Raw genomic sequence first — 139,745 nt, forward strand, 5'->3', positions numbered from 1 at the left:
AGCTGCTTTGGCTTTTTTTTGGGGGGGAGGGGGCAACGATTGCGCCATGCCCAGCAGTATTTGGGGTCATTCCTCTGGTGGTGCCAGAGGTCCGCGGCATTTCACAGGGTCTGCAGCATTTAAGCCAAGCGCCATATTCCTGGGCTATCTCTGTCCCAGCTGTTCGTACTTTAACATTTTTTTTTTCTTTACTTATTTTTGTTCTTCCTGGTGCTGAGATGAAATCCAAGCTTGTGCTCCATTACTGAGCTATACTCCCAGTCCTGATAGATGCTTTTAAAAAGTTTTTTTTTTTTTAAACCCGGGGACACTGATGCTGGGAAATGCACACTGGTGGAGGGACGGGTGTTGGAATAGTGAATGACTGAAATCCAACCATGAACAGCTCTGAAAGGGTCTATTTCACCGTGATTCAATAAAAAAGTAAAAAAAAAAAAGCAAAAGTTCTAGGTTCTTAAGTCTTTTTTGACAACACCCGTCGGTGCCCTGGAGAGCCGGGGGTGGGGCGGGGAACCCTCTGGGGGGTCCTGGAGATGGAACCCCGGTCGGCTGCATGCCAGGCAAGCGCCCTGCCCACAAGTACACACGCCTGTCCAAACAAACAGGCAGAGAGCATGAACACAGCACGTCGCCCCCAGGGCGCCCCGCCTCCCCGACCCGCCTGCAGAGCGCCCTGACGCCCGCTAGCCCTAATCCCAGCCAGCTCCGGGAGCGCGTCACCGGCGCATGCGCCCTGCGCGGCGCCAGGCGGGGGGCGGGGCCCCATCGGTCTGGGAAGCTCGGACCGGAAGCGAGAGGGGCGCATGCGCCCTGCGCGGGGCCGGGCGGGGGGCGGAGCCTAGCGGGCTCCCCCGAGGCTCGGACCGGAAGCAGGCGGGGCGCGTGCGCACGGGCGGCCCCGTAAACGCCGGATGCGCCTGGCACGCTGTTTCCGGGAGCGGCCGCCGCGGCGATATGGTGGAGGCGCTGGGCTTCGTCCCGACCCTCGGCGAGGATGACGAGATGCCGCTGGAGTCCGAGTCTGACTCGGGAGGCGAGGACGAGGAGGTAGGAGCCGGGCCCGGGCGAGGCTCCCCCGCGGCTCCTGAGGCGGCTCCTGAAGTGACTCGTGAGGTGGCTCCTGAGGTGGCTCCTGAAGTGACTCTTGAGGCGGCTCCTGAGGCGACGGAGGCGGCGTGTCCGCCCGGTGCTCCCGGCTGCCTCGGCCAGTCCGTCTCAGGCCCCGCGTGGGCGCCGAGGGAGCGTCCCCAGGGCGGGCTGCGTGCGACTTCGGATTCTGAAGAATCTACCTCAAAACATTTCCTTTGGGCGCGTTGTCTCTGGGGTCCCGCGTGGCCGTGCCCGGGAGTCGGGGGCGGGAGCCCCCCGAGTCTCCGCCAGCCGCGGGCCCGGCGGACCCCGCCGTCCAGACCAGCGTGAGGGAATCCTGCGTGTTGGCCGCCCGCCGGCCTCGCCCCGCCCGCGAGCGCTCACCTGTCACCTCTCTGACGTAAACATCACCATGACGTCATCCTGAGGCTCCGGACACTTTTTTATTTTTTTATTTTTTTGCCGTGCTGAGGCTTCAACCCAGGGCAACCCTTGGAGCTTTCGCTGTTTTCTCAGGGGTTCCTCCTCAGCTCTGCACTCAGGCGTGACTCCCGACGGTGCTCGGGGCACCGTGTGGGATGCTGCAACCTGGTGTCGCCGCTGCAAGGCCAGGGCCCTCCCCGCTGCCCTGTCGCTCCCGCCCCCGAGCTGGTGCTTTTCCAGGGAGCCTCGGGATCCCCTAGCCCTGGCCTGTGCCTGGGACTTTTTTGCTCCCCACCCAGATAATTGTGCAGCCCCCGTTGGCCCGCGGCGGCACCGCCTACCTCAGTCTCATGTTTGGGGGCCGGACTGGGCAGTGCTCAGCGGCTGTACCCGGCTCCGTGCTTAGGGCTGAGTCCTGGTGGGACTCGGGCACCGTCTGGTGCCGGCGATCGCGCCAGGGCGGGCTGTGTGGCAGCGCAGGTGCCTTACCTCTGGCCTGGCTCTCCGGCCCCTGTGGCGTGGTGGGTGCTGGGTATCCAGCCCACTTCCCTGGACCCTTCGAGGGTTTTTTTTTTTCCCCTTCTTCAGATTTATCCTCCCGACGCCACAGGTTTGCCGGTTCCTTTCTAATTTTCACATGGTTTTATTGTTCGTTTTTGGCCCATGCCCAGTGATGCGCAGGGGTTATTTCTGGCTCTGCACTCAGGAGTCACTCTTGGCAGTGCTCAGGGAACCATATGGGGTGACGGGGATCAAACCCTTACCCGCTGTGCGCTCTCTCCACCCCCAGACAGTTCTTTTTCCTTTTTGGGTCACACCCGGCAATGCACAGGGGTCACTCCTGGCTCTGCACTCAGAAATTACCCCTGGCGGTGCTCAGGGGACCATATGGGATGCTGGGAATTGAACCCAGGTGGGCCGCGTGCAAGGCAAACGCCCTACCCGCTATGCTATCGCTCCAGACATACTTTTTTTTTTTTTTTTTTGCTTTTTGGGTCACACCTGGCGATGCACAGGGGTTACTCCTGGCTCTGCACTCAGGAATTACTCCTGGTGGTGCTCAGGGGACCATATGGGATGCTGGGAATCGAATTCGGGTCGGCTGCGTTCGAGGCAAACACCCTCCCCGCTGTGCTGTCGCTCCTGCCCCGAGACATACTTATTTTTTAATGCATAATTGCCATGCAAGCAACTCGTGGCGTTTTCGATATGCCAAAAACAGTAACAACAAGTCTCACAATGGAGACGGTACTGGTGCCTGCTCGAGCAAATCGATGAACAACACAATGCGTTTAATGCATAATCTGTGTGTCACTGATGGGTGTGTTAAATCTTTCTCAATTGGGGGTCGGGAGGGTGGGGGAACTGGGGTGAAGGTGCTTGCCTTGCATTTTGTAGAGCCCAGCTTGATTTTCGGTCCTGCGTGGTCCCTTGAGCATCACTAGGATTGACCCCTGAGTATAGAACTGCGAATAGCCTTCCTGCACTGCCAGGCGTGGTCCAAACCTCAGAACCCCTCTTTGTCTCTTTCATACTATTGTAACTTCCTAAACTGTAATACTAAGAAAATCAGTTATAGATTGGCCAATTTCTTCTTATTAGTTGATCTTTATCTTAAACATCTCTTATTTGGTTCCTCCTCATTTTTCAGCGTTCTTTTTTTTTTTTTTTTTTTTTTTTGCTTTTTGGGTCACACCCAGCAATGCTCAGGGGTTACTCCTGGCTTTGCACTCATGAATTACTCCTGGCGGTGCTTGGGGGACCATATGGGATGCCGGGGATCGAACCCTGATCGGCCGCATGCAAGGCAAACGCCCTACCCGCTGTGCTATCGCTCCAGCCCTTTCAGCGTTCTTTTATCTCACTCTTAAAGACATCCTGCTTCTCCCTCTTCCAGGGGCCCATTGTGCTGGGCAGAAAACAGAAAGCCTTCCAGAAGAACCGCAGTGCCGATTTCAACCCTGACTTCGTTTTCACTGAGAAGGAGGGAATGTATGATGGCAGCTGGGCAATGGCTGATGTCTTGAGCCAGCTCAAGAAGAAGGTGAGATTGTTTACAGTAGCCAGAATCTGGAAAAAACCCGAGTGCCCGAGAACAGATGACCGGTTAAAGAAACTTTGGTATGAAACCATGAAATTTTCATATAAGTGGATCGACATGGAGAGTTATCATGCTAAGCGAAGTGAGTCAGAAAGAGCAGGACAGACAGACTGCACCCATTTGTGGAATATAAAGCAACACAATAGGAGAATAACACCTAAGGATAGTAGAGATAAGGGCCAGGAGGATCGCTTCATGGCTTGGAAGCCAATCTTATTTGCTGGGGTGGGGGTGGGGAAGGCAGGTGGGATCGAGAAGAGACCACTAAGTAAATGATGCTCGGAGGGCTCGCTTGGGATGGGAGATGCCTGCTGAAAGTAGACTATGGGCCAAACATGATGACTGCTTAGTGCCTATATTGCAAATCATAGCACCCAAAGGGAGAGAGGGTAAGAGGGAATGTGTCTGCCACAGAGGCAGTGTGTGGGAAGGGGTGCGGATGGCGGGAGGGACACTGGGAACATTGGTGGTGGAGAATGGGCACCGCTGGAGGGATGGTTACTCGAACATTGTTTGAAATGTAATCATGAAAATTTGTAAGTCTGTACCTGTATCTCATGATGATTCTTTAAAAAACAAAACCAAAAAAAAGAAGGTGGTGAGATGCAGTGGTACACAGCCCTAGGCCTTGGGCTGTCACTGTTAGGCAGTAGGTTAAGGATCTAGTACTGACCTCATTGCCCTTTTTGCTTTTTGGGTCACACCTGGCAATGCACAGGGGTTACTCCTGGCTCTGCACTCAGGAATTACCCCTGGCCGTGCTCAGGGGACCATATGGGATGCTGGGATTTGAACCCGGGTCGGCCGCGTGCAAGGCAAACGCCCTACCCGCTGTGCTATCTCTCCAGCCCCTCATTGCCCTTTTTTGTTTATTTTTGGGTCATACCTGGCTGTATTCAGGGGCTACACTTGGTTCTGCACCTAGGGATCATTTCTGGCAGACTTGGGAGACCAAATGGAGTGTTGGAGGTTATAGCAATATAAATTTGATTGATGCCTTCAAGTACGGACAAGCTTTTTCTGTCTCAGTATATGAGGTTCACTCTCAGAGAAATCTTCCTTATGTCTTTTTGCCATGTGATTTTCTTTTTTTTTCTCTTTAATGTCTGCAGAGAGCAGCCACTACTTTGGATGAGAAGATTGAGAAAGTTCGAAAGAAGAGAAAAACAGAGGTGAGAACTTCAGCGCTCCCCTGTGATTTCTCTCTCTTTTTTTTTTTTTCCTTTTTGGGTCACACCTGGTGATGCTCAGGGGTCACTCCTGGCTCTGCACTCAGGAATCACCCCTGGCAGTGCTCAGGGGACCATATGGGATGCTGGGAATCAAACCCGAGTCAGCCGCGTGCAAGGCAAATGCCCTACCTGCTGTGCTATCGCTCCAGCCCCTGTGATTTCTCTCTTCAGTCTGAGTTGGGCTTTGCTTGCTGTGGGCAGGCTTCGTGTGTTGCTCGTGACTATTCATGAGTGTTCAACATAGAATTCTGTCTAGACTCTTGACTTCTAACATTTATGGTTGCCTGCTTTATTGTCTCTCTTTTTTTTTTAAACCAGGAGAAAGAAGCTAAGTCAGGGAAATCAGGGGAGAAAGAAGCTAAGGAGGGCTCTGAGCCAGAGGAGCAGGAAGACCTTGAAGGGAAAGCTGAGGAAGCATCAGAAAATGAAGACTCTGAGACTGACTACTCATCGGCTGATGAGAACATCCTCACCAAAGCAGGTAGGTGGCACCATGGTGCTGTCAGCGGGGACAGGAAACTGGAAAACTTCCTTGTCTGTGAAGGAAAGACTCTGTTGCACTTACCTATCTAGAGTGTGGAATTCTGTAAGTTTTCCTCTTTCCCGTAGGGTTTTCACTGGGGGGGTTTGTTCTTTCCCCCAATCTCCAGAGCCACATAGCAGCAGGCACCTCTGTGAGTCACATGTTTGGGTGATAGATCTCTCACATCCCACCTCACCAGCGTCCAGCCACGTGGCGGCTGGCACTCCAAAAATATTTCTTGCAGAAATGAGTGTGAAAGCTTCATACTATAGTGTGGGGGTGAAGTCTGGTCTTTTAAATTATTTTTTGTGTGTGGGGGGGGAGTTGAGATTGGGCCATACTTGGTAGTGCTCAGGGCTTACGGCTGGGTCTGTGTGGATGGGGGGACATACAGTGTGTCGGCGGGCGGTTGAAACTGGGTTTGGCGTGTGCAAGGCAAGGACCCTACCTGCTGTATTGCTCCAGCCCCTCGAGTCTGATCTTTGGGACTCGCTGAGTTTGTTTCCTGTCTGGCCTTTCGCAGATGTGGAACTGCCTTGCTGCACAGTGTCCTCATTTATGAAATGAGGCTAATGACGACAGATCCCTCACATTGGTGTGTGGCGTCAGTGAGGGAGTCACCTAAAGTGTTCAGGACAAGGTCCAGTGGGGTAATGCTCCGTAAGGATGGACCCTGATCCTTGGCTCCTGTTTCTCTGTAGATACCCTCAAAGTAAAGGAGCGGAAGAAGAAGAAAGGACAGGTGAGCATGGGCTTGGGAAATAAGGTGCAGCTTGATTTTTCACCACCTGCAAGGATTTTAAGACCATTTTGATTCTTGGGCCTTGGCGCTGAGTTCTTGTTCTGTCTGGGTTTTTCTCGCACAGGAAGCAGGAGGATTCTTTGAAGATGCATCTCAGTATGATGAGAGTCTCTCATTCTCGGACATGAACCTTTCCCGCCCACTTCTGAAGGTAGTGGCTTCATTTTGCAGTCGTCAGGTTATTGCTGCAGTCACCTCTTATAAGTAGGTTTCCATCCGGCTTTTTACCTTCCCCAACTGTTATGCACACAGCTCCCAGGGAGCCCTTTCAGTAAAATGCTCCGTTGTGTCCTTCAACAGGTGTCCCCAGTTTCTCTTGGAGTAAAAGCCCAAATCCTCATTTTAGCATCCCAGGCCCCATCTGCTGCTGTCTGGAGCACTTTCTGCTTTGGCCACATCAGCCACTTTGCCGGCTCTCATTCAGGTCACGCAGCTTCCCTAGGGCCTTTGCACCTGCTTTTTCTTCTGTGGGAGATTCTTCCAGCTGTCGCTGCTTGGCCTCACTTCTTGGGGTTCAAGTCAGTATCCTCTGCTCAGTGAGACCTTCCCTGATAACACACTGAATGGCGTCCTGCTCCCCTGAAGCCTGTATTCTGCCTCACACTGTTTATGTCCATGTGGTACGTGTTTGGGTCTGTTACCTACTACAGACTCGAGGCTTTTAGTTTATTTCCTGCTGTATTTTCCTTACCTGAAACATGCCTGTCACTGATACACAGTCAGTGTTTGAGGCATAAGTGGTTGGGAGGGCTAGAATTGGTGAGCACTGGTTTGGAAACCTGCCTGACTGATTTTATGCGACCTTCTGGACCTTTGTCCTCTGCAGGCCATTACTGCCATGGGCTTCAAGCAGCCCACCCCCATCCAGAAAGCATGCATCCCTGTGGGTCTGCTGGGGAAGGACATCTGTGCCTGCGCAGCCACCGGGACAGGTATGAAGGAACTAGGGGGGAGTGGGGAGGAAGCTGCAGGCGTGTTCATTAGGGTCCTACTTGTTCTGGGTTTTGTTTTGGAGCCACTCCCACGGTGATGTTTAGGACTTACTCCTTGCTCTTTGATCAAGGATCACTGTTGCCCAGGCTGAGCGGACCCCAGGGGATGCTGGGGATCAAACGCTGGTCCAGACAACCAGCCTGTAATATCGCTTCCCCCTCTACCACTTCTCTGACCTGCTGTGTATGTGTGTGTGTGTGTAGAGCAAAGGAGGGCAAGGGGACTACACGGAGGGGTCAAGGATATGGCTTAGTGACAGAGCACTTGTCCTGTGTGAGTTTCTGGGTTCTGTCCCTGGCACCACAGACTGAGAAGAGACGTTTGTTTGTTTCCTTGTGAGGGATGCAGTTTCTGTGATCAGGGCCTTCCCTGATCCTTGAAGGGACCGAAGCTCTTCTCCTTCCCTGCAGGTAAAACTGCAGCCTTTGCCCTGCCCGTCTTGGAGCGTCTGATCTACAAACCCCGCCAGGCCCCCGTCACGCGCGTGCTGGTGCTGGTTCCCACTCGGGAACTCGGCATCCAGGTACACTCTGTCACCAAGCAACTCGCCCAGTTCTGCAACATCACCACCTGCCTGGCTGTGGGTGAGTGTCCGGCCAGTGCTGGTGGCCCCTGTGGGACAGACTTTGCAGAGGATAGATGGGCCCGCATCAGAGAATGAGATTAAATCCATCTGAAAACTGGAAGAAGTGTTTTCAGAGTAGACAGTGGGGTGCTCTCTTAAGTGAAGAACCTGTCTTGCACCTTATCAAATCCACCAGAGCTGGGCCTTTGCTAGTCTTCATCTCTGCATGTCCTCTCCATCCGGCATAGGACCCGACACTTGGCTGGACTGGGTCTTGCGGTGCTTGACCACAGCACAGGGCTCTGCTCTCTGCAGGTGGTCTGGACGTGAAGTCTCAGGAAGCAGCTCTCCGGGCCGCGCCCGACATCCTCATCGCCACCCCCGGCCGGCTGATTGATCACCTTCACAACTGTCCGTCCTTCCACCTGAGCAGCATCGAGGTTCTCATCCTGGACGAGGCTGACAGGTAGGCTGGAGTGGTGCGGCTCTGCACTCCCCACAGCCCTTTCCCAGAGGGCAGCCTGCTGCCCTGAGGCTCCCTGACTCCTGCTGTTGTCCCCGTCCCTGTGGTGCAAGCTCAGCACCTCCATTCGGCTCTTTCTTCATCATCTTTTTATTTCATTCGTTGACTGTTTTTTGGGACTGTATCTGCTTGAACTCAGGGCTTATTCCTGGCTCAGTGATCACTCCTGGTGGGGCTTGGGGAACCCTGTGGGGCCCTGGGGATTGAGTCCTGGTTGGCTGTGTTAGGTATGCACTTTCCCCCGTACTTTTACTCCTGTTCTCTCTCTCCGTCCACCCACCCCTTTCTCAGATTTGTGTCTTTTTAGTCACACCAAGTGACCAGATTGAGCCCCAGTCAGCTGTGTTAGACAAGCTTCTCCCCTGTACTTCCATTCATATACTCCCCCCCCCCTCTCTCTGTCTCTCTGTCTCTCTCTGTCTCTCCCTCTCTTCTCTGTCTTTTTTGGGTCACTCCTGGCTCTGCAGTCAGGAATCACTCCTGGTGGTGCTCAGGGGACCATGCGGGGTGCTACAGATTGAACCCAGGCTAGCCACATCCAAGACAAGCGCCTTACTCTGTACTTTCTCCAGCCCTAGTCCTGCTCTCTTTATAATATGGTAGTTAAGAGGGAAGGTCGGTCAACTTCTCATTGCTATTTTCTGAGATTTGGAAACCTTTAGATTCTGAAAGCAAACCTTTTTTTTTAGTTTGTAGTTTGTAATGGGTATTAAGAATAGTCCCTAGGAGCTAAGAATCACAAACAAAACCAACTTTATCTCAAAAAACTAAGAAAGGCTGTGGAAGGGCTGGAGCGATATCACAGCGGGGAGGGCGTTTGCCTTGCACGCGGCCAACCCAGGTTCGATTCCTAGCATCCAATATGGTCCCCTGAGCACTGCCAGGGGTAATTCCTGAGTGCAGAGCCAGGAGAGTAACCCCTGTGCATGGCCGGGTGTGACCCAAAAAGCAAAAAAGAAAAAAAGAAAGGCTGTGGAAATTTAAAATTGAGGCCAAGGAAACAGAACCACTAAACGTTGAACTTGATCAACTGGAGGGAGAGGCATTGTTCTTTGGGGATGTGTGCTCAGGTAGGGAGAAGGTATCATGGCAACTCCAGATTTACTTGAAAATAGTTTAGAAATAAAAGGAGAAAGCAAATGTGGTAAAGTGGTCATTTTCTTTACTCTTGGTGAAATGGTAAAATAATAGTAATAAATGTGATAAGACAGTTCAAAACTTAATAATAGCCATTTTATTTTGGGGGGAGTTGACTGAGCAATGCTCAGGGACCCTCATGGCCATTCCTAGTGATACTCAACCTGTTTCTTCTTTTTCTCCTTTCTTTTTTGGTTTTGGGGCCACATCCAGCTGTGCTCAGGACTTACTCCTGGCTCTGCATTCAGAAATTACTCCTGGTTGTTCTGGGGGACCAGATGCGGTATTGGGGATCAAACCCCGGTCACCCGTGTGCAAGGCAAGCGCTTTAACCCACTGTACTATCTCTCTGGCCCCAAGCCTGTTTCTTCCTGCATCCACTTAGGATGGGACTGTAGAGGTGTAACATGCCAGGAATCATACGTGGAGCATGCCAGACATGTATTCCGGTCCTTTCAGCCATCTCTGGCCCACAGAGCAACTTGTTAACAAATGCCTGGTCTCTTTTTTCTGATTGTTTTTGTCTGGGGCCAGGGATTGAACTAGGATCAGCAGTATGCAAGACAAGTGCCTTAACCCTTGTACTATCTTCAGCCCCAACAAATGGTGTTTCAGTGGTAGAGTTAACCTTCGCACATGTAAGGTCCTGATTTATTCTCCAACAAAACACACATGTACATGCACATGCGAGCACTCATAGACACTCAGGTTAGAAACGAACTCATCATTTCTCTCTCCTCTCTCACTCTTTTTCCCTTTCACCCTCTCTCCCTCTCCCCCATCTCTTACGACAGAAATGTGCTCAGATCACACACACAGACACTCGTCCCATATGGGAGTGAGCTCTGGTCATTGTTTCTCCTGCTTCCGCCCCTCCCCTCCCCTGCCTGCCAGGATGCTGGACGAGTACTTTGAGGAGCAGATGAAGGAGATCATCCGAATGTGTTCCCACCACCGCCAGACCATGCTCTTCTCAGCTACCATGACAGATGAGGTGTGCCATGGGGATTCTTGGGGGGGGAGAGGCACGGTGACCCTGGGCAGGGCTGGACTACACCACACCTGCAGCTGAGTGTGACGGTCTCTGTGCTCTGCAGGTGAAAGACCTGGCGTCGGTCTCCTTGAAGAATCCCGTCAAGATATTCGTGAATAGCAACACGGATGTGGCCCCTTTCCTGCGGCAGGAGTTCATCCGCATCCGACCCAATCGGGAAGGGGACCGGGAAGCCATCGTGGCAGGTGACAAGCAGGGCAGGACGGGACAGCGAATCCCTGAGTTCCCTTAGCACTAGAGTGCTTCATCTTGCCCTCGGCACCTCCCGTCTCCCCTAACCCAGTGTGTGGGGCTGCGTTTGTCCTTTTGGTGCGAGTGCCTGACTTTGTCCATCCTTCCCTAGTGTCCTGCAGTCCCTCTATCCAGTCCTCATTTTGTCCTGCTGAACTTTTTCTAGCTGCACCTCTGGTGTGTGGTGTGGGTTGTTGCCTGGATAGTTGCAGTAGCCTCTTCGTGACCACCTGCATCCGCCCTTGTTCCTTGGCAGTCAGTCCTTGCTGCAGCGCATGGGAAAGGATTGCTTGCAAATGGGCATGCACCCCTTTTCCTGGCCTGTTGAGGTCCATCCAGTGGGTCCGATACTCGCAGACTACACACCTTCCCCTAGTGGGTGCCTCAGACGTCTGGGCCCAGGAATCTTGGTGCCTTTGATTATGGTGCTCTGTACCAGCTGCTTTTCTCTGCCTCTTCAGGAGGCCTTCCTGACCCTGCCCTCCCCTCCCCTCCCTCTTACAGCGTTGACATGGGGGTAGGGGATGGGCTTCGCTGTCTGCCTCTGGGACGGGAGCTCTGCAGGGCCGGGCCCACATCTCCCCTTCCCCGGTGCAGTCCCTTCACAGGCAGAGGAGCAGGTTGGAGATGCTCATGCTCACGCTCTTCTCCCCGCTAGCTCTGCTAACAAGAACCTTCACAGACCACGTGATGCTCTTCACCCAGACCAAGAAGCAGGCCCACCGCATGCACATCGTCCTCGGCCTCATGGGGCTGCAGGTGGGCGAGCTCCATGGCAACCTGTCTCAGACTCAGCGGCTAGAGGCCCTCAGGTGAAATTGGGGGGGAAGGAAGGGCATTCCAGCTCCCATTCATCCCTCTCAGCACATCAGAGCACTGTGCTCGGTCAGCAGAGGGAAGAGAATCTCTCAGGTTCTGCCTGAGTAACGGTATGATGACCCACTATTTCCGGGCCAGAGAGATAGGACAAGGGTTAAGGCACTTGTATGTGGCTAACCCTAGTTTCATCCACGGCACCCCATATGGTCTCCAGAGCACTTCCAGCAGTGATCCCTGAATGCAGAGCCAGGAGTAGCGGCAGCATAGATGGGTATGGCCTAATCCTTCCCAAGCCTCCTTCACCCCACAATTTTTTAGTCTGGCAATGCTCAGGGGTAACTCCCAGCTCTGTGCTCAGGAATTATTCCTGGCAGTGTTCAGGGGACTGTATGGGATGCTGGGGATTAAACTCTTTGCATGGAAGGCAAGTACACACTATACTGTGTCTCTATCCCCCTCTTTTTTCAGCCCTGCCACTCTAAGGTAACGTTAGATCCACCGAGAACTTGGTTGTTTTGGAGCTCGAATTGTTCTGTGCACATGCCTGGGTGGTGCTCAGGGCTGCACAGGCTTGGTGCTTGGGAGTTGCTCCTGGTGGTGCCCAGGGCATCGTGTGTTGCCGGGGACTCCAGTGTGCAAAGGCTGTGCCCCAGCCCTTTGAGCTGTCTCTTTGGCCCCCAGAAATTGTTGATTATATCCCTGGATGAGTGTGGGTACTGCTAAGTGGACCCACAGGAGAAAATTCTGACACTCAGGACTGTCCAGCTTGTTTTTTGTTTTCTGTAGTTTTTCCAAAGCGGTGGATAGATGTGGGCCTGATAGAATAAGGGCTTTTGATTGGTTATTTTTGTTTAGGGGCCACATCCAGCAGTGCTCAGGAGTTACTCCTGGCTCTACACTTAGGAATTAACTCCTGGTCGGGCTTTGGGGACCATATAGATGCTGGGGATTGAGCCCACATGGGCTGCGTGCAAGGCAAGTGCCCTGCCTACTCTATTATCTCTCTGGCCCTGATCAAATAAGTTTGGGCATCACAGATATCTGCTGTTTCCCCTCGTTTTTTGGTACCAGGGATCAAACCTTGGCCATCACACATGCACTGTGGAGTCTATGTTATTTAGCCACATCCCTAGCCCAAATCTTATTTTTGTGCCACATCCCAGGAACCAAACAGTGAGTGGGTGCTGAGGGATGGCTCTAGCCCTTTGAGTCATTTCCTGGCCCAAGTTTGAGTTGTATTTTGGTTTTCGGGTCATGCACGTGGTCCTACTGGCCAAGGATCACACAGTAGCAGTGCTGCTGGGGTCATCCTCGCCGTGTGGGGCAATGCCGGGAATCACACTGGAGGCCTTCTGGCTGCAAGGCAGATGCTCTGCTCCTGGGCGCTGTTGCAGGGACCGGCTGTCTATTCTGGTTCATCACGGGAGCAGCAGCCTGCATGTGTGTGGGCAGTGGAATCTCTGCCCTTGGTGCTCCCTACTGATGTTTCTTGGGAGGCTCCATTTCTCTTACATGGTAAACCCCAGGGCTTGACTTCTGCTTGAGTTTACTGCAGCTTCTGGGGAGTGTTGGCACCAGCATCAAGGCAAACATCTCTATCACCTTTTCTAGGCGTTTTAAGGATGAGCAGATCGACATCCTAGTGGCCACCGATGTAGCAGCCCGTGGTCTTGACATCGAGGGAGTCAAAACGGTGAGCAGGCCCTGGGTTCCCAGAACTTGACCTTGGCTCCCCTTGTCGGGACTCCTGGGTCTGACCTCTGCTCGACCGCCCAGGTCATCAACTTCACAATGCCCAACACCATCAAGCATTACGTTCACCGAGTGGGTCGAACAGCGCGTGCTGGCAGGGCCGGGCGCTCGGTCTCTCTGGTAGGAGAAGAGGAGCGGAAGATGTTGAAGGAGATCGTGAAGGCCGCCAAGGCCCCCGTGAAGGCCCGGATACTCCCCCAAGGTGAGCAGGCGCTGCTGGGGCAGCTCAGCAGGTTGGGTGGATGAGGCCGGCTGTGAGCCCGGGTGCGGGGCTCAGCCGTCGCAGGCAGATGTCGAGTGGCCGGGGCAGCTCTCACTGACTGTCTCTACAAGGGGATGACCCTGGACTTGGGCCTCAACTTTCCTTAGTTGTTTCCCAACCTTAGGGATGAGACAGCCACTTCTGGGAGCACACTCCCCATTGAGCCCCACCCCCCCTTTTTGGTGGGGTGGGTTTTGGCCACAATTGGTGGTTCTTGGGGCTACTCCCAACTCCGTGCTTGGAGAATTGAATCCAAGGCTCTGCATACAGAGCATGCACTCAGCCTTTAATTTTGCTGGTTTTGGGGTGACACTGCAGTGCTCAGGGCTTACTCCTGGTGCTGCTCTCAGGATTCCCTACTGGCAGGGTTTGGAATATATATGGTAGTGGGGATGAACCCAGGTCGGCTGTGCGCAAGGCAGGTGCCTAACCTACTGTGTGGGCCATTCTTTCTTATATTTGTCTGTGGGTGTCTCATAAAGTACTTTCCCTTTTAGATCTATTGTTATATTTTAACACTGTGATAGCTGTCTCTGATTTAGATTCATTTGGGGTATCCCAGGCAATATTCAGCAGGGCTGGGGCCATCCCTGATACTAGTCAGGCTGGATGGGCTAATGCTTGGCTATGAATGCAGGACTGTATGAGCTGTGTGGTGCCGTGTGGTGCACCGCACAGGGACTGCTAGGGAACCTTGTGGTCCCCAGACTCAAAACTGTATGCAAAGTATGCACAGCTCCCCAGTCACTTTTTCTTTAATTAAAAAAACTGATGGGGGTGCCCAGGAGACCATAGCTGGGATTTAATAGGAGTTGGCTGTGTGAAGGCAAGTGCCTTAACCCTTGTACTATCTTCGCAGCCCTAGGGAGTTTGGAATTTATTCTAAGAGGAAGTCTTTATTATCTGGGAATGGAAGTATTAAGCAAAGAAGTCACACATTGGAAAAACAACCCAGTTTTGTTTCACTCAATGCACACCTACACCTAGGGTTGGAGAGATTTAGTTCATAGCTTAACATAGCTTAAGGCATTTACTTAATGTGTGGCTGCAACCTTGGTTTAGATCCTTTTTTTTGTTTGTTTGTTTCGCATTTTGGGTCACACCTGGTGATGCACAGGGGTTACTCCTGGCTCACGCACTCAGGAATTACTCCTGGTGATGCTCGGGAGATCATATGGGATGCTGGGAATCGAACATGGGTCAGCTGCATGCAAGGCAAATGCCCTCCCCGCTGTGCTATTGCTTCAGCCCCCTTGGTTTAGATCCTGGTGCTGCATATAGTCCCCCAGGCACTGCCAGTGTAGCCCCAGTCCCACTGGGTGTGAGCCTCCCAGTAACCACATTTTTTTCTTGTACATGAAAGGGTTTTGGAATCACAGCTAGTGATTCTCAGGGCTTGCTCTTGGCATTGCTCAGGGGACGACACAGTGCAGGGATCCGTGAGAGTGTGTGTGTGCTCCAGCCCTGGGTGCCATCTTTCTGGTCCCTATTTAGACAGGAGCTACACCTGGTGCTGTCCGGGGAATCTGGGCCGCAGGTGGTTCTTGGTTGGTCTGGCTGTACTCAGACTCCCCTGTGTCCACACCTGTGCATCCTTTGAGAACTGGGTGCCTGGGATCCACCCAGGCCCTTGCCTAGCCTGGGCAATTGGTCTACACTTGGGCTGTGTCCCTGCCCTTAAAATCTCTCTCTCCTTTTCTTGAGATGTTATCCTCAAGTTTCGGAACAAGATTGAGAACATGGAGAAAGATGTGTATTCTGTCCTGCAGCTTGAGGCCGAGGAGAAGGAGATGCAGCAGTCAGAGGCTCAGGTGAGGCGCTTCTGCCCTTTTGGCAATGGAGTCGGGATTTCTTCTGGTGTTTGGGTGCTCAGGAGATACTCTCAGCTCTGTGGGCCACTCCTGTAATGCTTGGGGGACAGGATTGAACCCCAGCCTCTTGTAGGCAAAGTATGTGCTGAGCCCATAGACTGATTCTGAAAACTCAGACAAACACGCGCAGAGCCCTGAGTGTTTGCAGGCGGTGCTGTCCACAGCTGCCCACTCTGTGATCAGGGACCACAGCAGGCCTCCCCTTTATACCCACAGATCAACACGGCCAAGCGGCTCCTGGAGAAGGGGAAGGAGACAGCAAACCAAGAACCTGAGAGGAGTTGGTTTCAGACTAAAGAAGAGAGAAAGAAGGAAAAAAGTATGTTGGGAACATCGTTATTTATTTATTCATTCATTCATTCATTCATTCTTGTTTTTTGGGTCACACCTGGCGATGCACAGTGGTTACTCCTGACTCTGCACTCAGGAATTACTCCTGGCGGTGCTCAGAGGACCATATGGGATGCTGGGAATCGAACCCAGGTTGGCCGCGTGCAAGGCAAATGCCCTACCCGCTGTGCTATCGCTCCGCCCGGGAACATCTCTAAAAGGCTAAACACAGAATTATTCTGGGACTCCAGTTCCATTCCTAGGCCTGTACCCGATAGGCTGAAACAGGGACACTCACAAAGTCTTGTGTGCCAGTCCTCTTGGAAGCATTTCACAGCAGTCAGAGTGGAAGTGAATTCCTGCAGTGTGAGAAGATGAGCTTTTCCTCAGCGATGCTAAGTTTTGATACAGGCATGCAAGGATGAGCCTTAAAAACCTACATGAAGGGGCTGGAGCGATAGTACAGCGGGTGGGCGTTTGCCTTGTATATGGTCAACCTGGGTACCTGAGCATCACCAGCTGTGACCCAAAAAGTTACAAAATAAAAAAAACCCTAAGTGAAATAATTCAGATACAAAAGGGCAAAAGATTATAAAACCACATAGGTAAGATTCCTCATAGGCAAATTCGTAGACTATAAAGCAGAATAAAGAAGACCAGGGCTTGCGAGAAGGGAGTTATTAAATGGCTTCAGAGCGTCTGTGTGGATGATGGAAATACTTGACCACAGGTCATGGTGAGGGTTGTACAGTGAATGCCAGTGAACTACGCTATCACTCAGGGTTTGTAATTGGAGCTGGAGAGCCCAGGCCCGGGTGAGGCCCTGGGCTTGATCCCAGCACTGTAAAGAAAAGTTGGACAAAATGGCAGTTTTTATGTTACATATATTTTATCGTGAATTAGAAAAAGCCAGGAAATACATATTATTTCTTCCTCTCCCCTTTGAAAACACAAAACACCCGTTTTCACTTTGTGGCATGTGCTTTCTGGTGACTGAGCCCACCTGGCTAGTGGCTAGAGCAGGGGCCTGATGGTGCTGCTCTGCTCAGAGCAAGTGGGACGTCCATGCTCCGCCACCATGGCCAGGAACTGAGCTGGGGTGAGATGCACTCGAGGAGCCGAGGTGCCTGCCTTGTATGCAGGCTCTCTCTGGCCCCTTCAGTTTTATTATTTGTTTCAAGGCCAAACCCGTGGTGCCTGAGGGCTGCTCCCGTGGTGCCTATGGGACAGTGCAGGCTGGGGATTGAATTGGGCTCCAGCCTGTTGAATAGTCATTTTAGCCTTTGATGGTACAACCGAATTAAATCCTTCTTTTTCAAAACAGAAGAATAATGTCTAAAATGGAGAAACTCAGAAATAGTGGAGAGGAATGTTCTTTAGTGAAACTGTGGTAACCGAAGAGTTTGCAGCTGCTTCTCATTTTTTTTGTTTGTTTGTTTTTGGGTCACACCCGGCAATGCACAGGGGTTACTCCTGGCTCTTCACTCAGGAATTACCCCTGGCGGTGCTCAGGGGGCCATATGGGATGCTGGGATTAGAACCCGGGTCAGCCGCGTGCAAGGCAAACGCCCTACCCGCTGTGCTATCGCTCCAGCCCCCAACAGCTGCTTTTCATTTTAAGTCCTCATAGTGTCTTTTTAAATATGTGCATTTCTTATTTTGTTTTACATATAAAAATAGTGCCTGAAATCTGATGTTATCTTGCAGTTGCCAAAGCTCTGCAGGAGTTTGACTTGGCCTTAAGAGGAAAGAAGAAGAGGAAGAAGTTTATGAAGGATGCCAAGAAAAAGGGCGAGATGACTGTGGGTAGCTCTCCCTTTGGAGTTGGTTATCTTTCCCACCCACACATGGGTCTGCTCCATGCTCACATGCCATCCCTCTTCCTAGGCAGAGGAAAGGTCCCAGTTTGAAATTCTTAAGGCACAGATGTTTGCTGAGCGGTTGGCCAAGAGGAATCGCAGAGCCAAGCGGGCACGTGCAATGCCTGAGGAGGAGCCGACGAGAGGTCCTGGTAGGCATGATACATAGGGCGCCCGCAGAGCTGGTAGGAAATTCTCTGGGGTGATTTAGAACCCACAATTTCCCCACCTTGTTTTTTGGGCCACATCTGGCTTTGCTTAGAACTTACTTTTGATTCTGTACTAAGGGATCATCACTCTTGGTAGTGCTCGGGGGCCATGTGGGGTGCCTGGAATTGAACCCGGGTTGGTTGCGTGCAAGGCAGTACCTTAACTGCTGTACTGTCTCTCCAGTCCCAGAACCCTCATTTTTATTTGATGTTGGTGGATTGGGGCCACATCCAGGTGCTCAGCTTTTCCTGTGTCTATACTCGGGAACCGTCCCTGGTGGTGTTCAGAGGACTGTATGTGGTGCTGGGGGTTGAATGAGGGTTGGCCACAAGTAAAACCTTCACCACCTCGGTTTTCTTTATTCCCATCACACCTAGGGGTGCTCCGGGCTCTGCACTTGGGGTCACTTCTGGTGGTGCTCTAGGGATCATATGGGATGCTGGGGATCAAATCTGGATCTGCTGCCTGCAAGACAATTGTTCTACCCACTGTTCTATTGCCCTGGCCCTAAATGTTCTATCTGGCCCATTAGCTCACATTTTTTGAGTAAGAGTATTTGAATAAGGCTCCATTCTTCTGTGGACCCCCGAGTATTCTTATGGAAATCTCAGCACAGAGCCCAGAAAGCCCCATCTGACTGCGAAGCCCAGTTTCTTAACAGCTGGTTTGGGGAGGCCTAAGTCAGAGTGGAATGAACTAATGCTAAAATGGGCTTTTAGCCCTTTCCTGTGTGTGGGCCTGTTTCACATTTGGATTCTGCAATCATCCATTTTCTGTCAGAATCTGATGTCTCACTTACCCTGTCAAGAAATCACCAGGCCATGAACATCCACTAAATCTGAGTTTCAGGGGATTTGGAAGTTTGAGCCAGAAAGAACTGTGTCTAACTCATTATTTTCTGTGAACAGCCAAGAAGCAAAAGCCGGGGAAGAAATCCGTGTTTGATGAGGAACTCACCAACACGAGCAAGAAGGCTCTTAAACAGTATCGGGCTGGGTAGGTTTCTTCTTTTCCTCACGAGCTTCCTCTCGGTCAAGTGCTCGGCCTGGCTGTCTGGCCTGGCTATTCATTTGGGGCCAGGGATTGAAGTCGGCACCTCCCACCTGCAAGCCTGTATGCTCTGCTCCTCGACTGTCTCCCAGGACCCTTAAGTTATTTGGAATCTCTTGATATGTTAATGAAAACTGTGAATCATTTCCCACCTCCCACCTTCATGTTACCTAATTTTAGGATCTCCTCTTCCCCATCTAGAATCCCCCCACCCCACGCAGGGCACCTAGATCCTAGGGTGAGACAGGTAGGAAGCCATCCTTCCTTAACAGCAGCAGTTCGGAGTTTAGATGCCACATTCCGGGTTCATCAATATCTCGAGAGTGCGAGTGTGTCCCCAATTCGGGTCAGCCACATGCAAGGCAAATAGCCTCCTTGCTGTAGACTCTCTAGCCCCCCCTCCCCCGATGTCTTGTTTGCTCTTGGGAACGTGTGGCTGTCTCTCATTTATCCTCAAGGAAGGATAAGCTTCCCAGGCAGTCAAGAGCTGCCAGAAGGAAGAACCTCTTCCATTCTTTCATTTGTTGTTGGGCCACACCTGGTGGTACCCGGGGATCATTCCTGCTGGGTTTGGGGGACTATATGGGATATCCAGGATCAAACCTGGATTAGCCACATGCAAGGTAAGTGCCCCACCTACTGTATTATTGCACGTCTTCCATTCTTGTTTTAACTCCCCCAAATTTTTTTTTTCTTGTTTGAAATGTTATTTAAACACCATGGTTTACAAAGCTGTCCACACTAGTCATTTCAGGTATTAAACACCATGATTTACAAAGTTGTTTATAATACAGTCATATTAAACACCATTGACTCATAAAGTTGTTCTTTATACAGTCATTTTAAGTATTCAATATTCCAACACCAGTCCCACCCCCCGTGTGACCATTCCTCTACCAATGTCCCACCCCCAGCCTGTCCTGTCAGCAGGCACAAAATAATTATATTGCTTGTTACAATACATACCTCATAATGGTATTACTGAAGTTATTGTCTGAGGATTTGCTGAGCTGTTAGTGCTATTTTAGCCTTCTGCGCTATTATTTTTACTGATTGAGCTTAGTGGGCTTCTATACAAATGTTTCATCTGATTTTCTGTGTTCCTGCTGGGCTGTTCAGTACTGTGAATTTGGAGATGTCATGGCTGTTCCAGCACCTATTTCATTAGGATGATTCAGCACCAGGGTGTCTTGGGCCTGCCAGATTCAGCTTGGCTCCAACTTTTATTCATGGTTGTGGGGCCAGGCCAGGCCATTTAAATGCAAGCAGATGTGGGTGAGTTGTTGAGTGCTGGGCCCCCCATAGGGCAGGGACTTCGCTTGCCTCATTGTGAGAAGGTTCCAATGATCTTTAGGTGGCACACACTGGATTATTATAGGACCTCAGCCATTGAAAATGAGGCATCCGTGATCCTTGTATAGTGGGGAGCCATTGCTTGTCTGTCTTCTCTCACCTACAGTCCGTCCTTTGAAGAGAGGAAGAAGCAGGGCTTGCCTCACCAGAGACGAGGAGGAAACTTCAAGTCTAAATCCAGGTAATGTTGGCAGAGTTGGAGGGCCAGAGGGCCTTCAAACAAGGATTAAAGAAATCTTTGATGAAAAAGGTCATTTTCTCTTCCTGTCTTGAAGTTCATTCCTTCTGCTGTTGCTTTTCATAGGTACAAGAGGAGGAAGTAGCTGTGATTCACCTGAACTTCATTGGCAGTTCATAGATTCCTTCCCTCTGGGGAGCCATCCTGTTGCAGTCTTTTCTCCTTTCGTAAAAAGTATTCTTTAAAATGTTGTCATTAAAAGATTTCGTTTTTTTTTTAAGATTATGTGAATCATTTACCTTTTTTTTTTACCCTTTGGCGGGTTTGGGACCCATGTAGTGATGATCAGGAGCAACTCCCAAAAGTACCTTGGAGACCCTCTATCATGCCAGAGATTGAACTGTGGTCAGTGGCCTGCGAAAGCAAGTACTTTAACACTACACTATTTCTCTGTCCCCAAATCTTTTGCCTTTTGCTAAAGATTCCCTTCTGAAGGACAGTTCTGAGTTTTGTTTTGTTTTGTTTTTTGCTTTTTGGGTCATATGGCCCAGCATAGGGGTCATTCCTGGCTCTGTTCCCTGGCAGCGCTCAAAGGGACTATATAGGATGTTGGGAATCGAACCCGGGTCGGCTGCGTGCAAGGCAAACGCCCTACCTGCAGTGCTGTCGCTCCAGCCCCACAGTTCTGAGTTTTAAGCAAATTTCTGAGGCTATGTTTCAGCAGGGGTGGAAATTTTGGGACCAGTAGGGGTATATAGCTATTTCCTAAGTACCCGTGCCAGGCAAGTCTCCCTTCTTGAAGACTGGGTCCAAGGACTGGAGTGCATGCTTTGCATGTGGTAGCCCCAAATTTGGTCCCTTGCACTGCCTTTTTATCTGAGCACTGGCAGGTGAAATACCAAAACAAAGTCAAGATCCAAGAAATAGTCTGACCCTGCGACATCTCTTTGATTGCATGACTGTGGCTGCAGAAGAGTGGAGTGTGCGAGAACGGGCTATCATCTGTGTTCTTGGTGCCCACTGTCTTACTCAGTTACCCCAATTTAGGCAGGTTCTATTTTATAAGCACAGTTGGGTTATAAACCAGATGCAGGTGTTTTGGGCCATTTCAGGAAGTGCTCAGGATTGTTCTTGATTGTGCTTGAGGGACCATGTGGTCCTGGGACTTGAACCCGGGCTTCCTGCATGCAAAACTTGTACTTGGTCCATTGAGCTATCTCTCCAGCCCAGAATTAATGTTTATTTCTACCTGACCCTGTTTGTGTGTGTCTGTGTGTGTGTGTGTGTGTGTGTGTGTGTGTGGTGCCTGGCAGTTCACGAGGTTGAGGTTTGCTCCTGGAGGTGCATATACTGCCAGGGATGAAACCTGGGGCTCCTTTATGCGAAGCAAGTGCCCCAGCACACTGAACAATCTCCCTGGCCCCTGAACCTTCATTATCCTGACTCCTATCTGCTTTGCTAGTACCCTGAAAAGCTAGAGAGGGACCCTGATACCATAAACTAACTCCTCGTTGCAAAATCCATTAAAAAAAATATTGGGGGTCACACCCCATGATGTTCAGGGGTTACTCCTGGCTCTGCACTCAGGAATTACTCCTGATGGTGTTCAGGAGACCATATGGGGCAGTGGGGATTGAACCTGGGCTGGCTGCATGCAAGGTAAACAACCTACTTGCTGTAGCTCCCACCCCAAAAAATCCACTTTTCTGAATTCCCCTTGAGGATTAGATAAAAGCCGTAGGAGGCAACCCTTTCAAGAAATGTGGAGGGGCTGGAATGATAGCACAGCGGGTAGGGCGTTTGCCTTGCACGCGGCCAACCCAGGTTCGAATCCCAGCATCCCATATGGTCCCCTGAGCACTGCCAGGGGTAATTCCTGAGTGCAGAGCCAGGAGTAACCCCTGTGCATCGCCAGGTGTGACCCAAAAAGCAAAAAAAAAAAAAAAAAAAAAAGAAATGTGGAAGTTGTAATTTCAGAAAGCAAACACACTGCTTCCCTTGCCTGCACTAGTTGGGATCTGTGGTCTGTGGGAGACCCAGGTTTCATTCCAGCACTCCAGCATTCCTGTGTAGGCCAGAGAAAACCTTGCACCTACTACCGTATCAACAAAAACAAAACCAGAGGGGCCGGAGCGATAGCACAGCGGGTAGGGCGTTTGCCTTGCACGCGGCCGACCTGGGTTCGATCCCCGGCATCCCATATGGTCCCCCAAGCACCGCCAGGAATAATTCCTGAGTGCAGAGCCAGGAGTAACCCCTGAGCATCGCTGGGTGTGACCCAAAAAGCAAAAAAAAAAAAAAAACAAAAAACCAGGGACTGGAGTGGTAAGCACAGAGGGTAAGGTGCTTGCCTTGCGTGAGGCTGACCAGGTTCGATCCTTGGCATCCCTGAGCATCACTAGGGGTCACTCTAGGATACAAGGAGTAAGCCTTGACTGCCGCTGAGTTGGCCCAAAAAACCAAGGGTGAGGGACTTAATTGAGCAGCATATACCCTGAACATTCAAGAATGTGTCTGAAGCTACTGTACTTAGTAATTTCCAAGAGTCTCAAATTCAGTAAATGACGGATGGCATAACTGCTAGAGTACAGGTGAGTCACTATTTGTACTTAGAAGATCTCCAAGGTAGGTCTTTACCGCCCTCCCCCCAAAAAAGAAAAAAAACTGCATAGCTAGATACTCTGACAGCTGTGGACATTACTCTGGCAAGGCCCGGACGCTGTTGAACACTGCCTCTGTCACTACTCATCAGGGAGATGCAAATCAAAAGGGGATACCATCTCACACCACAAAGACTAGCACACATCCAAATGAACAAGAACAAGCAGTGCTGGCGTGGATGTGGGGACAAAGGGGCTCATTCATTGCTGGTGGGAATGCTGACTAGTCCAGCCTCTTTGGAAAATAATATGGACATTACTCAAAAAACTAGAAATTGAGCTCCATTGGACCCAGCAATAACACTTCTGGGAATGTACCCCAGGGGTCCAAAAACACAGAGAAGAAACACCATCTGCACTTCTATGTTCATTGCAGCACTATTCACAATAGCCAGAATCTGGAAAACACCCGAGTGTCCAAGAACAGACGAATGGATAAAGAAACTAGAACATCTACACAGTGGAATACTATGCAGCTGTTAGGAAAAATAAAGCCATGAACTTTGCCAATAAATGGATGTACATGGACAGCATCATGCTGAGTGAAATGAGTCAGAAGGAGAGGGACAGATACAGAATGCATTCATTTGTGGGATATTGAAAAAAAAATAGTATGAGATTATTATCCAAGGCCGGGGAAAACAGGCCCGGAGGATGGTCAGTGGTTGGAAATTACCACAGGTTTGTGAGGGGTGGAGGGTAGTAAAGATAGAGGAGGGTTTAGTATATCAGTAGTTGGAAATAGCCACGCTGGAGAACGGAGTAAACCATAATGTCCAGTATGAGAGAGCAGAGGAGGGAGGGGGAGAGAGAGACCTGCCATGGGGGCAGGCTGGGAGGGAAACGGGACACTGCTGCTGGGAAATTACACTGGTGGAGGAATGGGTGTTGGAACATTCTATGACTGAAACCCAGTCATAAACAGCTCTGCAATGCTTTTGACAGTGATTCAATAAAAAACGTTAAATGAAAACAAAACAAAGAAAAAAACCCTTTTGCCTCTGGTGAGACTTCAACTAGAGGTTTAAAAAGATAATTTAAAATATAGGGGCCAGAGTGATAGTACAGTGGGTAAGGTGCTTGCCTTGCACATAGCCAGCCTGGGTTTGATCCCTGGCAGCCTTCTGTTCCCCTGAGCTTGCCAGGAGCGATAACAGATCAAAACCAGACAGAAGCCCTGGGCACAGTCAGGTGTGGGCTACATCCACCCCCCGCCCTGCCAATTATTTTTCTTTGTGAACTATAGAGTACGGAGGTTCATGTCCAGGCCTTGCATCTGGTCAACCCCGGTTCAACCCTCAGCAATGCCAGGAGTGATCCGGCACCACCCTCCTCAGTTCTTGGTCATGAGTAACAGTGGTTGGCTAGGGGGCCCAGAGGGCAGTTCGGTGGCTTGGAACAATTGCTTCATAGCCCTAAGATCGTGGTTTCCATGCCCAGGGCCACCACAGACACTGGGCATGGTCCTGGTCGTGCTGCTGTCATGCCCGTCCCTGACACCAAGAGCTGCTTCTGGCTACTCCAATGCGAGGTGTGAGCACAGCTGAAGGATGGCGCGAACAGCAGAGCTGGAAGGAGGACCCCCGGAGAGCACCACAGCTAGAGTCCAGCCCCTTAATGAACACTGGCCACGTGTTGTGAGCACTAGAACTTGATGTGCCTTTTGTCACCAAAACACCAGCAATAATGACGCCGGGGGGAGGCGGTCCAAAGACCCAGAGCACAAAGGGCCTCTCGTGGGCAGTGTCTCCTCTTGTGTCTTCAGACTCGAAGCTGCTTAGCTGCTGCGGACAGTTGAGCACAATCATCGACCACCACGTTTTCTCAATCATTGTTTTTATTAATTGGCTTCAGAGGCTAAAGTGCATAGTAAAGACAAAAAAGGAAATGCATACATAGGAAAGGGGCGTTTTTCTTGCCAACATTAGAAAGACCTGAGATGCCTAAGTGTCTGTCCTAGGGAACACTGGACCGAGAATGTGTAGGCAGACAGCAGGCCTGCGGGGCTGGCTGCTGGCGTGGGGCGGGGCCTGCAGAAGCTGCTCTCATGCTAACCCTGCAGCGGCGGGTGTCGAGACTTGGAGAGGTGCTACTGGTGACAGATGTCAGTTCCGTTCCACTGGGGTCCCCTGGGAACCAGCACTGCTACTGCAGGCACAGAGATCACCACCCCAAAGTGGTCACGGGAAGGGCACAGGGCCCGCTCCTGCTTCCCCGGGCCGACTGCACAGGGCCCCGGCTGCAGACTTGTGTTCAGCCCTCCAGCCCCCGGTGAAGATGTGACTGGGCCAGTGTCAGTCAAGGGTCTGCTGCGTCACTGCCGCCGAGGAGGAAGGCAGGCAGGATTCTTGTGCTCCATGGAAGGATAAACAGTTCGTAATTCTGGGTCTCTGTCATTAGAAGTTAGTCTGCAAGTTATGGACGGCCTGGGAGTTAGCATGAGCCTAATAACCGAACTCATACTCTGGCCCTTCGTGCTGCAGGAAGAGATCGAGTCAGACCCAGAAATACCACTGGAGAGCCCTAGGCGGAGCTCAGATATGCTCCAGGGAGTCTGTCCACTAACTTGCAAGAGAGAGAAAGAGGAGAAATGTTAATTCTGCTCTCAGTTCTGGAGGTAAAGTGCTTATTCTAGCGCAGGGGTAAACCTAGAAACGTGGGCAAGCCCTAGAAGTGGATCCTTAAATAGGTGCTACGATTAAAAGACAATAGAAAAAAGCCATCTTCCGTTTCTCCAGGCAGCCGCCTGCGCCGACCGGGGTGGCCGGGGTGGCCGGGGTGGCCGGGGCGGAGGGCCGCGGGCGCCGCCTCCTAGAGCATCCTCTGGAGCTCTTCGAAGTTCATCAGGTTGTTGGCCGTGTCGGACCATGCGGGGTGCCGGGCTCCGTCCATCTCCGAAGCGAGCTGGTTGCTGCTCTCGAGTGTGTGATTCACGCCGCCAATCACCTCGTTACACTCGGGGCACTTGCCCCTCTGCGTGGCGCCCCCACACTCGCTAATCACGTAGATGTGGCCGTTGGGGCACTTGAACCAGTGGCCCTGCGGGAAGCCCATGGCTTTGACGATCTGCACCCGCTCTTCGTCGGAGATGCCCAGGCCAGAGCAGGGCAGGGAGGCTTTCAGCGCGTCCATCTTCTTCTGCACGAGCTGCTCGTCCTCCTGGGTGAACTTACAGGTTTTCTCCAGGATGCGCCGCACGCTGAGCACCTCCTCGAACGTGCTGCCTCTCATCTTGCCCTCGGCCATCTTGCAGCGCGTCAGGAGGTTCACCAGGTACGTGAGTCTCTGCAGCTCGCACTGCAGGTCGTCCAGCTCCTGGCTGCTGAAGCTCAGCCGCTTCCTGGCAATCCACTCGTGAACCTGATCCAGGCGCATCTCCACTCCCCACTTTTCCACCACATGGAACTTTTTCAGAGAGTCCCTCAAGCTAGCCAGGTGGTCGTAGAAGCGGATGTAGTTCTCCACGAGGCCCAGGTCCCTCACGGACAGGTTCTTCTGAGCCAGCTTCTCCTCCAACATCTCGAAGTCGTCCTGGCGCAGCTGGTAGAGGAGGCTCTTCTTCTCCAGCATGCCCTTCAGCTGCTCCTGGCGGTCGCCGATGTCTCCGGCTGAGCCCTGGATCTTCTTCTTGACAATCTCAATCTCTTCCAGGCGCTTCTTGATGCTGGTCCCGTACCTCAGGTTTTTGCGGATGGGCACCTGGCAGACAGGACAGACCTTTAACTTGATGGCCACTTCATCGTCCTCCTGCTCGATCATGTAGCGGTCCAGCGACTGCACCTCAAAGATGTGGTTACAGTCCTCCAGCTGCACAAAGCGGGCGTCCGGCTCGTCCTCAGAGCCAAAGAAGATCTGGGTGACCTCCTCCCGGTGGCACACCCGGCACTTGCTGGGGCACGGCTCTCCGCACAGCCCGATGCAGGGGTGGCCACAGGCCAGCATCTGGGTACAAGGCACGTAGCACGGGGGCCGGTTGCAGGGCTCCGAGCAGAGCTTGGTGCACTCGTAGTGCTGGCAGCGCCAGACGCAGGGCTCCACGCAGGGGCTGCACAGCTCCCCGCACTTCTTCTTGCACTGGCTGTGGATGCAGCGGTTCTGACAGGTGCGCTGGCAGGGCGGGCACTCCCCGATGCAGGGCTCCTGGCACTTGTGGGAGCAGATGAGCAGGCGCTTGCAGGGTTGCTGGCAGCGCTGATGGAAGCGCCCTTCGAAGCAACTGTGGCAGGTGCCGGGACAAGGGTGCCCGCAGGCCAAGACCGTGTCACACTTGGTGGTGCACTCCACAGGCAGGTCGTACATGAGGTCCTCCACGTTGCCACACTTCACCTGCTGGCTGTGCCCGCACTTGAGCTTCACGGAGACCTTGACCGAGCACAGACGCACGCACTCCTCGCCACAAAGGTGACTGCAGTCGTGCCCGCATTTGAGGACTTTGGGGCAAGGCTCCTGGCAGCAGAACTTCGACTCGGGCATGGAACACGGCACCATCTGTTCATGGCCGCACCGAGAAATGACTTTGGGTACTTTGACCTGGCAAGGCTGACACTCCTGGAAGCAAACACGGGGACACCGGTGCCCATCTGGGCAAATGATTTTCTGGCATGGCTTCATGCACTGGAACTCCTTGTGTAAGGAGTCGTAGGGGTGGCAGGCCCGCGTGCAGACATGCCCACAGCTCAGTCGGAACTCACAGGGCAGGCTACAGCCGCCTTCGGGCACTTTCTGGAAGTCGGACGCCTTGGACACAGAGGTGTGGGTCTCGGGGTGGTTCTGGCAGCACAGCCTGAGGCTGGGGCCGATCTGGGCGCTCTCGCGGAGGGTGTGGATGATCCTGCTCCACAAGGGCACCCTGGCCAGCATCTGCATGTTCCCGATGCAGTACATGCCCTTCTTGGCCCGGGACAAGGCCACGCAGATGCGGTTGGGGATCTGAAGAAAACCCACCTTGCCCTCCTGGTTACTCCGCACCAGCGACAGGAGAATGATGTCATTCTCTTCCCCCTGGTATTTGTCCACTACGTGTACCTTGACGCCGGCAAAGGTCTTCGCGGGCATGAGCTTGCGCAGGCAGAAGAGCTGCCCGGTGTAGGTGGTGAGGATGGTGATCTGGGAGGGGAGGTATTCCTGGCACAGGAAGTACTTGCACAGCTCCACGACAAAGCGAGCCTCGTGCTGGTTCTGGTGGCTTTTGCCTTCCTGGATTTCCTGTTCGGGAAAGTTATGCTCCACAAAGAAAAGATTGGAAGAGACGCCCTGGGAAGGAAAAGAAGTCACATGGTAAACGAGCACGCTCTCTCGAGCACCCCCCAACACACTCTCTCTCTCTCTCTCTCACATACACACACACACACACACATATAGGCATACAGGTTTGTTTTAATTTAGGGTCGCACCTGGCATTGCTTGGCTTCCCTGTAGTAGTGCTGGGGAGAGGATACAAAACTTTGTGTGATGCATGAGTCTGTGGGGTGTGGGAGGGCGGGCTCAAGTATGTTGTGTGTGTGTGTGTGTGTTTTGTCAGGAGTTGAACCCAGGGCTTAGGCATGCTAGGCAAATGCCCTCCGAGACGGTTTCTCCTTTCTGTCTTCACATGCACTATTCGCGTGAACCTTTTCCAGAGACCAGGGCAACTTCATACACTTTGTACCCAATCTTTCATTTCTGAAATTGGTTACTATGTGCTCTGTTCTGAAGCCACAGCAAATAATGGAATAGACAGTTTCATGTATTTTAGCTTTCATAATATTTGATATTAATATAATAGTCACGCACTCATATTCCAAGTATGTTCTAGTTCAGAGAACTAAGGTCAGCTCTGATGACATTAGCTTCACAGCAGCTCCACTGGGCCACTTTACACGCCTGGCTGTCAAGCCAATCACATCAGTAAGGCAGCGACTCCCATTCACACTAGACAGAAGGCCCCGACGCTCAGCGCTGGGCAGGAACTTACTACACGTCACAGAGCTATGACCAGATGACTCGGGATTCGAAACCCCAGGCCTGTATTCTCAATTACACTACTAGTCCTCCTCTCGGTAAACATTTTTTTAAAAGGTTGATTCAGGGGTGGGGAAGAAGAGGCGGGAATAAAGACTAGATTAGAGGTGACACAGGGACAGTGTTGGAAGATCATAGACACTTACATGGGTGGTAGGGAAAACTGCATCAGTATCATAAATAATAAAGAAATACAGAAATCTAATACTTTTATCACCCTGTTACCAAACCACAGGGGGAAAAAAGCTCCTTCTAGGGGGCTAGGGGCTGGTGCCTTGCTTCGTGGGCAATCCGGGCTTGGTCCCAAGGGCCACAAGGAATGACTCCCAGGCAGAGCCAGGCTAGCCCCCAAACGCTGCTGGTGTGACCTTAACACCCGTGCTGTTTCCCACCTACCCGCCCCCCGGCCCCCTCCCTCCCCCAAAAGCCTTGAGGAAAAGGTCTCCCAGGTCACTGCCAGCCTGAGGAAGACTGGGTCGGGCAGACTGACCTTAATCTTCTCGTACTTCAGGACTGAGGGGTGATTCTCCAGGTCCTGGTAAATGTGGGGGGTCAAGAGCCGAGCAATCTCGGGGCACATGCGGTGCTGAAACAAAACACAGTCACTGGATACACGGACAGAAAAGGGCCTTCAATCAACACCAACCCAGCACAGGCCACGGTGTAAGGGAGTCCGACAACAATTTCCTCAGGAAACCAGGTTTGTGTTAGGAGACCCCACTTCCCGGCAACCCCCTCTCCCACACATCTGACAAGGAGAGAGGCCGTGCTCCTCACCTGGTAATTCAGACGGACAAAGGGAATGTTGGCTTTCACCAGCCGTTCGAAGAGGGACACCTCGAGGTTGAAGTTCTTAGCCAGGTCATACACGTTGGCACTCGGGCGCAGCTGAGAAGGCACATGGCTGAGCACTGCTGGCTGGGGCGCGCTAAGGCACCCCCCTCCCCCAGCCTCCCACCCAGGGCGGCACAAGGTCTGCGTGCCAGCTCGTCACGTCTGACGTGGTAAGAGTGACAGGACAGGAAAGCCACAAGTAGGTTGTGCTGACAAGAGGAGGCTCCGAGCTAAGTCCTTCTAAAGGGGTGTGCGCCCAGGAGTGGGGGTTCCGAGCTAAGTCCTCCTAAACTGCAAGGGATGAGCTGATAAAACTGAGGATCCTTCAAAAGGCCAGTGACGGGTCAGGAAGGTGGCTCCCGGTTCTGGAGAGCCTTGCAAGCAGGGGCCCCGGCTGTGACCCCCAGCACTGCATGTTCCCAGAGCACTGTCTGCAGAGGCGCTGGTAGCCCCCGGGATCGCTAGGTCTCAGCCTCAAGCACAGAGACTCAAACACGTAGATTAATCATTCCAGGATGATTCCCACACCCCCAAGTGCTACTGGGAAGACCCCGATTTAAAAGTGTTGGGGCAGGGGCCCCAAAAAAAGAGAAAAAAAAAAAAGTTTTGATTTTGATATTAAGTGTAATGGGAAGGGGCTGGAGCGATGGACAGCAGGCAGGGCGTTTGCCTTGCACGCAGCTGACCCGGGTTCGATTCCCAGCATCCCATATGGTCCTCTGAGCACCGCCAGGAGTAATTTCTGAGTGCAGAGCCAGGAGTGACCCCTGTGCATCGCTGGGTGTGACCCAAAAAGAAAAAAAAAAGTAATGGGAAACCAGAGATCACTGTGGCTGGCACTCAGGGGCCACCTGAGTGGCGGGATGAAGCCAGGTGCAAGGTCAGCACCCCAACTGCTGGGTTTTCTGGCCCCTCCAGCACCTAATTAAAAACAACAAAAATCACGTTAGCTTTTTTATGAAAACTGGTTAAAAGAGTGACAAAAAAGGCTGCTGCATGCAAGGGCCAGGGAGGTAACTCAGAGGCCAGGAGACAGCGGAGCAGGGGCTAGGACGTGAATTCAAAATTGGTCCCACCTGGGGAATGCCGACTGGTTCAGCCCTTCTGGAAAACAATTTGGACGATTCTCAAAAAATTAGATATTGAATTCCCATTTGACCCAGCAATACCACTGCTGGGAATATATCCCAGAGAGGCAAAAAAGTACAATCGAAACAACATCTGCACATGTATTTTCATCGCAGCACTGTTTACAATAGCCAGAATCTGGAAAAAACCCGAATGCCCCAAAACGGATGACTGATTGAGGAAACTTTGGTACATCTATACAATGGAATACTATGCAGCTGTTAGAAAAAAGGAAGTCAAGAATTTTGTAGTTAAGTGGATGGGCATGAAAAGTTTCATGCTGAGTGAAATGAGTCAGAAAGAGAGAGACAGACATAGAAAGACTGCACTCATCTATGGTATATAGAATATCAGAGTGGGAGACTAATACCCAAGAACTGTAGAAATAAGTACCAGGAGGTTGACCCCATGGCTTCGAGGCTGGCCTCACGTTCCGGGGAAAGGGCAACTCAGAGAAGCGATCACCAACTACATTGTAGTCGAAGGCCATGTGGGGGAAGGGAGTGGTGGGCTGAATGAGGGCGAGAGACTGAGCACAGCGGCCACTCAACACCTTTATTGCAAACCACAACAGCTAATTAGAGAGAGAGAACAGAAGGGAATGCCCTGCCACAGTGGCAGGGTGGGTTGGGGGGGAGATGGGATTGGGGAGGGTGGGAGGGACGCTGGGTTTACGGGTGGTGGAGAATGGGCACTGGTGAAGGGATGGGTTCCCGAACTTTGTATGAGGGAAGTATAAGCACAAAAGTGTATAAATCTGTAACTGTACCCTCACGGTGATTCTCTAATTAAAAATAAATAATTTTTTTTTTTTTTTTTTGCTTTTTGGGTCACACCCAGCTATGCTCAGGGGTTACTCCTGGCTTTGCACTCAGGAATTACTCCTGGCGGTGCTTGGAGGACCATATGGGATGCTGGGGATCGAACCCAGGTCGGCCGCGTGAAAGGCAAACGCCCTACCCGCTGTGCTATCGCTCCGGCCCCTTAAAAATAAATAAATTATTTAAAAAAAAAAAATTGGTCCCACCTGGCCCCGAGGACCACCGGCTGAGGTCCCGGAGGCACACGGCACCGGCACCGTGGCCTCGAGTGTGTGCGCATCCTCGGGCTGGCCTGGCTGTCTGAGGGCCTGGGGGAGTGTCCCCACGGCCCTGAGCACTGTGCGGAACACTCCCCTGCGCTCCGTCCCCACCCAAACCACCCAGATAGTCATGCTTTTGAAATAAACGGCCACAGTGACTAGCGAAGTGGCGGGGAGGTGACACGGCGATGCCTCGTCTGCAGAACACCCCAAGAGCACCTGACCTTGAAACTGGGAGGCGAGGGAAAGAGAAACCTCGAAGCCCCGACCACCACGCTGAAGGACAGCAAAGCCAAGATCAGGGTTTCCCGCCCGCCGGGGGAGTCCGTCCTACCTGCTGGTGGTCCCCGATGAGAATGAGGTGCTGGCAGGCCTTGCTCAGCGTGGCGATGGTGTGGGCCTCCAGCACTTCCGCAGCCTCTTCCACGATGACGATGCGAGGCTCCACCTTCTGCAGGATCTGGCGGTACTTGGCGGCACCTTGAGTAAGCAAAGGAAGAAGCGCCCATGGGTGGATGCCCCAGAGCCACTGCAGCACTAATCCGTAGCCACCCGGGCTGTGGCGGTGCCCACTGAGGATGAGCACTGTTGGGTGGGTTGTTGCTGGGGTTCCAAACACAGCAGGCATGAAAGGGGTGACGTTCGGGGCCGGAGCGATAGCACAGCGGGTGCAAACGCCTTGTACGCGGCCGACCCAAGTTCGATCCCCGGCATCCCATATGGTCCCCCAAGCACTGCCAGGAGTAATTCCTGAGTGCAAAGCCAGGAGTAACCCCTGAGCATCGCTGGGTGTGACCCCCCAAAAATAAAAGGGGTGACGTTCACCAACAGTTCCCTACACACAACCAGCTGTCAGCAGCTCTGCAGCGTATTTGCCTCCAGTGTACTTCAGGCCTCCTATGGCCGCAGGCGCCAGGCAGCACAGCTCCCTCACCTGTGGTTGTCATTCCCACGACTTGGGCATCCTTTAGGATGTGCAGGTCTTCCTGCAGCCTCAGCTCGGCCATTCTCTCGGCCGCGGTGTGGTACTGGCGCTCGTAGTTGAGGATCTTCCGGCGCGTGTCAGCCTGGTACATCTGGAGCCACAGCCTAGAAGAACGGAAGGCAGCACGGAGAGGAGTCGGGCGCTGCCAGAGGCGGAGGAGCCCTCCAGTACGCTGCAGGTACCAAGTGGGCCCAGGACCTAAAGGAACTTATAGGCCGGTGGGGGGAGGCGGAGGGCACAGGAGACCAGGGCCGGAATGACAGTACAGCAGGGAGGGCGTCTGCCTTGCATGCAGCCAACCCGGGTCCATTTCCCAGCAACCCATGTGGTTCCCTGGGAACTGTCAGGAGTAACCCCAGAGCACTGTCGTGTGTGGCCGCAAAACTAAATCCAAATCAAACCAAAAGAGACCAAGGTATCCAAAACGCCCAAGTGTCCCGACAGTCCCAAACGTCCAGCAAAAAAGGAGGTCAGTGAGATGCAGAGTTGGGATAGAGACGGGTCGACTGGGAGAGAATCGGGGACTTCCAAACGCTCAACAAGAGTTTTCATCAATGGGGCTGGAGCGATAGCACAGCGGGGAGGGCATTTGCCATGCACACAGCCAACCCGGGTTCGATTCCCAGCATCCTATATGGTCCCCTGAGCACCGCCAGGAGTAATTCCTGAGTGCATGAGCCAGGAGTAACCCCTGAGCATAGCCAGATGTGACCCAAAAAGAAAAAAAAAAAAAGTTTTCATCAATTCTCCCTGCTACCTTCCTTCCCTCCCCCAACCGTCCACAATACTTGTGCAGTTAACCGTGGAGTCACACAGCGTTCCAATGGCCGCAGTACACCTCATATCAAACCCACGCTGCCCACTGGCCCCGCCCACGTCTCTGCTGTCGCTTTTTCTCTCTGACGACGAAGCTGGCTGCTGGTTCTCAATTCCCCAACAGCGAGTCCCTCCTACAACCGCATTTGCCTTCCCACCCCACCTCCGCGGAGCTGCAGCCCCAACCTCCTCTCCCACTTCTGCAGCCGGCTCGGGCCCCTTCAATACCGACCATTAGCACTTTGCTCTTCTCAGTGGTGATGCCTCATGGGAACTTTTTTTTGGGGGGGAGGGGGGCCACACCTGGCGATGCTCAGGGGTAACTCCTGGCTCTGCACTCAGGAATTACTCCCGGTGGTGCTTGAGGAACCCTATGGGATGCTGGGAATCGAACCCAGGTCGGTCTCGTTCAAGGCAAACACCCTCCCCACTGCTCCAGCCCCTCATGGGAACTTTTAAATTTCTGTAATCTCCCTGGAGAGACTCGAAGCTCTGTGACCACACACCAAGCGTCTATTCCATCCCACAACTGTATCTCCAGCACCAGCAGGGGCGCAATGGGTCACTGAGCGCTGCCGGAGGCCTGGAGGGTGGGCTATGTGCTAACACAAAGAGGGACCCCTGGGGAGGTGGAGGGGCTGGTCAGGGTGGGGTGGGGGCAAGACACGGTACCTGTAAAGCTGCCACCGGGAATTCAGGTCCAGCTGCCAGACATCCTGGATCTCATTGGCCTCTGCCTCGGTCATGGTGTTCAGCTTGCGAAGCTCAACCTTGACTTTGCTCTTCATCTTCTTCTTCTGGCTGCGCTGCATCTGTGGACAGCGACACTAGCTAGGGCCACCCTCTCAACAGCCCGTACGCCCACAAGCCCATGGCAGGGCCCACAGCACGAAACAGGGGTTGCCAGGTCTAATAAACCAGAGATGCAGTACGCCGCTGACCCCAGTCCGATCCCCACCACCACGGTACCCCAAACACTGCAAGGAGAGACCCCTGAGCACTGCTAGGAGCAGCCCAACCTGTCCCTCCCACCGAGAAGAAAATAAACCAGTACACAAACCAACCCAGGAGCATCTCAAACTCTCCCAAGGGATGCTCCACACACAGTGACTGAGTAAGGGGTCGGGAACTCGCCTGCCTCCACTCAAAGCCCCCCAAAAGTTACTGAATCTCTATGTGCCTCGGCATCCCCTTTGAAGGATGGAAATGACAGGCCAGGGAGAGAGTGCAAACAGGTGGGGGGAGAGGCCCATCCCCTGACCCCCGGGCGTGGGCCCCCACACTGTGAGGCCACAGCAGTCCCTAGCTCTGACATGTGGCTCACCCCCACAAGTGCCCAAACCAACGGAGTACGGCCTCCAGAGGAGGCTGGACTAACGGAGGAAGCGCACGGTAAGCACCTAGAACAGCGCCGAGGCTAGTTACCCCTGAGTGCCTGGGCAGCCTCTCTGGCTCCAAAAACAGGTCATTCAAGTGGCAGAGCCGGGCCTCTCGCCGTACCGGGGCTGCTCCTACGATCTCAAGGTGAGCGAGGGGGAAGAACTTTCAAGCCAAAGGACTGTTCAGAGAGGGCTCTCCTGCTCTGCCCCCACCCGTCTGGGCTCACAGCCTTTAGAAGGACACGAGACGGACGAATGTCACATATTGTCAAGCTGGAGGCAAGTCCTCCTGAAGCCAGAGCAGGGGAGGCCCACGCTGGGGTCACGAATCTACCCGTTTCATTCTGCTCAGGGTCAAAGCCAGCACACCGGTGCCTTTTCCAGTCCAAGCGGCCCTTGAAAGATCTTAATAGTGGGGTTCAGAAGATGTTAAAATTCTTGGGCTGCAGCGGTAGCACAGCAGGTAAGGCATCTGCCTTGCTCTCGACTGACCCAGGTTCGATTCCCAGCATCCCATGTGGTCCCCTGAGCACCGCCAGAGGTAATTCCTGAGTGCAGAGCCAGGAGTGACTCCTGTGCACCACCGGTGTGACCCAAAAAACAAAACAAAACAAAACAAAACAAAAAAAAAAACATAAGATGTTAAAATTCTTGTTTTGCCTTTTTTTGGCCGTGCTCAAGGTTCAATCCTGGCGGGGCTCAGGGATGGGGTGCCTGGGATCGATCCCGGGTCAGCTGCATGCAAGGCAAGTACTCTGCGGAGCTCTGGCTCTGGCCCCAGATGTTGGGACTCCGAGCAGCCAGGCTGCGACTGTCGGAGAAGCGCACGGGCTACCCTGAGGACAGAGTCCAGACACAGACCCGGCACACTCTGGTCCGGCTCTAAACAGCCAATCAGACCGTGACTGAGGCTGCGTCTCCCACGGGCCGTATAGCTGTGCTTCGTCCTGGGCTTCCCGCCTGCTCCCTCCAGTCAGGAAGCTTCCCCAGGCTTGTGAGAGGGCAGCACCCAAGCAAGTCCGGGGGCCGGGCCCGTGTGTCTGCTCTGACTCCTAAGAGTGGGGTCCCTTAAAAACCCAGGGGCCGCCTTTGCTCTTTTCTCTGTGAGGGCATCTCATGCCAGGATCCCTCTGAGAGGCCAACTCTCTCTTTTTTTTTTTTGCTTTTTGGGTCACACCCGGCGATGCACAGGGGTCACTCTTGGCTCATGCACTAAGGAATCACCCCTGGCGGTGCTCAGGGGACCATATGGGATGCTGGAAATCGAACCCAGGTCATGCAAGGCAAACACCCTACCCACTGTGCTATCACTCCAGCCGGAGGAGCCAACTCTTTTTTTTTGGGTGGGGGGGCCCAACTCTTAATACTCATGGCATTAGATCCTCCATCCCGCACCAAGACTAGCCAATAAAATGGGCAAATACAGTGAAGCCCGAGGAGAACAGGACCGTGCTGACACGGAACAATGGGCGGCAGTTCCAGCGAGAACAGACACTCTCTGTTCAGGCTAGGGGGAATCTACCACTCACGGGCGCCGAGAGCCAGACCCTCACTTCCAGTTCTGGGGGCTCTGCAGGAGGACAGGGCAGCGAGCTCACCTCCCACTCTCCTGCGGCCTGCTCCTGCCCGGCGGCTGCTCCCGGGCCGTAGTTGTCCAGCCGCATGGCCAGCAGCAGTTTCGCCAGCTCTTGCACGGCCCCGTTCTCTTCCTTCTTCCGCCGCCGGGGCCGCACCTCCTCCTCCTCCTCGATCACCCGGTCTGCTTGGATCAGGTCAGCCTCCTCTGCGATCTCGATCAGCGAGCCCTCCTCTTCCCCTTCTTCCTCCTCCTCCTCCCCTTCTGCCTGGGCTGAGAGAGAGCAAGCAGGACAGCGATGGGGACGCGAAGCCTGAGGATGGCGGAGGGGACAGTAGCTGTGCGAGCTTAGACATATGGAGGCGCTCTCTACCGGTTCACTCTTACTTCAGGAGGAAAACGAGGAGGAATGAGAGTAGGGGAGGGAAACTTAGGTTTCCTGACACTTTTTTTTTTTTTTCTCTTTTTGGGTCACACCGGGCAATGCACAGGGATTACTCCTGGCTCATACACTCAGGAATTACTGCTGGCAGTGCTCAGGGAACCATATGGGATGCTGGGAATCAAACCCCCGTACGCCTCGTGCAAGGCACACACACACCCTACCCACTGTGCTATCACTCCAGTCCCGAAACCGGAAAAGTCTATGAGGCCAGTGCAATCTGGTTTATATCAGGGAGGTTCAGGTTTGGTCCCCTGAGCACTGCAAGAGGTCTCAGAGCAGTGAGCTGGGAGCAGCCCTGGCATACTGCCAGATGCAGCTGAAACATTTTCATCATATTAATACACGACTTCTAAGGAGCTTCTACTTGTAACAAATACACAGAGGGAGGTATGTAAATGTGTGACTTAAAGGATAATAATGGGCCAGAGAGAGCACAGTGGGCAGGGCACCTGCTTTGCACGGGACTGACCCAGATTCTGTCCCCGGCACCAATATGGTCCCCCAGCCCATCAGGAGTGAGCTCGGGACAGAGTCAGCAGTAAGCGCTGCTGGGTGTGGACCCCAAATAAACACCAAAACCTACATAATAATAAAAAACACATACATACATTCTTAAAGAAGCAGAAAACCACTAATCTCTTTTTTGTTTTTGGGCCACACCCAGCTGTGCTCAGGGCTTATTCCTGGCTCTGTGCTCCGGGGTCACTCCTCGTGGTGGTCAGGGGACACGACGGGGTGGAAGGGATTGAAAGTGTTATCAGCCACACGCAAGGCAAATGCCCTACCCACGGTACTATCGCTCGGCCCCCAGTTTCTCTGAAGACTTTTGTGGACCTCTTCCGACCTGAACTTTTTATTACTCATTTCCTTCCAAAGCAAGTAAGGCCGGCCAAGGAGATTCGCGCTCTCCATGCGGGAAGCCCGAGCTGGACCCTGGGAACCACACGGTCCCCTGGACATTCACCAGCACTGTGGATGTGGTCTCGACATGAAGCCGAGGGAGACGGCCTGGGAGGCCGGAGCACCTGTGGCTGCAGCCCTGGAGGCCATGGGCAGAGGCACTGACAAGTGTGTCACCAACCCCCTAAAACAAAACTTTACCGCTATGTAAATCTTGAACACAATGTCAAGTGTAGACTTAATATTTTGAGGTCTACAAGATGGAATCACAATGTTCAAATTTTCCTAAAATTTGCCTTTTCTGTTCAGCATGTTTTTTGTTTATTTTTTTCTTTTTGGGTCACACCCGGCGATGCACAGCGGTTACTCCTGGCTCTGCACTCAGGAATTACTCCAGTGGTGCTCAGGGGACCATACGGGATGCTGGGATTCGAACCCGGATTGGCCACATGCAAGGCAAACGCCCTATCCGCTGTGCTATCGCTCCAGCCCCTTCTTTTGTTATTTTAATTGTTGTTTGAGCACAACCAGCAGTGCTCAGGGTTCACTGCCGGCTCTGCACTCAGGGATAACTTCTGAAGGGGCTCAGAGGACCACATGGGCGCGGGGGGAACACACCACCGGTGTCCCGATTCCCTCCTGCAGACCCCCTCCCGCACAGCCTGCCTCTGTGGCAGACACTCCCCCCCCTCCTTTCAGGCGTTACGGCCAGCAATACAGGGACTGGACGGTCAGCACGTACAACACCTCCTCTCCTTCCAGCACCAGCTCCAGGCCAGAGGGGTCATCTCCAACCCTCTATCCTAACTGCCCCCCTCCCACACACCCCCACTTGTGGCAAGCTTCCAACTATGGCCCAGTCCTCCTGGCCCTTGTTTCTGCTGTCTTCAGGTAGAAGTCTCACACTATGATTTTTTCATACCCTGCACATGTGACTCCATCTTCTCATCAGTGGAGGTCATAGAGCAAATCTTGCCTGGTACAATCGTTCTCACTGTCTGGCTATTCCTCCAGTTCCAACATGTGTTTGCAGCATGCTCTACAATCAGTAGAACTCCTATCCCGTGACGTGCCTACTAAGGGTCTCCTGATCTGTTTTCCTGTCGCTCTTTATCTGACTGATCGTGTCAGTGTCCTGGGCACTGGCCCTGAGCTCCGTTCCTCCGGTCCTGACCGTCCTCTCCCTTCCTTGTGGCCATGCAGGCACACACGTCTTACCTGTGTTCTCAGGCCCTCCGGGAGCAACGCTCTGGGTGAACGTGCTGACTCCCAGGCCCAGCCACTCCAGCATCATGGAAGGAGAGTGCTTCCAGCCCTGGTAGCAGACCCAGTCACCATCCTGCGGGGGAGAGTCACAGTCACGAGACTTCCCTGACAACCAGGAACAGCAAGCGCCCGCAGTTATTATTATTTTTAAAAACAAAAGGAGAAACCCAACCCCCCCAAAAAAGCAAGCTTCCTGCCTCTCATGATAAAACCAGGGGCCATGGGAGAAACAAACACCCACTCCTGAATGGCACAAGCGGCTAGACGTGGTTTGCCGGCAGACCCTTTCCAGGTGGCTGAAGGCTTCCCGAGCCTAACATCTAACGGCCTGCTTTATTTTTGTTTTGGGGCTACTCCTGGATGTGCTCAGGACTTACTCCTGGCTGTGTTCAGGGATCACTCCTGCTGGGAGTCATATGGGATACCATATGGGATGTTGGGAATCGTGCCCAGGTCAGCCACATGCACGGCAAGTGTCCTCCCTGCAGTCCTACCATGCTGGCCCCTAACCGCCTACTAAGAACAGAGCTCTCACTTCCCTGGTCTCCTAGGCATTTGCCTTATAAAGATCATGCCAACTTTTCCAGCAGCTTCCGCAGGTAAGCAACACTCTGGCCATTACACCTGACTCCTGAGGGACCAGGGAGCGCACTGGCCCACGTCACCCCGTCTCCGTGACCTGCACCCGTGAACCCCCAAGCTTCCTGCCTGTGCTGTGCTGCCGTGATGAAGTTTCACGCAGCAGGCACTTGGGCATTCCACCAAGAATTTCACAAACAGCTGCTGGGGCCGCAGGTGGCGGCGCGAGCTAGAGAACTCTTCACGCGGGAGCCTGGTGGGGTCACTGGAGCACACGTGACCAGAGACGTCCACTCGCATCACTGGGCAGTCTCCCAAACAAAACAACACTGAAAGCGCAGCTCACAAAGATACACTTGTCTAACCAAATTACAACCCTAAATTCATTTGCAAGAACTGTCATTTCTGCAAGAGAATGTCTCCAATACTGGCAATTTCACTTTGTTCAACCTAGTCTTCTTCTTGGGGTGGGGGCAGGGCACACCTGGTGGCGGTGAGCGAAGCCCGCAGCGCTGAGAACTGGGCGTGGGGCTGCCACAGAAGCAGCACACATTCCAGCCCCCGGCGCCACCTCCTCGGTCCTAACAACTATTATTATCCCATTTCGTAAGAGGAGACGGGCACCGGGGAGTTAGCAACTTTCCCAGGGGAAAACTAGGATCTGAACCAGGACACTCACTCCCAAGTCTTGTTCTGGCCAAAACACCCGGCCGTCTCTCGTGAGGAAACCCCCCCAAAGTGAATGCACCACTGCTTCCGCTGCAGGGCTCTCCCAGGGCCCAGGCAGGAGCCACGCTGCCCCCGGGATGACCGCTACCTGGACGGGTCCGCTGATGAGGCTGTTCCAGTGCTGCGGCGAGATGTACTTCTCGAGGTGCTGTTCTCGTAGCACCCCGCGCATGGTACACTCCAGCGTCTGGGCCCCTTCATGCAGCTCCTGCTCGGATTCCTTCATCTCCGTCATGATCTGCCCAAAACAGCACAGGACAGGCCTCACCCCCCGCTCATCTCAGGTCCCCCCAGAGAACATGCAGCCGTGCCAGAGACAAGCGCGGGGGAGGGCCCCTAACAAGCTGGCCAGAAGGAGCCACTGCTCCAAAGCCCAACACCGACACCTTCAAACCTATGGGCGCAGCCCTGAACGCGGAACCCTCGGGTGGATCCCCGAGCCGCGTGGCGCCCTGAGCACCGCTGGCTGGGACTTAAAACACCAAAAATAAAACTCGAGCAACCAAAGCAAAGGCGGGGCGGGAGCATGCTTCCCACATAGGAGCCCCGGGTCCGATCTGCAGGCAGCCTCGTCTCTCTTAGCACCCCCAGGAGCAAGCCTTGAGGCTGTGGCCCCGGAACCCAAACCCAAAGGACACAAAGACTCCCAGGCCACCCATCAGCAAAGGGAACAAAGAATACAACAGAAAACCAGGCCAGGCCCGGGATGCCAGAGGCCGCTCGGTTCCTGGGGCCTTTGGGGGGGGGGGGGGGACACTGCTTCCCAGCGGGCTGCCGCTGTCCCCGGGGTGTCCCTGTCTCTGTCCCTCCCTCCTCCCCGGACTGTGGTGGCAGAGGGGCCGGCAGGGGCAGGCTGGTGCTCCCGGCTTACACTCATGTAGGCCCTGCGCAGGTGCATGGGGAGGTTGCGCCGGAACTCCCGCTTGTTCCTCAGCTCCCGCAGCGTGAACTGCTTCAGGACCTCGCTGTTGCTCCTGCCGCCCACCCGGACGATGCTGGTCTTCTGACACCTGCAGATGCCTGTGAAGCAAAGTGGAGCGTGGCGGAGTCTGTGGCTCCTTCCACCGACCCGCGTGACGCTGGTCTTTAGACACTTGTAGATGCCTGTGAAGCAAAGCGGGGCATGGCAGAGTTGGCAGGAGCCGTGGCGGAGCCTCTCCGCGGAGAGCGGCACGTGTGGGGGATGTGGCCTCAGTTGGTCCCGCAAGGAACCGACTGGTGCTGACAAGTAACTGCACCACTAACATGTGACAGACACCACCCGGCCTGCCGAGGACGCTAGTGTCTTACGGGTGGTGGGGGGGCCGCTCAACCCCTGAAATCCCTTAGCGCTGACGACCAACAAGAGCAAGTCAGGCGGGGGAGGGAAGAACACGAGCTTCTGAATCAGACCACTGGAGGCCCCAACTCTTGGCTCTATCACTCAGCTACGGAAACTGCATCGTTACTTCACTTGAGCTTGGAACACCGTTTATGACTTAGAGGCATTAGTACTTTCCGTAAAGAGCTACATCTAGGGAAGAGAAGGGGCATCTTTTACAGTCCCGTGGTAGGGTCTGATACAAAATAAGCATTAGTTCTTTACTATTCACTTTTCAGATATTTACTGACTGCTTATTACTTGCCAGATATAAGGCAGGTAAGGACGAGAAAGCAGTCCCTAAGCTGTTCTCCTGTCTCAGTCTGAAGATAAGATGCATATTAAGCAATTTATCAGAATGGTCATCAAGTGTAGTAGGTAATATTAAATACAAGATCCTCTTAAGTAATGGGGGGCATGCCTTCTAGGGAGGGGAAGAGATCTAGTGTTGAAAATATAATGCTTAAAACGAGACTCCAAGAATAAGGAAGATTTATGTAAATGAAAAGAGGAATGGAAAATAACATTTTAAGCAAAAAACAGACATACTCATTCATTAATGCAATTAATTATTTTTTGAACGCCAATAATGTGTCATGAAGATAGAAAGAAACTTGACAGACCCTTAGAATGTACACAAGACAGGTTAGAGACAGAAATGAATTATTCTATACGTGCTAAACATCTGAAAAAAAATTCTAAAAGAATTGTCACTGTGTGAAGGTAATCAGGAGAGTTGGCCTGAAGGGAGGTGAACGAGCAGAGAGAATGGACGGGTTAGGAGACAAGCAGAGAGGAGAGAAAAAGCAGATTCTAGGCAGGGGGACAGCATGGGATGAGGAAGTCTGGCGAGCTGGAAAGAACTGAAGATAAGCAGCGCTGATGAAGTAGAGCGAGCAAAGACGTAGGAGGATGACGCCCAGAATCAAGACAGAACGGAACACACGCAGCCTGGCGGAGCAGGGTAGGAACCAGGGAACAATAGAAGCCAGTGAAGCTGCTGCTGATTCAACCATGTCTTGAGAGAGAACGTTCTGCCCACAGACATTACCTTCTAAAAACTGGTCCAAAGCATGATTAGTATAGCACACGACCAAGATGGGGAACTTCTGGCGGCTAATTTGCCAAACAGGTTCATTGGTTAGAAGGGCCTGAACAATTTTGAGACCCACATAAGTCTTGCCTAGAAGACAAAAAGGAGAGTTAACAGTTAACAAACCGTCGCACTGTAGCACTGTCCAGCTGTTCATCGATTTGCTCGAGCGGGCACCAGTAACGTCTCCATTGTGAGACTTGCTGTTACTGTTTTTGGCATATCGAATACGCCACAGGGAGCTTGCCAGGCTCTGCCGTGCAGGTGGGATACTTTGGGTATCTTGCCAGGCTCTCCGAGAGGGGCGGAGGAATAGAACACGGGTTGGCCTCGTAAAAGGCGAAAGCCCTACCGCTGTGTTATCGCTCCAGTCCAGTTAACAACTAGGAGACTTTTCTTCTTTCTTTTTACAAATTTTGGGCCATACTCTGTGGTGCTCAGAGGTCTACTCCTAGCTCTGCACTCAGGAATCACTCCTTGGCGGTGCTTGGGGGACCATATGAGATGCTGGGGATTGAACCTGGGTCAACCCCATACAAGGCAAAGCCCTACCCGCAATGCACTATCGTTCTGGCCCCCACTTGGAGATTTTTATTTTTTTCTTTTTGGGTCACACGTGGCGATGCACAGGGGTTACTCCTGGCTCTGCACTCAGGAATCACTCCTGGCGGTGTTCAGGGGACCCTATGGGATGCTGGGAATTGAGCCCGGGTTGACCGCGTGCAAGGCAAACGCCCTACCCGCTGTGCTATCGCTCCAGCCCCTCGGAGATTCTTTTAAAGGGGGTTATCACTTATAGCAAGTCATCACCAAAGAAAATCCTTGGGGGGAGGGGGCTAGAGCGCACAGCAGGGAGGGCGTCTGCCTTGCACGTGGCCGACCCAGGTTCCATTCCCAGCATCCCATAGGGTCCCTGATCACTGCCAGGAGTGATTCCTGAGTGCAGATCCAGGAGTAACCCCTGGGCATCGCTGGGTGTGACCCAAAAAGAGAGAGAGAGAGAAAGAAAGAAAGAAAGAAAGAAAGAAAGAAAGAAAGAAAGAAAGAAAGAAAGAAAGAAAGAAAGAAAGAAAGAAAGAAAGAAAGAAAGAAAGAAAGAAAGAAAGAAAGAAAGAAAGAAAATCCTTGAGGCTGAAGTGATAGCACAGCAGGGAGGGCGTCTGCCTTGCATGTGGCTGACCCCGGTTTGATTCCCAGCATCCCATAGGGGTAATAGAGCACCGCCAGGGATAATTCCTGAGTGCAGAGCCAGGAGTAACCCCTTAGCATTGCCGGGTGTGACCCAAAAAGCAAAACACAAACAAACAAAAAAGAAAATCCTTGAGTTTCCCAAGCAATGCTCAGGGCCCCAGGGCCACTCTCAGCAGTGCTTGGTCAGTGAGGACACGTCTGATGCCTGGGCCCTGTGGTACTGAGCACTGCCAAGGCCACACAGTGATGCTCAGGGTCCCCAGGGCTAAACTGGCAGATAGGGAGCCTGTGGCCAAACTGGACTGCCACACATCCAAATCATGCACCCCCAGCCCTCTGCCAGCTCCCCGGCCCAGACTGTCCTTAGCTTGTTTACTTTAGGATAATCGTGCTTCCCAGTCACCTGGCTCCTCTTACCAGCTTCCCGTGAAACTTCCCAGAGAAGTCACTATGGATAAATAAGTATGATCACTTACTTTTTTTTTAAATATATTTTTATAGGGGCTGGAGCAATAGCACAGCGGGTTTGCCTTGCACGCGGCCGACCCGGGTTCGATTCCCAGCATCCCATATGGTCCCCTGAGCACCGCCAGGAGTAATTCCTGAGTGCAGAGCCAGGAGTAACCCCTGTGCATCGCCAGGTGTGACCCAAAAAGCAAATATATATATATATATATATATATATATATATATATATATATATATATATTTTTTTTTTTTATAAAGTTGCTCATAATAATTTATTCACTTGCTCTTTTTCTCACCTTCCCTCTCTTCTTGGGCCTCGGGGCCTCCCCCAGCTGTGCTCAGGGTTCACTCTGGGCAGTGCTTGGGGAGACAAGCCAGGGACTGACCTAAGATGAGCCCAGTAAGGCTCGTGTACTATCTGCTGTGCTATCTCCGCCCTCCAGCCTCCTCTCTTCCTGTTTCCCCAGTTTCTTGCTGGTGACACACGTGCAAGGTCAAGGCACGCACTTTATCCCCGAGCCCCAGACCTCCCCCCACCCCGCCCCTGCACCTTTATTTTGATTTTTGTTTCTGGGCTACGTCTGGCAGTGCTCAGGGATAACTCTTGGCACAGCATGGAGGACCATATGGGATGCTGAGGATCGAACTCAGTTCAGTCACGTGCAAGGCAAGAGCCTGCCATGCTGTACCATCTCTATGGCCCCAGGACCTAATCTCAAGGGACCAGGGCACGTGTTTTATACGCTGGAGGCTGGGTTTGATTACCAGCTCAACGTCAGGAGAAGCCCCCAGGCACCATGGTATGGTCCAAAACCGAAGAATCTTTTAAATTTTGTTTTGGAACTATTCCTTATTAAACATAAAATTAAAATTAATAATATACCAAATATTTTTGGTTTGGGGCTACAACCAGTGGTAGATCAGGGCTTACTCTTTTTTTTTTTAAATTGTTTTATTTTATAAGGTAGTTCACAATATTTGATTACATTTAATATTCAAACACCAATCTCATCGCCATTATACCTTCCCACTACCACATTTGGGATGTTTCCATCCAAACCCCATTCCCTGTCCCAAAGGAGACCTGAAATAATATACTTTGTATTGTTATGAAAAACTGCTGAAAATGCTACAAAAAGGTATCCACAGAGGAAAAAGTGTGAAGGTTGTTCTATTTTGATAGGGGCCATTAGGACCTTGTATAAGAGATCACTAACATGTCATTAAAGGTTGAGCCTTGTGAATTTTCGTATATACATCTGTAAATAAATATATATAAACATGTGTGTATATATGTATTTTTCCCCCCTCTATGGTGCCTACTATTTGAACTCCATCACAAATATGGTGCTTTATTCTTAGAGTATGGATAGGGTGTGTCACGTGGCCACATTAGGCTGAGTGGTCGGGAATACGTTCACTCATAGGTGAGGTCAGCCCGAGCGTGTGGGGTGTGGCCTTGAACAGGGCGGCGGCTGGGTTCTGGAGGTTTTCAGCTGGGTCCCTTGGGGCCGGGAAGACTCTCACCCACTCCCCTCTGGGGCATCAGGGCTTACTCTTGATCACATCAGGGCTCAACAGGAGACCACATGGGGTACTGGGAACTGAACCTCAGTCAACCGTGTGTATGGCACGAGCCCTGCCCTCTGTACTACCCCTCCAGTCCCATGACCAAAAATTCAAACCTCTCTTATCAGTAGAAACTAGGAGATCAGGCTGGAGAAATAGTATAGCAGGTAAGGAATTTGCCTTGCATGGTACCAACCCGGGTTGAATTCCTAGCAACACCCATAGTCCCTGAGCATGGCCAGGAGTGGCCCCTGAGCAAAGAACCAGGAGGAAGCCCTGAGCACTGCTGGGTGTGGCCCTAAAGCAAAACAATTAGAGGGATCAATAACATAAATATTAGGAAGACTATAAGGAAACAGAAACACTAATTCATTCTTGGCAGGAATATAAACAAGTACATTCTTGTTTGTGTGTGTGTGTGTGTGTGTGTGTGTGTGTGTGTGTGTGTGATCAATTTCTTCCCTTCTCTCCTCCCCAATAAAAAATTTTAAAAAACTTGTATCGAAATTCCGGTGAGACATTACAAAGCTGTTCATGATTGGGTTTCAGTCATACAATGTCCCAACAGCATCTCTCCACCAGTGCACCTTCCTCACTACCAATGTCCCCCATTTCCCTCCAGCCATCCCCCACCCCCACCCCATCCTGCCTCTAAGGCAGACACTCTTCCTCTTCCTCTCTTTCCGTGCAATATAGGTACCAAGAGGTGATCATGTTTGTTTAGGTCGTTCATTATTTCTACTGGGAAAGTAAGGCTGGAGCAGTTTTTTAACTGGGTGGCAGCTTATGGCATGTGGATGTGACTGCCAAGGCTTCTGGAAGTACAGGGAGGAGGGGGGGAGGTAGCCCATCCAAAACCCCAGAAAGCCCGGAGATTTCAGTCACAAAACCCGCATACCCGAGTTTTCAGCAGATTATATCTCGGTAAAGTCTGTCCCAAGACGGATGGAAGTGATTTTGGATTGTGGAAGCAAGCGACTGTGGGGGGTTCTGCTTGGGTGAGCACCAGGCTGACCCGCCCCCACTACCAAGGCTGTTCAGCCTTGCGTGGGTTCAAGATGAACTGCCACTTTTGATCTCTTTCAAGATTTATTTATGGGTCTCTGAAGTAAGGCCCATAAATGAGCTTGCATAGCTGAGCCAGCGGTGGCTTGTGGGCATGGCTCCCACATACCTAACTTCTGACTGTTTAATCTCTCAGGAATTTTGGTCCTGAGTTGTTGGGGTCTGGTCAGAGGCACAGCAGCAATTCTGGGGTACCAGGAAGCCTGAAGACACCATTAGGCTGCTGAAGCACTTGCCCTGTGGGTACAAGCTGACCCGCATGTGGCCCCGCACCCCCTCGCCCCTTTGGCAGAAAGATACCATCCAAATTTGGGGTCTTGGCAACTGTTAACTCGATGCAGTTCGGTACATCGAGAGGGGCATGCCTGGTGCTTGAGGGCTTCTAGGCAAGTGCTCAGGGACCATGCAGTGTGGGGGTCCAAGCCAGGGCACGTTTACACGCACTTAAACCCTAGATTATCGCCCTAGATAAACCCTAGACTATCAGGGAGAAACCTCTCATTTTACTGTATTAATTTAACATGACTGACATTACTTTGGGTTTTTAAATTGGTTTTGGGACCACACCTGGCAGTGACCAGGGGCCAGTCCTGCCTGCTTGGGGGTCCTTCCTGGCAATGAAACCATCTGTGGTACAGGAGGGACAGGCAGACTGCAAGCAAAGCAAGAAGCACCTCAATGCCTGGAATATCTTGCTATTACCTTATCAGTGGTTTTTTGTTTGTTTGTTTGTTTTTATTTTTGAGTCACATGCACAGGGGTTACTCCTGGCTCTTCACTCAGGAATTACCTCTGGTGGTGCTCAGGGGACCATATGGGATGCTGGGCCATGTGCAAGGCAAATGCCCTACCAGCTGTGCTATCGCTCCAGCCCACCTTATCAGTGTTTTTAAAACAACCTTTTCTGGTATTTTTTTTTTTTTTGCAGGGGGAGGCGGTAGGGGGGTTAAGGGAGGAAGAGGACAGACATCCTTTCAGCAGAGAAAGCTAGCAGAACCTACCACCACAACTATTATCTGAATTTTCATCTTAGGAGGCGAAAAAACAAATTAGTATGCAGAGATCATAAAAATGCCTATAATATTATTATTATATATATTTACACTTTTAAAATTTGTTTGTTTTGGGGTGCTCAGGAATCACTCCTGGAAGGCTCCAGTGATCACTGAACCCAGGTTGGCAACGTGCAAGGCCAGTGCCCTACCCATTGCACTATCACCCTGGCCCCCAATATGTATTCACAAATTTCAGACCAATATATAAAGCATGACCTCACTTTAAAAGTTGTCAGTTTAAAAATAAATTTAAAATTATGCATATATGTTGGTCAACATGTAAATATCCACAAAGATGCAAAGACCCACCAGTATTAATCTTGGAGAACATCTGGAAATATGCACATAAAGATGGCCCTTAGCAGTGGATTATCAGCGCAGAGTAGAGCAGAAGTGGGTGAGGGACAGAGATGTGTATTTCCACCAAGAACAAGCACGCAGCCGGAGCGATAACAGAGGGGTTACGGCACAAGCGCCCTCCCCCGACTCCTCCCCAACAAATAAATGAATCAAAGTGTCTGGGAGATAGTTCCAAGGCCTGCAGTGCATGTGTGATTTCAGTTCCCTTGTTTGGGTGTTTTTGTTGTTGTTTTTTGTTCTTTTTTTGCTTTTTGGGTCACACCTGGCGATGCACAGGGGTCACTCCTGGCTCTGCACTCAGGAATTACTCCTGGCGGTGCTCAGGGGACCCTATGGGATGCTGGGAATCAAACCTGGGTCGGCCGCCTGCAAGGCAAACGCCCTCCCCGCTGTGCTATTGCTCCAGCCCCCTTGTCTGGGTGTTTGGGCTCTACCTGACATGGTGTCAGGATTTGCTTCTGGTGCCGGAGTCCAGGACCTGCCAATATTAAACCCAGGGTTTCTGCACGCAAAGCTTACACTTCAGTCCTCTGCGTCGTCTCCCAGGCCAGGAGCACATGTTTTGTACTGGAGCCCCAAGTTCAACTCACCGTATCATAGGGGGCTGGAGTGATAGCACAGTGGGGAGGACGTTTGCCTTGCACACAGCCAACCTGGGTTCAATTCCCAGCATCTCATAGGGTCCCCCGAGCACCACCAAGGGTGATTCCTGAGTGTAGAGCCAGGAGTAACCCCTGAGCATCGCCGGGTGTGACCCAAAAAAAAAAAAAAAAACCCAACAACAACAACAAAAAAAATTCATCTATCACAAGGTCACCGGAGCACTGGGGGGGCGGGGTTGGGCCCACAAACAAAAACAAATAACAGGGGCTGGAGCGATAGCACAGTGGACAGCGGGTAGGGCGTTTGCCTTGCACGGTGGCTGACCCAGGTTCAATCCCCAGCATCCCATAGGGTCCCACGAGCACCTCCAGGAGTAATTCCTGAGTGCAGAGCCAGGAGTAACCCCTGTGCATCGCTGGTGTGACCCAAAAAGCAAATTAAAAAAACCCAAGGAAACAAAACACAAATAACAACACACAAGTATAGTGAGGTAAACAGGGAGCTAAGACTCTACTCTGATCATCTAGCATCGTTTGTGAGTTTCAGTGTATCATTCAACCTCCCTGCCTTAATTTTTTTTTTAATCCGTGAATAGGTTCAATCCGTTTCTACCTCACACAGCTGGGAGGCGGCACTGGCGTTGATACATATAAAGCACGTAGAACAGTATATAGTGCCATTCCTCTATGTGTGAAATCAAGCATCAAACTAACAGAATGTTTGCTCCAGCACAGGTAATCCATCTTTCGGAGTTTAACCACTAGGAGTCTACCCTCATGACTTTATTACATGTATTAATGGGTCCCCACTGGAAAAATCGCCATGAACAGTTGCTTTACTAACAGTCTGATATTCAAAGAAAATGTTTCCTTGAACAGTCTAAGAGTCAAGGAAATATTCTAACCGAGAGGTCCCAGAAATCTCCAGTTAGGCTTCCTCTGCGTATCTCACAGGGCAGATGCGAAAAATTCTCTTACCTGTCCCAGGTGGTCCTTGAATAATAGCCAGTTCCCTGGTGAGAGCAAACTGCAAGGCTTCCATCTGGGAGTCATCCAGTTTCAGGGTCTCTTTAGAAGGCCACTGGTTGGGGTCCAAGACATTCACTCTGGAGTATCTTAGGTTCTCTGCACTCCTCAGAGACTCCCCATAGGCAGACGGGGTCTTGATCAAGGGGGTGAAATCGTATCGACCCCCCATTAGCAAGTACCGCGGCTCCTTCACCTGCGAATCACAATCCACAATGTTCCTTTGGAAGGGGACGTCTTCCTCCTGGACCTCCTGGAGCCCTTCGAGGACATGCCTGTAAGCCTCAAAGTACGCGGTGGTCTCCACCATGAGGAAAGAGTCGGAGGGCTGGACGTCTGCTAGGAGCTGCTGGCTCTGCTCGTTGAAGCAGAGCTGAACAATTCCCCGGCAGAGATCTTCCTGTTCCCGGTTAGACACCGTGGCAAAAAGAAACGTCTCAAAATTGTCCTTGGACATGCACACTAAGGACCCGTAGAGCAGTCGCTTGGAATTCTGCCAGCGAACATACTTCAGTGGTTTCGTGTCAAACTGCACCTTGTAGACGATGCCAGATGAGGAGCAAACAGGGGTAATAATCCTGGTGTCAAAGTAGATTCGGATATCATCAAACTTTCTCTTTCTCAGGCCTTGGTCTTCGAAACTCTGGAGAAGTTCCAAAATGCCTTCTCGCAGCGGTCTGACAAAATCTTCCCGCAGAAGTCGGAAGTGGGTATCCAGATAGATGGCGGTGCTGTCGTACTTCCCAGAAATGATGTTCGGGCGGAGGAACGGCCTCTCATCCAGGTGGACCTCGTTGTAGGTAGGGTAGATGGGTATGGTCCGGTAGTTCTCCACCTGGTCCTCTGCCTCCGGCTGCACCAGCGTGTACGTGTCTATTTTCAACGTGCCCTCTCGCCTCTTCTCCTGCAAGTGCTCAATGATGGTCTGTACTTTCTCCAGGTTCTTCTCTGTCTCCTCCTCTATGTCCACGCCAGAGGCTCTCAAGGCATTAAGCGACGCCGGCAGGAGGGAGATGAGCATGGAGGTCTCCTGCACGGAGCTGGCGGGAAAGACGCTCACCAGGTCCTGCAGGAGGGAGATGATGTTGCCGATATGTTCCGGGTACTGGTTTCGAATCTCGGGGACGGGCTCGGTGATCATGGCTACCACATATGCTGGCAGGCAAACTTTGAGGAATTTGGAGTTCTTCAGCAAGCCCAGGACGTGCAGCACGCTCCGGCGGTCCATTTTGGAGCTGCAAGCCTTGCGAAGAACCTGGCAGATGAGCTCAAGGAAGTTGGACTTCATGAAGGTATGAGACAGGAGCTCCTTCAGCCCGGAGCTCGTGGCCAGCGTGATGACCACCTCCGACGGGTCTTTCTGCAGGAGACTCTCGAGGAACTTGTAGCCCAGCTTCTTCATCTGCTGCGGCTGCTCGGGAGGCTTCTGGTGGGGGGTCCGCCACGGCTGGAAGTTTTCCTCAGACCACGGTGGCCTGCGGTTCCTCCCCTCTTGGTTGCCAGTTCTCCGCCTGGTGTCGTTCTCTTGACCACGCCTCTGGCCTCGCGGCTCGTCGTTGGCATGTCCCTCATGGTTCCTCCGTCCCTGGTGCGGATTCCGGCCCATGGCTGCAAACCTCTCCTCCCTTTGCCGGCAAGGAACGGGGTGGTTACTGGCCCGAGGATGCCTCCCCGGCTGGTGGGCGCCTCGGAAAGCATTGGCGGGGTTATTGGCTTGATTTCTACCTCGTGGTAATTCTCCATCCACAGGCCCTGATTAAAATGGGATACCAGTGAGACAAAAATCAAGGTGCAAGAGAATACAGGATAAAAACGAACACGTTCTCAAACACCCAGGAGCTTAGGCTTCACTCAGGGAGAAAACAGGTTTCCTAAGTTGTACAATAAATGCCAAGGCCGGCCTGGGGAGACAGCGCCGTGGCAGAGCACATGTCGTGCCTGCTCGCCCTGAGCCTGATCCCTGGTCCAAGCCACACTGTGTGGCCCCCAGAACCACAACAGCAGTGGAGCTCCCAGTGAGCACTGCAGCCCCATGTGCAGCCCTCAAACAGCCAGTACAGAGAGAAGAGGAGAGCACAGCCTCTGAAATGCAGAAGAGATTATCAAGGGTACTATGGATGTTATAAAAATAGGTTTTTGTTGTTGCTTTTCAGAAAGCACAGAGGGAAAAGGAATAAACACTTGTTGAAACGTTTATATTCTTTATTTCATTTTTGGGGGGAGAAGAGGTCATACCAGGAGATGCTCAGGGGTTACTCCTGGCTCTGCACTCAGAAATTACTCCTGGCAGTGGTCAGGGAACCGTATGGAGCGCAGGGGATCGAACCAGAGCCAGCTGCATGCAGGGCAAATGCCCTCCCTGCTGTACTACCGGTCTGGCCCGTTTGCTGCATTCTTGACATGTTAGAAAACAAACAGGGCAGCCACTCTCGGGGGCCTGGACTTCAACCCAGCAACGCCGCCAAGACCACGTCAGCCCTGGGGCTCGTTCTCCAGGCCACAGTATCTCACTGAACCCTAACAAGCTGGGATTGTTTCAGAGGGTTGTAAAGATAGATCAGTCCATCACTTCTGGTCTCTTGTCAGTAACAAACGGTCAGAAAATGAGGTTCAGAGTCCAACGGCTCTGGCTCAAACCTTACTCTGGCACTATAAAAGCTTTGTCAAACCTCATTGCCCAAGCCTTGGAATACGGGCTGTCATAAAAGATAAAACATTTATAAGATGTTTAATATACCACCTGATACACAAGAAAATAAAAGTTTTCCCTTTTGGGGGTGGGGTGGGATGGGGTGGGGTGGGGCGGGGCTCTGGGCCTTACCCACAGTGTGGTACGGGCTTACTGCTAGCTCTGCACACGGAGATAACTCCTGGCAGGGCCCAGGGGGTGTATGTGGTGCCAGGGATTGAACCCAGGTCAGCTCTATGCAAGGCAAGCGCCTTGCCGCTGTACTCTCTCTCCAATTCCTCCATTACAAGGGTTTTATTTTAATTTTGTTAGATACCACGAATAACAGTGCTATCCATAAACTGAGTTTTAAGCACACCATGTTCCAGCACGAGCCCTACCGTCCATGCTGACTTCCCTTCACCCGTGCCCCCACGTTCCCTCCCACCCCCATTACAAGTTTTATCTTAAACTTTGCACAGCATCAGCAAAAGCAACACAGGGCAAAGGGCTTGCTTCACCAAGACGTTTTTCAGTTAATGAATTGATTTCTGAAGGAAGCTGGAAAGTGAAACTCAAAAACTATGACTCAGGAAATGAAAAAAAGAAACTCAAGTTTTTCTCTTTTTGCAGCTCGTGTTCACCCACTAGCGCAGATTACAGAGGAAAAAGAAACACCCGGGCCTCAGGGGACGATAACTGGCCTGCCAGGGAAACGAAACTGTCTCCCTTTATCTCTCACATTTTATAAGTGACCTTGGCCAACACATCCAAGTTGAGTTTCTAGTTTCCTTTTTTCTAAAACTAATTCTGCAGCTGACTCAAACGACAGAATATCTTAAGGGAGTTTAAAAACAAAATAAAACTACACTATGACTTGATTTTAAAAAGTTATAAAAATTTGGAGCTGGAGTGACAGCATAGCGGGTAGGGTATTTGCCTTGCATGTGGCCAACACGGGTTCAATTCCCAGCATCCCGTAGGGTCCCCTGAGCACCGCCAGGGGTAATTCCTGAGTGCAGAGGCAGGAGTGACCCCTGTGCATCGCCGGGTGTGACCCAAAAAGCAATAAATAAATAAATAAAAGTTTATAATGTGCAGTTTCTTTGAGATCATCATTTCATTACAATGCTGAAATGGGATTTCTGTCCATGTTTCTTATTGAGCTTTATTCTTTTTTTTTTCTTTTTGGGTCACACCTGGTGATGCACAGGGGTCACTCCTGGCTCATGCACTCAGGAATCACCCCTGGCGGTGCTCAGGGGACCATATGGGATGCTGGGATGTGAACCCGGGTCGGCCGCATGCAAGGCAAACGCCCTCCCCGCTGTGCTATCACTCCAGCCCCCTCTTATTGAGCTTTAAAAGTTACACGGTTTACAAAACTGTTAATGTTTAAGCTTTTGACACAGTTATTGTACACCACCAACCACCTCACTGCTAGTTATTTCCAAATCCCACTTAGTTTGAACTTTCTGAAGAAAACATTCATGTAAAATAATGGAATAAGTTGGGATATAGGTAAACTAGAAATCCTGGCCGTGCTCCAGGCACCGTACTCGGTGCCGGGGTTGGAACCAAGATCCCCCGTGTGCTCAGCAAGACCCTCTCTCCCTCTGCCCTAAGCTCTTTGCTTCCTGTTTGCACCTTACCCGCTGGACTACCTCTCTGGCCTCCAAAACTATGCTTTTACAATTGGTACTTTCATATTTACTTTTCAAATTCCCAAAATATCAGAAGTCCTACTTTCTCAGTGCTCAGAACTTTTTCCTGTCTCTGTGTCAGGGATTCTGAGACCTGGGGGTTGCGCCCGGGCCAGCAGCAGACACAGCAATCCCCAGACCCAACACACTCTCCCCCTCCAGCCCATGCAAAATATTTTAAGTGTTTTCCTCTCCCTCCCACAGCCCAGGCTTATGGATGTCTGCGTCTCTGGAGTGGGACACAGCTCAGCAGCCCAGAGCACAGGAGTCCCTGAGCACCGCTGAATGTGACCCCTCACCCCCCAAAAAAAGGAAAAACAAATCAACCCACCGTAATAAAAATTTACATAATTGTAACAAAAATCATAAAACCTGGGGCTGGGGAATGGCTCAAAGGGCCAAGGGCTGCGCGAGCTCTGGGCTGAGCTGATTCCACACACAGGGTCTCCCGAGCGCCGCAGCCCCCGGGATGACCTAGTGCGGTCCAATAAACACACAAACAATGCCCCACAAAATGCTATTTCGACAACTGGCTTACATGAACCAAATACCAAATTATTAAATTTCATTCAGCTATCAAATTGGTAGTAAAATGATTTCATCTCCTCCCACTTTCCCCTGGCCGTGCAGAGCGTGTGGGGGGGCAGACCCTATGACGCTAATATCGGCTTTCCAACCCAACAGTCCGGCCCACCACAGGGGGGCTGCAACCTGGCACCACTCAGGGGCGACCAGGGTCACCCCCGATGGTGTTTAAGCGTCATGCAGTTCTGGGGATCAAACTCTGGGTCTTGAGCATGCGAGACAGAACAAGCTACGTCCCAGTCGGGGGGTTTTCAATTGTTGCTCGCTGAAAGGACAGGGCCGGGGAAACGGTACCCTTAAGGGTTCGAGCACCGCTTTGCAGGTTGGGGCCCTAGGGTCAGCCAACCCCTGGCACTTCATGGTCCTCCAGCACCACCAAGTATAACCCCAGAGCAAACAGACACAAAAGCAAAAACTTGAAACCAGCAATTTTTTGTTCGCTTATGTTTAGCCCATGCCCGGCAAGCGCCCTACCCACTGTACGACTGCTCCAGACATGACAATGGCATGTTTTCCAGCACTGTTCTATTAGAGAACGCCGCTCTAATAATCCACGAGCTCTCACGTCGGACACCTCATCAATAATTCTGCTAAAGCAAACCGCACTCGCTCATGACTGCTGTCGGGAAATGGATGGGCCCGTCCCTCCCCAGAGAGTCCCGACAGGACACTGTGCTCACCTCTGGGATTAGCATGGGGGTTCCTGGGTCTGGCCTCTGGACAAGGTCTTCTGTCCTCCATGTCTGAGCGGACAGACCCCTCCGCCTTCACGCTCCGTTATCTGGAAATCTGCCCAGCTCGGGAGTTACTGGTTATCTCCCAGACACGGCATCTAGGAAGCAGGGGGAAAAAAACCCAGCATCGAACCAATCCTCGGACTCTGTACTTTTATAATCTGCTAAGTGAGAGTCCAACACAGGTTTTAGTCACAGTCTGCTCGATGAACAGCCAATCACCACCGAGGTGGTTCAGGGGTCAAAAACCCCTTCCTGCATTTTCTTGGAAGTAGAATGAAGTCACCAGTTTCCATTCAGAACTACTGCCCGGCGTATGCCTTAGTCAAGTTACTTAATCAGTTGCTAGGTTTCATTTTCCTTTCCCACAGAGCAAATCCTGTTGACAAAACGGAAAAACGAGTGCATTTTTGTTTATCCAAAAGCCATGATGTATCACGTCTGGCATAACTCCAGCCTACTGGACTCAAGTTCATAAAGAACTAGTCGGCAATCATCCTTCTGTCCTTTCAGATATAACCAAGCTGATTAAGCCTTTCACCAACTAAATCAAGAGAGAGAAACGACATGTCTCAACGCCCAGGGAGACGCGCCTTCCCCTTCCTTCTCTGACTGTGGACGGTGGTTCTAACGGGGTAGCGGACGCCCCATAGAGCACTTCTCAGCTCAGCTCCCACAGCCGTCATGCGGGCTGGGAGACAGTGGGTGACTCAGAGTCCTCAAGCCCGGGGATTTCTGCGACTGTCCCCTCGCTGAGTTTTAAAATATTCATAGCTGGAAACTGTGAATAGATCTGGCATTATGTCGGGAGCAGCTTTGATCCTCATCAGAAAAAAAAAGGAAAGTCTCTCTCCTTCCCACTGGCATTCCGGGTGACTCTCTTCCCTCGGACTCTCAAATCCTGCTTTTGTGGCCCAGACTCAATATTTAGAGAATCATTTTTCTTAATTAAACAAATAATCGGTGGCACAGATCCCTTCTGGCAGAACAAATCCCTCCTAGCTGGTCCCCCACACAAAAACAAACCGACCCAGAAACTCAGGAATTTGGAGAAGGGTGGGAACAAGGAAACGCAGAAGGATGGAAAGCCAGAGAGGGGGGCAGAGACGCTGGAGGCAGCCCCCCGGGAGCGGGTCTGGGGAGCCCAGGCCGCAGGGCAGGAAGCAGGGAATTAGTGCTGGCCCAGCTGGCAAGCGGGTCACGGCAGAGGATGGTCATTACCGGGGCGGGCGGCAGGGCTGCGGGGGGGCGGTCTCCAGGATCCTGAGCTGGGGGGGGGCGCGGCGGGCTGGGGGGGCCCCAGTGCCCGGCCGGCCGCGCGTGGGCAGGGAGGTGAAGGCCGCGGGCGCTGCAGCCAGGCGCTGCCGCGGGGCCCGGGCAGGGGAGCGGGGACGCGGGGCGGGCGAAGGAGGGGTGCAAGCAGGGTCTGGGGTCGGGGCAGGTGAAAGGGGCCGCGGAGGGGTGATGATGGGGGGGGGGGGGGCTGGAGGGGGGCGGAGGCCGGAGAGCAGAGAGTGGAGATCAGCCCAGAGGGCCGGGAAGGGAGACCAGGGGAGCCAAGGAGGGGGCGGGAAGGGGGGGTCCTAGGCGCTGGAGAGGGGGCGGGAGGGGGGTCGCAGAGCTGAAGAGGGGGGCGGGAGGGGGGTCCTAGGCGCCGGAGAGGGTACAGGAGGGGGCCCCCGGGGAGCCGAGGGGACAGGAGGGGGGTCCGGGCGCCGAGGAGGCGGCGGGTGGGGAGTCCGGGAAGCCGAAGAGGGGGCGGGAGGGGGGTCCGGGAGCCCAGGAGGGGACGGGAGGGGGCGGGAGGAAGTCCGGAGGAGGAGGAGGAGGAGGAGGCGGGCGAGGGGTCCTGGGGAGCCGAGGGAGGCCCAGGCGGGGGTCCCGGGCACCGAAGAGGGGACGGGAGGGGGTCGGGGCGCCGAGGAGGGCCAGGACGGGGGATTCCGGGCGCCGCGGTGAGGACAGGAGGAGGGTCCGGGCGTGAAGGGGGGAGGGGGCGCGGGCGCCCGGGGGTCCGGGGCGGGGGCCGGGCGCGGGTCACTCACTGGGCCGGGCCGCGTCCTGTCCCTGGCGCCGCGCACTTTCGGTTTCCGTCCTGCGCGGGGCGGGGCGAGCCGGCCGGGGCGGAGGGCGGAGGGCGGGGGGGAGGGGAGGGGAGGGCAAGGGAGGGGAGGGGGAGGGGAAGGGGCGGGGGGCGGAGGGGGCCGGCGGAGGGCGGGGCCGGGGGCCGGGCCGGCGGGGCCGAGCGCGGGCGCCTCAGCTGCCCCCGGCGGCGGGCGGCGGGCGGCGGGCGGCCGCGGGCGGGCTGGCCGGGGCCCGGGCCGGCGCGGGCTGCGGCGGGGCCCGGAGGCGGGGGCGCCCGAGTGGCGGCCGGGGGCAAGCGAGGCGCGACATGGCGGCGCGGCCGGCGGGCCCGGGCGGCCCCTCGCGTGCGGGAGGGGGCGGGGCGAGGCGCGGCCCGACCGACGACGGGGGCGCTTTCTGCCGGGCGGCGCCGGGACTACACTTCCCAGAGGGCCCCGCGCGCCGCGCGAGACGAGAAAACCCTTCCGGCGCAGTGCGCAGGCGCGAGAGTTCCGCCTGCTATATAAGGCAAGTCTCGAGCGTCTCTGGCCTTTCGTTTTCGCGGCGCGCCGCGGTATGTTCACTTTCTCATCTCCTCCCGTCGCGGGCCGCCCCGCACTGGGCATGGCAACGCTGGTAAGTGGACAATCCCTCTTTCTTCTCCAGGCCTTGCGCTGCCTCGTGCCGGCTCCCGCTCTGCTGGCCGGGCACAGGCCTTGGAGCGGGGCTTGGGCCGGAGGGCGCTGCCCCGGGTCCGCGCCGGTGTACAGGATGACCACTCTTTTTTCCCCATCAGATCGACAATGTTGATGGCTTATGCACTTTGCCAGTTGGTTCTGAGCGCACCGGCCCGGCGGTGCGTGTCGGCCGTGCGAGCGCGGGCCGTGCGCTGACGCCCTTTGCTTTGCAGGCCGCAGGACGCGGTGCCGGGAGCGGACGGCGTGGACCTCGCGGGGGGCTCCCGGGGGATCGCCTGCGCGCCCGTCTTGGGGCTCAGGTAGGTCCCTTCGTTTCTTCGGAGACTCGGTCGCCCCCAGCCTGATGCATTCTCAGTGGGTCAGGGTCTGGTGTAAGTCAGGAAGAAGTGCACTAGAGCACTGCAAAACCCTGGCTTTAGTCTTTGGGGGACTCCGCAGAGGGATTTCTCTGGTCAGGGTAGTTTTCCAGGGTGGGGCTCATACCCTGTGTGTTGTTCCTATGAACTTCAGACCTTCGAAAGGCCTTTTTTGGGGGTGGGCCTCGGGGCCCCTGATTCCAGCCCTGATGGAGTTTCCTCCTGCGCTAGGATTTTGGGGTGCCTGGATACGGGAGGAAACGAATCCTAGTTTTATTTCGGTTTGGCTGTGTATGACGTCCCGTCTGCACTGCCGTCGGGCCCTTGGTGTTGGTGGTGGAGCCTTGGGTTCAAACCGGCAGCGTTGGGGTGCTGACCATTTTCCCTGGCTCTCCTGCCGGTGGGGTGTGTATTCAGAGTGGGGGGAGCTGTTGGCAGTAACCGCACGTGTCTGGGGTGGGAGGACGTGCATGCCTGTTTGGAGGCACAGCAACACGATCTTGGTTTAGAGCTTTTTCTAGAGGCCAAGAGCTTCCTGCTGGCATATGTGATGACTGAATTTTTTCCCCGGCAGATCGACCATGTTGATCTATCTTTACTTAGCCAGTTTTTGTCTGATATGCCAGCAAGTGCAGCTTCTTGATTTCCCCTTCCCGTGCTCTGGAAGGCTAAGGTGTATTCTCCCGCAGGTATGAAGCGGACTGGCATGGGTCCGGAAGAAGCCACGTGAGAAAGAATGTCCCCTCGGTGACCACGTGCTAGTGAGACGGATCTGCGGCGTGGAGTAGGTAATACTTCTGTTTAAAAGGTTGCCCTTGATAGCCCTCCAGAATGGGTCGGTGCAGTGATGACCTGACTTTTTTCCCCATCAGATCGACCCTGTTGATCTTACTAAGCTCTAAGCCAGTTTTTGTCTGATGCATTGACCCCAGAGAACTTCCTTTTGTTCCGTGCGTGTTATTTAGAGCTAGGGTTGTCAGGTGTTTCATCTTGGCTTCATTTGTTCTACAGATACGGAAGGCTTGGTGACGGGACAATAAGGTTTACCAGCAGCCTGGCCTTAACTTCGCAGCTGTTTGAGGTGAGACTTTGATTCAGCAAGTGGTGGGGAGGAGGCCCCTCTGGCTGCTTGAGCTATCTGTGTGCCAGGAATTGGACCCAGGTCTGGCATGTGGTAGCTGTATGCCCTGACTAATACAGATTTAATATAGATTTCGTCTATTTAATTCCTTAAAGCTCAGATTAAGCATGCTGTCTGTACAAAGCATTAATGTCTCCCTTTCTTTTCTAGGCAGTTGCCCGGCTGAAGTTGGGACGGATTGTCCAGCGGAAGGTCAGCTTCTCAGGCTCACAAGCTTGAGTGGCCTAAACCAATGTCAATCAAAATTTTTATTTTTTTTTAAATAAAAATCTATATTATTCAATTTTGTGTGCCGTTCCTATCTTCCTTGTGCTGAACCATTTGACCCAGGGAGTGGTATTTTACTGTTCATTAAAATGAATCCATATTCCTCATATGCTGGGTGCTGTATATCAAACCTTAAAACGTTTTTTCAGCCGGGACTAAAGGTATAAAACATTTTGTCTAGAATCTTTGCTACTTCCGGACATAGTTTCAGAAGCTAGTAAGCCCAGTTCAGCATTCATTCGTGGGGTCATGTAAATTGTCTGGGATGAAATCCAGGTCAGCCACATGCCAGGAGAGGGATCTGTTTGCTGTGCTGGTGCTCTGCCTGCAGGGTTCCCACGTGCCAGGAGGCACTGAGCCGCGTCCTCATGTCTAGTGCTATTCTTACTGCCACTCTGAAATGGAAGGTCTGCTAGGGAAATGAAGGTTTGATGTACCAGAGGAGGGAGGGTATGTTAGGGCTCACCAGATAGCTTAATTACCATCTCACTACCCACTTCCATGCAAGTTCATTACTCTGTAGATGGATTCCTATCTGCAGAAGGAGCAGCAGACAACCTGGAGATGTGTCCTAGAAGAGTATAAAAAACCTTGACTCCCTGCTGAAAACTGGTTTAACAGTGCTGGTTTAACAGTTGAATTCCATGGCAATTGAGTGGACACAAAGTTTGGGGGCTGGCGGGGGAGGAGAGTTGCTAGAGAGAGTACAGTGGGTAGGGGCAAGGTGCTTGCTTTGCATGCAGCCAACCTTAGTTTGATTTCTGGCATCCATTGCTCCCCCAAGCCCACAAAGAATGATCCTCATGAGCACAACCAAAAGAAAAACCCCAAAAGTTAGTGGGCCCTGTGCAGTTCATTGGGAGCATTTCTGTGGAGCATGAATCTTGATCCCCTTCACCATTTGCCTGCTGAAACACCTATGTCACTGCTGAGACAAGTGCTCACTATCACCATCGCAGCAGTAAGGGATCGAGGGGATAGGAGAAAGGTTTTTTTTTTTTTTTTTTTAAAAAAAGTGGCTGGAGAGAGTCCAGTGGGGAGGGCACTTTCCTAGTGCCAGGCCTGGGTCTGATCCACCAGCGTTTATTTGGTCTCCCAGTTCCCATCAGGAGTGAGCCCTGAGCACTGCCGGGCGTGCCCTCCCACAAAAGTGCTAGAACAAAAAGCAAGCATTTGGGAAGTCTTGCCTATGTCACAGAATTTTAAGGATTCCTTAATGCCTCAAAATATTCCTGGCAGGTGGGTACCATGCTCCCTATTTTTTTCAGCAGTTGAAGATGAGAAATATATTTGCTCGGGTACACGGCTAACAGAGCCAGGATCGCTACCAAGGAAATCTACCTCCAGAGACCACTTAAAAATATCTTCTGTTGCCCCTCCCCGCCCCAAGGGACCCAGCCCCTGCAGCCCGGAAACCTCCAGAACTCAACCGCAACCGTGCCCAGGGCCGCTCTCCACACGCTCAGGGCAGGCCTTGCCCATGAGTCGATCCGTCCCTGGGTGTCTCATACCTCACACCAACACCACTAATATTCCAAGAGTAGGACACCGTGTTTGGTGGGGCTTAAAGTAGAAGGCAACCAGTCTAAGAGGGAAATACAGTCTTCTGTATCTATACATATATATATATAAACACACATATACATACATATATATGTGTTTTTATATATACATAGACTGGAGCGATAGCACAGCGGGTAGGGCGTTTGCCTTGCACACGGCTGATTCTCTCTCAGAGCCCGGCAAGCTACCGAGAGTATCTCGCCTGCACGGCAGAGCCTGGCAAGCCACCCGTGGCATATTCAATATGCCAAAAACTAACAATAAGTCTCACAATGGAGACGTTACTGGTGCCCGCTCGAGCAAATCGATGAGCAACGGGATGACAGTGACAGTGACAGTGACATAGCTCTGTGAATTCTACATGAGTATACATTTGTACAGCTACCACGTGAGGATTCCCAAAATTCCCTTTATATTCGCACGCCCTCCCCGTTTGAACTAATGGCACCACTGAGCAGGTTTCCCCTCCCTTATGTTTTGTCGTTGGGGGCTCTCGAGTAAAAGGGGGCTGAGGAGACTTCCCTCACATGCAGGGAAGCATGAATCTGCTGTCTGAGTTCACCCAGGCTGCTGCTCGCACTAAGTTCTCCCTCTTTCACTCAAGTGGAAACAGCTGTTACCAGCGATCGCTGCGTGATCTGTTCAGTATTTCAACATTTCTCCTCCAAATGCAGTTTTCTTGTTTTTTGGGGGGAAGGTGGAGGGTGGATGAGCAGGGAGATCACACCCAACAGTGCTCAGGGGTTACATCGGGCTCTGCACTGAGAAATTACTTCAGGCAGTGCTCAGGGAACCCTATGGGATGCTGGGAATCGAACCCGGGTTGGCCGCATACAAGGTAAACGCCCTCCTCACTGTGCTATAGCTCCAGCCCCTCCCCCCCCCCCGCACCCACCAGAAATGTTTCTGATCTCATTCAAGCAGCTCCTGAGGGGAGTAGCTGCATCACCACAACGCAGGCGGCAAGCCAGCCCCGAGGGAACTGAGCCACAGCCACCTTCACCGCAATCCATTTATTTTGGCCAAGTTCCTTCTGCTCCCATTTGGTCACGGGAGTGGGCAACTACCACCATCGTGATTGGAGATTCTAGTTTTATTTTGAGTTTCATTGGCGGGGGGACCACATCCCATGGTGCTTCAGGATTATTCCTGTGAGAGTTCTCTCTCTGGACCCTTATTTTACACTAGTTAAATTTATTTACTTGTTTTTAAAGATGAGCGTCTGTTGGGGGAGGAGTGGTAGCACCAGTGGGTAGAGCATTTGCTTTGCATGCAGCTGACCCAGGTTCCATCCCCGGCATCCCATGGGGTCCCCCAAGCACCACCAGGAGGAATTCCTGAGTGCAGAGCCAGGACTAACCCCCTGAACATTGCCAGGTGTGACCCACCCCCAAAAATAAAACCAAAATAAATAAAATCAGCATATATGTTATTAACTTAATGTTACTTTACTTACTTGGCAGAATCCCCTGCTGCCCCTGCACCAGGCTGTCTACACCAGGGCCCCCTCGAAGGGGGAGGATTGAGTCTCCCTCCCCGCCCCAAGTAGAGCACTGGCAGCTGAAAACCTCCAGAACCCAGCCACAGCCATGCTCAAGGCCACTCTCCAGACGCTCAGACGAGCCTCACGCATGAAGGAACCATCAGAGAAACCCAAGTATGCGGTATCCGTGGCTGAGATCTCCAAGCCTGCTCGAACGGGGACTGGGCCACCTCCACCCAGGTCCCCAGTTTTCCAGTAGCTTGGCAGTCACACCCACATACTGCCCCTGGTGCCGTAATCACATTAATAGCCAAGGTCCAGAGACTATAAAACAAGGCTCTTGCACGGCAGAGCCTGGCAAACTACCCGTGGTATATTTGATATGCCAAGAACAGTAACAATAATGGGCTTCATTCCCCTGAACACGACAGGGACAAATGGAGACGTTATTGGCACCCGCTTGAGCAAATATTATTGGCGCCTGCTTGAGCAAATCAATGAGCAATGGGAGGACAGTGATACAGTGATACTTTACTTAAGATTTTGTTTTTAATTTTAACAAACACATAACTTTATGTTAATTAAATTTTGGTTTTGTTTGTGGGGGGCGGGGCACACATCCTGTGGCGCTCAGGGGCGACTCCCCGCCCTGGCCCTGCCCCATACTCAGGATGGAATGCCCCCGCCTGGCGCGGCCTGAGGAGCATCAGCCCTGTCTTTCAGAGAGCTCCTCAGCTTTCAACATTGTGTAACTTTTTGGCCCACACACCAGCTGTGTTCAGGGATCACTCCTGCCTGGTCCCCGGGATTTGAAACCGTGTAACCGGGTACCCTCTCACCAACCTCATGTGCAGAGGAGTGCTCGGTGCTTACTCCTGGTGGTTCTGTGTTCAGGGATCACTCCGAGTGGGCCTTAGAGGACTCTCGGGGTGTTGGGGATCAAACCCAGCTTGACCAAGTGCAAGCAGGTGCTTAATCCCCGAGCTACCTCTTTGAACCCTTTATGTTATTTTTTGGTGGTTTTTTTTTTTTTGGTGGTGGTATGAAGTATGAAGGAACCAGCAGAGGAACCCAGGTGTGCAGGACCCGGGGCCGAAATTTCCAAGGCTACTCAGATCAGGACTGGGCCTCTTCCACCCAGATTCCCCATCTTCCAGTAGCTAGGCAGTCACACCCAGAAACTGTCCCCCAGCGGCTGTGTAATCCCATCAACGACCAACATCCAGAGATTATAAAACCAAGCTCCCGGAAGTTGGTTCAATATTGTTCAATATTGTTGGTCTCATTGTAGCCACACGACATCTGATAGCCTAGTTCTCCCTCTTGGAGAACCTGGCAAGCTACCGAGAGTTTATTGCCTGCACGGGAGAGCCTGGCAAGCTCCCCGTGGCGTATTCATACCCAAAATACAGTAACAGATATATACATACCTCTTGGAGAGCCCGGCAAGCTACCGAGAGTATCCCGCTTGCACAGCAGAGCCTGGCAAGCTACCTGTGGCGTATTCGGTATGCCAAAAACAGTAACGGTAGATCTCATTCCCCTGACACTGAAAGAGCTTCCAATTGTTGGGAAAGACGAGTAAGGAGAGACTGCTGCTAAAATCTCAGGGCTGAGAGGAGATGTTACTGGTGCCTGCTTGAGTAAATTGACGAACAATGACAGTGATAGTGATACAGTGATTAGTTGGTGGTACTTTTTTTTTGGTTTGAGATCTCACCCAGAGATGCTCAGGATTTACTCCTGACTGTGAGCTCAGGAATCACTCCTGGTGGGGCCTAGGATCATAAGAGATGTTGGGGGTGGGGATTGAACCCAGGGTGATGGCTTTCAAGGCAAGTGCCTGACCCTCTGTGCTATAGCTCCACTGTCCCCACTCCCAGATTAACTTTTATCGGGGCTGGAGAGATAGCACAGCGGGTAGGGGGTAGGGCGTTTGCCTTGCACGCGGCCAACCCAGGTTAGATTCCCAGCATCCCATATGGTCCCCCAGCACTGCCAGGAGTAATTCCTGAGTGCAGAGCCAGGAATAACCCCTGTGTACTGCTGGGTATGACCCAAAAAGCAAAAACAAACAAACAAACAAACAAACAAAAAACAGATTAACTTTTATTTTAGGCCGCATCTGGTGGTGCTTAGAAAGTTGTGTCAGTCACTCCCAGTTTTGTTTGGGGGGCCATGGGGTAGCAGGGATAAACTGACCCCTTTGAACTCTGTCCCCAGACCTCACTGCCTTATTTTGTGTTTTATTTTACTCTTTTACCGATTTTCATTTTAGTGTAATTTAATCTTATTTTACTAACGTTATGTCATTGTTAAATTTTAATTTAAGTAGTTACTGTTACAGTCATTTCATTTTAATTATCATTTTAATTCTAGTTTAATTTTAATTTTATGATACTTCATTGTTACTTTGTTATGTTAATTTTTAGACTAAATTTCCCCTAATTTAAATTAATTTAATGTTATTATATGTCATTCCACTCTTTTAAATGTTGTAATATAATTTTATTCAACTGAATGCAATTTATATTATTGCTAATTTTATTTTATTAGTTGATGTATTTCGTTTTGAGGGTTTTGTCCTAGGCCTCATCTAGCAGTCTTCAGGGGTTTCAGGGGTTACTCCTGGTGGTGCTCAGAGGAGCACATGAGGTGCCAGGAACGAAAGTGGAATGGTCTGCTTAGTAAGGAAAGCCTCTCGACCCTTCTGCTATCTCCCTGGCTTCTTATTTTAATTTCAAAAAGTAAAATTAACGTTACTGGTGCCCGCTCGAACAAATCAATGAGTAACGAGATGACAAAATTAAAATATTAATTTTATTTTATGTTATTTAATATTATTAATTTTATTTTATTTAAAACATTGGGAGAAACTCCCAGTGGTACTTTGGGGTGTCTGCTAGCCAGGGTTTGTAGGCAGAGATGCTGGGAACCCAACCCAGGTCTCCTACCTGAGGTAACGCTGCCCTCTCCTTGCCTGGGTCCTGTATTTATTCATTCTTTCAGTGTGGTACCCAGAGAAGTACCACAAAGGAGTACACAGTAGGAGATCCCAGCCAGGGCAAACGTTTCAGGCCCTTGAGCTGGGTCACACCCAGCTCCGCACTCAGGAATTACTCCTGGAGGAATTACTCCTGTCAGTACTCATGGAACCCTATGGAGTACTCAGGATCGAACCCAGGTCTGCCGTGTGCAAGGCAAGGGTGCAAGTGCCTCACCCCCGTGCTATGGCTCCCACGCTGGTTCTGTGTTTTATTTTATTTATTTATTTATTTATTTTTGTTTTTTGGGTCACACCCGGCGATGCACAGGGGTTACTCCTGGCTCTGCACTCAGGAATCACTCCTGGCGGTGCTCAGGGGACCCTATGGGATGCTGGGAATCGAACCTGGGTCTGCCGCCTGCAAGGCAAACGCCCTACCCGCTGTGCTATCACTCCAGCCCCAGGGTTTTGTGTTTTAGTTGTAAATCTGGCATCTGATTCCAGCCACCCCCTGGTTGGAGCTGATGGTGAAGCCTTTTTTTTGGGGGTGCGGGGGGGGGGGGCGGGATTCATACCCAGCAACGCTCACAAGTTACTCCTGACTCTGCACTCAGGAATCACTCCTGGCGGTGCTCGGAGGACCATATGGGACGCCGGGAATCGAACCCAGGTAAGCTGTATGCAAGGCAAACTCCCATCCTGCTGTGTTATGGCTCCACACCGATGGTGAAGCTATGATGGCCCTTTGCACCTTCTGAGTCTCTCATATTCTTTCTCCATTTGGATTTTCCCTCCAAGATAGTCTATGGAGAAGGGGCCGGAGCGATAGCACAGCGGGGAGGGTGTTTGCCTCGCACGTGCCCACCCAGGTTCCATCCCGGATATCCCATAGGGTCCCCTAGCACCGCCAGGAGCGATTCCTGAGTGCAGAGCCAGGAGTCAGCCCTGAGCTCCGCCGGGTGTGACTCCAAAAGAAAAACAAATCATCTAGGGGGAATTTGAGGTTTGTGGCATTTCCTGCCGGCTAGTTTCCGAACTCTCTTCAGAGCCTAGATGGACCCAAACTGGCAACTCCCCGGGTTCGATTGCTCCCCCGGGCCCAGGACTAATGAATTGCAGGTCTGTTTAGACGGGCTTTTCTTTGATCTGAGTCATGGCAGAAATAGACCATCTTGCGCTTATTTATAGCTGTGACTTTTTTAAAAGAGAGAAACGGAGAAATCTGGATCCTCTCACTTGGCGGACACACTGATCGGATCCCACGCTTCCTCGGCTGGAGCCGATGGGCGCCCAGGCCTGGCGCGTGGCGGGGCGGGCTGGGGATGGGCCCGGTGGGGACGTGCTCGCGGCTGGGCCTGTGCTTCTGCTTGGAGGTTAAGCGGCAGCGGATGCAGTCTGGCGCTTGGACGCCCCTTTTGGCTCTGCACAGACTGGCCCGATTTTTTTTTTTTTTTTTGCTTTTTGGGTCACACCTGGTGATGCACAGGGGTCACTCCTGGCTCATGCACTCAGGAATTACTCCTGGCAGTGCTCAGGGGACCATATGGGATGCTGGGATTTGAACCCGGGTCAGCCGCGTGCAAGGCAAACACCCTACCCGCTGTGCTATCACTCCAGCCCCCGGGACTGACCTGATTTTGTTTGCTTTTGCAGCGGGGTGGGGGGTGGGGGAGACACCCAATGATGCTCAGGGCCTTCTCCCGGCCTTGCCTTGAGACTTCAGCCTGACAGTCTGGGAATCACTCCTAAACAGTCTGGGAGGCCCCTCTCCCCCACCCCCTCAGATGTTTTTGTTTCTGGGTCACACTCAGTGGTGTTCAGGGGTTACTCCTGGCTCTGCATTCGGGAATTATTCCTGATGGTGTTCGGGGGACCGTATGGGATGCTGGGAATCGAACCTGGGTCGGCTGCATGCGAGGCCATCAGCCAACCCACTGTACTATTGCTCTGGCTCCTAAAATATATGTGTGTATATATATGTATATATATATATATATATATTTCTTTTTATGTTAAAATATGTATATAGAGAGCTGGAGTGATAGCACAGTGGATAGGGCGTTTGTCTTGCATGTGGCCAACCCGGGTTCGATCCCCAGCATCCCATATTGTCCCCTGAGCACGGCCAGAAGCAATTCCTGAGTGCAGAGTCAGGAGTAGCCCCTGAGCATTTCGGGGTGTGACCTCAAAAAAGCAAAAATATATATATGTATATATAAATGCCTGGGCCAGAGAGGGGTACAGCAGGTAGCCGCTTGCTTTGCGTGTGGTTGACCTGGCTTTGATCCCTGGCACCACACATGGCACCCCAGGCACCACCAGGAGTGATCCCTGAGCTCAGAGACAGGATTAAGTCCTGAGCACAGTTGAGCATGTGCAAAACCAATAGTAATAAATGGAAATGTCTTATGAATTTTTTTTTTTTTGCTTTTTGGGTCACACCCGGCGATGCCCAGGGGTTACTCCTGGCTCTGCACTCAGGAACCACCCCTGGCGGTGCTCAGGGGACCATATGGGATGCTGGGAATGGAACCCGGGTCGGCCGCGTGCAAGGCAAATGCCCTACCCGCTATGCTATCACTCCAGCCCCCTTATGAATCTTATGATTCAACACTTCTGGGTTTAGACCAGAAGCAAAATGAGAAAGTATTTTGCAAAATGAGTAAGTTCTGGAAGTATCACTCAGACAGTGATAAGTTAATCAACTTATCACTACTCATTGGTCGACTGTCTAATGTTCATTGACTTAAAGAAGGCCTTCAATTCTGTTGAGACTGAAGTGGTCAAATAGGGCCTTCAAACCCAGTACATCAAGATCCTCCGCGAGCTGTATTCACCACCAGGATCTCACCATTCTACAAGGAAGTGATCATAGACATAAAGGTGATACCATTTCACCTAAACTCTTCAGTGCCACCCTTGAGAACATCATGCGACGACTGGAATGGGAAGGAATGGGAGTGAAGATAGACGGTCGGCAACTACACCACCTCTGCTTCACTGATGACATCGTTCTCATAATGCCAAACATTAGCCAAGCAGCACAAATGCTGGCCGACTTCGACCGAGAGTGTGGAAAGGTCGGACTGCAGCTGAATCTCAGCAAAACAATGTTCATGAAAAACGAACTAGTCTCTGATGTTCCATTTGTGCTCAACGGAACCAACATCTCCGAGTGCAGCAGCTATGTGTACCTGCATTGAGAACTCAACATGAGGAACGACTTGGCGCCAGAACTGCGCAGGAGGAAGAGAGCAGCGTGGAACGCCTTCAAAAGTGTCAAAGAAGTGGTTGAAATGACAAAGAACCTCCAGCTCTGGACACATCTTTTCGACTCCACCTTCTTCCTGCACTAACATATGCCTCAGAGACCTGGGCTCTACACAAACAGGATGAGAACACTATTAGGGTATCCCAAAGAGGAATCGAAAGAGTCATGCTAGGAGTATCACATTTCACTCAAGTGAGAGAAGGAATCCGGAGTTCCAACCTCCATAGACAGTCAAGAATCAGGGACGCTGTCTCGTTTGCCAAGGTGTCGAAAATCATATGGGCTGGACACGTAATGCGATTCAGAGATGACCGCTGGACTAGAGCTGTTACTGACTGAATTCCACAGGACGTCAAAAGACCACATGGCCGCCCACCAACGAGATGGTCAGACTTCTTCGTCAAAACCCTGAATGAATGGTTTGAGGCTCTTCCTGTTCCTGGAACTAGCGGATATCACTGGGCTACACTAGCACGCGACAGGGGCAAATGGAGATGTTACTGGCGCCTGCTCGAGCAAATCGAAGATCAACGGGATGACAAGTGACAAGTGATACAAGTGATTGGTCACCTTAAAAATGGTTCAGATGGGGGCCAGGGAGATACTCTTATCTCCAATTATTGGGACGGGCTGCCGGATTCCAAGTAGCACGATTACCCTGCACCCGAGGTACCTCTTGGGTTTGATCCCAGCACCCCATATACTTCCCCAAGCCCTGCCAGGAAGACCCTGGAGTTCAGAGCCAGGAGTAGCCCTGAGCACAGCTGGGTGTGGCCCAGACCCCCTCAAAAAAGAAAGAAGACGGTACCCTTCGTGTTGTGTGCGCCTTAGTGCTCAGAGAGCACTGTTCGGGGCAGCACTGACAGAAGAGCAGCTACCTGGCAACATGTCGGGAAGTTTGGGGCCACAGGTAGGCGTGAAGCTTCATTCTCTGCTCAGCGCAGGGCGGGGACCCCCGATGTCACTCTGGGGAGCCTGCTAGGTTCTGATGCTCAGGAGGCAAATAGCTTCCTGTCTCCTTCATGGCCCGGCCAGGCTGGGTGACTTGCCGCCACGGGCTGTCAGAAAGATGAGCAGTGCCGGGAAAACGTCCACAGGAAACTGCCTCCCGCCCCTGCCTGAGCCCGTGAGGGTCTCCTGGTCTCTCCTGGCGTCCGGTCCAGGCTGGTGCTGAGAAGCATGAGGGCAGCACCCCCAGAACAGACCCGTCATTTTTTTTTTTTTCTTTTTGGGTCACACCCAGCGCGATGCTCAGGGGTCACTCCTGGCTCTGCACTCAGGAATTACCCCAGGCCGTGCTCAGGGGACCATATGGGATGCTGGGAATCGAACCCGGGTCGGCCGAGTGCAAGGCAAACGCCCTACCCGCTGTGCTATCGCTCCAGCCCCCAGACCTGTCATTTGACTACAGAAGCGAACCACCAAGACGCCGTTTCCACAGAAAACGTCTATGGAAAAAGATTTCTTTTGTTTGTTTGTTTATTTTGTTGTGTTTTTTTTGTTGTTGTTGCTGCTGCTGTTTTTTTTGTTTGGGGGCCACACCCAGCGATGCTCAGGGGTCACTCCTGGCTCTGCACTCAGGAATCACTCCTGGCGGTGCTCGGGGGACCCTATGGGATTCCAGGGATCGAACCCGGATTGGCCACGTGCGAGACAAACGTCCTCCCCGCTGTGCTATTGCTCCGGCCCATGATTTCTTTTCTTTTGCTTTTAAAACATATTTTCAAACTCTTTTTTGAGCCACATCTGGCAGTACCCAGGGGTTGTTCTTAACCGACTCAGAGCACTTGGGCCACGTGGTACCACATGGAACCAGGACGTCCACGGGCCATGCTGGGTCACCTGGGCCACACTGAGCTTCTTCCCGGCCCAGAAAGCTCCCAGCCCGAGATACAATAGCTTCATGTACAATTGAACGATAGCAATAAAACTGCTCCTAGCATCTTTATGTTTTTTAAGAGTTCAGCTTTTATCATCTCTAAAAATAGATGGTTCTTACAGATAGGAAGGATATAAAGTATTCAACATATCACACGATAAATATAATTACTGCAAAAATATGCAAAATTTAGAAAAGAAAACAGAATGGTATTAAAATGGATGCCAACCCTATTCAGATTTTCCAGCTAGGAGCACCCACAGGCAATACCACAGCTCCCATGAGAACTAAGGATGTTAAAATATGTATGTGTGTGTGTGTGTGTGTGTGTGTGTGTGTGTGTGTGTGTGTGAGTCCGTCATATCCTACCCTATCCTGTGGCAAATGCTATGTAGATTGGCAGCAAGGATCTACCACTTTCCTGCTTTGTGACCTTGGAAAATCATGTGTAAAACGTATTTTTTTTCCCCTTTAGTTCTGGGAATCAAACCTAATGTTAGGTGAAAAGCAAGTGTTTCCCTACTGGGCTGCATCCCACAACTCTGAAAATTGTCTTTGTTTCTTTACCTGTAAATTCTTTACCTGTAAAATTTACTTTGTTTCCTTCCTTTTAAAATGAAGCTGGGAAGCGGCAAATGGAAACGGTGTGTGGAAACAGTCTGGCAAGAAAGCTCCCAAGATACTTCCTAGAAAACTGCCAAAGGTGGAATTGGCAACTTTTTTTTTCTTTTTGGGTCGCACCTGGCGATGCACAGGGGTTACTCCTGGCTCATGCACTCAGGAATTAACTCCTGGCGGTGCTCGGGGGACCGTATGGGATGCTGGGAATGGAACCCGGGTCAGCCACGTGCAAGGCAAATGCCCTCCCAGCCCCGGAGTTGGCGACTTAATGGCTTGGTTCCCTGGGTTTTGTTTTTTGTTTTTACATTTAACCTTGGGATGTTGTGTACAGGGCATTTTTTTTAAATCTGGAAAAAGTGGAAAAAACTTATCTCTCTCTCTCTCTTCACTTAAAATAATTGATTTTTCTTCCTCCTTCCCTGCTCCCTCTTCAGTCATCTTTAATATGCTGAGTCACTGATTAAGTTAATGCAGTCCTATAATGACAAGCCCCTTCTAGAGGGAAAAAAAAATCTCTCTTCTCTGTCTCTTTCTCCCCCTCTGAAATCATAAGTAGATTGTTTGTTTGTTTGTTTGTTTCATTTTTATTTACTCCCTGCGTGTCCATTCACTCCAGAAGGAACCAGAGAAAGGTGTTCTTGGGACTGGAGCCATAGCACAGTGGGGAGGGCGTTTGCCTGGCATGCTGTTCACCTGGGTTTGATTCCCAGCATCCCATATGGTTCCCCGAGTACCGACAGGAGTAATTCCTGTGCATCACGTGGTGTGACCCAAAAAGCCAAAAACCAAAAAAAAAAAAAAAAACCAAAAAAAAAACAAAGAAAGGTGTTCTCTCCCATGTTTTTCTGGCTATTATATCTCAAGAAATCGCACAGCCTTCTTTCTTTTCTTTTCTTTTCTTTTTTCTTTTTTAATTGAATCACCATGAGAACAGTTACAAAGCTTTCCAGTCTAAGTCTCGGTCACACAATGATCAAACACCCATCCCCTCACCACAAGTAGATTTTTATTGCCACAGTTTGATTCCTGTTAAGGAGTCCTTTTTTTTTTTTTTTTCTTTTTGGGTCACACCTGGCAATGCACAGGGCTCTGCACTCAGGAATTACTCCTGGCGGTGTTCAGGGAACCATATGGGATGCTGGGAATCGAACCCGGGTCGGCTGCGTGCAAGGCAAACGCCCTACCCACTGTGCTATGGCTCCAGCCCCAGAGGAGTCCTTTTTTCTTTTTTTTCTTTCTTTTTTTTTTTTTGGTGTGTGCTTTTGGGGTCACACCCAGCGATGCTCAGGGCTTACTTCTGGCTCTGCACTCAGGAATTACTCAGGACTTCCTCCTGTTGGTGCTCCAGGACCCTATGGGATGCTGGGGATTGAGCTCCAGTGGGCTGCATGCAAGGCAAACGCCCTCCCTGCTGCACTAGCGCTCGGGTCCCAAGTCCACATTTTCACTCCTCCCTGCTTTTCCGCCGTTGGTGCAGACGTCAAAATGTACAAGTCATAAAACTACGAGACATCTTAGTATCATTGTGAAAATAGCTCAGACCTTGCCAGGACTTGCCCGTTTTCCGCCGAAAGGTCGAAGTACGACACTTTAAGAAACGCTGGTCAGGGCACGGAAACGGCTCATGTTTTGTGTGCGACAGGCCCTGAGTTCAGTTCCTGGCGTGGTTTGGTCCCCCAGGCCCTGGAGCGAAGCTGAGTGTAACTGGTGGCCCAGCACTGAGGGGCCTGAGCACCGTCCCGTTACTGGGCTCGAACCCTAACCACCAGGCCTGGTTGGCCAAATTACTAAGAGGAGAGGCTCTTGGGCTTCCTGAGCATTGCTGCCCCCCCCTGCTGTCCCCCCCACCCCAAAGAGCCACGGGCCTATTCTGTCTTCAACAACTGCAACAATCCCAATCCTGTTTCGCGGGTTTCCCTACCCATTTCCTTTTCTGCTCCAAGATGCCTTCAGAGTCACTTGGGTTTTTTTTGTTGTTGTTGTTTTTGCTTTTTGGGTCACACTTGGTGATGCCCAGGGGTTACTCCTGGCTCTGCACTCAGGAATTACTCCTGGCGGTGTTGAGGGAACCCTATCGGGTACTGGGGATCGAACCTGGGCCAACCTAGTGCAAGGCAAATGCCCTACCTGCTGTGCTATTGCTCCAGCCCCCCCGGAGTCACATCCTCATCCAGCCGAGTGCGCTGACCGCTCCTCCGTCCTGGCCACTCAGTGGAGAGGCGACTCCGTTTAGATTCGTCCCCAGTGAGTTGAGGACACGCATCTCCGTCAAGGGTGTTCGGAGATACAGTTGGAAGCTGGCCCCAAGTGGGGCACAGAGGGAAGTTAGGACAGAGAAGACATCGCTAGGACCCCATCTGGTCCCCATGAGCCCTGTCAGGAGTAAGCCCGGAGCACAGCTGAGTGCGGCCCCAAAACAAAACAAGAGCAAAGCTCGAGGGGAGGCTCGGGTCCGGGTCTCAGAAGAAGGAAGAGCGACCAGCCTCCTTGTGATGGCAAAAGCAAGGAATTTTTTTTTTCTTTTTGGGTCACACCGGCAATGCACAGGGGTTCCTCCTGGCTCTGCACTCAGGAATTACCCCTGTCGGTGCTCAGGGGACCCTATAGGATGCTGGGAATCGAACCCGGGTCGGCAGCGTGCAAGGCAAACACCCTCCCCCTGTGTTATCACTCCAGCCCCAAAGCAAGGGATTTTATTGCTAGCCCGAGCTACGGTCCAAGTCCCCAGTGATGCAGGGGCCTCAGGAGAAAGACCCCGACTCTAGTTCCGGGGGCTTAGATGGCATATGGTTACATACGCTACTCATTCTTTGCCCTTAACAAAAGACAATTTCTGGCACCAGCATTGCTGAAACGGCTTGTGGCGATTGGTTTGAGCCCACCTGCCTGGCCCCTCTTTCCCAGCCGGGTTTTGTTGGCTAGTTTCACATTGTTTCATTTCTGGGAAACCGAAACTGTTTCAGTTCCAGGAACTGAGCCTGAGGCCTCGCTGATGTTTCTCCCTCGGGAGGGTTGGAGGGAAATCCGTTCTGCGGGGAGGGCGTTTGCCTTGCCCGCGGCTGACCTGGGTTCAATTCCCAGCACCCCATATGGTCCCCCCCACACCCCCCAGCACCACCAGGAGTAATTCCTGAGTGCAGAGCCAGGAGTAACCCCTGAGCATCGCAGGGTGTGACTCAAAAAGAAAAAAAAAAGAGAGAGAGTGACACTCGAGCCACGGCACAGAGACCAAGGCTGAGACAAGCCGGTGGCCCCAGGCGCCGTGGCACGCCCAGAGTTCCCTAGCTGCCTGTGTCCAGTCTCCTGGGAACCCCACTGGGCTCTGCTGCCGCTTGCTACCCTCACCCCAGGGCCCAGCCCTCCGGAAAACGCCAGTCACGCTGTCTCGAGCACCGTGGGGACTCCGGAGCCTGGAGCCCGGAGATGACGGGTTTCCTGTCCTCCTGAATGCCCGAGGTGGCTTCCTGCCCCCTGCATGGCACTGTCAGCTGTAAATCAAGTGACATACTGGGTTTCCGGTTCACAGAGAGGCCAGTTCCACACGTGAGAATGCAAAAAGCAGAAGAACCGTCACTGCCAGCTCAGCCAGGGTCCGAGTCTATCCAGAGCCGAGGAGTCTTGACCAGGACCCTGACCCCAGTTCCAGGGAACGGTATATTGCATACGGTCACATAAGCACTGTCGTTGATTACAGTTTGCAGTTTTTCTAAGAATCGCAAGGAAGCAGACCCAAGCCTGGAAGCTAGTTGGCCATGCCCACCTGCTGCGCCCAGAGATAGCCAAGAGATAGCCCACTTCCCACGACTGGGGAGTGGCGTCTAGGGGAGTTCCAGCCTCGGCCAAGGACAATCTCAGTGGATTCGAAACTAAGCTCCGGGGAAAGAGAAACTTAGGCCTGACAGCTGAGTCGGAGCGTGTCGTGGCCCAGAGAAGGCTCTTTCTTCGCCTCACACAAGCCCCTGCTCTTGTCTCCAGCGGGAAGCCCCAGCCGGGATCCGGAGCCCGCTCTGTTTGGTGCAGCCGGGCTTCGGGGAGCACCCGTCTCTCCGGCGCTGGCTGAGCCCGGGAGGCCAACAATGTCTAAACCTTCCTGCTTCTCTCTTAAGCTCCCGAGGAATTGTAGGGAGCCATCTTACAGAGCTTGGCTCTTATCGTCTAGTCAATCGGAGGCTGCTTGGGATTCCTGTGAGCTTATCATTTCACCACTTGTCTCACTAGCCAACGGCCATGCCACTGCTACTACTGTTCCTATGGGGGTCCAAGCATGCATACCACCCCCTCCCACCAAGAGGTATAAGTATTGTAACTGCAGTAGAATAAACTCTCTCTTTCTTTCTTCCTCCTTCTGCGTCTGCGTCTGTTCATTCAGCTGCGTCCCCTCCTTAGCCCCACGAAGGGTCCTCCCTGCGGGACAGGACGGGACCCCGCATCTGGTGCCCAGCGTGGGGCACTAGGGGACCACCGAACGCCCGGTCAAGTTCACGTCGGCCGACGAATTCACGGAAAAGTGAGTGTCTCTGAGGGTCACCTCTCTCTTGGCACACACCCTGGTATGGGACCGGGCTTGAATACAGTCTCGTGTTAAGGACGAGACGGTCACTGGTGGAAGGCTTGAATTCCCTTGTCTTGTATGTATGTGTGAGTGATTGTGCAGTCTTGGACGTCCTCGTCCTTGTACTGAGTCTGTGGCTCCACGACTTGGCATCCTTAAGATCCCTTTAAGGTTACGGAGTCCGATTGGGCTGTCTGTGATTCCATGAGGAACATATGGTCTAGGGTGGTGCTGGTTTAGACACCGGCCAAAAGTCACCTCTCAGGCTGATCCACTATGGCTAAGTTCCTCACCAGCCAGACATGCATCTGAGTGGTTTGTTATGAGTGTCCCCGTTCCCCCCCCCCCTTCTTGTGCCTTTTGTGTTTTCATTTCTGTCGAGTTGGCAGAAACAGCCTCCCAGTGAAGACAGTCACTGGTGGAAAGCTTGAATCCCTTTGTCCTGTGCTTTCATTTCTGTTGAATTGGCAGAAACAGCCTCCCAGTGAAGACAGTCACTGGTGGAAGGTTGAATCCCTTTGTCCTGTGTTTTCATTTCTGTCGAGTTGGCAGAAACAGCCTACCAGTGACCCTTTCTTTTCTCTTCTTGCTTTATGGCCTGCTTATCCTCTGTTTCCAAGGCTCCCTCAGTCTGTGGGGATGAAGCCACCCCCATCACGGAACTGACTCCTCAAATTCTACTACTATAGACTCTGACCATCCTGCTCCCCTTCCTGAGCCCTCCCGTGCGGAGGCGCCCCCGAGACTTTATCCTGTGATTTCTGGCATCTCTGATCCCTCTCCTACAGAACCCGAATCCCTGCCCCCGGAGGATGGGGCTATCCAGGAAGATGAGGTAGCGAGGAATCAGCCCTCAGCCCCTTGGCCCTCATTGGAAACACAGTCAACCCCTTATCTGTCCCATGCCACTGCCTTTTTTAATTCCCCATATGACGCCAGTGAGGCAGTCCGCCAGCTTGCCCGGGAAACTGCCGCCTTACATGCAGTTCTCCAACAGAAGCGGGAACATCTCCAACTTTTGACTCAAATAAGGCAGCTGGATAAGGAACTAGTGAGTGCCCTGCAGCCTTCTACCCTCTCTCGAGGACCTAGCGTCTCTCAAGGACCTAGTAAGAAAAGCTTGGTTTCTCCTTCACCCCACCAAACTCTAGCTTCATATGTCAACTCTAGCTTCATATGTCGATCCCACCACCCAAAAAACAGGGCTTGCTATAGGGGCTGATTTCAAACAGCTTGCCATTCAACCAGCGAACAGCCAGAACAAGCTGTGCTTTGGCTGTCAACAGCCTGGACATCTTTTAAAAAACTGTCCCAATAAAAAAACCGCAGCCCAGACCTAAAACTCCTTGCCCTGTGTGCAAACAGGGTGTCCACTGGGCGTCAGAGTGCCGCTGGAAGGCCAGGCCGGGAAACTTGATTCGGGGCCAGCCCCAGAGCCCCCAATCTGCTCCCACTCAGAGTCTGACACCAGCAGCCCGAGAATCCCTAGTTCTCATAGTAAAGGCGATTGAAAATCATTTTGTTTGCTCTCTAGATTACCAGCAACCCCATTGTCAGGGGGATAAGACCAAAGATTACGTGGACGCCCATAGGGCAGGTTCAGGAATCTCAGTGTGAATGTGGTGAGTGGGGTGTGCACCCGCGTGAAACAAGGACCGGTCCAAGCGAGTGCAGGAGTGTGCTTTGTGCGTGTGCCTTTAGTGTGTGTGTATTTGTCTCATTATCTTTCTTTTAGTTCTGCTTATTATTATCAGCAGAGAAGGCAAGAAAATGCAAGATCATGTGGTTAAGTGTTTAATAATATCAGGAATGAAAAAGTATATCACTAAGGTAGCCTATCCCCAAATCTGATAAGAAGATACTAGTTCCCCGCCTCAGAACTAGTCTTGACCAAGAAGGAAAAATGCTAGCATCTGACCACCTTAGGTTTCAACAATTTTGAAAAGGTTTTGCCGGATTATATCAACAAAAGCACTTTCTTGACCCATTTTTAACAGGCAGGAAACTGGCTGGTCAGGCAGGGAAACGGGGAGCAATGTTCCCAATCGGCCGACAGGGCTTAACTTTGCCCTGGGGACTGCTCCTTCCTTTCTCAGTTTGTCAGTTTTCTCCCTGCCATTTCTGAAGGGTCATATCGATAGATCAACCGCAGACGTGTGCACATGTACGTGTGGTGTTTTTAGTGAACTTATTGTCTGTCTGTCTGTCTGTCTGTGGAACACTCGAGTATTAGAGCTAGTTTGAAGTCAGTAATTCTTAGACCTGGGCAAACAAAATCAAGGAAGATCAGAGTGATATGAAGCCCAGCAATTTAAAAGATCTAGGTATATTGTAGTCGAAGGCCATGTGGGGGAAGGGAGTTGCGGGCTGAATGAGGGCTAGAGACTGAGCACAGCGGCCACTCAACACCTTTATTGCAAACCACAACAGCTAATTAGAGAGAGAAAACAGAAGGGAATGCCTTGCCACAGTGGCAGGGTGGGGTGGGGGGGAGATGGGATTGGGGAGGGTGGGAGGGACACTGGGTTTACGGGTGGTGGAGAATGGGCACTGGTGAAGGGATGGGTTCCCAAACTTTGTATGAGGGAAGTATAAGCACAAAAGTGTATAAATCTGTAACTGTACCCTCACGGTGATTCTCTAATTAAAAATAAATAAATTAAAAAAAAAATAAAAATAACAACAAAAAAAAAAAGATCTAGGTATCTTTGGAACTTGTTAGATCAGGTTTTAAACAAAGATTTCTAATCAGTATGTGGCGCCTACAAAGAAATTGAAATTTTCAATCTAAAAATTTCTTATTGGAAGAACATTAATAGTTATTAACAGTTGAAATTCTTTTGAATTCCAGTATCTGTACTATCTAGAAAAAGCTACAGAGCTAGAGCCAGAAAACTAAAAGTGAAATAAGAATTCAGAGAGTGCAAGGTTTATCTTATAAGCCTCAGCCAATTTTAATGAGGAATTTAGCTGTTTTTCAAGCAACAGAGGTACAGAAACCCTCAAAATAAACAAAGTTTACTTGTGTTTCCATAAACATTTGACAGTCCAAATGTTTTTTTCTATGCTATTATCAAAGTTTGGTTAAAAAAAAAATATATATATATATATATATATATATAATACCCAAAGGGCTCTTTCTGTGTTTGAAAGCATGTTTGTATTGTGGAATTGATAAAGTTAGAAAGCTCATGATTTGAACTAACTAAGGTACAAGAACTATTGAACTTAAGCCAAAGAAGGTTTACTCATGCTTCATAAAAATTGATGTTGTGTGTCAATGTACATATACATCTGCATTGGATTATTAGAATGTGAGCTGAAATAATTGTAGTAAAAACAGGTTCGAAGAGTAATGGTTTAGTTAAAACATGAGTTTTTTAGAGTTATAAAACTGGTTGCAAAACTTATCCTACCAGTGTTTTATTTGATCTGAGATTTTTTGATAACAAAAATTTTTTTAAGGGGCTGGAGCTATAGCACAGCGGGTAGGGCGTTTGCCTTGCACGCGGCCGACCCGGGTTCTAATCCCAGCATCCCATATGGTCCCCTGAGCACTGCCAGGGGTAATCCTGAGTGAAGAGCCAGGAGTAACCCCTGTGCATTGCCGGGTGTGACCCAAAAACCAAAAAAAAAAAAAAACAAAATTTTTTTTAAGCTACTTAGCTCAGGGTTATAAGGGTTAGCTCAGGGCTATAAGGGGTTAATCTCAGATGTCAGCTTGAGAGTTTTTAAAGATTTCCCTGGATCTACCCATCCCCCTGCATTCCCGGCTCAGCAAGCTCTGCCTCAGTCAGACTGGAGATGCAGACCCTCCCTAACCTCAACAGTGAATTCTAATCACACTTTTGCCCAGCAGATAAGACTTGCTAATCCAGTTTCTTAACTCTTCCAAGTATCTGGTTCTTGCAACTTTGTAAATGAGAAAGGGCTTGGGAAACAATTGATTCTTATATTTGCATTAGAACACACAAAAAAGAAATAGTGGGAAACCCCCTTGTAGGAGGAAAAGTCTATGCTTATATTTTAACAGATAACACCTACTAATGTACTCTTGATCCTGCTATGGCTTCATCTGGAGTAAACTTCATCCTCCTGGTACTGACCCAGACTCCACAACCCTCCAAACTTCAACCTGAAACAGATCTCAGCTGGAAGTCATAAGGAAATCTGAGGAAGAGTCAGCAACACAGGGCTCCTATGGGGAAGGACAGGCTGAACTGGCCTGAGGACTTAGTCTGAAATTTACAGTATCAACCTAATACTGATCCTCAGAGAACTTTGTGCACAAGTGTGAAATCCTTACTGTTTCATGGTGATCTGTGAGTGTTCCAAAGATGTATCTGGTTAATTTCTAATGTAAAGTGAACTTTCGCCCAATGAATATGTTGTAAGAACTTTAGTTGTAACCACTTTTAAAACTTTTGAATATCTGTTGAACTGATGTAATGCTTTTTGAAATAGTACTCCAGAGTAGTTTTGTCATCTTAAACGAGATGATTGGTAACCAATGTTCAGATCTGGGAGATCATGTTGTACTAAGTTCAGTAAAATAAGAGCTTAAACTTGTGGGACGACTAAGGAATATAGATGCATGTCTTAAGTCAGAAAGATAATGGATGCAGATATCATCAGTTGGAAAAAGAAAGGGAATCCTGTTAAAGTGAAGTTGACTTTGAAATGGGTTGAAGGAAAGTTACAGGACAGAATGAATATAAAGGAATGTGTAGAAGGTTTGAGGTTGTGTCTGAAGGAAAAACTGATCACTGTTTTAAGAAACTCTTTTTTTTTTTTTTTGCTTTTTGGGTCACACCTGGCGATGCACAGGGGTTACTCCTGGCTCTGCACTCAGGAACCACCCCTGGCAGTGTTCAGGGGACCCTATGGGATGCTGGGAATAGAATCCAGTTTGGCTGCAGGCAAGGCAAACACCTTCCCTGCTGTGCTATCGCTCCAGCCCCAGGGTTCATTTTTTTTTTGTTTTTTTGTTTTCATTTTTTTTTTGCTTTTTAGTCACATCCAGGGATGCTTAGGGGTTGCTCCTGTCTCTGCACTCAGGAATTACTCCTGGCGGTGCTGGGGGGGTACATATGAGATGCCGGGAATCAAACCTGGGTCAACCGCGTGCAAGGCAAATGCCCTCCTCACTCCAGCCCTGAGGGTTCATTTTTATAACCCGTGAGCCCTCCCTTATTATTATTATTATTATTATTATTATTATTATTATTATTATTATTATTATTATTATTATTTTGCTTTTTGGGTCACACCGGCGATGCTCAGGGCTCTGCACTCAGGAATCACTCCTGGCTATACTATTTCTCTGCTCCCCCAAATTTTATTTTTTGGGGAAGTGCATGCTCAGAGCTTACTCCTGCCTTTGCACTCCGGGATCACTCTGGGGACCATATTCGGTGCCAGGGCTTGAACCGTGAGTCAGCTGTGAGCGAGGGGAGGTGCTGTGCCAGCCCCTTCCCCAGGTCAGCCCTCCCGCCTCCCCCCATCTCATTTCTTCTTTGTGGGGAAGGTGGGCTGGGCTTTATTTTTAGAAACACTGCCACCTGCTGGTGTTTTGTTGCAACGCCAGCCTGTGGTCCTCTTGCCCCTCGTTTTCACGAACTCCTGTTTGCACTCCCCCAGGGCCCGGGGCTCAAGCACCGAGCTGGACAGCGGACTGCAGCAGGGTCAAGGACGTGGCCAGCCAAGCTGACCTGCCCCGGGCGGGCGCTGGCACCCCCTGCACAACAGGAGGGGTACCAGGGAGGTGTGATGACGGCTCTCTGGGTGTCGCGGCCCCAGGCTGGGGCTGGCTTCACGGGATGCTGGTGGCAGCCGGAGTCTGTGCGGGGTGGAGCCCGCCTGCGAGCTCGGGCCAGGGGCCAGGCTGGTCTTCAGCCTCCCTGCCAGCCGGCCCAGTCCCTCTGCCAACGTGGTGGTGGTGGTGGTGGTGGCATTTGGGCCACCCCCTGAGGTGCTTGGGGCTGACTCCTGCACTCCGGGATCACTCTGGGGGTGCTCAGGGGACCCCAGGGGGTGCCGGGGGCCACACGGGTGGGCTGTGGGCCGGGAAAGCGCCACCCCACGGTCTTGTGGCTCCCGCCCACCTCTGTCAACACTCCCAGTGGGGCAAAGCTCATTTCTCCTCGGGCCCCTTCTTGGTGGGGCCCTGTTCGACCTGGCCCCTGGGCAGTGGCTGTCCCCCCTGGCCTCTCTGCCCGCCCCCAGAGGCCGGAGAGTGGGGCCGGGACAGCGGAGCTTTGCATGAGCAGCCCTGGGCTCCGTTTCCGGCCCCACACGGCCCTAAGCACTGCTGGGTGCTGAGTGCTGAGTGCTGGGTGCTGGGTGCTGAGTGACCCCCCAGGCCCAAGCCAGGGCTTGTTTCTGGGACACGACAGCAACACCCCCCCCCCCAACTGTGAGTGTGGGCTTGGGGCTCCCTAAGACTTGAGTGCTGAGACTTGAGCCCAGCCCCCTGCTGAGAGTCATGCCCCATGTGCCAGCCTCACCAGGACCCTCTGCCCTCACCTCCTCCCAGTCCCCCCTGCTTGCTCCGCTCTGACCATGCTGGCCTCCTCCTGCGTTGCCAGCAACCAAACCTGATCCTGCCCCCGGGACTTTGCACGGATCCACCCAGATCCCCACCCCCCCCACCCCCTACCAGAACCCAGTTTGGGCCCATTCTGGGCTCTGCTCAGGTGTTCCTGGTTCTGCAGGCCTGCCCCTTCTCCCTGCCCTTCTGACTCTTATCCTGCTGGGCCTTTCTTCCAGCAGGGGCACAGGTTGAAACGTCATTTTATTTTATTTCATTTCATTTTTGCCATACTCAGCGGTGCTCAGGGCTTGCTCCTGGCTCTGTGCTCCCGGTTGCTCCCACGGGGCTGGGGGGGCTGTGAGGGGTCAGGAATGGCCCTGCCCTGTGCTCGCCTGGGAGCTCCCCCTGGGACCCTGTGGCGGCTTTTAAATATTCTAGTGTTCATGGGACTGGAGCAATAGCACAGCGGGGAGGGCGTTTGCCTTGCACGAGGCCGACCCGGGTTCGATTCCCAGCATCCCATATGGTCCCCTGAGCACCGCCAGGAGTAATTCCTGAGTGCAGAGCCAGGAGTAACCCCTGAGCATTGCCAGGTGTGACCCAAAAAGAAAAAAAAATTCTAGTGTTCAGTTCCTCTCTCCTGGGAAGGGCTGTCGGCTCTTCTTCTTTTCTCTCCCCCCCCTTTTTATTTGTCCCGGGCACACCCTCAGCAGCCCTGGGGGTTACTCCTGGCTCCGCTCTCAGGGACCCCTCCTGGCGGGGCTCTGGAGATCCTATGGGTTGCGGGAATCAGAGTCCCAGTTGTCTGCCTGCGAGGGAAGGGCTGGCGCCTTTGGGCATTGCTTACCCGTGTTCCCGGCACTCGGGCAGCCTTAATACGTGCTGACTACCAAGTGGTTTCTCCTCTTTGGTCACTCCTGGCGATGCTCAGGGCTTACTCCTGGCTCTGCTCTCAGGAGTTACTCCTCTGATGCTCAGGGGGCCATAAGGGATGCTGGGGATGGAACCAGGGTCAGCCGTGTGCAAGGCAAACACCCTCCCCGCTGTGCTTCAGCCCCCCGAGTAAGGAACGTTTCACTAGGGGCTCAGGGCTTCAGCTTTGGTGTTTTTTGTTCTTGTTGTTTTTGTTTGTTTTTGCCTTTTTTGGGTCACACCCAGCAATGCTCAGGTTTACTCCTGGCTCTGCACTCAGGAATTACTCCTAGTGGTGCTCGGGGACCCTATGGGATGCTGGGAATCGAACCCGGGTCGGCCACTTTCAAGGCAAATGCCCTACCCGCTGTGCTTTGGCTTTGAGACTGCACCAGCCCCTTCAAGCTCACAGACTGCTCTGTGGGGGGGAGTCTGGGGACCCTCGAGTGCCCACAGAAATCGGGGCCCAGCTGAGGACAGGCTGAGCCCAGAGGGCTGTGGGGAGACTTCAGACAAAACAAAAACAAAAACAAAAAACAACGGTGCAGAAAACAGGCTCTCTCCTCTAGGGAATGTGGATCGGGGCTCCCGGGGGCTCTCTCTGCCCGACTCGAGCTGACAGGTGCAAGAGGCAATGCTGGTGACAGCTGGGGCTGCGCTGGTCCCCGCTGTGACGGAAGCCAGAGTCCAGGCACCCAGGCCCTTTGGGTTCAGTCATTCTGAGGGGGCCACAGCGCAGAGTCCGCCGGCAGCATGGGGGGCGGGGCTGCTGGCCTGGAGGCGCCCAGGGGAGGCTCTGAGTATCACACATGTGGGACACGCGTACAGAGCTCGGAAAACACTAAACACGTGTCCACAACTCCAGAACGTCCCGGTCACCCCAGGCCTCCCTCTTGGGCCGCCACCAAAAGTACGTCCAGTGCTGACCTGGGGCTGCCACTTGACTAATGAGACCGATGAGCAGGTGCAGGTCACTGAAACCTAGCAAGGGTCTGGGGGCTTCGGGGCGGGTCCGGATTTGAGTCCTGGAAGCACCAGGAGTGACCCCTGAGCACAGAGCAGGGAGTAGCCTCTGGACATGGCCGGGGTGGCCCGAAAGGCTGATACAGAGGAAATGCTGGACTATGCCACTGGCAGGAGAACAGATACTCACTCACCCTATGTAACGATCACATATCTCCCAAGTACTCGAGAACCTGTACAACGACAAGAATGGACCAATAGGGCTGGAGCGATAGCACAGCGGGTAGGGCGTTTGCCTTGCAATCGGCCGACCTGGGTTCGATTCCCAGCGTCCCATATGGTCCCCTGAGCACTGCCAGGGGTAATTCCTAAGTGCAGAGCCAGGAGTGACCCCTGAGCATCGCTGGGTGTGACTCAAAAAGCAAAAATAAAAAAAGAATGGACCAATAACCCATATAATACACAGGCACATAGAGAGTTCATCACTGTCACTGTCACTGTCATCCTGTTGCTCATCGATTTGCTTGAGTGGGCACCAGTAACGTCTCTCATTGTGAGACTTGTTGTTACTGTTTTTAGCATATCGAATACGCCATGGGGAGCTTGCCAGGCTCTGCTGTGCGGGCGGGTGGGCAGGATACTCTCGGTAGCTTGCTGGGCTCTCCGAGAGGGGCGGAGGAATCGAACATGGGTCGGCTGCGTGAAAGGCGAACGCCCTCCCCACTGTGCTCTCACTCCAGCCCAGAGAGTTCATATAAGACACAATGTTTCTAGAATAGTCTAACGTACCATATATGTATTTACATAGCAGATAGTTTATATGGCAATGTTTGTATAACCACGAGGGCAGATCTCATATAGGCTTATATTTATATCAATTCGTTGTCGGAAATCCTTTGCTCTTTTTTCTGTTTTTTTTTTTTTTTTTTTTTTTTTTGCTCAGGGATCACTCCTGGCTTGGGACCAGGTGGGGTGTCGGGGATCAAGCATTGGTTGCTCACAGGGCAAGTGCCTCTGGACCATCTCTTCTCCCATCTGACAGTTTTTTGTTTTTCTGTTTTTGGTAGGAGGGCGCCACACCTGGCAGTGCTCGCGCTAACTCTTGGCTCTGTGCTCGGGGGGTCACTCCTGGTGGTGCTTCGGGGGCCCTAAGGGGTGCCGCAGTTCAAACCCAGGTTGGCCACGTACAGGGCATCCCAGAGGGGCAAGCATGGCCCTGGGGGCTTAGCAAAGGCTTCTGGGAGGAAGGAACGAGGGGTGGACGCCGAGGAGAAGCGGAGCGGAGAAGTCTCTGGGGGTGCCAAGGACAGTCCGGGGGTCTTCCAAGGGGGGCCCAGCCTCAGGCGTGGAAGGGTCCTGGTGCCCAGCAGAGGGGGTGTTGGGGGGGAAGCTCCGCCTGTGGGGAGCTGAAGACCAGGCTGCTAGAAGCTTCCCCAGGACCCCCCTCTCCGGGGCCACGGCCGAGCTGAGCACTGCAGCTGCAGTGCTAAACCCACCAGGCTTCCCTCCCTGAGCTTCAGGAGGGCGTCCTTCAGGGGCCGAGGAATGGGGCGCCCAGGGCCACCCAGGAAGAGGGGCCGGCTGTGTGGAGTACGGGGGTCCATAGGGCGCCGAGTGCCAACAATCCCTGGGGATGTCCCGGGGTGGCTGGGCACTGCGAGGGGGCCCCTCCAAGCGCCCGTGTGGGGTCCGCAGGAGGCAGGCTGGGGGAAGCTCAGTCTTTCTCTCACACCTTCTCCCTCTGGGGTCAGTCAGGACTTTCTCTGGGTCCCACGACAGGAAACCCCACTCACATGACGGCACCGAGCAAAAGCGTGTGGCTGACCTCATCCAAATTCCAGGGCACACTCAGGTGTGGCTGGATCCAGAGGCTCAAGCAGTTCAGGAACCCCCTCCCCCCTGTGCTCCTCATACCCCACTGATGCGAGAGGTCATCTGGCATCCATTTTTCTCCTCCTGACCCCGTTTGCTCCAGCCCCGGTGTTGCTAGAAGAAGGACCTGCTCTCTCCTGCCCGAGTGGACGTCTCTGAGCTCAGCCGGGCATCTGGCCTTGGGCTGGGCATCTGGCCTTCTCGGGCATCTGGCCTTGGGCCCGGGTGTCCCAGATCTTGGCTGCCGGCCTGGGTGCCCCTGAGCTGCTTTCTCCTTGGCCCACGGTCAGTCCCGGCCCTGATGAGCACAGGAGCACGGGCAGAAGAAGAGCAGGGTCAGCAGGGGAGCCCCCGGGAGCAGAGACGGGGGGAGTTGCGGGCACACGCAACTACCCACAGTCCGGTCAACTCTGTCCAGACCGTTTCTTTTTTCTCATTAAAAAATTTTTTTGTTTTAATTTTTTTTGGGGGGGCACACCTGGCAATGCCCTGGGGTTACTCCTGGTGTGCTTGGGGGGCCCTGTGGGTTCCCGGGGATTGAACCTGGGCTGGCGGAGTGCAAGGCAAACGCCCTCCCCGCCGTCCTATCGCTCTGGCTCCTGGGAACACTTCTTGTCCTGATGTCTCTGTCTCTGTCCCGTCTCTGTCTCTCGTGGGCCGCTGCAGCAGCCCCGCCTTCGTGGCCATGTGCATTGGGGGCCTCAGCGGTCGGCCTCCTCTCAGCCGCGCTCGGTGCTCGGTCATTCGCTCGAGGTCTCTGCTCCCGCTGCTCTTCCAGGGAGGAAGGGAGCAACCCTCGGAGTGCTGCTCCTCCGTCAGCAGAGAACGAGAGGGAGGGGGTGGACGAGACAGGAGTGCCGGGCAGGGGCTGGCGGCAGGGACATCGGCCCTGGCCAGGTGGGACGTCGTCCATCCCCTGGGACCCAGAGAAGGCTGGGGGGGGGCACAGACATGTGTGAGAGAGGGAGCAGCAGCGCAAAGGCCCCGGGAGCGTCTGCGTGTGTTCTCATGCTCAGCAGAGCAGCAGGGCAGGGGAGAAAGCTGTGCGTGAGTGTGACTTGTGTGTGCATGTGTGTGTGTTTGCTGTGTGTGTGCATGTGTGTGAGTGCATGTGTGTGCGTGCATTGTGTGTGCATGTGCATATGTGCACACGCGTGTGGATATGCGAGTGCTTGTGTGTGTGTAGGCATGTGTGTGAGTGCATATGTGTGCATATGCATATGTGTGTGTCCATGCGTATATGTGCATGTGCACTTGTGTGTGTGCACATGTGTATGTGTGTGCATGTGTGTATGTGCATGTGTGTATGTGTGTGTGAGTGCGCTCGTGCACAGGGCCCGTGTCACCCCTGGCAAGTCGTGTTGGGGCTGGGCACTTCCTCTGTATACTGTGGGATTCACAGGACATGTCTGTGGGGAGAGGACTCTCCTCACAGTGCTCAGGGGACTGGAGTATGTGATGCTGTTTGGCGCCAGCACTGTGGGGGCATTAGTCACTCTGGTGGTGCTTAGAGGTCACCAGGGCAACACCCAGGGGTGCTCAGGGGGTCATGTGGTACAGGGGATCGAACTCAGGGCCTTGCTCACACAGAGGCTCCTGCCCATGAAGGGGAATGACAGACACGTGACAGGATCTGACTCTATATTCACCCCCCCCACTGTGCCCCCGAGAAGGACAGTGCGGGGTGAGGGTTTGTGGTGACGCCAGAGGATTGCGGGTCTGTGTTAGCGGTGCGGGCAGAGACTGGGTGGGCGCCCTGCACCCTGCGTCCGCCTTACAGGCCATGAGCAAGGTGGTGTCAGGGCCGGCCTCCGGGCGGTGCCCGACACACAGCAGGCACCTGAGGAAACTTCAGGAAGACGGGCCGAGTGATAGTGCGGTGAGGAGATGGTGCATTTGCCTCGTTCAGGGCCAACCTGGGCTCGATCCCCGGCGTCCCATAGGGCTCCCTGAGCACCTCCAGGAGTGCAGAGTGCAGACTGCTGAGTGCAGAGCCAGGAGTGGCCCCTGAGCATCGCCGGGTGTGGCCCCAAAGCAAAAAAGAGAAATCCAGGAAAGAGCGAAGGCTTAACTGGGACAGTGACAAGGGGTGTGGGCGAGTTTGCATCCCCTTCACGGCCATAAACTCACTTCCGCTTGGCCCAGCTGTGAGGCAGTGACTGACTTGGGGGACTGAGAAGGGCCAGAGAGATCACACAGGGGTCAGGCACTGGCCTCGCACCTGACCCGGTTCCATCCTCAGCACTGCAGAGGGTCCCCCAGGGCCATCAGGGGCCAGGAGTAACCCCCAGCACAGTGGGTGTGGCCCCAGCCCCCCTTGCCCACTGCCCCAAAGTAAAGCAGAACCGGGAAGGAGGCTGTGAACTGCATTGCTTCTGGTGCACGACCCTCCCCTGCCCCCCACCCCCCGCCCCTGCTCCGTGCACCCGCCCTTCGCAGCCGGCCTCTCCCTGCTGTGTCCGGGTGCCCACCACTGCCCACCGCGGCCCCACTGCTTGCAGACGGTTCCATCCAGTTATGGGGTGCGGTCATTTCTAGAGACCCCCCCTCCCCTGGGGCCCATCGTGTGGCTGGGAACTGGGGACCCCACCCCAGGGACACATGTCTGGGGGTCTGCACCCTCGTGGATGGGGCAGGGGGTCCCCCCACGAAACCACCCACAGGGGAGGAGAAATTGGGAGAGGGAGAGTTCCGGGCAGAGACCGATGCCCCAGGAAGGGTGGTCGTGCCAGGAGCTGGCCCCCCACCTTGGGCGCGTGCCCGTCTCGGCGGCTGCGGCCAGCAGGGGGCAGCAGCGCCCGCGCGCTCCCGGGCCCCTGCGCGGGCCGCGTTCCCTCCAGCAGGGGGCGCCGTTGACTGCGCCTTGTCGGAAAAGTTGGGCCTGAAGGAACCAAGGCTGAGCTCTTGGGCTCCTCTCGCGTCTGGGACTAGTTGCAGTTGGCTCTGCTTTTATTTATTTAGTTTTTTTTGGGGGGAGTCACTCCCGGCGATGCACAGGGGTCACTCCTGGCTCTGCACTCAGGAATTACTCCTGGCGGTGCTCAGGGGACCCTATGGGATGCTGGGACTCGAACCCAGGTCTGCTGCATGCAAGGCAAATGCCCTCCCCGCTGTGCTATCGTTCCAGCACCCTGGTTCTGCTTTAAGACCTTCCCCCACTCCGCTGTGGGCCTCAGTTTCCCCATTTGTAAATCGCAGGGGCTCCTCCCTCCCTGGGCCCACCTGCGTTTTGTGCTTCTATCGAACCCGGTGCTGTTCTTTTTATTCTTTCTTCTACTGGGGGCTGGGGGGCCACACCCTGCAGTGCTCAGGGGTTGCTCCTGGCTCTGCACTCAGAAATCACTCCTGGCGGGGCTCAGGGCGCCATGCAGGGCGCCCGGGATTGAGCCCTGGTCGGCAGCGAGGGAGGCGAGCGCCCTCCCCGCTGTCCCGTCGCCTGGCCGACCCTGTGGCCACTTCCCTTTGTGGCTTTCTCCCCTCAGCTCCGTCTTCCCTCTTTCCTCCTTCCGCACTCTTCCCCGGCTCCCTGCGGACAGGCCTGTCTTCCTCTCAGCTGCTTCCTTTGCTTGGCCCGAGGGCCGCCGATCTCCTGGCTGCTTTCAGCGGTTGGTTCCCGTCCCTGGCGGGGCAGCTGGGACCGGGGTGGCACCTGCATTTCCCTGCACAGAGCCCTTCAGCCACCGCTCCCCCCGCTCTGGAGGGGTGGCGAGCGTGAAGCTCTCTGTCCACTGAGCAGCTGGGGATGGAGTCAGGGCCCCCGTCCTTGGTTCCACAACTGGTTAACCCCTCCCCACCTTTTCTTTTTGGAGGGTGATACACGTGGCTTTGCTCAGGGCAAGTGGCCTAACCATTGTGCTATCTCTCCGGCCCCTCACATGGAAATCATTTAGCTACTATCTTTCTTGTGTCCCAGGCCACAGAGAATACTGTTCTGTTGCTCTTCATCAATACCATCGGCCCCTACAGAGTGAGCCCCATTCGCTTTTATCTAATTACAAACAAGTGTGTGTGGGGGAGAGGCCTCCAGGGCTCGAACCCAGGACCTTGGACCAGCAAAGCGTGTGACTGGAGGGCAGGCCAGAGGAAGAGCCAATGGCCAGCGGCAGGGAGGCACCACGGGGGACATCCCCTGGGTCCTCTCCCAGGCTTGTCTGGGGACAGGCCAGGGTTGCGGTCCTGTCAGCCCTATAGCCGGGGCCAGAGAGACGTGGCAACACGCTGAACCCAGGCTCCGCACACGGGGACCAGGTCCCACTCTGGCACTGCGAGGTTCTCCAGCACCGCCAGGAGCGAGCCCCGAGCACGCGCCTGCCCGCAGGGGTGGCAGACAAACTAATTAAATAAATTAAAACTAATTTAATAGGAAGTTAAAAAAGGGGGGAGAGGGGCAGCACAGCGGGGAGGGCGTTTGCTTTGCGCCCGGCCGACCCGGGTTCCACCCCGGCATCCCATCGGGTCCCTGAGCACCGCGAGGAGTGATTCCTGAGTGCAGGTGCGACTCCCCGCCTACCCGGGAAAGGAAAGTTAGAGAGGGGGAAAGGTCAGGGCTGCATCGGTCAGGACAGTGGGGAGGGTGTTTGCTTGACGCGCAGCTGACCTGGGTTCGATCCTCGGTGCCCCATAGGGTCCCCTGAGCAATGCCAGGAGTGGCTCCTGGGTGTGGCGCCAAAACAAACAACAGCAACGACAACAGGAATGGAAAGGATCTGAGAGGCACTGAGGGTGGGGTTCACGGCCGAGCCTCCGCCTTCCTTCTGGGGGGCCGGGACCACCCTCAGCTCCACCCACCGCCTTGGCAAACGGGGCTGGTGGGGGGGGTTGTGGCAGGACTCGGCAGCACAGGCCCAGCCTTGGACATTCTGCAGGTTGCTTTTTTTTTTTTTTTAATTTGGCCGCAACTCCCAGCTCCACGCTTGGGCGCTGCTCCTGACGGCGGTGGGTTCCGGGGACCCCCTGACTCTCCTGCGGGCAAACATGATGAGCTCCGGCCCGCTGAGCTCCTTTGGGGACGGAGGCCTGGCTTGGATCCTGGCACTTAAAGAAAGAAAAAAAAAAAAAGCAAAAAGAATAAAATAAGAGCAGCAAACTCAAGTTCTCACGTAGTGAAATATCCCGGGCAGGGGAGCCGGGGGCTGGGGTTCGGGTTCAGGCGTGGCTGGACTCGGGGCCTGGGAGGTTGGGGCCATTGCCCCAGGCCCCCTGGTCCTGCTCTCCGGGACTTGCTTCAGTGTTGCTTTTGTTTGGGGGCCTCGCCCAGCCGTGCTCAGGGCTTACTCCAGGCTCAGTGCTCAGGAGCCCCTGCATGTGGTGCTGGCGATGGCAAGCAAGTGCCCTGGCCCCGCCCTCGGTCTCTGGCCCCACCGCTGCCTCCACGGCTGGGCAGGCGCCCGGCTTCCTCCCTGCCCGCCTCACGGGGAGGAGGGGACTCTTCCCGGGGGGCCATGTACCATCTCACACACTCGCCTCTGAGCCCCTCGGGTGGAGATCGGGCACGTCGGGTGGGCAGGGCTGCGCCAGGTGTGTCCCTCTCGGTAGGGGTCAGTTCTGCTGACCCCGAGGAACCGTGGGTTGCAGAGGACTCCTGGGGGCTCGGGGAAGACCTGGATTCCCTCGGGGACCCCAGGAGCCCCCGAGGCCCAGAGGCACAGGACCGCCATCCAACTCCACCTCCGAGTTGCCGTCTGACCTCAGCAAGCCCCTTCCTCACTCCGAGCCCCCCGTTTCCTCAGGGGTCCAGGCCTAATGTCGGGGCTCACCCAGTGTGGAGCTTCCGGGGTCCAAAGATTTCACGGAGGCCTGCCCTGCCCCCGGCTCCCACAGGGCCGAGCTAGGGCCGAGGAATGTGCGGCCTCTATGAAGCTGGACACCGGACACGACACGGGGGGGGGGGGCAGGGGGGCTGGACACCGGCCCTCCTGTCCCCATCCATCCCGGCAGGGCCCAGCCTGTGAGGGGAGGCAGGGAAGGGCCCCCACTCTGTTTGCACAGCCTCAGTGCTCTCAGCTATAATTGGCTCTGACGGAATGATCTCATCCTCCAGCCGAGGAGGGAGGGAGCCGGGTGGGGGGTGGGGGACAGGCTCCGGGAGCATCTGACATGACTCGTGACTAATCCGCTTCCCTCCCGGAGAGAGGGTCGCCTCTCTGAGGATGACACAAAAATTGGAAAAAGTCTGGATAACAGAGCAAAGGGGGGAGGGGGTTGTGCTCAGTCCAGGAAGGGAGTCCCGGGTTCGATTCCCTGCACCAGCCCCTCGGCCTGCTCCAGGGCTTTGTAAGACAGAGGAGGGTCTGACTTCAGGGCCCCGGGGTAGAACCCAAAGGCAGGCCCACAAGTCAGCTGGTTCCCCGGGTCCCGTCCATTGATTCCGGGGCGGGAGGGCAGGAGGGGAAGCGGGCGTTTGTCCCGGTGGATTCTCCATGGGTGTTTGTGGCCGACCCGGGCTCATTTAAATGCCCATACATTAATTCTGAAAGATGAGCTCCTAATCAACTTTTAAAAAGCTTGTCACAGCACCATCTGTCTGGCGTTTGTCACTATTGCCTTACATAAGAGGAAAGACATTTTTAAAGAATGCGGCTGCATTTAGTAATTGGATCTCCGGAGCGGAGCCAGCGAGGGCACCGTGCTCTGGAGTCCGGGGGGCCTCCCCGAGTCCCACACGAGCTCGGCGGAGAGCTGAGAGACGCCCGCGGTGGCTCCTGTGGCCCCGGCCTTCCTTTCTTCTCGCAGCGTCCGTCTCTCCCTTCTCATCTTCCTCCCGGCCCGCTCAGATCCGTCCTGTCTCCGCCCGGCTCCTCCCCACGGGCCTCGGCTGGAGGGTGGCTGGCTCGGAGTGCAGAGGGGACAGGTGCTTGCAAGGGCCGGGTGCAGGGCAACACTCTCCAGCCAGAGTGCTCAAGCCTGATTTCATCCCTGACCCCTGAGCACTGCCAACTGTTGCCTGGAGACTCCTGAGCACTGCTGGGAGTGCTCCCCCTGGAATAAGTGACTATGTAGTGGGAGCTTTGGTTCTGCGCAGCTGGGCTGCAGAGGGTGGGCCCACAGCTGTCGGACACACAGGGGGAGACAGCTCTGTGCCACATTCCATCCTCTTCCTCCTCGACTCAGTGCTCAGGGAGCACTCCTGGCAGGGCTTGCGGGCTCCTGTGTGTTGCTGGGGATGGAACCCAGGTCAGCTGCGTGCGGGGCAAGTGCCCTAACCCTGTCCCCTCTCTCGGCCCCTCTCTTCCTCAGGCTCAGAGAGAACTTCGGCTCAGGTGCAGGACCGGCTCCATGCATGCGCCAACCATGCAGTGTCACCCCACCCCGGGCTCATGCTGGTCCCGCCCTTGCGTCATGGTCCTGCTGTCTTAGTTTCCTACGGACTCTCGGACAGGGAGGCCCTGGCTCGGGCCGGTCCTGGCTGCTCGCTGAGTACGGCCTTCTCGGCCCAACGCCTCAAACCAGATGCCAAGTGCGCTTTTGGAAGCCAGGAGGAGTCACACGCATGTCTATTCCGGAACGTCACGCCATGTGTGGTCGTGGGGGCTCCTGCCCGTGTGCAGCCCGGCGGCTGTTTTCATTGCTCCTGGCAGGGGCTGGTGGCTCCCAGGGAGACCCTGTGCCGGGTCACGGATATGGCTCACGTGGCGGGTGGTGAGGCCTGCCTTCAGCCTGATGGCCACTTGACCTTCCACAAGTAGCTTTCCGTCTTGGCTTTGCACCTGTGAACTGGACAGGCCGACAATGATGGTGGTGGTCAGGGTGATGGTGATGACAGTAACGGTGATGGTGATGATGGTGTTGGTGTGATGATGGTGATGGTGATGATGGTGATGACGGTGATGACGGTCCTTATGGTCAGGGTGATGATGGTGATGACGGTCCTTATGGTCAGGAAGATATGATGGTGATGATCAGGATGATGGTGATGACAGTAACGGTGATGGTGATGATGGTGATGACAGTGATGGTGTTGGTGATGATGGTGATGATGGTGATGGTGATGATGGTGATGATGGTGATGGTGATGATGATACTTACGGTCAGGATCATGATGGTGATGATGGTGATGGTGTTGGTGTTGGTGTTGATGATGGTGATGGTGATGATGGTGATGGTGTTGGTGTTGATGATGGTGATGGTGAGGATGGTGATGGTGATGATGATACTTACGGTCAGGATGATGGTGATGATGGTGACGGTCACGATGATGATGATGATAATGGTGATGATGGTGATGGTGATGATAATAAGAATGATGGTGATGGTGGTGACGGTGTTGGTGTTAATGATGATGGTACTGGCCATGGTGATGATGGTTATGGTCATGATGATGGTGATGGTGGCAATGGTGATGGTAATGATGGTGATGGTCATGACAGTTATAGTGATGGTGTTGATGATGGTGACGGTAATGGTGATGGTAATGATGATGACGGCCATGGTCATGGTCATGATGATGGTGATGGTGATGGTGGCAATGGTGATGGTGAGGATGGTGGTGATGGTGGTGATGATGATGGTGGTGATGGTGATGGTGGTGATGGTCATGATGACGGTGATGATGGTGATAATGGTGGTGATGGTGATGATGGTGATGGTGATGATGGTGATGGTGATGGTGATGAGGATGCCTCTTTTCCCCTTGGTTTGAAGACAGGACTACTTCATACGGAATCTAGAACATTCCACTCACCACCTCTCCCTCACTTGGCACAGGGAGTCCATGGATGCCCGTGCCAGAGTGGGCAGCAGCCTCTGCAGTCGCTGGCTATGAGCTCCCTTCCTCCCATCCTCTCTAGAACATTCCTTGCCAATGTTCTTTTTTGTTGCTCACTGCAGCATAGGGGTTTACAGCCAAGGCTGCCCTACTGGAGGAAAAAACACCATTTTGAGGGAAACTTTTTTTTTTTTGGCCACACCCTGTGGTGCTCAGGATTTATTCCTGGCTCTTTGCTCAAGGGTTACTCCTGGCGGGGCTCGGGGTATGGAACCTGGGTCAGCCGTGTCTAAGGCAGGTGCCCTCCCACTGCCCTCTGGCTCCGGCCGCCTGCACCATTTTCTGTCTAGAGCACTGTCCGCCCTGTCCGGGTGAGCGCTGGATGCCGGCAGCTGCTCGATAGCCGAAGGGGCGGAGGGTGAACGCATGACTGAGCCCATGAGCTCATTTCTGTGGGCACCCAATGCCACTCAGGAGCGGCTCCTGGCGGTGCTGGGGCCCATGTGATGCCAGGGATTGGGCCTGGACTCCCCACATAGACCCTCGTGCGCTCAGCCCATTGTGCTAGGGCTGAGCTATGACCTCCCCCGCACACCCGCCCAAAGCTAGGGCCCTTCAAGGTCACAGCTTCAAGGGCAGGAAGGGAGGGGAAGACTCAGATCCTGGCATCCAAGTGTCCCGGCCCCGGGTGGGACCGCCTGGAAAGCAGGCCCTTGGGCACCCTCCCAGCCCTCCCCTGGTCTCAGCGAGCTGGGTGTGGACTCAGGCTGGGGAGGAGCCTCAGGGTGGCAGGAGGGAGTCAGCCGGGTGGTGGGAGGCGGGGCTGTTTACAGGCCCTGGCAGCTGTCGCCATGACAACGGACAGCCTCCAGCTCCCTGCGTCATGGGGAAGAAGGCTTGGCTGCCTGGGCGCGGGGGTGCAGGGAGGACAATGCGGGTGGGGAGGCACTGAGGCGTGCGGACCCCAAATATCCAGGCTTGAGGAAGGATCTGGGAGAGCTGCTGGCAGGAGGGCCTAGGCGTGCTAAATAAGTGCGTGTGAGTGCGTGTGCACCTGTGTGTATGCATACACATGTGTGAGTGCATGTGTGTGTATGTATACATGTGCATGTAGGTGAATGTGTATGCATACATATGCGTATGTGTGTATGTATACATGTATGCATGTGTGTATGTATACATGTGTGCATGTGTATATACATGTGTGCATGTGTGTGAGTATGTGCATTTGTGTGTATGCATATATGTGCATTTGTGTGTATGCATACATTTGTGCAAGTGTGTGTATGCATACATGTGAATGTGTGCATGCATGTGTGAGAGTATGTGTGCACATGTGTGTGAATACATGTGAGTGTGTTCATGGAGTGTATGAGTGTGTGTGAATGCATACATGTGTACATGGGTGTATGCATGCATATGTGTACATGCATGTGTGTATGCATACATGTGTATATGCATACATGTGCATGTGTGTACTTGCATGTGTGTAGGAGAGAAGTCAGTGGGGTCGAGGTGGCTGTGTTTGAATCCTGTGACATGTTGGACCAATGAACTAACTTCTGTCCCGGGGACAGACTCAAGTGCGGGAGACGGTTCAGAGACAGTGACGTTACAGCTTTCGAAGGTCAAGTGCGTTGTTCCAACCTTTTTTTCTTTTTGCCACACCCTGTGATGCCCGGGTCTCTGAGTCTCTGTGCTCGGGACCAACCCGGAGTCACCCACGGCACGCACCTTCCCCTCTGGACTAGCTCTTTTGCCCCTATTTCAAACACTTAATATTTATTTCTTCTGCCCTAGGTGGCCTTCCAGCCGGGAGAGTAGAAACTTGGTGTCCCTTGGGCTTGGGGGTGCCGCCCTGGCCTTCAAGTCCCCCCACAGACAGTTCGGGCACCCGAGTGGGCACTGCAGTGCCGAGAGGCTGCGAGCTCGGGCTGCCTCACCGAAGGCAGACCCTGCCCCGTCTGCTGCGGGTGGGGCGCCATGCAGAACAGGGGAAAACAAAAAGACAAATCACGGCAGATGGTCCCCAGCACTGGGGGGAAGTAAAGCCAAGCCGGGAGCCAGACTGTGTGTGGGGGGTGCTCTGCAATTTTAGAAAGTGGGAGGAGGTGAAGATGTGGGGGCCCCGGAGCCGGAGAGATAGTCCAGCAGGGAGGGCGTTTGCCTTGCACACGGCCGGCCAGGGTTGATCCCCCGGCATCTGGTATGTTCCCCCCGCCTGCCAGGAGGGATCCCAGAGCACAGAGCCAGGAGTAATCCCGAGCATTGTGAGGTGTGGCCCCAAACAAACAAAACAAAGAGTGGGGGTGTCCCTGAGACAGTGGGGCCAGACGGGGGAGGCAGGACCCGAGACAGAGGGGTGAGCGAGGGCCACAGACGTGAGGCAGGGGGGTGGGGGCAGGTCGGGGCTGTGGCAGGCACTCCCACCCCTGTCTGAGGGAGGGGTTTGCGTGTCCACACTGGAGGGACATGTGTGTTCTCACACAGCAGTGCTCCCCTTCGTGGAGATCGAGCCTGTGTGACGGAGGCCGCCATTCCCGCGGGCCCCGGGCTCCACAGGCCCTTCTGGGTCGGGGCGATACCAGGCCCCGTGGCCCGGCCTGTGAATCCTTCTGAACGCAGCCCTGGACATGCCCCCAGCGGTCAGTGTCCGGAGCGTGGAACGTGAGTCTCCGGCCCGTGTGTGAATTTGTTTCTATTAAAAACCTGAATATTTGATCGCAGATTTTGAGGTTCGTGTTTATTTTCTTGCTTTCTCTTTTGTTTTGCATTTGAGTGCACACCTGGCGATGCTCCTGGTTACTCCTGGCTCTGCACTCAAGAGTTCTGGCGGTGCTCGGGGGACCATCTGGGCCGTGGGGTTGGAACCCATGTCGGCCGCGTGCAAGGCAAACATCCTCCAGGCTGCACCATCGCTCTGGTCCCTTCGTGCTTATTTTAAAAGATGCTATTAAGGGGCTGGAGTGATAGAACAGCAGGTAGGGCATTTGCCTTGCACACGGCTGACCCAGGTTTGATTCCTCCGTCCCTCTCAAAGAGCCTGGCAAGCTACCGAGAGTATCTCACCTGCACGGCAGAGTCTGGCAAGCTCCCCATAGCGTATTCGATGTGCCAACAACAGTAACAACAAGTCTCACATGGAGACGTTACTGGAGCCCGCTTGAGCAAATTGATGAGCAACGGGATGACAGTGACAGTGACAGTGAAAGGACTGGCTAGTAAAGACCATCTGTGTCCCAGCCATACCTTTCAAAGCTCAGACTTTGCAGCTACTCAGCTGCAATATGCTTTGGAAGCAGACAGAGACAATTCACAAATAAGTGGGCGTGTTTATTTCCTGGGCTGGAGTGATAGCACAGCAGGTAGGGTAGGGCGTTTGCCTTGCACGCGGCCGACTTGGGTTCAATTCCTCCACCCTTCTCGGAGAGCCCGACAAGCTACCAAGAGTTTCCCACCCGCATGGCAGAGCCTGGCAAGCTCCCTGTGACATATTCGATATGCCAAAAACAGTAACAACAAGTCTCACAATGGAGACGTTACTGGTGCCCACTCGAGCAGATCCATGGGCAACGAGATGACAGTGACAGTGAGATTCTTGGTGCCCCGTTTGCATGGGTACCTGGTCCTCTTCTCCTCATCCTGGCCCCGCCCACCCCAGGGCACTGATGGAGGGAAGGAGGAGCAGGCCAGGGCGACGGAAACCTTTCTTGGGGTTTCTCCCAGCCTCCGTGTTCTAAATCCAACCTGGCACCTTTACTTCCTTTAAGACAGGATTTATTGAGTGTTGGCGGCTTGCCAGGGGCTTGCATATATTTGCATACATTTCCATGGTATCTGTAGACCCATCCTATTGGCAGGCACTTGTTCAATCAAATATATATTTATTTGGGGCCTACCACATGCTAGGAAAAGCATCTGGTCTTACTGCCAGCCTCATACCCATTCCTTCGGGGACCAGAACTCCACTTTTCCCCTGAGGGACTCTAGCTTCCCTCTGACCCCCACAGTCGATGCGGTGCCCAGTCTGGCACCTCTGCACTCCCGTGCCCAGCTCAGCACCAGCCTGTGCCCAGTGTCATCCATCCCTCTGACTCTTGGCAGCGGCTGTGGACTAAGTAAGCATCACCCAAATTGATTTAATTAGGCTGTGTGCTGGGAACTTAGCTGCCCTATTGGAGGGAAAAATATTTATCAGCCACAGTTTCTAGTTCTATGACTGCCAGGCCCTGAGTCTCCTAATGAAAGGATGTTCGGTGAGGAAGGAAAATTAGATTTCTCATTACATTTTTAGACATCTGGATCCAGCCATACCTCTAAGACGATTTTTAAAATTAAGCCCTAATCGGGCTAGAGTGCTAGTACAGCGGGTCAGGCACTTGCCTTGTAGGTGGCCGACCAGGGTCCAATCTCTGTCATCCCATACGGTCCCCTCAGCCTCGGCAGAAGTAATTCCTGAGTGCAGAGCCGGGAATTACCCCTGAGTACCTGTGGGTGGGGTCTAAAACAGCAACAAAAATTATCCAGATTATTATAATTTTTTTTTTTTTTTTTTTTTTGCTTTTTGGGTCACACCTGGCGATGCACAGGGGTTACTCCTGGCTTTGCACTCAGGAATTACCCCTGGCGGTGCTCAGGGGACCATATGGGATGCTGGGATTCGAACTCGGGTCGGCCGCGTGCAAGGCAAATGCCCTACCCACTGTGCTATTGCTCCAGCCCCTATTATAATTTTTTTAACCAAATCACAATAATGTAAGAAAACAATAAAATAAAGTCAGATTATTTTTATTTAATCAATTTTGGTTTGGGGGCACCACACCTGGCGATGCTCAGGGATTCCTCCTGGCTCTGCGTGCAGGACTCATTCTGGGTGGTGCTCGGGGGCCCTAGGGGGGCCGGGGATGGGACCTGGGCTGGCTGCATGCAAGCAAACACCCTCTCCACTGTGCTATCGCTTGGCACCCAAGTCTTTTTTTTTTTTTTTTATAGCGGTGCCCGGGATTGAGTCCAGAGCCTCACACATGGGGCTGTGGCAGGTGCTCGGGTACGAGACCCCGTTCCCAGCCCTCTGGAACAGCCGAGGGCGCCCAGGAACTGCTGTGCTGGCCGCATTTCTCCATTCGAGTCTTGAATTCAGGATGGACCCCGGCGAGGGAGCAGATACCAAAGCTCCAAAGGCGAGGGGCCTGTCCAGCCGTGGGGGTCTCCGAACCCAGGTCCCTTCTCAACCCACACCTCTTTTCCGCTCCGTGTTAGCAGAACTCGGGAGAGACGTGTCTGCAGGGTGGGGATGGGAGGCGTCACCGTCACAAGAGCTCAATTCCAGTTCAGTCACATTTGCTTGGACCTTGATCAAAGCAGTTCGCTGGTCTGAGCCTCAGTTTCCCCATCTGGAAAGTGGGGGAGAGAGCGGTGACGTTGGCAGGAGAATCCGGAGAGACCATCGTGGGTATGAAGGTCTGAGCACAGCGCAGAGGGGTGGTCCTGAACCCGAGTGACCCCCTGGCTCTTGTCAGGAGGGGGAGGAGCAGCGGCGGACGCCTGGCCCCGCTCCCTGCCCGTCATGGGTGCCGCCGCCCTGGGTGGTGCCTCCTGCCAGTCACGCAGACCCGGCTCCCTCGCCCGGGCAGCCGCCACTTAAGAAACCACTTTCCCGGTCTCTCTTTTAATTTTCATTACACAAATTTCACATTTCCTGGAATGGAGGTCTTGAGTGGCTGGGCGCGTTTGGAAGCACGGTCGGCGCAGGCTCCACTTAGATTAATGGGGCTCGAGGCTGGCTCCCCGCGAGCCGAGACAAGGATGGATGGGCGGTCAGGCTGGGCGCGGACGCCGCCCTGGCCAGCCGGGGCAGCTCGCGGGGGCGAGGCTGTTCTCTCAGAGTGCTGGAGCCAAGGCTGTGCTGCTCCGCTCCGCGTGCCCTGGCTGTGATCCCTGACACCACATGGTCCCCTGAGCACTGAGCTAGGAGTCACCCAAGCATGAGCTGGGTGTGTTCCCTGCCCCCTCCACCCTAAATAATCAAGGACCTTCCAGGGACCACCCTCCCCCGCCGTGGCGCCCCACTACTCCCAGTCAGGTGCTGCCAGGTGGGCCCTGCCTGCTGGCCGCATCCACGTCCTGCCCACCGCCCTCCTCCCTGCCTCCCTCTCCAGCCCAACTTGAGCTCCCCGCTGTTCTGTTCGTGCCTCAGGATCTTTGCACTTGCAGTGTCCTCTGCCTGTCCAGTCACTGGGTGCGCCCTCCCCAAATCCTCCAGGCGGCAGCACACGCTCTGCTCATGCCTCACACACGCAAGCTCCAGGCCGTGTCCGCCATGGCCGCTTCCCCCTCCCAAGAACTGGTAACCTTTAGTCTGTTTCCTGCCTTTTGAGTTGAACCCCGTGTGTGTGTGTATGTGTATGTATGTGTGTGTATGTGTGTGTATGTGTGTGCATGTGTATGCGTTTGTGTGTATATGGGAGTATATATGTGTATTTGTGTATTTATGTGTGGCATGTGTGTATATGTGTGAGTGTGTGTATGTGTGTGTTCATGCGTGTGTGTATATGTATGCATGTGTTGTATCACTGTCACTTCACTGTCATCCTGTTCCTCATCGATTTGCTCGAGTGGGCACCAGTAATGTCTCCATTGTGAGACTAATTGTTACTGTTTTTGTCATATAATGCGCCACAGGTAGCTTGCCAGGCTCTGCCATGCGGACAGGATACTCTCAGTAGCTTGCCGGGCTTTCCGAGAGGGGCAGAGGAATCAAACCCGGGTCGGCTGCGTGCAAGGCAAACGCCCTACCCGCTGTGCTATTACTCCAGCATGTGTGTGTATATGTGTGTATGTGTGTATGTATGTATATGTGTGTACATGTGTGAACATGTGAGTGTGTATATGTGTATGCATATGTGTGTATGTATGTATATGTGTGTACATGTGTGAACATGTGAGTGTGTATATGTGTATGCATATGTGTGTATGTATATATATATATGTGTGTGTATGTGTGTGTGTGTTTGGTTTTGGGGCCACACCCAGTGGTGCTTAGGGGCCCCACTTGCTGGTGCTCAGAGAACCAGGTGTGATGCCAGGACTCGAACCCTTGCCAGAGCCCCAGTGGCATGACAGCAGGCCCCCTAACCTTTGTGCTGTCTCTCTGACTCGACTGTGTTTTTCTCTTTTGGGGCAGGGGGTGGATTCTGCAGACCAGCCAGGTCACACAGTATTTGTCTCTCTCAGGCCCGTCTCGCTTAGCAGATTCCCCCCAGTCACAGCGACAGGGTCTCCTCCTTTCTCGGTGCGCACGCACACACTCACCCTCACACACACAGTCACACGCACTCACACCCACACTCACGCACGCTCACACGCCCGTGCCTGCTCACACACTCACAGTCCCTTAATGGTCTCACCAGCGAGCCCCCGCGGCAGTGTCCCGGGGGCCGGCACGCAGGCCAGGGGTTTCAGGAGAGCGGCCGCCTCTTGATTCCCTCCCTGTGGCTATTTCCCGAGGACGGGCCAGCTGGGCCCAGAGAAGTCACTGACCACTTCTCTCTGGTCTTTCTCCCTTGACGCAGACCCGGGTTTCTGACATCCATCCTCTTCCTCCTCTGCAGAGGACTTGGAACCATTTCTTGTGAGGCAGGGTCCCTCAGTGCCTGAGAAAGTCTCTGTTTCCCTGGGGCCCTCAGGAAGGCTTTGCAGGGGACAGAATCTAGCTTGGCGGTTTTCTCTCCCAGCCTCCAACTGTGTCGCTGCTCTCTCTTGCTGTGCGGGTCCAGAGACGTCAATGTCATTTTGGTCTTTGCTCTTTGCATGGTCTCTCTACCCCGCCCCGGCCCCGAGGCTTCTTTTGTGATTCTTTCCCCTTCCATTTGAATTTTTTATACTTTCAGGATGATGAGCTGGGGCTGGAGCGATAGCACAGTGGGGAGGGTGTTTGCCTTGCACATGGCCAACCCAGGTTCGACCCCCAGCATCCCATAGGGTCCCCTGAGCACCACCAGGAGTGATTCCTGAGTGCATGAGGCAGAGTAACCCCTGAGCATCGCCGGGTGTGACCCAAAAAGCCAAAAAAAAAAAAAATAAGATGAGCCTAGGAGATGTGTGCCCCTCCTCTCCTGTTTCTGCACTTGTCTTGTTGAGTGTTTTCTGAGTGTCCCGGGAGGGTGTTGGGCATTAGTTTTGGGGAAGCACTCTGTCATCACTGCGTCAGATGCTCTCTTGTTCCTTCCTCTTTCTTCAGGGATGCTATGATGTGGATGCTTCACCTCTTCTAGTTGTGCCAGTCTTTGATATTTGGTTCTGTTTATTTATTTATTTATTTATTTATTTATTTATTTATGTTTAGTCCTTGGGCTGGAGCAATAGCACAGCGGTTGGGCGTTCGTCTTGCACGTGGCTGACCCGAGTTCGATTCCTCCGCCCCTCTCGGAGAGCCCGGCAAGCTACCGAGAGTATCACGCCCGCATGGCAGAGCCTGGCAAGCTCCCCGTGGCGTATTGGATATGCAAAAAACAGTAACAATAAGTCTCTCAATGAGACACGTTACTGGTGCCCGCTCGAACAGATCGATGAGCAACGGGATGACAGTGATAGTGATGTTTAGTCCTTACTGTGTGTGTGTGTGTGTGTGTGTGTGTGTGTGTGTTTGCCAGGTGGGGTAGGGGGGTGGTGCACACCGGGCAATGTCCGGGGATTACTCCTGGCTCTGCAACTCAGAATCATTCCTGGCAGGGTATGAGGGACCATGTCGGGTGCCGGGATGGAACCCGGGTCGGCCTGGAGCAAGGCCTTGCGCTCTCCCCGCTGTGCTCAGGGCCCAGCCCCCTTTCTTTGCTTTTTATTTTCAAATTCATGTTCTTTTAGGGGGAGGGAACCAAGAAGGAAAGTAAATTGAATAAAACAGTGTGTGAGATGATAATTTGTATGGAGAAGAGCTCGGCAGAGGAGGGGCGGGAGGGGAGGGAGTGTTTGCTGTTATGAATGCTGCTGTCAGATAAACGGGTGGCTGAGAAGGTGGCACCGCAAGGAGGTGAGGGAGTGAGCCATGAGCTTGCTCGGAAAAGATGTGGCAGGTAGAGGGAGCAGTCAGTGCAAAGGCCCTGGGGCAGACGTCCTTTCATGAACTGGAAAACCGGGGGTGTTCAGTGAGCCTGAGGGAAGTGGTTAGGGGAAAGAGTAAAGAGAAGTTGGAGAGGGTTGAGGGGCTGGCCAGGCTGGGGGACGGAGAAAGGGGCAGCTTTCTTAGGAGTGTGTGAGTGTGTGTGTGTGTGTGTGTGTGTGTGTGTGTGTGTGTGTGTGTGTATCACAATGTGGATATCACAATGGATATCAGAGAAGAGCAAAGAGGAGGATGCTGGGGTGGGAGGGTCCTGGGAGAGAGAGGGCGGGGAAGGGGGATCCCAGAGGCCGCAGGGGCCACACGGGGTCTCGGGGCTCTACTCAAACCCAGAGTCTGGGGGAGGCTGGGGCGCTCAGACTGCTGTGTCCTCTGCCCCTGCGTGGAGACTCGGCTGGGCCAGCGGGTGGGGCGGGGGCTCCGGGCGGGGGCTGGGCAGACGGAGCCGTGGGTGCTGGGGCAGGCGGTGGCCCTACTCGTCAGGGCAGGAGCTTGGCAGGGGCCGCGCCGGGCGGCCGGACACCCGAGCTGGCCCAATGCAGCGGCGCCTGCCCTGGACGGGGCCCGGGGACGAGGGTGCACCACGTTCCCGCCCGCAGCGTCTCTGAGCCGCGTCTGCGCAGGCGGCTCGCCCTGTGCGGTCGGATCACGTGAGCACGCAGGCGCCGCTTGGCCAGTGCGCACATGTCTGTGCGCGTCTGCCAAGGCCGTGCTGGCAGGGTCAGGGACGCTGGCCCGGCCTCTCAGGACAGAGGCGCCGGGGTCCGCGGCAGGCGGGGAGTTTCTCTCCCTGATTTTTGGCCACGCCCAGTGATGCTCAGGGGTTGCTCCTGGCTCTGCACTCAGGAATCACTCCCGGAGGGGCTCAAGGGCCCTATATATAGGGTGCCAGGGGTCCAACCTGGGTGGGCCGCGTGCAAGGCAGACGCCCTCCCGGCTGGATTCCCACTCCGCCCCAGGACGTCTCCCTTGATACATATTTAAGTCTTAAAAGAATATAAGGCAGATGGGGCTGGAGCAATAACACAGCGGGTAGGGCGTTTGCCTTACACACAGCCGACCCGGGTTCGATTCCCAGCATCCCATATGGTTCCCTGAGCACCGCCAGGGGTAATTCCTGAGTGCAGAGCCAGGAATGACCCCAAAAAAGCAAAAAACAAAACAAAACAAGAATATAAGGCAGAATATAAGGAAAACAGCCAGACATGCTCCACCAGGTCCCCAGCCCCCCCCCCCCACCCATTCCCTCCTTCCCCCATGACCTTCACGCTCCTCTGAGGCCACCAGCAAATGAGAGCAAACACGACCAGGCTGATTTTCTCCATACCTTTTTATTGAACTCTGCAGACTTCAGTAAGGGACCATTTGCTTAGAAATTCTTCAACATTTGGACATATTTTACAAGACAGGACAGCAGCTGGAGGTCACAATGTCATCTCATCACATGCAGAAAAAGACACTTGTGTTGTTTGGTTTTTGGTGTGTGTGTGCGCGCGCGCGCGTGTGTGTGTGTGTGTGTGTGTGTGCGTGCACGCATGCGCATGCATGCACAATACTCATGTTCACCTTTCACAGGAAGGACATTAGAGACATCTGACCGGAGGTGGACAGGACCCAGGAAGGGGGACCCCAAGAAAAGAGCGGCTAAGGACACGGGTCATTTATGGCTAATGTGACTGGCTTGGCCCCTGGAAGGGTGTGGGGATCAGAATGGCTTTGCCGGCAGGAAAGGCCCCTCCCCACAATGGGATCCTGGGAGAGGCGGATTGGCTCGGTTGACGGAGCCTTGACGGAGCCGGCCGGGGCGGCTGAGGGGGGGCTCTGAGGGGGGTGGCCACTGGCTCGGGGCGCTGGCAGGCAGGCAGGCTGGCTTCTCTTTCCAGCTGGAGTCCTGGCTTGGGGTCTGGGGTCTGGGATTCAGATTTCAGCGCCCCCGTCCCTGTCTCGGCAAGTTCCAGCCCTGAGGAGACCCCGACCTGCGCCCCCCAGCTGAGCCCATTGGAGAGCCATTTGGTGGCGTCCCGGGGGCTGTGAGTGACCAGCTAATACGTGAGGCTGGACGTGCAGGACAGAACAGGATGGAGACCAGGCTGCTCCCTGACTCTGGCAGGTGCAATTCTCAGAGCGCTGAGGCCTGTGGGTACCGGGGGTGCACGGTGCCAGTCTGGATGCCGTGCTGGTGCCAGGATGAGCTGAAGGACTGAGGCATTAGTGGGGCTCTTTGGGGGGTGCCTGGGGCCCGGGGCCTCTTTCCATCCCAGATAAGGGCCGATAAGCTCCTCTTTCGTTCGCTCACTCAGAAGTCCACGTGACCACATCCACACAACCAGACAACACCACCACACCGGACCCCTCCAAATCCCAACAAACACGGGTGTGCCAAGGGCACATGCCAGGGACGAACCCTGAGTTCCTGGCACAGAGAATGGTGTTCCCGACTCTTGGCCCCGGATTGAGGTCAGATGTAGACGGGGCTGCCCAGGAACCGGTGTCCAGCCCAGAAATCTCTGTCTGCCCTTCCGTGCTCAACCTCCTCACCGCACTGTAGGCTGAGATATCACGCCCCGGCAGGGGGGCACCCCAGCCCCGAGGAAAGATCTGGAAGCTACGAGTCAGCTCCACTGAGCACCTCCTGAGTTTCCCATCCCCTTTCCAAGCCTGACACCCTCGGATGCGGGAAGTGGGGGGGCATCCTTCTGGGGCAGCTGGGGGTTTCCTGCATTGCCCAGAATTGCCCTGTCATGCAGACCCCCAAGAAAGCCCCTTCCTACAGGGCAGAGCCTCCAAGGGGGACTTCGGGCCGGCTTTGGATTCACTTTGGTTTGGGAGAAAGAAGTCTCTCAGCCCGTTGATCCGAATCTCATCTCGTTTCACCTTTAATACAGTCACCTACGACTGTCTGGTCTTGGGGTCACCCTGAAGAGGAACTCTCAGATCACCTCTTACAACTGGGGGCGGGGGAGGGGAAGCTTTGAAACTGTTTATGTCGAAGTTTTTCTCTGGAGAATGCCGCACCCGGATGCTAGGGAAGAGAGCAGGCAGGTGGGTGGGGGGCTCTTTTGCAGATTGGGGGTGACCTCGGGCGTGTGTAGCTGGAAAACAGGGGTCATCACCCTCTGGGCCCTTTTGGATTTGCTTCCTTGGGTGCTGGCCTCTCGAGGTCTTGGGCGGGACTTCCTGTGTTATTTCCCAGGAAGGAAGCAGCAGCAGCAGCAGCCCTGCGGGGGTGGCGCCCTTCGCCCTGGCCCGGCAGCCGGTGCAATAGGCGCTGGCTCCGGGCGAGGGATGACGGCATCTCTTTACCAAGTGCTGATAAAATCAGGCCCTCGATGGCCACAGCACTGGGAGGTGACCAGCCAGAGACTCCACAGGCCGGGGTGGCTCTGGGAGAGTGGCATGAGCCTCGTCCTCACCGGTGTGGTTCCTCGGGGGTGCTCGGGGCAGTGGCGGCTAGTAGGCCGGATTAGTGTGTCCAGGACAGGGCACCGAGAGGACCAGGGTATACAAATTCCAAATCCCGCTAACTCTGTTCTCTGTCTTCGCCTCAAGGGTTTGAGCCTCTGCCCAGATGCTCAAACCACATCCCGAAATACACACACACACACACACACACACACACACACACACACACACGCACACACACACACACAGCATGCATCACCACGGGGTTCAGACCCTTCGCCCTGCAATGTTCCCGCGGCAGCATCCGTTTGGAGCCCCCCTCACCTCCCGTGCATCCCCCCAGCTGCAGCGAGCTCACGACCCCACGGGGCACTTAGTCCCTGTTAGGAAGAACCACGGAGGTGAGGGTCCTCCTTCCCTGGAGCTGACAGGGATGACCACGCTGATCTCAGGCAAGAGAAACTTCCAGAGATGCAACAGCCCTGGAAAGTGAGGTATCAGCAGGACTCTGACCCTCCCAACTCCCCTGTCCGGGGCCTTTAGGTCTTTCAGGGTCTTCAGAGGGAGGGAAGGAGCTAGATGTAGTGGGGAGCTTGGGGTACTGCTCACAACTTCCTTCCTTCCTTCCTTCCTTCCTTCCTTCCTTCCTTCCTTCCTTCCTTCCTTCCTTCCTTCCTTCCTTCCTTCCTTCCTTCCTTCCTCCCTCCCTCCCTCCCTCCCTCCCTCCCTCCCTCCCTGCAAGTTGGCATTCTGGGCTCACAGGAGGAATTCCAGATTGCGACCGTGTTGGGAGAGAGTGTGGCAGGAAACCCAAACCACCCTGCTCTTTTTTTTCTAGAAGGAGACATCTCCAGGACAGGAGCCGCCAGAATTGGGCAGCGAGACAGACTAGCAACCCCGGGGAACTGTTTCTGTTCTGTCGTGGGTTTGGGGCAGAAGTTGTTAAAAAGGATCAGTCTGTTTCATTTGGCCCCGATTCAAGCCAGATGTCCAGGAACGAGGGGGAGATGGATTCGGATCTTGGTCCAGAATAATAGATTCCTCTTTGGGTTGGTTTCCCCTGGGGATGGATCCAACCCGGATCTGTCATTGGGAATCCTGACGAGGCTTAGATCTCTGATCTGGACGGAGCCCAGGGGGCACAGGAAGACAGAAATGAGTGGGAGCTATTTCCTGGCCCGATCCAGGTCCCAGCAGTGAGTGGACGGAGTGTCGCTGCCTGTGGCGAACCCCTTTTTTCTGAGATGCCCTCACCTCACCTGAGCTTGGCGAGAGCCTAGTGGAGTTGATTATGGGACAGTGCAGAAACTCCTCTAGGGCTCAGGAGCGAGGGAGCTGGAAAAATACTGTCGCCCTTGCTGCCATCTCTGGCTCTGTGGAGCCCGGCGGCTGGAATGGAAAGGAAAGGTGTGTGTGTGTGTGTGTGTGTGTGTGTGTGTGTGTGTGTGTGTGTGTGTGTGTGTGAGTGTGGGGGGGGTGGGGGAGATGGAATCCAGGACAATGCTTTGCAGGAGAAGCTGGTTTCAAGCTGCGAGATCTAAGGCCAGGGGCTTTCTACCAGAGTCCCTAGAAGGCCTGCTCTGGCCTTTAGATCCAGCGGACGGTACGTCGGCTGGTACGTCGGGGGCAGGGACACAGGCAGTGCCAGGGCACGGGGGCAGCTCTAAGGCTCGGGGATCACAGTTCAGACTCAGTTCCATGAGATTTTAGGTTCTCAGCTCCTTGGAGGGGGTGAGGGGAAAGAGGCCAATTGCCCACATGCCATTCTGATTTCGAACCCTCGAGACCCCCCCTCCCCGATTTCCCGGTCCTCACCCCCGGAGTCCTAAGAACCACAAAGGGGAGAAATATAGGGAGTGAGGAGGGTCACAGGAGTGCTGGCAGGAGGAAGCCAGACCCCAGAGTCTTTCTCCACGCCCCCCAACCCCCAGCAAAGTGGATGGAATCAAACAAAGAAAAACCAGCCCCAGGGGCCATGAGAGAAAATGAAAAGGAGCAAAAATACCAGCCGTGATGACGATCAAGAATGAGACTCTTCAGATGTCTTTCTGTATTACAAAAGGAATCAGACTCAATTTGCTAAAACCCGTGTGTGTGTACACACACACACACACACACACACACACACACACACACACGTTTTTCGAAACAGAAAAACCGACTTCTCTGAGAGGTATGGCCAGCCTGTGACGAGGTCACTCTCAGATACTGTTAGCGCTGGGAAAATGCGGAGGTAAGTCTTATTTTGGGGTGTACCTGCGACTGGGGGGACCCCCTGGCTGAGTGCCCACCTTTGGGCGCCATCACTTCAGCCGTGAGAGGGAATTTCAAGTTCAGGGCTGGTGGCTCTTCACGGTCCCTCTTGGCGACGCAAGGGCACCTTCTCCTCCCCCCAGCCACGTCAGAGCCATCGAAAGACACTTTCTCAAGGGGAGCCGAGGCTGGCTCTCCCCGCTTCTCACTGGTTCCAAGAGACTTTGACTACAGGCTGAAGCCCAGGTTTTGCGCTGCTCGAGTTGGCAGAGAAATAAAGAGAGAGACAGAGAGAGAGAGAAGTGGCTTTAGTGACGCTTGTTCCCCGAGAGGGTGAATTTAGAACTTTCCCCGGACCCTCGGACAAGACACTCCAGCAAGGATTAGGAGCAGACAGAGATTACACCAGAGTTACGGACATCAACAATACATTACAGATTTACAGAAGAGAATACTGTTTGTTTCTTTTCTCCTTAGAGATGTGGATCTTGGTAGGAGAAAGGGCAGGGACGAGGCTACAGTTACTAAGACACGGTGTGGGGGGGAGTTGGGAATCAGAGAAAGTTTGTATCACCAGCAATTCTCAGGGGCGAGTTGGGCGGGAGGAAACGGTTTTCCTGGGGAATTCCAACGGCTCCCCCTCCCGTTCTTCTTCCTCTTTGCCTCTCTCCCGCGTTGCTTGGAGAGGAAGGGGCTCCACGGGCACGGATGGTCTCTCTTCTTGGTTCTTTCCCCATCAAATGTGCTTAAGAGAAAATTCCTAAAGAAGGCACTGGGAAATCTACCCACCGCGGTTTTTGCTCTTCTCGAACCCCCAGGAGGACAAGGGAGACGGCACGTCCCACGCCTCCATCTCTCTCCTCTCCTGTCGACGGCCGGTGGCCCGGAGGTCGGGACGCCCCCCCCTCCCGGGGACCTGGTCCTTAGCCCTTACTGAGAATGGTCATAGTTGGAACTCAGGTTCGGCTGACTTGATGAAGTGTCTGTGAATCCGTCCGTGGACCAGGCACGCCTCCACTTCCGGCCTCTTGGTTCACGCCTTTGGGTTGGCCTGTGTGTTTCTGCTTTAGGTGGTTCGTGATGGGTGAGAGATGGACCTCTGAGTCAAGGCAGTGTCTGCCTCATCGCTTTCCTGTCCCCTCTCCATACCTGCCTCTGGGCTGAGCTGAGACCCTCGGTAGATTCCGCAGTGCACGTGACACGGGGGTGGGGTGGGGTGGGGTGGGGGGAGTGGCAGGATTCTCACACGTGAAGTATGGGGGTGGGGGGGGTGAGGTGGGTTCCTTTTGGCAGGTGGGGGAGTTTGGGAAAACTTACCATACTCGATTTTTGAACCGGCCACAGGGGTAAGAGACGACATTCCCACAATACAGTTACAAGTCAAAGGAAAAGTAAAAATAAACCAAACCCCGAACACAATACTTTCTAAGCATAGTATATGCTGAGTTTCAATGATTCTGTTTCTATAAGAACTCTATAGGGCTCTGGCTCTTAAGCCTGAAAAGGTAGGTTCTTAGTGATACTTCTGAATGCGTCCTTCAAAAGTGACTCGGTAAAATGCTACGTTAAGGTTAGACAAAATACAGGAGGAAAGAAGGGTTCGGTCCACATGACCACACAAGGCAGAAAGGGCCTTTGGTTACAAGGAGAGTTGCACCAATTGGTTATTGTTTCCTTTTAAAAAAAAAGAAAAAGAAAAATCATTTCCAATCTGTACACTTCTCGTCTGCTTTAACCAACGAATGAAATGCCTAGATTTGAAGAAGGGGCGGTGAGTTCCTTCTCACTATATATGGCTATATTTTAACATGTGCACTTTCCTGATATGTAAAATAGACTATATTATTGTGACTATTAATTCTTCTTATTTATTTTATTTTTACAGATAGCATCAGCTCTAAAAATATCTGAATCGGAAATCACAACTATGTACTTTTATCAAAAAGCATTTGTTTTCCCTGAATTTTCACATTTGTGCTGAGGGTGAACATTAGTGATGATGAGAACAAAGAGACAGGGGGTAGCCTAGGAAGGGGGTCTCCCGACGTTCTCCCGACGTGCACCCCTGAACCGCGAGCTGGGCAAGCAGGGTACCCCGCCAGCGTGCTACGTGCCTGGTGGGCAACTGTCCCAGGGGTCACCTCAACCTCTCCTGCCCACCAAGTCTCTCTGCATTTGCCCCAAGGCTGTGTGAAAAAGCCAAGAGACTCCGGCTCTTTTCCTTCCGTAGCCCGGGACAGGAGAGCAGGGGCTGTGCCGTGGGTGAGGAGGCGACAACTGTGGGTGATTTTCAGAAACAGTCTGAACCGGGCATGTACAGAAGCAGAGAACACACATCTTTAAGGGTGGCGGCATGACCCCACGCCATCACCACCTGTATGACAGGTCACCCCACCTCAGGCAGGCCGGAAGGCTCCAGGGCTGGACACCAACAGGTGGCCGGTTCTGCTGGACCAACTGGCAAGCTGACAACCGGCTGTGTGATGGACAGGCAAACACACGACATTTTGTTCCGGCAGGAAGACAATATGCATGTCGGGATATCGAGGCGAGACAGATCTACACGGTTGCCCTGGAAACAGCGTCCATCAACAGTGGATGAAGAGAATGACATGGCCCCATCGTGCCACGGACAGGCCAATCCATCGTGGCATCCTGACCGGCGGGAGGGCCCCTGGGGTGGTGGCATCAGGCTGACCAGGGCCCCGCCCAGCGCCACTGACGGAGGACACGGCCAAGAGCACTGGTGGAGTTGGACTACAATCAGGCAGGCCCGGGCCGGGCCGCCGAGCGAGGACGGGGCGGACCAACACCGGGAGATACACCGGACCTGCTCACGACGCACACAGATACTTATTGCTTGTGCCTGTACCGGCTGCACTGGGGGCTGCAGAGCTGAGCTGTGGGTACAGACGGGGACACGGAAAGCACAGCACAGCTGGAGGACGCGGAGAGAACAGAGAGTAAAACACCCCACGCCGAACGGTCTGAGGCGTTTCCTCGGAGCTGTGCGGGCCACAGGACACGAGGAGAGGGTCTACTCAAGGGACCAGGCCCTTCCTGATTCAAAGGGGGAGGGGCGGTGGGGGAGCCCGGGGGAGCAGGAGAGGAGCCCACAGATCTTTGACCTGGTAGACAGAGATCCCAGTACGTTCCCCACTGGAGCCAGACCCGGGCGTGTGGCGACCGCCCGGCTGAGTCCCAACAAGTGGCCCACGGGATAGCGTGCTCGTTTTAAAGTGCAAGATGTTGACATTGTCCCTGGTAGAACCTAGTTTTGAAAAACATAAAGTGCTTTTTATTTTAACTTTTTTTTTTTTTAAGCTTGAAATACCACAGAAACAAATAAACCAACCAAAAAAAAAAAAAAAAAAGAATTTCTATCCTAGTCGATGCCTTCCCTGCAGGGGCAGGATGGAGTCGAAAGTCCCAACTGGGCATTTAATAGTTTTGTTTTTTTTTTCTTCTGTTTTTGCAGATAAAAAAAAAATCAGACTTTATTCTGTTCTTCAGGAACATACAGTCTCTTTGAATAAGCTATATCGTTTGCATATTTGACACTTGCATATCTTTTGAGTCTACACTAGCGATGTACAGAAAAGCGGGTCCTTCCACAGCCCTGCAGCAAAGCTCGGAGTCCAGGCTGTCGGCCGGGCGCCCTCACTCCCGAACCCTTCCTAGATTGCCGGGGGTGGGGGTGGGGGGGCGATTAGAATCGAGTACGAGCGCTGCGACTCACCCTGAGGGCAGCTGGGAGTAAGCCCTCCGATGCCACAGAATGCCGGAGTCTGTGAGGACGCTGGCAGGAAAAGGGCTTAGCGATTGGTGGTGGCTGGCGGCGCGACGATTCCTCATGGCCCCGAACTCTCTGCAGCCTTTGGTCCAAGGACTCCACCGAGGAGGTGATGGGCGGGTGTTCTGAGAGACGGCACCGAGGCACCCGGCCCCAAACTGGACCGCCCGTTCTTCGCACACCGGCCGCTCGTCCCAGCATCCCTCTGTAGCTGGCGCGAGCGTGTGTGTGCATGTGTGTGTGCGTGTGTGTGTGTGTGCGTGTGTGTGTGTGTGTGTGTGTGTGTGTGTGTGTGTGTGTGTGGCGGGGGTGGATGTGGGTGTCAACGCTGGGTGGGTGGAGAGCCGGGAGAAAAGAACGGGGGCCAGGGGGACCAGGGAGAAGCTGAGAATGCTGTAGCGGTGGCTGCTGAGTTCTGCCCACTCCCAGAGGGCCGTGTTGGAGTGGACAGAGAAGGAGCCGCAGGCCAGGGCTCCGGCCAGCTCCATTCCGGAGGATCTGCCTCGGCCCGTGGGCCCCAGGGAGCCTTCGAGGGGAGTCTGTCTGGGGCCTCTGCAGGGCCTCTCTGGGTCAGAGTTCATGCAGAAAGCTCCCCCGGCAGGACAGCTGAATGGCGTGTTCCCCACTGGACCTGGCCATGAGCCTTCTTACCCCCCACGGGCTAGCTCAGATGCTCTGATCCCTCGTGCTCCCGTGGGCTCCTCCCCCGGGCAACACGCGCGCCTCCGGGGGCAGGTGGTTCTCGAGTTTGCACTTTTCCTGACCACTGGGGCCTTTTCCAGTCAATGCCTCCGTCGAGTAGATACAGTTCTGCCGCAGGAACTTAGGGGAGCCGGGCAACGGGGAGCTCTCGAAGAAGTTCTTCTCCGGCCGGGGGCCCAGGCTGAACTTGGGGCTGGAGCCCCCGGGGAGGCTCCGGGGAGGGCTGGAGCCCACGCTGTAAAGCACTTGCGCCTCGTCATCCGTGTCCGCGTCGATGTACTGGTGGATGCCCGCTTCGAAGTTGAAAGCTATGGCCGCGTGCTTGTCGGGTGACCGCGTGGGGGTCCGGGCGCTGGCCGTGGTGTAGACGGAAGACTCTGGGCTCAGGATCGGCCGGTCCAAGAGCGTGGCACACTCGAGCCCGGCCACGGCCGCCGCCGCGGCACCCCCCCGGTTCCTGAGAGGGTCCTGGTACAGCGCCAGCGCGGGGGGCAGCGGGCTGGGCTCGCCCTCCAGGAAGTTGACTTTGAGTGCACGGAGCTTCAGGGGGTTGTTGGTCTTCATGGAGCTCTTGGGGCTGTCGATGAAGAACGAGGAGTGATGGCTGGACTCGGGGGTGGAGTTGGCCTCCCCGAACCTCCCCCCGCCGCCGCCGCCTCCGCCGGCCCCTAGTGCGCCCCGCCAGCCCGCCTCGGGCACCAGGCCGCCCCCCGTCTGGCTGGAGAGTGAGGTCAGGGGGCTGTGGGAGAACCTGGTGGCGTCGGGGAAGTCGGTGGCGCAGCTGATGAAGCTGTCGATGCTGGACATGCTGCGCATGTCGATGACGCCCTCCGCGCGCGGGGGCAGGGGCGCCACGGGGCTGGGGACGCTCTCCAGCTCCAGCTCCTCCTTGGGCTTGCCCTGCGGGGCTGAGTCCTTGGTGTTGAGGACGGGCTGAGACTGGGTCTTGGCCATCTTGTTGTACATGTCCTCCAGCTGCTGCACGTTCAGGTGCTGGGGGCTGGAGGACGCCCGGAGCTTCTCCGGGGACGCCTGCTCCTTGGTCCCGAAGGACTTGCTGGAGCTGGTTTCCGACAGCGCCCTCTTGGCCCACTTCCACTTGTTGGGGGACAGGTGGTTGTCCTGCACTTTGTCCTTCTTCCCCAGGTGGTCGCCGTCCTTCTCCACCACGATGTCCACCATCTCGATGCTGCGGGCGAAGGCGTCCTTCATGTTCATGGATACGATGCTCCCGTTCCTCTTGGCCCGCTCCAGGGCCTCCCTCCGCTTGATGGCCTTCTCCTGTCGCTTCTGCTCCTTGTAGAACTCGGAGAAGTTGTTGACGATGATGGGGATGGGCAGGGCGATGACCAGCACCCCCGCGATGCAGCAGAGCCCGCCCACGATCTTCCCGAGGAGCGTCTTGGGGTAGATGTCGCCGTAGCCCACGGTGGTCATGGTGATGGTGGCCCACCAGAAGGAGGCCGGGATGCTTTTGAACTTGGTGTCGTCCTCGTCCTTCTCGGCGAAGAAGACGAGGCTGGAGAAGATCATGATGCCCATGGCGAGGAAGAGGATGAGCAGGCCCAGCTCGTTGTAGCTCCTGCGCAGCGTGAAGCCCAGGGACTGCAGGCCCGTGGAGTGGCGCGCCAGCTTGAGGATGCGGAGGATCCGCATGATGCGGAAGATCTGCACCACCCGGCGGACGTTCTGGAACTGCAGCACGCTCTTGTTGGACTCCGTGAGGAAGATGGTGACGTAGTAGGGCAGGATGGCCAGCAGGTCGATGGCGTTGAGGGGGCCCTTGAAGAACTTCCACTTCTTGGGGGAGGAGAGGAAGCGCAGCAGGTACTCCATGGTGAACCAGGCGATGCACACGGCCTCCACGTGGGCCAGCTGCGGGTTGTCCGTGGTCTGCCCGAACTCGTCCAGGCTCTGCAGCTCGGGCAGCGTGTTCAGGGACAGGGCGATGGTGGAGAGGACGATGAACATGATGGAGATGATGGCCAGGATCTGGGCGGGGGAAAGAGAGGGAGCGTTAGTGTCCGGATGCCCACAGGAAGAGCTCCCCAACGCCCTCCTTCGTTTATGGCACAAATACGAAAGCCAAGATTCAGAGAATTGGGGCTGGAGCGATAGCACAGCGGGGAGGGCGTTTGCCTGGCACATGGCGGACCCGGGTTCGATTCCCAGCATCCTATAGGGTCCCCCTGAGCACTGCTAGGAGTGATTCCTGAGTGCATGAGCCAGGAGTCACCCCTGTGCATTGCGGGGTGTATCCCAAAAAGAAAAAAAAAAGAAGATACAGAGAATTGAAGTGGCTTAAAGTTAGTCATCAGGGCTGGAGCGATAGCATAGCATGGAGGGCATTGGCGTTGCACGCGGCCAACCTGGGTTCGATTCCCGGCATCTTATAGGGTCCCCCAAGCAGCACAAAGATTAATTCCTGAGTGCAGAGCCAGGAGTAACCCCTGAGCATCACCGGGTGTGACCCCGCCCTTCCCCCGAAAAAAAGTAAAGTCAGTCATCAAGGTTTGGGGTTGGCGAATTTTTTCTAGAAAGGGCTAGATGGTTAACATTCCAGACATTGAAAACTATTTTTTTTTTTTGCTTTTTTGGGTCACACCTGACGATGCACAGGGGTTACTCCTGGCTCTGCACTCAGGAATTACTCCTGGTGGTACTCGGTGACCATATGGGATGCTGGGAATCGAACCCGGGTCGGCCATGTACAAGGCAAATGTCCCACCCGCTGTGCTATCGTTCCGGCCCCTGAAAGCGAATTCTCTCAGTGGAGTCTCTAGTTGAGGTGTGAATACAGTCTGAACAAACACATAAGCAAACAGGCACATCCGTGTCCTAATAAAACTTTATTTGTAAAAAATCAGCAGTGGGCTGCAATTGGCTCGTGACCGTGATGAATGGTTCATAGGTATTATGGGGTAGGCTACGGATTTCATGACTAATGAGACAAATGATAAAAGCAATTATCACCTTTTACTGAGTGTTCCTCCCAGGCTAGGGATTAGCACTTTCTGTGTAATACTTTTCATTCTTACAACCACCCCAGGAGGTGTTGTGTCGCCACTGGTCCAGAAAGGAACTTAAGCCTCCAAAGCCAGTGAGCAGCTGGGCTAAGACCCTAACCGAGGTTTGTCTGGGGCCAGAGAATAAACGTCTCAGGTTGTGACAGAGTCAGAGGAGAGCCACAAATCTTTCGGACAGACACACAATGATCTTCCAGGCAATTCCCAGGGACTTGGAAGCATCCTGTCTCCACAGCAGACGCTCCCAAATGGGACTACAATTTTTTCCTCTTTCTTGTGTGTGTCCGAGAGCTACACCCGGTGGTGCTCAGGGCTTACTCCTGGCTCTGCACTCAGGGGTCTCTCTTGGCAAGGCTGGAGGGTCAGACGGAGTGCTGGGGGTTGAACCCAGGTTGACTGCACACCAAGCAAGTGCCCGACCTGCTGTGCTATCGCTCTGACCCCCACTGGACTACAAGGGTTTTGTTTTTGTTTTTGTTTCTGTTTTGCTTTTTGGGTCACACCCGGTGATGCACAGGGGTTACTCCTGACTCATGCACTCAGGAATTACTCCTGGCGGTGCTCGGGGGACCCTATGGGATGCTGGGAATTGAATCCGGGTCGGCCGTGTACAAGGCAAATGCCCTACTCGCTGTGCTATTGCTCCAGCCCGTACAAGGGTTTTTTTTTTTTTTTTTTTAGGCCCAGAACTATAGCGTGACCCCGTCTGAGTCCCCTGGACCCCTAAGCAGAGGCCCGGCTCAGAGAAAGGACTCACTGGTTATTTGCTGAAATTCACAGAAACCCACTCTGCAGCTTGGCACGAACGCAGGCACACAAGTAACTTGCGGGGAGCACTCTCTTTCGAATCCTTAGTAGAGGTCTGCAGGGTGCGGTCTCAACCCATACGCTGACCTGCCTGCCCAGCCGCTCTCCCAGACCCCCTTTGTCTCCCGCCCAAGGGCTGGTCCGGCACCTGTTGCTGCCGGCTTTGCGGACCGGTTCAGGGAAGGATGGAAAGACGCCAGGCGGGGTTCCGCCCGCCCACCCCTGAGATGCGAAGGAAGGGGCCCAGCGGGGGCAGGAGGGCGAGCCTCTGAAGGAAACAGCCAAGGAGCTTCACGAGACCCCACGGAAGAGCCTGGAAAGCCGGAGGGAGACAGAAGCCCTCACCGGCGGGAGAGAGCCGAGTCTCCGGCAGATCCAGAGAACGGAGGGAAGAGGCGGAAGGAGAGAAGGAGCAAGGCGGGCAGCGGCGGTTTGAGGGCCTGGAGGGCGGGAGCTCAGGGCGCGGCCCTGGGGCCCAGGAGACAGCCGGAAGGGCGCACTCAGCGGGAAGCCGGGCTGGCGGGGTTCGGTCCCTGGCACCGCCGAGCACTGCTCCTGAGCGTCGTGTGTGGCCCCGTGATAAGCCAGCAAGAGAGCCTGGCTCTGACGTCAGCCTTTCCTGGGTCCACCTCCCAGCTCAGCCACTTCGCAACTGAGCCGGTAGTTATTTTGTTTTTTTCTATTTTTTTCCCTCTTTGGGCCACACCCAGTGATGCTCAGGGTTACTCCCGGCTCTGTGCTCAGGAATTAGTCCTGGTGGTGCCCGGGGGACCCTATGGGATGCCAGGGATCAAACCTGAGTTGGTCACGTGCAAGGCAAACGCCCTCCCCGCTGTCCTATTGCTCCGGCACCAGCCGGTAGCTACTGAGGTCACATTCCCCACCCCACCCACCACCCCCTGGTTTTGGACCACGCCCAGTGGTTCTCAGGGCTTACTCCTGACTTTGTGCTCAGAGATCACTCCCGCCGGTGCTCATGGGGTGCTGGGGCTCGAACCTGGCCCAGCCACGTGCAAGACGGCACCCTCCCCGCTGTGCTCTCGGCTCTGGCCGGGCCGGCAGTGGTCACTGAGCCTTCTGAAGGCTCTGTCTTCTCACTGCAGAGGGCAACGGTGGGACAGAGCCTGACACAGGAGGGAGCGTCCAGCCACGCCGGTGACCCCGGGCTGATAGGGCCACCCACTCAGAGCTGTGGCCCAGCTTCCCTGGGCTCTCTGTCCTCGTCCAGAAGACGCCTGTTGGTCCCTCGCCCGGCTCCGGTTCTGACCCCTGCCCCCTGGACCCCTGCCGAGTCCCTCTGGGCTGCCCCGGCCCCTCCCGTCTCAGGCCCCCCCGCTGCGCTCCCTCTCTGGTCCCTCCGTGCCTGGACCAGAGCCGCCAGCTGGTCGCTTCCTTCCCGGAACCCCACGGCGTTGCCCGCGCCCAGCGCGAGGGGGCCCGGCTCTCCCGCCCCCGCCTGTTCCCTACATGGGGCTACAGACACAGGGTTCGACTCCCGGACGGCGCCTGGCAATTCCTGCACTTGCTTATGGTGATGAGAGCCCAGGGGTGGGGGGCTGCTGGCACCTGGGGGCAGAGGTCAGGGCAGCCCCTCCCACCCAAGCCTCATCTGGTTCCAGACCTCAGGAGGAAGGAGACGGTGCAACCCTGGGTGCCGTGAGTGTGTGTGTGTGTCCCTCCCAAACAGCCTCACAACCCGCAGGCAGGCGCAGCGACAGCGTCCCCCAAAGACAAGCTGTGGAGAGCGTGGGGGGTCCTGGGGGATCAGCACGCCCGGGTAGGGGTGCGCTAGCCCGGCAGAGCAGCTGGGTGCTCCTGAGGCCCGGGCAGTCGGTCCCTCAGAGCTGGGAGGGCGCGTGTCCCCAGAGGTGGGCGGGGAGGCCCGGACGGTGAGCTGACACCCACCACCCGGGAAGCCCACCGAACTGAGGCCTCCAGACGCACGACTTACGCGCCCCCTATTGTGGGTCTCTGTGCCCCATCCAAGCCTGAGAACATGCCTCCCCCCTCCCCTCCCCTTCCCCGCCTGCCCCCACCCTCCCCTCCCTTCTCCTTCCTTCCCTTCCCCTCCCCTCCCCTACCTACCTCTCCCTTAAACTCCTACCATCTCCTCCCCCTTCCCCCTCCCCCACCCTCCCCCTCTTCCTCCCCTCCCCCTCTTCCTCCCTCCCCCCTCTTCCTCCCCTCCCCCTCCTTTGTCCCATCCCCTCCCTCCTCTCCTCTCCTATTCCCTTCTCTTCCTATCACCCCTTCTTCTCCCCTCCTCTCCCCACCACCCCCTCCCCCATCCCCTCCCTCCCCTTCCCTTCCCATTCTCCTCCCTTCCTACCACCTCCCCTCCCTCCCCTCCCCTCCCCTCCCCTCTCCTTGCAGGATGGGGGCTGTCTGGGAAACAGGAAGTGGGGAGCGAGAGAGTCCCCTGGCCAGAGGAGCTGGTCAGGCCTGTCTCCTAGGCCCAGGGTCTCCTGGACCCCCGGGGCCTGCCTTCAGTGGGGCGCTCTGCTCTAACTCCCCACCCCCTCAGCGTCGGGGCTGGACCCCGGCTAGGGGGAACCCCACACCCCGCTTTCCACATCCAAGCAGGGCAGAAGGTCCTTGGAAGGCTGCGGGGAGACGTCGGACCCGCCCAGGCCAGCCCAGGGGGGTCCGGGTCAGGGCGTGTGTCCGGTGCTTCTCTGGCGTGGCCCCGGCCTGCCCCGTCTCGCTCCACACCCGCCGGCCGCACCCCTGCATCACGCTCACGCGGCTGTTCGGTGAAGGCGCCCGAGCTCCCGGACAGCCTGACCATGCACGTGAGTCGTGCTGACCGGCCCCAGGCCCAGTGTGGGGGCCCGGCCGGCGCCCCGAGTCCTTGGGGCCTGTCTCCGCTCCCTGCTTTTCCAGCCTTGTTTTCCTGGGACCAGAGCCCAGGCAGGTTCGGGAAGGACTCCAGGAACCCGGGAGCGGAGGCAGGAGCCAGGCCGGGCCTCAAGGCTGTCCCCAGATCCCCTGCTGGTCAGGGCCCGAGAGCCCGGGGCTCCCCACCGCCCTGTCTGCGCAAACAGTGCTCCGGGCCAAGCTCCGGGCAGGAGGCAGGAGGCCCAGGGTGGCGGGGGGCTCCGGGGTGCCCTCCCCCCACCCCCGTCTGGACGCTTGTTCTGGCCCCGGGATGCCCGCGGCTGCCTCCCGCACTCCACACCCCCTCCCTGCTCCCTGGCACCCCCTCCCTGCTCCCCAGATGTCACGTGGCAGAAAAGGCCCTGAGGGTGGGCAGAGGGGGCAGAGGAGGGGGCCAGCCCCGCGGGCACGTCTCTGTGCTGACTCCGGTGCGCTGGCAAGCCGACAGCCGTCCACCCCCATGCTCCTCACACCCTCCCTCGGAGCACAGCCCACCGAAGGGAGGAACAGGCGACCCCGTGTCCCCTTCTGGGAGGAAGGAGGAACAGATCACCCACCCGCACCGGGGAAGCCGAAAATGCCGCCATGGTGAGAACTGGTGGCCAGGGGCCAAGCACGGCCCGGGCACTCTGAAACGTCCAGAAAAGGGTCAGGGGCAGCTCCCCGGCTTCCGGGGGGCGGGGAAAGAGGGCACAGCGCAAGAGGCTGACCGAGTGGGAGGCTGAGTAGGAGGGGGCTGGGCCAACTGGCAAACCGGCCCCGGCGTCACTGGCACGGCGAGCCTGGCGGTGAGACCGCGGACGGCAGGTCTCGGGGAAGCCCCGTGACACGTCACCTTCCGTCACTGCCTTGGTTTCCCTTGAGGTCACAGGGGTCGCCCCGTCCCCGGCAGCATTCAGCGGCCAGGGTTACTTCTGGTGGCAACGGGGATCAAACCTCAGGCATGACAGAGCCAAGGCCACACCCCCAGCCCCACGTCGGCGCTCAGGGGCACTGTTAGCGCCAAGGACTGAGCAGAGTCGCCCACAAGGCAAAGCCCGCTCCCGCCCGGTTTTCTCACCGTTCTTTACTTCCGGTTATTTCATTGTTCTCTCTGCAGGGCTTGTGCAGGCAGCCGGGTCTCCGGTGCATGAGGTGCACACTGCCCAGTGCTCCGACCGCCACCAGGTGCCAGGGGAGAAGCTGAATTCCAAGCAAGCAGCTATTACCCCTGCAAATACCACTCCCACCCCTGCACCTCGCCCCACTCGCATTCAGGTGGAAGACGTTTATCTGACGCCAAGTGCCACACCAGTGGCTGAGGACACAGCACAGAGGAGGAGGACCCTGTCTCGGGCCTCCAGGAGCTGACTGGGAGAGGTAGGTGAAGAAAAAAAAACACCCGTCGATCCATAAATGAGTAAGAGGAGCGAGATGCAGTTCCATGGTTTGGTGGCTGACAAAAACAAAGCAGGAGATGAGTAGAGAAACGCTGCCGTGTGTGTGTGTGTGTGTGTGTGTGTGTGTGTGTTCATCCGCAGCTACAGGTCAGGGAGACCTCCCTTAGGGGGTCTCCTGATGCTGGCCCTTGAGGATGAAGAGCATCCTTTGACAGAAGGCATAGCCCGTGCAAAGGCCCTGTGGTGGGGTGGGCGTGGCTTCTCCGGCAATGGGGAGGGCACAGGGTAGGAGGGAGTGAAGCCACAGGGGCAGGTGGGCTGAAGAGACATGATGAAGGGGACAGGGAGACAGTGCAGTTGGGAGGGCACTTGCCTTCCTCACAATATACCTGGGCTCGGTTCTCGACACCTCACATGGTCCCCTGACCCTACCAGGAGTGATCCCTGAGCACAGAGCCAGGTGTGAGCCCTGAGCATCGCCAGGTGTGGCCCCCAACCAAAAAACAAAAGAGGCCTGGCAAAGCAGTTAGGAATCGAACCCGAGTTGGTCTCGTGCAAGGCAAACACCCTCCTTTTTTTTTTTTGAATCACACCCAGCAATGCTCAGGAATTACCCCTGGTGGTGCTCAGGGGACCCTATGGGATGCTGGGAATCGAACCCAAGTCAGCCGTGTGCAAGGCAAACGCCCTCCCCGATGTGCTGCGTGGCTCCAGCCCCCGGTTGGATTTCACAGCAAGACCCCTCCCCTGTCAGAGTGGTCCTCACGGCGTGGCCACAGCCCCATCCTGCGTGGGCTGGTCTCCCCCAGCTGGTCCTCAGCTCAGCGGCCGCTGGCTCGAGCGCCCTCTCGGACCCCCAGGTGTGGGTGGGTGCCCCCCTGCCTGGGTCCCCCACTGCACCCAGCATTTCCCTGGGTCTTGCCAAGCTGGAGCCGCTTCCTCCCCGTGCACCGAGAGCCTCGATATTGCCCCCTGCTGTGCCCCCAGCTCTGGGGAAAGTGCTCTGAGCAGCACCCCCCCCCCCCCGCCCCGGCCGCAACGTCGGCTCAGGGACAGAACAGGCCCACGGACAAGGCGGCCTGCAGAGAGCGCGGAGCGTGGCAGGCAAGGCCGCCTCACCGGTGCGCATGCGCGGGGTCTCCCCCGCGGGGGCCGAGGACGCGGGAGACGGCGGCTCGTGGGCCCCAGGCCTTTCGCTCCTCTTATGGACTTCCGCTGCCCTCCGCCCCCACCCCAGCTTTCCGGGGGGATTACGGCAGGGGAGTTTTAATTAGAAGGGTCACTGGTTCCGATCCGATTAAGGGAATTAGGAACAGGTGGAGGGGTGCGGAGGGGAGGGGGTGGTGCGAGCCGGGGCCAGGGGCCTGCAGGGGGCACCAGGGCACAGGCCTTCGCGAGGGGGCCGCGGAGTCGCAGAGGGGACTCCCGCAGGGTGCCGTGACAGTGTCGTGGGTCTGGAATAAAATCAGAGGGTTGAGCATTTTATTTATTATTTTTAATTATTATTATTATTTTTTTGCTTTTTGGGTCACACCCGGCGATGCACAGGAGTCACTCCTGGCTCTGCACTCAGGAACCACCCCTGGTGGTGCTCAGGGGATCCTATGGGATGCTGGGAATCGAACCCGGGTCGGCCGCGTGCAAGGCAAATGGGCATTTTATTTTGACTTATTTGCCCAGTGTTCAAAATGGGGTAATTCCATACACAAACACCGAGTTTCAGGCTCTCCTGGGAAGCCAGATGCACCTGGGCACAAGCCTTCCTTCCGGCGGAACCCTCTGGGTGGAGAAGCTCCCCCTTGGTGCCGCCCCCTCCCCCCATCCCCACTTCATAGCTGGTTCCCCGCCACCCGCAGCTCTGACTGCCCTGGTGCCAGACTGAACACGGCGGACACACCTGCTCCCGCCTGTGACCACTTTCCAGAAAAGTCCTGCCTGACCCGGCCGGGCCCAGCTCCACACTCACCACGTCCATCCCGTGTTTCAGTTCCGCCTCCCAGAACTGGGCCTGGCCACCTCCTCAAGCCTCACCTCCTCAAGCCTCACCTCAAGCCTCACCTCAAGTCTCTCCCAAGCCTCACCTCCTCAAGCCTGGCCAACGGGCCACACGGGTGCCCCCCAGCCCCCGCCTCTGGTCAGACGCTTCCCTCCGGCCCACGAGGCTCGGGGGCCCCCGGGTCTGGTTTCCCTCCTTTCACGGACGGAGAGCCGGGACCCGGGGCCCGGCACACGGACGCGCATCCCCCAAGGTCTCTGTGGCTACTGCGGTTCCACTCGCCTGGCCGCTGGGATGTGGGCAGCCGTGACCTTGCCCTGCCTCCCTCTGCGCCTCTCGGCTGGGCAGCAGACGTGACGGGCAGAGCTGGAACAACATCGCGGGCCTGACAGAAGAGCCGAGCGGCGGCCAGGCTGGCGCTTTCCTCAGGCTGTTTGCCAGCCCCCGCCGGCCTGAGAGCGCCAGTGTTTAAGCCGCTGTGTTTGGGGTCTCGACAGTCACTTGGCCGAGGCCTTGCCCAGCCTCCTGGGGTGCTACCTCCCCTCTGCTCTCTGTGCGGGCCTGTCAACCACCCTGCGGCCCCTCCTCGGCTCCTTCTTGCCACAGAGCCTTTGCCACACTGCCCAGCAGCCTGAGATTCTCCCTGCACTCGGCCTCATCCTTCTTTCTCAAGACGTAAGCCTCAGCTCCTCAAGCCTCACCTCAAGCCTCACCTCCTCAAGCCTCACCTCAAGCCTCACCTCAAGTCTCACCTCAAGTCTCACCTCAAGCCTCACCTCAAGCCTCACCTCCTCAAGCCTCACATCCCCAAGCTTCACCTCAAGCCTCACCTCCTCAAGCTTCACCTCCTCAAGTTTCCCCTCAAGCCTCACCTCCTCAAGCCTCATCTCAAGCCTCACCTCAAGTCTCTCCCAAGCCTCACCTCCTCAAGCCTCACCTCCTCAAGCTTCACTTCCTCAAGCCTCACTTCAAGCCTCAGCTCAAGCCTCACCTCCTCAAGCCTCACCTCAAGCTTCACTTCCTCAAGCCTCACCTCAAGCCTCACCTCCTCAGCCTCACCTCAAGCCTCACCTCCTCAGCCTCACCTCAAGCCTCACCTCCTCAGCCTCACCTCCTCAAGTTTCACCTCCTCAAGCCTCGCTCCTCAACCTTCACCTCCTCGTGCCTCACGTCCGCAGGGCCGCTCTTTTCGACCCCCCTGACCAGCTCAGACCCCTCGCCACACTCTCTTGACTGTCATGTCCTCTCCATTGTCCTTGTCCACGACGGAGGCTTGCAGGAACGGCTGAGTCTCGAGTGTCTCAGCCTTGCATCTTCAGAGCACACAGAAGGTGCTCCATAAATATTTATGGGCCAAGGGTCTCCTTTCACCCCAGTGACAATCTGTGGGTAACGCTGCACCCAGAAGCCTAGAAAGACAATATGGGAAATGACGGCAGAGAGGTGGCAGGGGCCTGGTTTCCATCCAGGCCTGTCAACAGAAGCACGCGGTGTGTCATGGCAGGGACGGAGCGAGGGGGTAGCGTGCCGAGTGACGTCAGCCCCAGGAACGGCGCAGACGACCTCTCACACGGCGGAGAAACACGCAGAGGGCAGCGACAGAGGTCAGAGGCCACACATGAGAACCACGCCACGCCCAGTCTGGGGGCGGGCCCTGGAGGGAGGGCGGCGGGACCCTGGGGGGTTTTGGGTGTCTGAGTGATGAGCACGGGATTAATGGGATTGAAGTCATGGTATCTTAACCAACGAAGCTAAAACAGTAAAGGTGTTAAAATGATGGCAAACAATAAAAATGAACAAAAACCAGGCCCCTGAGACTCCCATCCCCTTTTTGCAATACGCAAGAACTGCTCTGATCCCAACACCCTGGCGTCTGAATTATGGTTTTAATTTTTTACCTGCGTTTATTTATTCATTGTGCTGCCCAGGGGCTATTCCCAATCCCATGCCCAGGGGGTCACTCTCCTGGTGCTTGAGAGACCCCTCAAGTGGTGTCCGCTGACTGCAAAGTCAGCGCTTTCGCCCCTGGACTCTCTCTCCGGCCTGGGTGATGGTTTTTATTTTATTTTAGTTTAGTTTAGTTTTGCTTTTTGGGTCACACCCTGCGATGCGCAGGGATTATTCCTGACTGTGCACTCAGGAACCACCCCTGGCGGTGCTCAGGGGACCATACGGGATGCTGGGATTCAAACCCGGGTCGGCCGTGTGCAAGGTAAACACCCTACCCGCTGTGCTATCACTGCAGCCCCTGGGTGATGGTTTTTAAATTAACCCCCTCACGGAACCTTCTCCCCGAGGTCACTGGGCTCCCCCCACGCCCTGGGCCGGCGCCCTCTGTGGGAGCCTCTCTCTGCAGCAGGAATTCTGGGGGCCGGTGAGCGGTGGGCGTCGGGGACCGAGAATGTCTCTGCAGCGTGCGGAGGAGGCGGGGAGCCTTGCCCTTCCCGCCTGAGCGGCCGCGTTCCGGGACTCACCCACCAAGGGCGGAGGGGCCGGGCTGTGCGGGCCGCGTGGGTCTGGACGGTGATGGATGGCCCCGGCCCAGCCTGCGGCAGACGGGGAGCCTGAACGATCTGCAGGACGGGAAATGCCGCGGGGGAGAGTGTCCACGGGGTCCCTGTTCCGAGGCTGGCAGCGTGGGAGGGAGGGGCAGGAGCCGGAGACAAGCCGGGGGCCGGGGCTGCCGCGGGAAGTGGCCTTATCTCGCAGCCCCTTAGAGAGTCTTTTTTTTTTTTTTTCTTTTTGGGTCACACGGCGATGCACAGGGGTTACTCCTGGCTTTGCACTCGGAGTTAGTTCTAGGGGCTGGAGCGACAGCACAGTGGGGAGGGTGTTTGCCTTGCACGCGGCCGACCCGGGTTCGATTCCCAGCATCCCATATGGTCCCCTGAGCACCGCCAGGAGTAATTCCTGAGTGCAGAGCCAGGAGTAACCCCTGTGCATCGCCGGGTTGCTCTGGGGCACTGCAGGGACCCTCAGCTCTGGGTGCTGCAGGACCCTCAGAGTCTGATACCGACAGTGCAGTTCGCATCTGTGCAGGCTAGAAGATACTCTCTCTCTGGTGCTCAGCTTCTTCCTGGGCAAACCTGGGGGCTCTTTCGCCTCCCTGCGAGACACGGGGTCCAGCGTCGGTGTGCAGAGATGCCCAGACACTGGGCGCTCCCCACCCACTCTCTCTCCGGGCGGGAACGGGGTCTGGCGCCGAGGCCCCGGGCTCGGAAGAGAGCTGTGCTGGGCAGCCGCGGTGAGAGCCCACTCGGCCGAGCAGAGCCCCGCGATGAAGTGCTCGTTTCTCTGGCACGAGCGAGAGACGCCACTAGCTCAGGGGGAGCCGTGGGTGCAAAGGAATGTGCCCCGGAGTGGTGTGCAGGATCACTCCTGGCAGTGCCCAGGAGCCCAGGTGGACTCGGGGCTCAAACCCGGGGCTCAAAGGGCCTGTATCAGCCCTTTGAATCATCTCTGGCCCCATACTGTAGTTTTTCTGTTTCTTCTATTTTTTAATTTTTTTTGCTTTTTGGGTCACAGCTGGCGATGCTCAGAGGCTCCTCCTGGCTCTGCAGTCAGGAATTACTCCTGGCGGTGCTCAGGGGACCCTATGGGATGCTGGGAATCGAACCTGGGTCGGCCGTGTGCAAGGCAAACGCCCTACCCACTGCGCTATTGCTCCAGCCCCATGTAGTTTTGTGTGTGTGTGTGTGTGTGTGTGTGTGTGTGTGTGTGTGTGCTTTAATCCTTTGTTTTTAACTGGGCTGGAGCTATAGCACAGCGGTTGGGCTTTCACCTTTCACAGGACCGACCCGTGTTCGATTCCTCCGCCCCTCTCAGAGAGCCCGGCAAGCTACCGAGAGTATGGAGCCCGCACGGCAGAGCCTGGCAAGCTACCCGTGCGTATTGGATATACCAAAAACAGTAGCAATAAGTCTCTCAATGAGAGACGTTACTGGTGTCCGTTCGAGAAAATCGATGAGCAACGGGATGGCAGTGACAGTGCAATGTTTTTAACTGGAATAGCCACTGCTGACAAAGACAAATGACCTACCAAGTTCCTTGGTTAGGAGGAACAGCGAAGAGGTAATGTTAGTAAGCATCTAAGTTGGGACCTGAAGGGTGGAGAGGAGCCAGTCAGGGAACTGGGGTGGGATGGGAACAGCTGGTACAAAGGCCCTGTGGTGGAACAGGAGGAAGGTGGCTGTATGGCGAGAGAGGTAAGGGGCTGTGGGAGGTCTCCAGGCTGCACGCATTAAGTGCCCAAGATGTGGTGACTGTGGCTCAGGACAGGTTCCTGTGACGCCTGCACTTCTTCACGGCCCACCGAGGGCATGCAGTGGAAGGCAAGGAAGGACATTGTTCTCCGGACCTGGGAGGGTTCCTCAGGTACTAGGTGGCGTTTCCCCTGGAAACCGCACGGCTCTTGGCCTGAGCGAAAGGGAGCCGGACCCACTCAAGCGTCCCGAATCCTCCGCAAGAACCATCCAGGAAGGCCACGAGGGGGAAGCAACTCTGGACTTCAGCTCGACTCTGGACCCCTGAGTCCCCCCCGCCCCAGTCACTCAGTCCTTGCAAGAAGTCTTCCTGGAGCACTGGAGAACCCATGTGTAGGAACAAGGATTCTGATCTCCCCCTGCACACAAACAGTGCTCCAATGTCAGGGTCGCATCGGCTTCTCGGCCTAAGGAGCACTCTTTCTTTCTTTCTTTCTTTCTTTCTTTCTTTCTTTCTTTCTTTCTTTCTTTCTTTCTTTCTTTCTTTCTTTCTTTCTTTCTTTCTTTCTTTTTTTCGCAATAGCACAGCGGGTAGGGCGTTTGCCTTGCATACGGCCCACCTGGGTTCGATTCCTCCGCCCCTCTCAGAGAGCCTGGCAAGCTACCGAGTGTCCCGTCCGCACAGCAGAGCCTGGCAAGCTCCCCGTGGCGTATTCGATATGCCAAAACCAGTAACAACAAGTCTCACGATGGAGACGTTACTGGTGCCCGCTCGAGCAAATCGATGAACAATGGAACGACAGTGCTACAGTGCTTTTTCTTTTTGGTTCTCGGGCCACGCCCGGCGATGCTCAGGGGTTACTCCTGGCTCTGTGCTCAGGAATCACTCTGGCGGTGCTCGGGGAACAGAAGAGATGCCAGAGGCTGAACCTGGGTTGGCTGTGTGCCAGGCAAGCGCCCGCCTTGCCCTGCCACATCTCCGTCCCTTTCAAAGCACATTTCCGAGCTTCCCCACATTCCCCGGGTACGTGCTCAGACCTGAGCGGGGAGATGGAAGGAGAAAAGCCGGGTGGGATTTCTATAAATTCCTTTTAATTTTGGCCACAGCCAGCTGAGCTCGGGGCTTACCCTCGGGACCATAGGTGATGCCTGGGATCGAACCCGAGTCAGTGGTATGCGAGGCAAGTGCTCTCCCCAGGGCACTCTCACCCTGGGCCCCTCCAAACTGCTTCACGTCACAGAAGGTTGCCTCATCTCTCCAGATCTCTCTCCATCCTGCTGCCAGGGACACTTACGTGATGTCTGGAACTTTGGCAGCTACACGGAGCAATGAGGCTGAAAGTCACACTTTGGAACAGGAGAGCAGTACATAGAAATGAACCTGGGTGGGGCTGGAGTGATAGCACAGCGGGGAGGGCGTTTGCCTTGCACACAGCCAATCCGGGTTCGAATCCCAGCATCCTATATGGTCCCCTGAGCACAGCCAGGGGTAATTCCTGAGTGCAGAGCCAGGAGTAACCCCTGAGCATCGCCAGGTGTGACCCAAAAACCAAAAAAAAAAAAAAGAAATGAACCTGGGTGGGTCTAGGGGGGCTTTGTAGCGATGCCCCCCGTCTGGAGTAACGCTCACCTGGCCAGTGGGAGAAAGACCCTTTCCTCTCGGGCTCAGACCGAGACCCTCCTCCACACAGCAGCACCAGGAGCCCCTCGGCCCCCCAGAATTAAGACTCACATACTCCCACTTGTCTACGCTGCATCTGGAGTCAAGACCTCTCCTTGCCCACCGTAAAACCCACCGCAGTGGCCCCTACCCCGGGAAGGCCCTACCGCCGGCGCCTCACGGCACGACGCCAGTCACTGCCCTTTCGTCTCTAACTCCTGCCTTTTTTTTTTTTCTTTTTGGGTCACACCCGGCAATGCACAGGGGTTACTCCTGGCTCTGCACTCAGGAGTTACTCCTGGCGGTGCTCAGGGGACCCTATGGGATGCTGGGAATCGAACCCGGGTCGGCTGTGTGCAAGGCAAACGCCCTCCCCGCTGTGCTATCGCTCCAGCCCCCTCCTGCCTTTTGGGACTCTCAGTAGCTGCTCACTCTCCTGTTATGAAAGAGGAGTCAGGGACAGTCCAGTGGGGAGGGCGTCTGCCTTGCATGCAGCCAGCCCAGGTACGACCCCCGGAACCCCACCACATGGTCCCCCGTGTGGCATCAGGAGTGATTCCTGAGTACAGAGCCAGGAGTAAGCCCTGAGCATCCCTGGGTGTGGCCCACCCGAGAGAGAGAGAGAGAGAGAGAGAGAGAGAGAGAGAGAGAGAGAGAGAGAGAGAGAAGAGAGAGAGAGAGAGAGAGAGACAGAGACAGAGAGACAGAGACAGAGACAGAGAGAGAGAAGAGACAGAGAGAGGGAGAGAGGAGAGGAGAGGAGAGGAGAGGAGAGGAGAGGAGGGGAGAGGAGAGGAGAGGAGAGGAGAGGAGAGGAGAGGAGAGGAGAGGAGAGGAGAGGAGAGGAGAGGAGAGGAGAGGAGAGGAGAGGAGGGGAGGGGAGGGGAGGGGAGGGGAGGGGAGAGGAAGGGAGGGGAGAGGAGGGGAGGGGAGAGGAAGGGAGGGAGGAGAGGAGGGGAGGGGAGAGGAAGGGAGGGGAGAGGAGGGGAGGGGAGGGGAGAGGAGAGGAGGGGAGAGGAGGGGAGGGGAGGGGAGGGGAGAGGAGGGGAGGGGGAGACAGAGGGAAAGACAGATCAACAGAGGAGCTCTTGGCACTTCTCTGGACTGCCTGGCAGAGAGGTGCTCCTTGATCAGAGCTGCTGAGTAGACAGGCTGAAAGACCCCGGGGGCTGTCTCTGGCCCCCTAGAAAGAATCTCTCTCCAAGACTGAGGCCAGTGCAGGGGGACTCTGTGCCAGGAGACAAAGGCAGGTCCTGGTGGTGCCGTCCGAGCCCCTGGGGTCCAGCCGCTCCTGAAGCCGGAATATCTGGGAGTCCCATTTGCCGCTTCCTGGCTCCAGCAAATCCCTCCCCCGGCCCCCTTAAACACTCAGACTTCACTTCTCTCACTCCTTTCAGGTCTCTGCAGCAATGACCCCCGTCATGGGCCTGTTCCGCTTAGCCCAGGGTGAGCCCAGAGCCTTCCGGGTGGGCCTCTGCGGTACACGCCAACACCTTTCTCCAAACAAGCATCCCGCACAGCTGCAGCGCCTGTTTTTAACACTGGCACAAGCGCACGATCAAATGAAGAACTCTGGCGCAGAAACTGGTGCAGTGCATCGTGGCCCTGCCGCCCCCCTTCCAGAGCGGCCCACCCTGTTCACAACGAGGCTCACAGGCTTTGACGTGGGGGGACTCCCAAACAGTGCTCAGGTGGCCTGAGCCCCTCGAGTGGTTTCCGGTCCACTGGGCTCTCTGGCACAGTGCTCGCACCGGCGGATGCAGCGCTGCTGATCTGATGGTGCCGAGGGCCGAGCAGTGCCTGGGCCTCGCCGAGGGTCCAGCCTGCACACGCCCCAACCCTGTGCTGTCTTCTCAACCCGACATCCAGGTGCAAACTTGTGGTTTTTTTTTTTTTTTTTGGTGCGGGGGACGCGGTGTTGAGGCTACACTTGGGGCTTACTCCTGGCAGTGTGCAGGGAACCATACGGGATTAAACCCGGGTTGGACACATGCAAGGCAACGCCTCACCTGCTGTGCTGTTGCTCTGCCCCCCTCCCCTACCCCACCTGTGTCCCGAACGCTTATTAAGACGCCTAAGGCCCTGCCTGATCTGGCTTCTTCGATCTCCTTCTCACTCTCTCACACGATCACTGGTCTCTAGTCGCACTGGCTATTATCTGCCTCTCGATGTGTCTAGATCATTCCTGCCACAGGACCTTTGCACTTGCTATTCTGACTGCCTGGCATGCCCTCCCCACTCCCCGTACTATCTCCAGATCTCTCCATGCTGAGTCCTCCTTAACCCTCACCTTCCCTTCGTAAAGAGCTGTCCCTGATGCCCTGACTCAAATTATTCTCTCTAATCCCTCCCTCTGACCAGCTTTTCACCCACGGGAGACCTGCCACGCCCTGTATCATCTGCAGCCGTGTGTGTGTGTGTGTGTGTGTGTGTGTGTGTGTGTGTTGTGTGTGTGTGCTTCTCTGCTAAGCCCCATTAGCACCATCGAGCACACAGACTGTCTTGTGAGGCTGGATCCTCACTTCCATGGGATGAGGCTGGTACTCAAGAGCTACTATGCATGGAATGAATGAATGAATGAAATGAATGAATGAATGAATGGTGGGCTGGGTGGACTTAGAAGCCCCAGCTGGAGCACCTAACGGCAACATGCTTCCTGAGTACTCAGTCTACCCCATGCTGGGTTCTGGAATAAAAACCACCAACATAGATGGATGCGTCCCAGGTGGGACGAGGCGCCAGGCCCTTGGCACGGCCCACTCGCCTGCTCTCGCTACGGCCCCGAGGGCTCGACACTCAGGATTTCTTTTTTTTTTTGCTTTTTGGGTCACACCCGGCGATGCCACAGGGGTCACTCCTGGCTCTGCACTCAGGAATTACTCCTGGCAGTGCTCGGGGGACCCTATGGGATGCCGGGGATCAAACCCGGGTAGGCCGCGTGCAAGGCAAACGCCCTACCCGCTGTGCTATTGCTCCAGCCCCTGGACACTCATGATTTGAGGTGCTTTTTCATTGAAGTCTCGTGACGGGCTTGGAAATGGGGAAACCAAGGCAGAGAGGCAGAGAATTGGTGAAGGAGGGGCCTGGGGAGACCGGAGGTGACGGTGGTGAGGTTCCAGGCCAGGGGACAGGGTGCATGGCTGGTGGGGGGTGGGGGGGACACGGCCCCGAGAGAGGCCCTGCCCGCTGTGTTCCCCGGAGCCGGCAGCCCGCCCACAGGAGCTAAGTCCTTTTAAAACCCCCAGAGGCTCCCTCCGAGGCCTGGGCTCGCTAACTCACTTGCTCCGAGTCCCTCAGCAGAATCGGGGAGATGGGGCAGGGGCTGAGGGGGGGAGAGGGCCCCCGGAGGGAGAGGCTCAGGCAAGCTGACCACCACGAACCAGGCACCGCCTCTGATCTTATTTTTTATTCATTCCTGTGTGGGTCGCACCCAGCAGTGCTCAGGCTCCTGGCTCTGTGCTCAGGAAATCAGTCTTGGCGGTGCGCGGGGGACCCTCTGGGGTGCCGGGGACCCGGCCTGGATCGACTGAGGTGCACGGTGAGTGCCCCCCGCGCCCCCCGCTGTCCTCCCTGGCCCCTGTCTTATTATTCCTTGTGGTGGCCCAGGTTTGCTGAGGGGGGGGGGGCATTTCTACACCACGTAGCACTTTGCTTGGGAGCCTGGCCAGGGCCAGGAGAGCAGCCGGCGCCAGGGATGGAACCCGGCCCCCCCACCCCTACCCCCCGCGCACACAGGACACATCCCAGGCCTGTGAGCCACCTCCCCCGCCCCGTCTGGACACGGGTCTGGGGATCAGCCCTTCCCCACTCCCCCCCCATCGAGGGGAAACGCCCGACTCCCTCTCCCTGGGAGGCATGGCCAGAGGAGGCCACGCTCGCCGGCTGGAATGGCCCCCCCCCCCCCACGCCCACGACCATCGCGGCTGCTCTAGCAGTTAGGCACGACTCAAGCCAGCCAGCGAGGCTGCATCCCGGGGCGTCTGCTGGATTTACCGGCAGCGAGATGCTCCCTCCCCCAGGAGCGCTGAGTCGGCAGGGTGGAGGGCCAGGAGCCCTCTCTGGACGCCCGGGAAAAAGCCCATCCAAGAAGACGACATGGACACAAGGCACTGGAGTCCACTCGACTTTACAGTCAATGTAAAGGGACCTGAGCCAAGGGATGACACTTGTGATGACAAACAGTGACAGATGACAGGGTTTGAGTACCTCCAGCTAATCTTTCCTAAGTCAGTCTGTCGGGATTTTCCGATAACAGGAATCAATTCCGTCCCCCCTGCCTTTTTTTTTTTTTTTTAAGTTTTTGGGCTGCACCCAGCAATGCTCAGGGCTTCCTCCTGGCTCTGCACTCAGGAACAGCTTTGGTCCTGATCGGAGGACCATATGGGATGCAGGGGACCAAACCTCAGTTGGCCGTGTTCAAGGCAAGTGCCCTACCCACTGTACTATCTCTCTGGCCCCTCGATGACCTTTTTTATTTTTTTTTCTTTTTGGAGCACACCCGGCGATGCTCAGGGGTTACTCCTGGCTCATGGCACTCAGGAATTACTTCTGGCGGTGCTCGGGGGACCCCATGGGATTCTGGGAATCGAACCCGGGTCGGGCCGCGTGAAAGGCAAACACCCCACCTGCTGTGGCTACTGCTCCAGTCCCCAATGCCCGTTTTTGAGGCCAGTGTGGGGGTGGGTTTCCGAGCCTTTAAATACAAAGTGCCTCGACGACCAGAATTCTCACCTCCATCTGACCAGGCGAGACGCCTGGGACTTGGGGTGATAAATGACTTGCCCAGGGTCACACAGCTGAGGAAGTGGCGGAACCACGCCGAGCCGCGAGACAGCTGGTGACGGGCACGGTGGAGCCTCACCAGATGCCAGAGCCAGGGACGACGGAGCGGGGCACGGAGGAGGGAAGCAGATGGGCACTCCGAGCGCCACCCTGCGAGACGCTGGATCCCGTCTGGAACCCCCTGAACCCCGCCGGGGCCTGTGGGGAGCAGGAAGCACAGCTCGGCTGCCGGCAGAGGAGGGGCCCGTCTGCTGGGGGCGGGGCTGGAAACAGACTCTCTCGGGGGGGTCCCTTCCTGCTCCCTAATGCCAACCTCGGGGCTGGGCCGGAGCCATAGCACAGCGGGGAGGGCGTTTGCCTTGTATGCTGCCAAACCGGGTTCGATTCCCAGCATCCCATATGGTCCCCCGAGAACTTCCAGGGGTAATTCCTGAATGCAGAGCCAGGAGTAACCCCTGAGCATCGCCGGGTGTGACCCAAAAAGTAAAAAAAAAAAAAAAAAACCCAAAAAACCAAAAACCAAATGCCACCTCAACAGTCCTGCCTTGGTCCAGGCTTTTCATGGAAGGTTCTAGTGCTTCTTAGAGACCGCAAGAACATGCGTGGGGAGAGATTTCTGGGCTGCCCAAGTCTCTGTGGCCTCGAAGCCCTTGACGCCCCTTCACACGGGTGCTGCAGCGTGGGTCAGGGCTCGGCCTGTGAATCCTGGCGTCGGGCAGAGCCGGTGGCCTCTGTCCTGCCGGCCGGGTGCCGACCCTCTGAGTCCCGGCTGCCCCCTGTGTGAGACGGGTGGGAGCGGACAGAGAAATCCAGCCAGGGAGAAGCTCCGAGCACACGTCCAGAACCCTCCTGAGCTCTGGGCCCCACCAAGCTGGAGGTGAAGGTCAAGGCCTGGCACGAATCACCACATCATCTCCTTGCGCCTCACTTTCCCCATCTGTAAAATGGGAGTCAGAGCGCTTCCCAGCACACAGGCATTAGTGGGCCGAGGGGGGCAGCCTGCACTGAGCCAAGGACGCTCTCGCCACCCTCCCCGCCAGCTGCCCGCCCACACTCTTGTCCTCTCCACGCGCAGGTTCGAGGCTTTTCCGGACAGTCCCCAGCTCCTGGCCCCGGGCCCTGCGTCCCTGCCTGGGCTGGGCCCTCCGTGCCGCGTGCAGAGCTGTTCAGGAGGCGGCTCGGCCCTGCCCGGGTCTGGGTCCGCGAGTCGGGGAATAAATCACGAGACACGCAGCCTGTGACGACGGCAGCGTTCGCCGGTGCCAGAGGCGTCACGGGGCCCGGGGCCCAGCGTGCAGATACAGGGGGCCAGGGACGGGCTGGGGGAACCCCGCGCCTCAGGGCCCGTCCAGGAAGGCCCTGCTGGGCCTCTCCCCGCCTCCACCACGTCCTGGCCTCTCTGCCTCCCACCTCCTTCCTTCCCCACCCACTCGGCCACCTCCCAAGAAGACAAAGTGACGGACTGAGAGGGGGTGTGAGGCCTTTTAGCTTCCAGTGGCCCAGGAGGGCTTCTCAGAGCCGGTGCTGTCTGGCTGGCACCTAAGGGACGCAGAGAGGCCAGTGGCCTGTGAAGGTCTGGGCATAGAGTGTTTCCACCAAGAGATCCCAGCAAGTGCAAAGGCCCTGCGGTCCAGGCCTGGGCCGGGGCTGAGGAGGGAGAGAGACAGAAGGAGGTCCCCAAGGGCTGAGCAGCTCCGAGGAGTGACTCCCCACAGCCACCGAGGCCCCACATCATCATTGTCGTCGTCGTTGTCGGTTTCCAGACCCCCCCCCCCCGGCTAGATTTGGAAGCAGCCGGTCGGGCGTCAGGAATAGAAGCAGCAACGGAGCGCGGGGCCTGGCAGGTGTCCAGGTGGGAGAGGGCGGCTGTCGGGAATACAGGAGCAGGATCCAGGCTCTTTTCTGGAGGTGACACCGAGTGAGCTGCAGATGGCGGGGCCGTGTGGGCGGAGGGAGGGGAGACGGTGGGCGCGGGGGTGGGGGGGCAGGTTGGTCTCGAGTAGCGGGAGGGGACCCGGAGCACGTCCTCAGAGGGGGAGGACCAGAGGCGGTGGCTGCTGGAGAGGCCAGGCCAGGGCCCACAGGGACGGGTGACACTGGCTGGGGTGTCCCTGGGGCTCGAGGGGGCCCCGGGAGCTTCCGGGTGGAGGAACATTTGTCTAGTCATTCGACAAACACCCCTGGTGGGCGGTGCCCGCCCGGCTCTCTTCCCAACAGGAAACCCCCCCCCCCCAGCCCTGGGCTCAGAGACAAACCTCCCCCCTGAAACCAGGGCTCCCGCCGTCTCTAGCCCCTGCCACACGAGCGGGCAGGCATCCAGGGGGCAGATACGGGGTCAGAGTGCTAGGACAGCGGGAGGGCGTCTGATCCCAGCACTCCTTGGGGTCCCCCAGCCCCCAAGCCAGGAGAGACCCCTGGGTACAGTGCCAGAAGGGAGGCTGAGCACCGCTGCGTGTGCAAAATTAACAACAACAAAACCAGACTTGGGTCCCACCGGGGGTGCTCAGGGCTTACTCCCGGCTCAGTGCTCAGCGATTGGGGATATTGGTGCTGAGGGTTGAACCTGGGTCGGCCGCCTGCAGGGCGAGTGCCCTACCCGATGTCCTCTCACTCGGGCCCTAGAAGCTTCTACTGAAGGCCCAGAGAGCTGGTTCAGGGGTCAGGCTAAAGCCACACGGTTCTCGGGGCAGTGCTGGGTGCGACCCTGAGGCCCGTGAGCACTGTGGGGGGCGCCCGGGGGGCACGTCCTCCTCGCACTGGACAGTGGCCAGGGTGGCCGGATTGCTGGGAGGCGCCATCCCAAGCCCGCACGGCCACACCGCAGACCCTGACCTGCCTGGTGCCCGCCCCCCTGCCCGCCCTCCTCACTGCGAGCGCGGCCAGGCTGGGACCGTCCCCCACCCCCACCCCTGTCCCCAGGACCTAGACACGGCCCACTCACGGTGCTTTCTGGGGAAACTGAGTTGGAAGTACAAAAGCCCTGTCTGCTGTGTGCAGGCTCAGGTGCGTCAGGTGCTGGGCCCGGGGCCTGGGGCCCGGACGGTGTTCTGTGAATAACGAAGAAAAGGCACGGGGAACAGTGGGGACATGTAGGACGTGCCTGGTGGGGGGGGTCTGCACCCCACCCTCCCGGGACCCTGCCGCACTAATCCAGGCTAAGCCACCGGATGTGCGAGGGTGATAATCCTGGGCCGAGCCCCGCAACCGGCTTTAGCCTGACCTTGGCTGGGATGACTCACTCAGGCAGGCAGGTCCCCCCCCCCCCGAGACCCCCCCGGCCCCCCGGGGCCCCCCAGTCGAAAAGCCTCCACGAGTCTAGAGACAGAGACCAAAGGAGGCAGGGAGGGCCGAGTGCCGCCCGCCTGCCTGGCCCCGCCCCCTCTCCCCCCACACCCCCACAATTTGAGTGTGCGTGCGCAGGGCGGTGGGGGGTGTCTCTGTACCCCCGCAGACCTCCCAGAGGAAGCAACGCTGCACGAAACGGAGCAGAGAAGCGAAGAGCCTCCGTGCAACCGTCCGCTCAGCTGGCCAGTCGCAAGGGGCCCAGGCCCCGCTGGACCCAGACAGGCCTCGGTCCTCAGGAAACCGACCCTGGGCTGGGGTGCGAACTGTCGCCTCCATTTGGGGCCCTGCAGGGCCAGAGACGGGGCCAGTCCCGGGGAAGCCTCTGTTG

General features: G+C 54.8%; 3 protein-coding genes, 1 long non-coding RNA gene and 3 other non-coding genes across 12 annotated transcripts in view; 5 read left to right on the top strand and 2 right to left on the bottom strand.

Annotated features, from left to right (window-relative positions):
• The first annotated feature begins 867 nt into the window (after window positions 1–867).
• Window positions 868–20,637, top strand: DDX27 (DEAD-box helicase 27). Its single transcript, XM_055139506.1, has 21 exons — window positions 868–1,047; window positions 3,410–3,556; window positions 4,726–4,785; window positions 5,164–5,326; window positions 6,070–6,110; window positions 6,235–6,321; window positions 6,997–7,102; window positions 7,574–7,747; window positions 8,044–8,194; window positions 10,283–10,382; window positions 10,486–10,627; window positions 11,332–11,485; window positions 13,104–13,185; window positions 13,269–13,446; window positions 15,211–15,317; window positions 15,594–15,696; window positions 17,415–17,509; window positions 17,595–17,718; window positions 18,685–18,772; window positions 20,286–20,360; window positions 20,484–20,637. The coding sequence occupies exons 1-21, from the start codon at window positions 955–957 to the stop codon at window positions 20,500–20,502; spliced, it is 2,289 nt and encodes a 762-aa protein (XP_054995481.1). The 5' UTR covers window positions 868–954; the 3' UTR covers window positions 20,503–20,637.
• Window positions 20,638–24,836: 4,199 nt separating this feature from the next.
• ZNFX1 (zinc finger NFX1-type containing 1) lies at window positions 24,837–58,385 on the bottom strand. 2 transcript variants are annotated; one of them, XM_055139505.1, is made up of 14 exons: window positions 58,260–58,385; window positions 56,161–56,312; window positions 50,477–52,276; window positions 43,147–43,278; window positions 41,607–41,755; window positions 40,824–40,973; window positions 39,380–39,500; window positions 36,839–37,089; window positions 34,534–34,673; window positions 32,995–33,149; window positions 32,395–32,540; window positions 29,795–29,905; window positions 29,508–29,603; window positions 24,837–28,270 (listed from the first exon to the last, which is right to left on the bottom strand). In XM_055139505.1, exons 2-14 carry the CDS (start codon window positions 56,219–56,221, stop codon window positions 25,829–25,831), a joined length of 5,754 nt encoding a protein of 1,917 aa, XP_054995480.1. In that variant the 5' UTR covers window positions 56,222–56,312; window positions 58,260–58,385; the 3' UTR covers window positions 24,837–25,828. The 2 variants fall into 2 exon arrangements, with proteins under 2 accessions (XP_054995480.1, XP_054995479.1); XM_055139504.1 differs by having other exon boundaries at window positions 41,607–41,839.
• A 188-nt stretch (window positions 58,386–58,573) lies between these two features.
• Window positions 58,574–60,757, top strand: LOC129404924 (uncharacterized). The gene is made up of 5 exons (XR_008630259.1): window positions 58,574–58,914; window positions 59,189–59,275; window positions 60,022–60,120; window positions 60,344–60,413; window positions 60,624–60,757. It is a non-coding gene; the product is annotated as an uncharacterized LOC129404924 (long non-coding RNA).
• On the top strand, window positions 59,037–59,128 carry LOC129405439 (small nucleolar SNORD12/SNORD106). The gene has a single exon (XR_008630582.1). It is a non-coding gene; the product is annotated as a small nucleolar SNORD12/SNORD106 (small nucleolar RNA).
• LOC129405437 (small nucleolar SNORD12/SNORD106) lies at window positions 59,870–59,959 on the top strand. Its single transcript, XR_008630580.1, has one exon. It is a non-coding gene; the product is annotated as a small nucleolar SNORD12/SNORD106 (small nucleolar RNA).
• Window positions 60,168–60,259, top strand: LOC129405438 (small nucleolar SNORD12/SNORD106). Its single transcript, XR_008630581.1, has one exon. It is a non-coding gene; the product is annotated as a small nucleolar SNORD12/SNORD106 (small nucleolar RNA).
• A 33,141-nt stretch (window positions 60,758–93,898) lies between the features above and the next one.
• KCNB1 (potassium voltage-gated channel subfamily B member 1) overlaps window positions 93,899–139,745 on the bottom strand; it is a 104,897-nt gene continuing 59,050 nt past the window's right edge. Inside the window, exons 3-5 of one of the 5 annotated variants that reach the window (XR_008630203.1) lie at window positions 114,588–117,335; window positions 96,055–96,226; window positions 93,899–95,087 (exon numbers count right to left, since the gene is read on the bottom strand). Coding sequence is in view for 1 of the 5 variants with exons in the window: in XM_055138483.1 (XP_054994458.1) it covers window positions 115,308–117,335 (2,028 nt within the window). In the remaining 4 variants the exon portion in view is untranslated. Of the gene's footprint in view, window positions 95,088–96,054; window positions 96,230–101,339; window positions 101,472–106,505; window positions 117,336–139,745 lie in introns of those variants that run through there. The other 4 variants (XR_008630204.1, XR_008630202.1, XR_008630205.1 and 1 more) reach the window with 4 other exon arrangements.

This window comes from Sorex araneus, chromosome 5, assembly GCF_027595985.1.
Source record: "Sorex araneus isolate mSorAra2 chromosome 5, mSorAra2.pri, whole genome shotgun sequence".
NCBI classification, from domain to species: Eukaryota; Metazoa; Chordata; class Mammalia; order Eulipotyphla; family Soricidae; genus Sorex; species Sorex araneus.

Excerpts from the sequence above, each read along its gene's own strand:
- ZNFX1 (XM_055139504.1), bottom strand. The coding sequence starts at position 56,221 with ATGGAGGACAGAAGACCTTGTCCAGAGGCCAGACCCAGGAACCCCCAT. Across the intron at positions 29,604-29,794 it reads TTGTCCGTCTGAATTACCAG|CACCGCATGTGCCCCGAGAT; the intron begins GTGAGGAGCACG and ends GTTTTGTTTCAG. Across the intron at positions 28,271-29,507 it reads TGAAGTACGAGAAGATTAAG|GGCGTCTCTTCCAATCTTTT; the intron begins GTCAGTCTGCCC and ends TTTCCTTCCCAG.
- DDX27 (XM_055139506.1), top strand. The coding sequence starts at position 955 with ATGGTGGAGGCGCTGGGCTTCGTCCCGACCCTCGGCGAGGATGACGAG. Across the intron at positions 1,048-3,409 it reads CGGGAGGCGAGGACGAGGAG|GGGCCCATTGTGCTGGGCAG; the intron begins GTAGGAGCCGGG and ends TCCCTCTTCCAG. Across the intron at positions 17,510-17,594 it reads AGAAAAAGGGCGAGATGACT|GCAGAGGAAAGGTCCCAGTT; the intron begins GTGGGTAGCTCT and ends CCCTCTTCCTAG.